General features: G+C 41.7%; 5 protein-coding genes across 8 annotated transcripts; 4 read left to right on the top strand and 1 right to left on the bottom strand.

The window, feature by feature from the left end:
* Positions 1 to 34,184: 34,184 nt before the first annotated feature.
* Positions 34,185 to 36,170, bottom strand: fam43a (family with sequence similarity 43 member A). The gene is made up of 2 exons (XM_062396301.1): positions 36,078 to 36,170; positions 34,185 to 35,963 (listed from the first exon to the last, which is right to left on the bottom strand). Exon 2 carries the CDS (start codon positions 35,932 to 35,934, stop codon positions 34,894 to 34,896), a length of 1,041 nt encoding a protein of 346 aa, XP_062252285.1. The 5' UTR covers positions 35,935 to 35,963; positions 36,078 to 36,170; the 3' UTR covers positions 34,185 to 34,893.
* A 1,007-nt stretch (positions 36,171 to 37,177) lies between these two features.
* Positions 37,178 to 43,256, top strand: lsg1 (large 60S subunit nuclear export GTPase 1). Its single transcript, XM_062395740.1, has 14 exons — positions 37,178 to 37,382; positions 37,887 to 38,013; positions 38,274 to 38,394; positions 38,480 to 38,566; positions 38,753 to 38,839; positions 39,349 to 39,409; positions 39,588 to 39,764; positions 39,903 to 40,280; positions 40,761 to 40,862; positions 40,960 to 41,107; positions 41,243 to 41,362; positions 41,829 to 41,908; positions 42,331 to 42,504; positions 42,640 to 43,256. The coding sequence occupies exons 1-14, from the start codon at positions 37,290 to 37,292 to the stop codon at positions 42,817 to 42,819; spliced, it is 1,935 nt and encodes a 644-aa protein (XP_062251724.1). The 5' UTR covers positions 37,178 to 37,289; the 3' UTR covers positions 42,820 to 43,256.
* Positions 43,257 to 46,010: 2,754 nt separating this feature from the next.
* tmem44 (transmembrane protein 44) lies at positions 46,011 to 53,276 on the top strand. The gene is made up of 10 exons (XM_062395851.1): positions 46,011 to 46,266; positions 46,348 to 46,477; positions 46,869 to 46,959; positions 47,143 to 47,294; positions 47,448 to 47,534; positions 47,653 to 47,823; positions 48,317 to 48,478; positions 48,591 to 48,653; positions 48,805 to 48,918; positions 53,070 to 53,276. Exons 1-10 carry the CDS (start codon positions 46,103 to 46,105, stop codon positions 53,253 to 53,255), a joined length of 1,320 nt encoding a protein of 439 aa, XP_062251835.1. The 5' UTR covers positions 46,011 to 46,102; the 3' UTR covers positions 53,256 to 53,276.
* Positions 53,277 to 57,180: 3,904 nt separating this feature from the next.
* On the top strand, positions 57,181 to 87,394 carry atp13a3 (ATPase 13A3). Its single transcript, XM_062395142.1, has 34 exons — positions 57,181 to 57,477; positions 63,702 to 63,782; positions 67,520 to 67,606; positions 67,696 to 67,869; positions 68,938 to 69,171; positions 69,272 to 69,342; positions 69,611 to 69,694; positions 70,431 to 70,500; positions 71,001 to 71,135; positions 71,678 to 71,750; positions 72,553 to 72,684; positions 72,841 to 73,023; positions 73,354 to 73,511; positions 73,884 to 74,072; positions 74,317 to 74,378; positions 74,483 to 74,633; positions 74,885 to 75,004; positions 75,327 to 75,344; positions 75,673 to 75,826; positions 76,025 to 76,145; positions 76,522 to 76,646; positions 77,339 to 77,499; positions 77,581 to 77,709; positions 77,812 to 77,891; positions 78,077 to 78,119; positions 78,231 to 78,340; positions 78,629 to 78,725; positions 78,833 to 78,905; positions 79,024 to 79,201; positions 79,319 to 79,497; positions 79,591 to 79,679; positions 79,870 to 79,950; positions 80,722 to 80,814; positions 82,091 to 87,394. Exons 3-34 carry the CDS (start codon positions 67,556 to 67,558, stop codon positions 82,283 to 82,285), a joined length of 3,813 nt encoding a protein of 1,270 aa, XP_062251126.1. The 5' UTR covers positions 57,181 to 57,477; positions 63,702 to 63,782; positions 67,520 to 67,555; the 3' UTR covers positions 82,286 to 87,394.
* A 1,775-nt stretch (positions 87,395 to 89,169) lies between these two features.
* Positions 89,170 to 119,921, top strand: opa1 (OPA1 mitochondrial dynamin like GTPase). 4 transcript variants are annotated; one of them, XM_062395202.1, is made up of 31 exons: positions 89,170 to 89,345; positions 90,189 to 90,513; positions 90,764 to 90,860; positions 91,127 to 91,234; positions 92,140 to 92,190; positions 93,810 to 93,892; positions 95,441 to 95,596; positions 97,122 to 97,175; positions 97,446 to 97,550; positions 97,816 to 97,902; positions 98,164 to 98,277; positions 98,435 to 98,515; positions 98,614 to 98,688; positions 98,781 to 98,852; positions 99,021 to 99,120; positions 99,303 to 99,433; positions 99,646 to 99,718; positions 99,944 to 100,016; positions 100,102 to 100,217; positions 101,272 to 101,336; positions 101,470 to 101,546; positions 102,587 to 102,752; positions 103,012 to 103,164; positions 103,424 to 103,532; positions 103,735 to 103,814; positions 104,027 to 104,167; positions 104,261 to 104,377; positions 104,485 to 104,578; positions 105,212 to 105,322; positions 118,892 to 118,965; positions 119,112 to 119,921. In XM_062395202.1, the coding sequence occupies exons 1-30, from the start codon at positions 89,317 to 89,319 to the stop codon at positions 118,954 to 118,956; spliced, it is 3,108 nt and encodes a 1,035-aa protein (XP_062251186.1). In that variant the 5' UTR covers positions 89,170 to 89,316; the 3' UTR covers positions 118,957 to 118,965; positions 119,112 to 119,921. The 4 variants fall into 4 exon arrangements, with proteins under 4 accessions (XP_062251186.1, XP_062251188.1, XP_062251189.1 ...); XM_062395204.1 differs by lacking the exon at positions 92,140 to 92,190; XM_062395205.1 differs by lacking the exon at positions 95,441 to 95,596.
* Positions 119,922 to 144,179: the final 24,258 nt, after the last annotated feature.

Below are 144,179 nucleotides of genomic sequence, written 5' to 3'. Positions count from 1 at the left end.
TATTGTTGTTGCCAATTTTTCCATCATTACATCTGATGATGACAACCAAGAAGGAGCAAGTGTGTGACCACAGAGAAACAGATTTCAAACATTAATTACTAGCAGACACTCCTTTCTCAGAAACCATTGCTGATTTAAAAGTGACCTGAAACCTCAAAACAACATCTGTACTTTGATTGAAGTTACGTAAAACAGAAATGTGTCATAAATGGTTAAAGCTTCCAAGACTTTGATATCTATACCCAAATTAATCATGAGCATGTGTACAACCAGCCAGGAGTCTTCATGTGACACTGAAATATGGGTTTACATCATTAAAGGAACTGAAAACATTAAGAATTAATTCAACACAGAAAAAAAAAGTTTTTCCCACATATTTCAAGCTCACAGCTGTGACCTCTTGGGACGTTCTGTTATTGACAGTGAATAATATCACTGATTTATGACCAACTGTCCTGAGAATGTCTGCAGGTCTTAGAGCATTTCTGAAAAATAAGATTCTGAAAATCTATCCTGTGTCTAGTAGAACCTATAGTAGAACCTTAAACCTGATCAATAACTCCCACAAATGCGCAAATACACCAAATAAATTGGTAAATAAAAAGCCAGTTTGATCATTTAAGCATTGTTGCACTCAGGTCTTTATGCAACTCGAAAATGATCTTAACACTAACAAGCTCCCTTTCACCGTTTCTTTTCAGACGTGAACGCCAGACCATGTCCAGAAAATTGGGTAAATCTCTTGAATCTTGTCTTCCAAGTTTTTGTCCACATCCTCTTCGTGTATGGCACATATTTTTCATCCTGAGACATTTAGGCTATAACCAAACTTTACCTCAGCCTTAATAATTATCAATCAATCAATCAAATAGTTTTTTAATGGCCAATATTCACAGATCAGAATTTGCTCGCAGGGCTTAATAAGATGCAACATCCTCTGTCCTTAACCCATCCATGGACACAGAGTGAGGAAAAACTACCAAAAGAAACCATTTTAACAGGGGAAAGACAAGTAGAAACCTCTGAGAGAGCCACAAGTGAGGATCCCTCTCCCAGGACGGACAGAAGTGCAGTAGATGCTGCATGTAACTGAACACATCAACAATTGGCAATATTTACAACACTGATTAGAAGAAACAGATTTTAACATAATGGAAAGCTGGGTCAATGTTTAAAGTAGTAAAAGTCTGATAGATGCAATTATGAATCAGCTGCTTGAGGTAAAACAAGGGTGTTGTAGGCTACACAGTCTTCATTGTGTGCAATGTTCATAATATTTAAAATACCCATTAATGCAAAAATCCACCTCATCCTCACCTCACCTGTACATCTAGCATAACATGATTCCTATTCAGTGGACTACACTCTGTCTGTGTAGTGTGGCAATCTTATTTACAGTTTTTTAGGCGAGGCTGAGGCTTAATACCTGCTGTGAGGTAGTCTGGACAAATTGCTGTGTGTTTCAGAGGGATTAACATGATTTACTTTTATTAACACTGGAATGTTTGGAGCAAAAACTACTTCTACTTCACACTTTGTGAAGCTGTGAATCAATCAGTGAGCAAAGTTTTCGTTTTTTAGACAAAAGGAGGCTGCAGACGTGATGTTGTCTCAATGCTCTCATCTCTCAGCAAAAACCAACGAAGCTCTTTAACAAATAATTATCTCACTGCTGCTGAATGTGATCCTCACTTAGTCTGATGATGTACTGTAGCTCTCTTAATCATGTGTACTTAGCCATAAGTTCTGCTGAGTAAAAGCACCGTCAAAGTATTTAAAAAAATGTAAAATTATTTAATTGGCTAACAGATCAGCCATGGCAAGTGGCTCCACTACAAGCAAGAAGTTGCAGCGTTTAGAGATTCTAAGTTTTTTATTGAGTCAAATTGGGCAAGAAACTTTTTTCTTGCTTTATATAGAATTTGTTTTGTCCAAATAAAGTTTTGTCTGTGCAACAACAGAATCACAAGACACATTGCTGCACTGTGCTCAGTGTTCACACATGGTAACATCCCCAGAAGGATGTGTTTCCAGTGAGCTGCCATGCTGATAGGTGGAAGTTTAGTTCTGTAATGGTATGTTGACTGTAGAGCGTGTGTGGCTCCATGATGAGGTCACCTTTTCCTCTTATCAGTTAGGTCAGACCAGAATAATATGCATCTTATTTTCCACGCCAGCTGTCTTCTTTCCCACAGAGGCTTTGTAAACACTTGTCAGTGACTGCAGCAAAATATTCGGTCAGACTTAAGTTCACAGTCTGAAGTGACCCAGCAGCTGTGGCATGCTGACAGGATACATTTGTACAGTGCAAGGATACCAGGCCTGTAATGTGTGTGCAGTGGGCCGTCGTTTAAAAATAAACGTGGCTGAGACCCTGTACTTATTTAATTTCTGTTGAGTTTGCACCTCTAAGTGAAGACACCTCCACTCAACTCTCCCACTTAAGAGGATATCGGCACCCTGTGGTAATCGTATCTTTATCATTCAGGAGCTAAATTTCCTCATGGCTGAAATGCAAATGAACTACTGGTGTGTGAAATCCTCCTCTTTCAAAATGACCATGCAAGCCACTCGGTGGGTCAAATTGAAACGGGCTGTATCAGGACTCCTCTGGCAATCCACTTGAATTATTTCCACCTTTATAAGGTCCATCCTTTGGCTGTAGCCCTCTGAGGAGGGCGGACAGGCAGCCTGCCTCTGACTGATAGAACTTCTTATCCTTGCAGGGCGACTTAACTTTCATGTTACTATCTCTGTCAAGAAGTCAGGAGATTTCAGAAGTCATCAGGATTTCAAGAAGTCATGAGGTGATGGGTGCTCTTAATGAGTAGATGTAAGATCAAGCTGTGGTGTGGGTGCATTAGGGCTGAAATGATTCTCTAACCAAAACTAAAACTGAAAAATGTTCCGGACATCCAAGGTTTCAGTTAACGATACTTGAAGACGGAACCGCGACACATCAAATATCAAAAAGTCGATTATTTATTTTCTATAGATATGTTTTTTTATAATCCTTAACCTAATTGATCACACAATTCTAAAAAGTTGCTGAAGATTATTTCTGACCATTTCTGACCCTGGCTTTGTGTTTACAGAGCAGAGTGCAAAGCAAATTACAGAGAGGCCGCTGTATCTCTAATCTGCTTCCAGCCTTTTTCCTGCAGAGCTGTCTTATTTACTCACACCATATCACGGCTGCCATTAGGAGACTACCTGCCATGTGAAAATGCCATCAGCTGCGTCAAACATAACCGCTCTGCCTCAACATGCAGCCTTTAAAGGTCTGCTAACATCGTTTCCTGCAGCGATGGAATACCATGTCACTGTGTAACGTACGAGGGATATGTCAGGGTAAAGGAGAGAGTGTGCTAATGTCGTCAATGAAGAATATCACATGTCACAACTGATATTCTTTAACTGTGAGAGAAACGATTAGCTGGCAACAAAGAGCAATTAGAGGAGGCAGAGATGCGTTTGTCTGGTCTGATTCCGCCTTGTGTTCACTATTGAGTACGTATATAGCAACAGTATAAGATGATGAATTTATCTTACAAAGGCTTGCGTTCTTTCAGCTGCATTCATCATAACAATGTATGCACATAATGGCTGATCTGCTGCATGCTCAGCTGTGACAGTTTGTCCTATTTGAAAACAATTGATAAACCCGAAGGTCCTTGAACAGGAGTCAGGTCTGAATCTGCTATTGGCGATCCTCTGATTGGATGGATGTTGCAGAGTTAGGAGACTGACCCCGTCTCTTTAGTGAGGGCTGTTTTTCTACTTCATGTTCAAGGTGACCTTGTTCGCTCCAGAAATCCTGCCAGGATCAGTAATGGAACCATCCAGTCAATGTGAGCCTATTGAGAGCTGTTGTACTAAAAGCCTTATTCATTACAGCTTTCTCCCTCTTTGTATCAAATCTGAGCAAAGGCTGATGCAGCCCTCTGTGATTGTCTTAAAATGGACCATCTGGCTCATTGAATAAATGAAGCTGCTTGGTTTAATGGCCAGAGAGACTGTAGAAGTAGAAGCTCGGATAAGATGCAGTTGTTATAATAAAGAAATACTTAAGCAAACTGTCACATAAACCTTTTGATTTGACATATTTCTTTAATGTAGATGTGTCTGGAGAAATATATTTTTGCTTCATGTGTTGAATCAAACAATAACCTAATGTAGTTTCCTTCTTTTATCAATTCCCAATTGCACTTAAAGGATCCATCAATCAAAGCCTGCTTGAATTAATAAATACATCTGTTTATTATTCAGTCGGTTATCAATCTTTGTCGTTTGTAGTCAATATGAAAAATACTTAGGAGTGTTTCTCTGGGATCTATCTTATCACTGTTTTATGTGAATAATGTACTATGAGGTGAGGCAGTTGTAGTTTAATGTTTACTTTTGGTGTGTAGGACTGCGTCTAATCAGTATTTTCCTCATGATTAATCTGTACATAATTGTATTGATTAATCAATGTTTTTCGAAAAAGATTTAATTAATACAGCCAATTATCATTTTGAGAGCTGCAACAGTTATTGACTAATTGATCAGCCCATTAATTGGTTGCTAATGAAAAATCTGTTTAGTAAGTTTTTCATGGCCAGATACCGAATATTAGATGGGTCCAGGTATTTAAAAGTGGACATTTTATGCTTTGTTGTGCTGTGTGTCTCATGCACAGATACTGTAAAGATATAAAGATGGGTGACATGATGGCTTCCCAAAAGTGAAACCCATCCTGGTGACGGGTTATAGTAGGGGTCATAATCCCTGCCTCCTCCATGTTAGCGTTAATGACATGAACCAATCGAAACCTTTTAAGTACATGTTTCAAAGATGGTTGTGTCATTTTAGGGTTGATATCACACTGATGTTTGTTAAATTTTTTAATTGTTCGTTATTCCAGTGAGTTTGGTTAAATTAGTTGATGCTTTTATCACAGGTTGAAACATGATTGACAGCTGAGACTGACTTGCAACTGATCTGGCATGTGTCTCAATGGAAACTCAAGGCTCCATCCTGTGATCGATTCTACACAAACCAGGATTCATAGCCAAGAGAGTCTCATGTATTAACATATAGGCCGACAGCATTGAGCTATGTATCAGTAATTAACTACCAAAGGTATTTAAATCAGTTACTGCTGTTCTTAAGTTATTAGTTCCTAAAGACTCTTTCACCCATCTGTTTGAATAATGAAAATCAGCACCATCAGCACCATCACTGCCCTTTTTGTTTATTTTCGATTGCCTGCATTAGTTGGGGTAGAGCCTACTCTCAAGTCTCTACTACATTCTCCAACCCTAACCCTAACCCTAATTCCAGACACTGATTTAACGATGTCGTACAAACGCGTAGATGGTACCAATCGATCATGCCTGGTGTATGTTAAAGTCATATGATGCTCCCTCTCTGAAAATGGAAGACAGCGTATGTCGGCCACAGGAGGGAGGAGCAGAGGTTGAGAACATGGTGAATAGGTGGGACATGGACATAGAAGAGCTCCTCCCCAGACAGACGCACACTTCTTTCAGCCTCCATTGTTACTGTGGTTAGAAGCAGAAGTAGATTATCAGATCAGAGAGAGTAATGACTTCTATGTTGATTTGATGTTTTGGCTGCGACAAGTTTTTTGATCTTGAGCCCTGGGTTTAATTTAGCTATCATTAAAGGGTTCTTGAAGCCGTGCCAACCTTTGGCAAGATTAAGATCCAGAATGTAAGATAAACAAGTCGCAGTTTTCCTCGAGATGCCACCACTGATTTACGCTGCATGTATTGTCTTCTTTTGGTCCAGTCTACTTCCTTGCAAGGTTTATCACAGTTGCACAAATGGTGTCCATTTTGTAGTTAGTTAAGAAATGTAGCGCTGAGCTTAATATTATGTTAGGAGTCTTTATTTACAAAGACTGGTCCAGTGCCCATTCCAAACATGTCTGTTTCTGTTTTCTTGACCTGCTGTAATGCCCCAGACCTACTTAAGAATTATTTACTGTCGGCTGAGATGTTATTTGCTGCAGGCTACCAGCTACAGACTGCTGCTATGGTTGTTTTTCTATTCAAATTATACATTTTGAACGCATCACATGTCCAAATCTGACTAAATTCAGCACTGCACTTCCTTGGACAATAAGGAATACACATACTAAGTGTAAAGCCGGTAAAAATAAAAGTTTGGGAGATATGCATTCGAGAGACAGACAGAAAGACAAAACTGGTTAAATGTGTGCTTCAAAGCACCATGATTCCTGGTTAAACTGGAGTTTGTGTGTTTTACCAGTGCCTTTGTGTGTTTTCTCTTCAAACTCCAGGTTCCTCCCACAGTCCAACGACATTGGGGTTAGGTTAATTGGAAACTCAAAATGTACTGTTTTGAGTGGGAATGGTTGTTTGTCTCTGTACGTTGGCCCACGGTTCACCACACCTCTCACCCAATGGGATTGGCTAAAGTTCCCCTGCAACCCTCAAGAGAAGATGTTGGAGGGATGGACACAATTGGTCAAAGTCTCACCATCGATCAGTTCTGGATGGAGCAAGGTGTTAACAACAGCATGACTCCATTGTCCATGCTGACCTACATTTGCTGTGCTTCTTGTGACATGTATTAACCTGATGCAAAGATTACAGCTGAAATGTCCAGTGTGTGATCATTAGTGATGACTCAGTAACCCAGTAACATGCTAACCCTCGGTCCTGCAATATAAAACATGGGATTATTCGTACATTAAGGTTTTTGTACGCCGAAAAGATAACTGGTGGAGAGAGTAGTCATTTCAAGGTTATTTTGATTGTATTGTTAAATGTGGCTGTGTAACTGTTTCTTGGCAGTTTTTATTAATCCAGATCATTGTATTGAGGCCGAGATGCTCGCCCGAGGTAAACCCTCTGTGTCTTGTTTCCCCCATTTGTGTGCTGCAAATTCAATCAAGTTCAACCTCAGGGGCGACGTTTATCTGCCTCAGCACTCACACAAAGGGAAAGTGTATAGTCAGAGGTGAACAGTGTGGTGCTAACTGGGGCAGCTCCACTTTAATTCAACGGATGTAGCAGCTGACCAAAGGATGACCTGTCTTTTGACATCTGACTTCTGGCTCAGAAATAGTGGGCACTTTAACGGTGACACATTCACAAAGAGAACAAGGCACTTATATAGAAATAAATAATATATAGTGGTAGACATCTTGAATTATACCAGACAATCTTAGATATTTATTGTCTTATATGATCAAATTAAGCTATAATTAGATCAAAGATTTATTTTAACAGATGGCAGCATTTGAATTCAGCTAGTTAATATATGTGATTTTTATTTACATTGAGTAGACACATGGGCGCATGACCCTTGACACAAGGCTGCATATTAAATGAAGATTAGAAAAATTCATCATCCGACTCATTTCACTATATGATAACATTTATGATACACGTATTTTTAAAGGTTTGACTAGTAGCAGGAAATAACTTAAGATATAGCAGACGTTATAAAAACATCAGATGTACCTTGACAATAAATAGAAAATAGTTCACTCACACATTTCTCTTTTTCCAATATTTTCTTGACTGTCTTTTTTTATTTTTTGAATTAAGACTTCTTAAGTTACCAAGAAGTAATTGAAGAAACAAATAACCATTTTGCATTTCTTGCCTTATATAATTTTTTATGTAACATTTATTTCATTAGATGTTCTGTCTTTAAGATGAGAAAAAAAACAAAAAACATTTGTGAGTCATCCTCCATGGACGGAAATTCCACCATGTGACACTGACCCTGTGTGCAGATGTTTCCTCTCTCTGTTGTTGTTGTTGTTCTCCCTCAGCACCCTGGGGGTCTCTTCCACTCAGCCTGAGTCCAGGTCACCAAGGTTGTATTGACGTTCTTTATTAACGGTGGGCGATTAAAAGGAGCATGTGTGAAGCAGACAGATTTTGGCTTGTTACGTACAGTACATGTCATGACCAGATGAAGCTAGCAGGGGTTTCTTAGGATTTTTGAAACATAATAGCATTAAATCTTTCCAATTTGCATGTAACTGCTGAAGCGCAATTTCTAAACTCCATTTGTAAGAGATAAAAAGCCTTTTTACTGCTGATATTTTTCAATAATGTAGTCCAATAAAAACTTTATAATGAGAAGGGGGCTTTCATGAATGAGAAAATCAGTAATGTGTAGAAGACAAATGTACCTGACACTAGCTTCCTTCCTTTATCTCCCTGTTGTCTACTTCTTCCCTGATCCACATATTACATGATGTGTTTGCCTGCTGCATGTGCATGACCCAAGTGTGTGTGTGCCTGTGTCCATAGAGAGGACATGTTGCCTATTTCCTGCCTCATCTTTCTCTCATTCTTGAACATCACATGCATGGTGCACACAGAGGGACGGTGTTCTTGTGAGAAACAAGGCTATAAGGATCTGAATTTAAACCAGCGACCCACACGCGTCTCTGTGTCGGGGTACATACACATCATGTGCAGGTATTTATAGGAGTCATGAATGATTTTCTCCAGCAGCTTTCAGAGCACAGGAGCAAACGTCTAAAGATAGGGTACCCCGACTGTGTCTGACTAATGAGATGCTCTGATTTCCTCTCAGAACAGAAAGGGAGGGCACCGCTGGAAGTGAAAAGATCAATAAAAGGCTGATCACAAGATGTCGGGTTTCCCTGAAATGTGAAACCACCACACATTTGAAAAATTCCACGAAAACCCCTCTTGATGACATGACAGAATGAATCAGACCTTGTTCATGCTACTGCAATATATTTGAGGGGGAAATGATGCTGTGCTGAATGTTGTGGTCAACAATCGATGAGTCATCCTGACAAATTCACAGGAAATCATCAGGAACCAACACATTACTCAGATCATTCACAGTAAGTTCTGTGAGTTGGGCCTCCGTGGATCAGAGACGCTTGATTGGACTGAGATCGAGGGAATTGGGAGACCAAGTCAACACCTTTGAACTTTCTGCCATGTCCCTCCAACATTTCTTGAATGAATTTCGCAGTGCAGTAGAGCACCTTGTCCTGCTGAAAGAGGCCAACACCAGCGAGGACCATACCTCTGACAGGAAGGAGTGTACTTGGTTTGCCACAATGTTTAGGTTGGTGGTCAAAGTAGCAGAACACTGTTTGGAACAACTTGCTACTTTCTCTTGTGAGAAAATAGGATTCATCAGACCAGGTCCTCCATTGCTCCATGGTGCATCGTAGGCCCAGTGGTTGCAGCGAGGGCGCTCTGACCACAGAGCTGTGATGCACAGAGTGTTCTGACATCTTGTCCAATCCCACCTCATCTGTTGGATTGGACCACTTTTGGTAGTTTCTAACCACAGCGCACTGTGAACACCCAACACGTCATCGAGCCATCACAATCTGACCCATGTCAAAGTCACTCAGGCATTTACACAAGCCCATTTTTTTTCTGCTTACAGCATATCAACTTTTCACTTCACGTCACTTCACTGTCAGTACTTTTACCTATGTGGCTGGTTTGTGAGTGTCTCAGATTTGTTTTTGGACAAACACTGGATATGGCTGAAGCTTCTCTCTCTCTGTGTGTGTGTGAGTGTGCGTGTGCGTGTGCGTGTGCGTGCGTGTGTGTGTGTGTGTGTGTGTGTGTGCGCGTGTTATGTAACACTGACGCTGGTATTAAACAGAGTGTGGCCTCAGGCTACATTGTTGCAACCCAGGACTCACTGAGTCTAACCAGCACATTGTGCTTCTCTCTCCAGCTGACAGTTTGCATTAGACAGTGACTTGTTAATGCTGTGGCACTTCCTCCAACCTCGACCTATCATGCAGCCTTGAGGGCAGAAGTAGCAGGTTTACGGAAATGATTGTTTACATTTGAAGTTGCTCAACCAACTGTGAAAACCTGGAAAGTGAACAATTCACACTATAAAACAATAGTTGTAGACAGAGAACATTAAATAAAAGAATAACTAGTTATATAAATAAATGAATTATTACCAAAACAATTCATTTTAAATAAAGCTGTTGTACAACTTACAGCAAATATATAATCATAAAATATGAACAGAGCTTACAATGCAAATAAATAAATGAATGTCTTAGATTAACTTCACATGACATGTCACAGTAAGAAAAGAAAACGGGCCAACAGAAAAAAATTATCATGGCTTAATTCCATATCTCCACTTCTTCCCACCATCCAGAATTGAAGCCAAAATATCCGACATACAAGCTCTTTTGCAATTTGAGCTAGTCTAGTGATCAAGGGATGGAGCCAGTGTATTGAGCCTCCTCCGATACACACCTATACTGACCTTTACTGCAGCAGACCAGTATGTGGCCATCAAGAATCTTTGGCTTTACTTTGGTGGGGCTGTACTGACTATCTTTATATACACTATATAGGTTACATGCACAAAAGCAGAAACTTCCCTAAGCAGTTACTGCCACAGTGATCCAGAACCTACAGTTGTGCTAAAATAATCCTCTCCACTTTGTCCATCATTTCTGCTCCAGCCCATGAGCCGTGGGCAAATGGGCATTTCATTCAAAACTGATTAAGTGGAATTATGCTGTAGTTTTATTTTTAGATGAATGAAGCTCGATAATAACATCAAGAAACAGACAAAAAGCGAAATAATTAAATTGAACATCCTGGATGGAGTCTTCATCTCCAGGTGTCTTAGGGAGTGTGTTTTGACACTGATGCTGAGATATTATATTGCTGGGTTTTGCCAGAGAGCGTTCCCTTCTGGTAGTAATGAGATCATTGTGTTGAGGTCATACGTAATGTGGTCGTTGAAGAACCAAAGATCGATAAAATCCTGGAAAGGCACTTCCAGCTGTCTGAGACATCTGCCATTTAACTGTGATGTCTCTGGTTCTCATGCAGGTTGGCTCACTGACAACTGACTGGTTTGAGATACAATACAACAAAGAGACTATTCTTCATCTTTGTGTTTTGCTGAGTTGTGCACTGTTAGATTTCTGGCACGCTCTAAGACTTCCTGCTAAATCTTTTTCTCTCTGTATGTTTCCATTGTTTATCTCTTGGTTCTTTTTCCTACAGCTGTGGGTTTGATTTAAAGCCACCAAGCGGCTGAACTCGCAGCAGAGAAGACAAGTGGCCACACTCATACTAGCTGGACGAATAAAACACCACCAGGGGACTTCAAGTGCTCAGCAAATGTTTTGACATGAGAACTTGATCCGAGGCCAGTTTGTAACCAAGTATCCCCACATGGACACAGGCCATGACCTTTCCTACTGAAAGTTAAAAAGAGCCTTCGTTTAATTTTAAGTTTAATTGTTTTTGTGCATTTTTATTTATTTGTATAGTACGATTCGGACACAAGGAAATTCAAAGAGCTTAAAAAATGCAGAAAAATATATTTATACTAAAACATAAAATTTGATTTAAATGAGAATAAAGACAGGGATATATAAAGTGTTTAAAACTATAAAAAGATCATACAATAACATGCCTTAGCAGAAGGCCTGGAAGTAGATGTTCAGCTAAGCCAATCAATCAACTCTCTGTATGGTTTACCACAACTCCTTTATAAACACACTCCCTCTGAATATTTCATTAGTGCTGAGATGCAGACAATCTTCAGAATGCTGAAACTTGTATGGCTCTTAACAAAGTAGAAACACTCAGTTCCTTATCGGATCCTGTACCCACCTCCTCCAAATGCACCTGTTCCTTCATTTTGTCCTAAGACCTGTGAGGGCTCCTCATAAATTGCGAAGAGCGTTGAGATTTCAGCAGTTTGCATCAGACACAGCTAGTGTGTGGGGGTGGATTTGTAGGCAGTGTGGGTTGTGTGGATGGCATGTACTGTCTCTGAGGGCCTTGTAGGTCTGCAGCAGAGACTAGAGCTTATCAGGATGAAACGGTTTAACCAAGTAGATGAGGATATTTGAGATTAGATTTGAAGAATGCGAGTGTACTCAAGTAAACCCCATGCTTCTATCTAATGATATGCGTATCACAGTACAGTGAGTGTGTGTGTGTGTGTGTGTGTGTGTGTGTGTGCGTGTGTGTGTGTGCGTGTGTGTGTGTGTGTGTGTGTGTGTGTGCGTGCGTGTGTGGGCATGTGTGTGTGCGCATTTACTTGTTGCAGTATTCACTTGTTTTATGATGATGCTGATTCGTTTGCATTGTATCATGTGCTGACATGTACTAAAAGGTGCTGCTCTAGGCCCATTACTTTTCTGTATTTGCATTCTGATATGATCAAATATAAACTTTGTTTATTTTTTGTTTCCTTGATCATTCTTAGTATTGAATGTTTTATGTTAAACATCCTTTTCATACACATTAGCTTAGGGTCAGATTTGTTGTTCCAGATGTTATTGTATCTCTATTTCCATCCACTTGTATCCTCGAATTTGCTCATTCAAAAAACCTGGGGAAATGCAGAAATGCCCCCCAAAAAATCTAAGTATGGAAAATAATATAAATTCTAATGGCTGACATGGAAAGGTTGGTGTATTGTGAAAAACTAATTATGTCAAAAAATGTGCTTAGTGCAGTGTTTACAACATACTTAAAATATGTAACCTAAATGTTGGTTAAAGATCCAGCTCAAATGAAGAGATGCATGACATAAAAATTTGATCTGCAATGAGGCGACTATTGCTTTCCTCATGGTAATGAAACAGTCCTAAATACCACATTTACATAATGTTTACTGGATTGTTATCCAATGCTGATGCTCTTTTAATTGTGTAATTGTGTTGTTTAAAATGAACACCACCATCATCAATAAATATAACAACAGACCAAGCAACTCTTTTCTGTCGTGTAAATTTGTTGACAAACCTCTATTTCCAGTGTTATGTTGACTCTGTCTATTGCCTGACTATGTTTTTTTACGATTAGTTATTTATTTATTTTCAATTTGGGGTCATTTTGATTTGGAACTTTATGATTTTAAGGCCGTTTTAATTGTTTATGTATTTGTTTTTCACCTCTTTTGCACCATAGCGTTTGCAAATTACAACATTTCGCATAATTCTCCCCTTGCAGTTATTAGTCGTTAACGTCATGTCTTATGACAGTATTATTTCCTAATTGGAGAGACTGCTCTTTCATCTCTAGTGCGTGAGCCACTTTCGTCATGTACTTATAATACAATTGCATAATAGTTATGAAGTGACTGATCACCACACCCTCAAATTACCATTACACTCCACTTAAGCGTTTTGCACAAAGCAATAAAAACAATTGGATACACAGTTATTACCTGCGCACACATGACCAGCCACATTCTACTGGTTGTTGTAAGGGTAAACTACAGCCAACTAAACAGTTTTGGAGTTTTGGGTGGAAGGATATTGCTGCTATTACTGAGGCTCAATGCAGAGAGCATGGTTTTATAAGTATAGTGTGACATGTCATGGTATTCGTATAGTATTTTAGCTTCAGCTGAAATACTTACTCATTCCTCGTCCATTCTGTATCACAAGCACCGACATCTCTGTGTATTTTTTTGCTATAGATGCACACATTATTACACTATTACCTACTGCTTTTAAAGTATATCTGCTTGTGCCTGTTGTCTGTTCCTTGTGTTCAAGGTTGAACACTGCTGCTCCCTTCCCTTGTCCAACGTAACCAAGAAATGTGTGCCGTCCATTCCATGAATCAGTGAAATAGGTTTAGCGTTGACTGCAGATGGCCCTCTGTTTGTCAGAGTCATAAAAATACGGGTGATAAAACTTCCCTGGACAGACATCAGCAAAGCTGATGCTGTTGGGGCCACATCGGCGCTATGCTCCCCTGGAATATGGGCTGTCCGCTGAGCGCCTCAGTGGAGAGAGCGGCAGAGTAGTCATTAGAGTAAGTATACCCTCTTTAATGTGACCTAGTATTTCCTGCATAGAAAGCTCAGGGTCACAGTACCTCCCAAACAAAATCAAACTTAGTGTGTTTTCAAAGGGATTCCGACTCTTTGAATACAGTGTGCAGCTCCTTCCTTTGGGCATGAAACACTCACCCCCCTGTCGAGCTGAAGTGTAGCTTGCTTCTTCCCAGAGGACGGCAGCTGTAGTCGGCTTGGTTTCAATTTTGAGTGGATTCCCACAGTTACACTTTGCTGGAGAGAAAAAGAAACCTTTAACATTCAAAGGAACTTCTTAAACACAGAGGCCATAAGGCCATAGATCGAAATTAGCAAAGCTTCATTAAATTCGCATTTAAGCAATTAGTCCAAGAGGCCTTTATTAAAAGCTCCCTGACAGAGCCAGTCGGTTGTTTTCATGTTATATAATGATAGTAAACATACGTAGCACTGAATAGACACAGGCAGAGGCCAGTTAATGTCTTGCTTGTATTCATTCTAGACAAAGAGGTGTTACTAGGATAAACGTTCAATGGTAGGTGTGTATATTTACAGTAAACTTAGAATTTAAACTGCAAAGTTTAAAAACTTCCTGCTCATTCTTGTTTGTGCCCCTTTGATCATTTGGTCTACATGTGACAGAACTATCAAGTCCTCCGACCTCACCACCGCTAACGGCAGCACTTCAACAAGTTGATGCTCTGTTTTTTGGTTACAAAGCTTTATCCCTTTTCAACGTTACTCATATCTTTACACCTGTCTATTTCTTCTACGTCAAACATGTTGGGCTCTACTTTAAAAAACGAAGTCCATGATGTAATGCACATGGCACGAGTTTATTTTAGGGTATGTCCAAGTGAACAAAATGTCACAGCGCAGAATACATGATTCAAAAGGGTTGTACCCAATGTCGTTGTTAATCATGGGTGTGGTCTGAACATAACGTGCTGTAAACCAATCAGAGTTTGGTTTGTGCCTGAACACACCTTATTTCATTACCAACACACCCATGGGTGATTCGATGGGCACAATTGCATATGGTAATTAAACAACATGGGCGCTGGATGACATATGACCACGGCATCAGTGTGGAATGAGCAAAGAATTTGTGTCATGCTTGGTGACACTGAGAGCTATTATAAGGTCCATTACCTACAAGGACTGACTCACTCTGTGTCTAATATCTCTCAGACGTGAGAAGATTCACATTATTCACTTTATGTGTGAGTGGTGCCTAAAAAGTTAATATATTTGTAAATTATAGGTGCAGCGAAAAAACAAAGGTATTATGTTGTAATTCTGTATTTGTCACTTTTTGTCAGGTCACACTGGTTACTTAGAAATGATACATCAGTTTCACTTAAAACTCATAAAAGAATCTGCAGAGCGACACCTTCTCATTATCACAAGACAGTGACTCATTATTGTGTGTGTATGTGTGTGTGTGTCTGTGTGCGTGCGTGTGCGTGCATGTGAGGAATGCTGGATTAGTCAAACAGCGTCCACTGCCATTGTGCTGCCATGAGAGTACATTGCTGTGTAGCAAACATGCAGTACATTTTCCTGCAGTCAGCAGAACGTCATGGTAGCTGACAGAACCCAACGATAAAAACTCATCAGTAAAAGCTGATTTTGTTTAAGGATAGTCTCGTTTTATTTCCTTTGCTTTAGCTGGCACAACATATATTATTCACTGTGCGTATACCTATTTCTCTGCGCAAGAGCAATAAAGCGCAGGGATTTGGTGCTACAGATATCATAATAGTTATATTATATACATTTCTTTTCATGAACAAATCCCACACAAACGTGTGTTACTCTGCTTGAGGTGTACCTAAAGTACATAGCTTTAAAGCTGTGCACATAAATTGACATTTTACAAAAATGTATTATTCTGTTGTGTGTCATGTAGATCATAGCCTTTAACTTACTGACATGTTTATCAACACCTTGTTCCTCCCTCACTGACATGATAAGCATCAGTGTCAGTCTAAAGTATGTTTGTAAATAACTGAGGTGGAATAGTGTGTATGTTTCCCAGGCGTCAAAGTCAGTCTCCCATGTGTCATGTTTCAAAACATCTGAAAATATCTAGACACCTCTTTTCCAAAAATGTGAGAAAACATCATCCATCCTGAGTGCACTCTAAAAATGTCAGGTTAAAATCAGGTCAGTGTCTTCAGGGCAGCATATCTACATATAACTTCCTCAGACGCTGATTTATTCCTGGAGTTGAGAAGCCAGATCTCCTGTGCTTAACTTTACTTTGAATCTTGGTCCTCTACTTTGACAGGGCTGCCTCTAAGAATACCACATGTAACGGTGCACACACCACTAGCATCACACCCTACAGCAGCACCACATGCATTGGATTCTTGTGAGGGCGTTGATTACTGTGAACCCAAACCACTAATGATAGGTGCAGCGCAAGGTTTGACTAGACACATACGTGATGTCAATGGCCTGTGGCGACGGTGGATCAGGGTGCTGGGAGAGTCGCCGGTTCAGTGCTTGAGAAAAGAAAATGTGGGTGAGGGACGATGAAAAACAAATTGTCTTTTTCCAAAACAACACCTCTTGAGGTTTCCTTTATGACTCGGTGTGACTGTTAAACAGAGCATCATCCACCCATCAACTTTACCGCTTCATCCTTTTGAGGTCTGCGGGGGGGCGGGAGCCAATCCCAGCTGACATTTGGCTAGAGGATGGGTTCACCCTGGACAGGTCACCAGCGTATCACAGGGCCCACACGCAGAGACAAACAACCATTCACACCTTAAACATAGGAGAGAATGCAGTTAACAGGAGATTTAAGAAGCTCAATCTCAGGTTAGTTAAACGTGTAAGAAGGCACGGCTTCCTGCAACATCAGTGGCCCTTTGTGTTTGCTTCTGATCAAACGGAGTCATCCATTACTGTCCTGTTTAAAACAGACCTCTAGGGTTCACGAACAGGTTGTGTCTTCAGAGGCCATGAGGATTCAAACGCCTTTAGAGCCCATTTTCCGGAGCGACTGAGGACACGAGCCAGAGACAGGGGTGGATAGGATCCTCTGCTTTCTTTCTTCTTGCTCTGGGCTGCATCCTGAGGCCACGCAGGCGGCGGCTGGAAATAGCTCAGACATACAGGCCAAGTTGGAGCAGCGAGCTGTTGGTGTTGTGTCCTGTAAGACTTCCTCAGCCATGCTGCTAATCAGCACAGACATAGGAGGATGCAGAACGGGAGCCAGACAGAGATCAGGCTCCACTGGGTGAGGGAGGCGACAGGAGCGTGCACGTGTGGAAGTATGTGGGTGTATTACAGAGTGCGCATGCAGGTAAGCATGTACAACTCTGAACATGTGCGGATGTGCATACAGGAGACAGGGGAGTGGCGTAATCTGACTTGGATTCTTTCATCAGACACCTTAATTTGGAGGTGGTAAGTACATTTAGTCAGGTACTGTACTTAAGTACAAAGTTGGGTACTATTTACTCTCCTCTACATCTATGTCACAGCTATGAGTTACTTTTATCATTTATTATCATCACCTTCGAAACACATTTCTAGCTTCTGCAGTCGACTTGTAAATGTAAACAACCATAATGCACCGAATGAAGACTAGATTTTCAAAATGTCCCTGAGGTCAGATCATTTCATTACAGTCAAGCCAGATAATTGATACCTACTTGCAAGTCAATATATGGGTCAATATGGCCCATTTATGACACCTTGAAAATGAGATAAATGAGATAAAGCAATGTAATAAGCCACAGGAGATAATGAGCTCTCTGGAAAGCAAGTGGCACCTATCTCTTAACCCAGCAATCTTTTCCAAAACTGCTTAGGCATCAAGAAAACTCTTTAAGGAATATAAGTGTAAGTTAAAGGTCTAAATTAAAGGCAGAGGATTTCCTTACAGACTAAAGAATAACAATAGTTTTGATATTGTAAAGACTGACTTTTGAGAAATGAAAAAGGCCACAATTAGAGAGTTCCACTGAAAAGGAAGGAAGACCTCAACAGGGAAGGATCTGGATTTCAGGGACTTTCTTGCTGCTTCTACTCATATGATAACAGCTGATTAACTTACACTTTAAAGTCTAATGAACCTAAACTTAAATTCTTTACTGTGTATGAATCAGATGTTAATATCTTTTGAATCATAAACATATTTATGAGGTTGATAACATTTGTATTCTGTCCTTTTTTACTTTTGACTGCGGCTCATTCTCAGTCTTCTTCCCTTTATTTCCGTCCTTATCGGAGAAAACACATACGTTTGAGTGACTGTGGCATTTCAGCATTTTATTTTTAGAATGATACTAATTGGCCCAGTCTTTAAGGTGGCACTGCATCGTCTGTTCATTTGGCTGAATGAATGTCAGATATGATAACAGAGCTGGAGTGTATTCCCCCGGCAGCACTCTTTCTGAGATAAGAGTGTCAGTTTAGTGATTAAATGTAAACACAGGACTAGTGTTTGGAAAACCCTCACCCTTCCCTACTGGCAGCTCTCCAGAAGTCCCTGCTCTGTTTTTGCATTAGTGAAAATATTTGCGGAGGTGTTGCTCATAGTAACCGTGAAAATCAGTTAATTATGTCCCTGCAGCCATTGTCTTGTCTTGTTGACTGTTCCCCTGCAGTGTGTGAGTGGAAGTTCACTTTATAATACCCGAAGGTTACGGCGCCACCTTCAGCCGACCGTGTTGTCCTGAGTGTGCAAGGGTTCATCTGTTCTTGGCCGAGGGAGTTCAAGACACACGCACATGCACACGCACACAGACACACACACACACACAGTCTGAGGTCTTTATCTACACTACAGCGAGTGTGTGAGTTGATGAATGGGCTGAGACAAAGAAAGAGAGATGTGGCGGCTGAGAGGACAGAGGAAGTTAAAGAATCACACTTCCCCAAAACACACTGAGTCAAAACCTCTGTCCGGTTTCCTGTTTACAGCGCTGTGATGGCTATTTGTGTCCACTAGCTGTTCGAAGCGAGGCCTTCGGATTTTAACAATAGACCATGGCTAAGAGAGCGACCATCTAGACTTAAAGCTACAACACTCACTCCTTATGCATTTCCTGTTTGTTAGCTCAAGTATGTTATGTTAAGCTTGATTTAATTTGTGCTTAAATTAAATCAAGCATCGTTTTACTACCAGGATAGCTGTTCTCGCTACGTTCCAGTTTCTACTGTAAGCTAAGCTAACTAGCTTCTGGCCATATCATCTTACATATAATGTAATATAATAAAAAAAAAATGTATTGTGTAGATCTGATGCAATTACTCTGCAGCAACTCCTGACTAATTACAAGTAACAGAGGCTTCACACAGACATTGGTTGAGGGTTTACTATTTCTTTCTGGTAGACGGAAGGAAGATGTCCTCTCTCTATATTTGGAGGTGGGTCAAAGGTGATGTCGGAGGTTGAAGAGCGCAGGTCGAGGAAAATATCTCAGTGCAGCAGTCTGCTCTGGCCCCACAGCCATCTGCCATGACGCCTGTTTATAAATCACGTTTCCTGTGTGTTTGTGTTGGACCATTTCAGCTATGAAACACTTTGCTCTGTCTTAATGTCCCTGTCCTGTTTTTACTTCTATCTTAGTGAAGACACTCATTGAAATAATACACTCCGTAGACCCTTACCCTAACCTCAACCATCCAAACTAAATACCAAACCCTAACCCTAACCCTAAATCTAAACCTAAACCTAAACCTTACTAAATATAAATGTAAAAATCTTAACTTTGTGAACAAACCTTAGCTGCTTTCCATAATAGAGAGCTGCCAGCATTTTGTAACCAGCTGAATGAAACAAAGCGTTTTGACTTTCCACAGTGTTCAACTTCAGATTTTGCACATGAAAAGCTCATTAATAATTTATGATTTGACCTAGTCTGGTTTTCACTAAGGGAAACCTTAGCATTGTGTTGCTCCTGTGTTGTTCAGTTGGCTCAGTTTAGTTAAACCACATTCCATGTAACTGCAACCGTTCCAGTCTGGCTCGGTCCCATAGTCACGTGTAGGATCCTTGTCGAGTCTGTCTATTGTCTGTAAATGTGGTCAGATGGAGAGAAATAATCCCATATAGCAAGTCACCCTGTCTGCCACCAGAGTTTGAATGAAAGTGGAGAAAGAGAGACACAGACCCAGAAAACAGAGGGGATCTCCCTTGCACCCGTGCAGTCTTTATTAAGCTCCGGCAACCACAGCTTCCACCCCCATCTCATTTTCCCACACAGCAGCCAGAAAGGCAGAAGCTGCAGCGACAGCCGGCTGCAGATACCCTGTGTTGGGGGTCTATTTTTAACCCCGTGCTTGTCTGTTGGGCAGAGTTAGCTTTGTAGGTTTCTTTGTGCTGAGCTCTGGCTCCTGCAACACAAACGCTGTAAACCCGTGTTTCCCATCCAGCCGCAGAGATAAGAGAGTTTCTGCTTTTCTAGCAGACAGGGGGCCTCTGCACAACAACAACGAGCCCCGCACATGACACACGGAGCACGGATACATGCAAAACAAACATGCACATTCTAACACACATTCTTTCGCTGGCTCTGTGAGCATGTATGTGTGTTCATGTACTTCTTTTTTGCTCTCACTACACACAAAAATAAACAAGCGAACATAGTCGGCAACATGCTTGCACGGCCTTGGTTATTATTTTTAGATGGCAGCTGTTGATATGGAATATTTTTAAAACGTGAATCCTTACCGAAATTTCAACAGAATGTTCAACAAATACATTTTCACTTTCACAAGAGGACATTAAAGGTTGATGAAACCATTATGTAAGTATATACCGAGTGCATACTGTCACTCTAGCATGAATAATAGATTACAGGGAGCCCTATTCATACACATTTTGCAGACACACACATGCGCCTAATGTACACATACGTTTTCAGCGAGTGACATGACAAATCTGGATAATCGGCTATGGAGTTTACCCGCTGTTTGCCTTTCACACATGTAGAAAGCAGGAGAGAGGTTTTCTGCACAGACACAACAGCAACAAATCCTCCCCATTATTCAGGCGAGAGGCGGAGCAGCCGGCTGCAGCAGGCCGAGGCAGAAAGTAACATATTACCTCTGCTGCAGAGATCACTTGATTTTCTTGACAACGCACAGTCACCGGCGTCATCTCTTATCACCACAAACTCTCCTGATGACTTTGTTGGTGTCTCCTGAATGTGGGTCACTGCTTTTTCACATTTGTTTTGTTTTTGTCCTTTTTGCATCTGTCATGTGTGATAAGCGTTTTCAACCCAGCCATGCTATCTCCAGCTGTGATCACACATCGAATTCTTCAAAATCTCCACAGACTCTATACTAGGAGGTCAGGTGGATAAAGTCTTCAGAAACTGTGGAGCCTCTCACTCGGACATTCACAAGTGCACCTCCTCTAGAGAAATACGGTACATGTCTGAAAGCAGCTGTAGGGAATGGAAACAAGCATATGCTGTGCACCTCTCCACCATCCGAAGTGTTTATTAAGGTGTGATAAGTGACACCAAACCAGGCACAGCCGTAAAAACATCTTGTCTGGGGGGCACGCTGTCCTACCTGAGCTCAATCTCTTGCAGGCTGTTGTTAGCAGGGCACAAAGCAGCTGCCGCCGTTTTTTAATAGTGTTAATGCAAATGCATCAACATGACCTATATTCACCCTCTGCATTTCCTCGTTTCATTCATCTTTGACTCTCATTGATGTGTCTCACTCTTTCAGGTTAGGATGGAGGGAGTCAGGGGAGGGAACAGAATGTGAGGAATTTGGCTCAAAGAGAATAAAGATAATGATGAAGTACGTTCCTTGTAAATCTAATCAAAGTGGTGCCATGTCTGTGCTGTTAGGTTGCTTTTCAGCAGGTCGGTGTACGAGGGAGTCACCCTGATAGCTTGTCCTGTATTGTGTCAAAGAACTGCAGATGTTTTCCTTGAGCTTTTACAGAGTTTGCACATAGGCTAATATCTCAAATACGATCTGTTTCCCTGTTTGAGTCATCACAGCCCTTTTCAGAGAAAGGCCACTGTGGCTAAAGTAATTTGTCGTGTTCAGCTTCTGGTTTTGTCTTTAAACATCACTTTATAAACTCATCATACCAGTTATACAATGTGAAATTATTATAATCTGACACATCCCTGGAACCGGAAGAAAATGACAATAGTGATTTCAGATGGAGTCCTCGAATCTCTGCAATTTGAAGATTATATAGGCAGAGGATTATACAAACCCATTTCATTAATTAGTTTGATTTAAAGCCCCTTGTCTGTCCGGTTCAATCTGTGGGTCTGTAACAAAGGCTGCAACTTGAAAGTAGCACGGCAGGCAGACTCACATGTTCCACATGTTTTCAGTCACATGTTAACTCGAGGAATATATTCACAGAGCTTCACAGAGAGTTCAGAAGTTTTACTGAAGCTTTGGTGCTGACACAGTCTGGTCGAACAGGAATTTGGAGATCGGAGATTAATCTAACTGAATAGAATGGCATGTGTTTAGACGGCTACAATCAAATACAATAATGCTGCAGATTGAAATCAGAAAAGAAAACATAGTGTTTTGCTAGAGTCTGAATAAGAGCAGGCCAAAAGTATAAGGACCACGACACGAGCAACATTGTCTCTGTTGGCAGTTTACACTTAGCATTTACAACGTGTTTTAGCCTAAATGTCCTCTGATAGCCTCTGCAGAGCCAAGTTCGAGTACGCACTTTTTAATAACATATGTGGTGGTGGTGATGACAACAGAGCACGAAGACTGAATGTCTGGTGAAGGGCTTCTGATTGGACGGGTGAATGGAGAGGATGGGGTAGTAGGGTTGGGCGATAAGACTTCAAATCAATATCACTTTACCTCGATTACAATTAATGAATGATTCTTTAATAACCCCCCCCCCAATGAAGGGGGGGGGAGGGGCTGCAACACTGTGCTGTGTCATTGTCTGCTGGACGAAAAGAAAGAATAAGCTGATGGAGCCGAGCGATGACTGCAGGTGACTTTAACAGATGTTTGAATGAATAGTGATTCAGTGTATTGATAACATACATGCAAGCAGTGATATACACTCAATACCTACTTAATATCTGATTTGTTTATACGGTCTGATGATGACCTTTGGGTAATCACTGTCGGTGTCTCTTCAGTCTGTACCTCGTTCCCTCCTGTCCTCTTCTTTGAACTCACATTTTTCTGCTTTCATCTCTCCGTCTCTTAGCCCATTGGAGGACTGCCAAAGTCTTCTGGGGCCAGGCCAGTTATGAGCGGCTTTGCATTCCAGTCTGATCTGCAGCGTTGGGCTGGACAGATTAGACAGGCGGGCGGAGGCACGGGACTCCTCTTGTGACAGAGGGGAACAAGACCCAGAGGAATCAACCTCTGCCCCCACATCTTCCAATCCTCAGCTCGGCTTTATCTCAATCGAGGATTTTACTCTCTCTTATTTTCGTATGGCCCCATTGAAAACACACTCAAGGTTTAGCAATGTTCTGTTTTCTTACAGTCATTGATGATGTTGATAGTCTTTTTATTTATTACTTGAAGGCTTCACAGCCACTGTAGTTTTTTGTACAATCAAATATTGTTATCAATGAGCATTTGTTGAAGTAAATGTTATCGTTTTTTGCCGTGGTATTGAATTGGGTGTTGAGAATCATGGAAATTTCAGGATATCGGGATCGACTGCAGTTTCCTGCTGCAAATTTATAAATTTAGAACCAACTAACGAAAAAAAAGAATGTTTCAAATTTGTTTAAATGGTTGTTTTGGTTGTATTTGTGCGGGGGGGGGGGAGTGACATCACAGGGTTGGACTGTTTGTAAACTTGTGGTTTGATACTTTTGGCAAAGCAAGCACATAAACAAGCTCACACAAAACTATGTCCCGTTCACCAATAGGTTGTGAAGTATGGCGCGCACACAGTCACACACACACTCTCTGTGTAGACACAGAGTGCAAGCCCATTTAATCACAAGAATCCTGACTGGGAGCATTCCTGTCGCAGGGAGTTAGCACAATTTGCTTATTAGAGCAAACAATGGTATCTGTCAATTTCATTTTCATAAGCTGAGAGATTACAGAGTGTTGTGCTTATCCTCTGTACCCAGCTCAGCGCACTGCAGTTCCTCTGTGTTCCCACGTCCGATAGGCTCCTCGATGTATGGACTTCAGCAGACCTGATGTACTGCATGACCAACTCACGGATGTTTTATTGGCTGCTACATAACACTTTCTCTACACATGTTGAATACATATTATAAAACCACGGGATGGGTGTATGTGTGCTTCTTGTTGTTGTCTGAAGCCCACCTTGCTGAGGGCATCTCTCAGCTGGCCATGTGTCACCAGGGTGCCATTATCCATAGTAAAGAACTCCCTCTCAGGTATTACTGCTGCGGTGATACAGAGAGGCCTCTGTTCAGACCTGCTGACTCCCAGTTCAACAACCCGCTGCACCTGAAAATCTGCTGTGTCACTCACAACCTCCACTAATGACACAAATCCACACGGGAATAGTTGTAAGCATATAAGCATATGCAAATACACACACAGACTTATATAATTTGTATAATATGTTTGGCCTGTGAAAAAGTATTCTGTTTCTGCTTCCCAATCCTATGTACTGTGTTTCCATGTGTAATATTGAATATGAATGAATGTGAGTTATATTCATGAGTGGACATCTGCTGCAGAGCAGGATCCCTGTTAATTTGTTTTGGGAAGAAACCTTGCAGATGCACCTGCGTTGTGTTTCCGTGCTTTTGTGCGTTTTTAAGAGAATGTGCATGAAAAGGATTTTGTGAGATTGTTTATGCGGTGTGTCAAACTGTGTGTGTGTGTGTGTGTGTGTTTCCAGGTGGAGGAAAGAGGGGGCAGTTTGCAGCAGGGGACCGGAGAATGAAATGAAGGAAACGGGAAGGAAATGACGAAGGCTTATTCTCTGAGACTGCAGAACTGCCACTCTCTCTCTTTTTCGTCCTGTATGGAAAGCCTGACACACGCACACACACACACACACACACACACACACACACACACACACACACACACACACAACCTGTTGTTGATGGGACTGTGTTGAAAACAGGATCTGACACACGGGATGGTAAACACAGATTTTGGTGAATAAAGTCAGAGAAAGAGGACAGAGACAGAGAGAGGGAACAGAAAGTCTTGTACATTGTTGATAAATAAAGAAAAAAAAATACTTAGTAATACAGATTTGTACAGCTAAAATAAAAACTAAAGAGTTGACTGTAGTGGACAGGAACATTTTGTAAATATCAATGGTTTGAAAAAGGTTTTGATAACTTCCATAATCTGTCCTTTTATTCAGGATCCAATTTGTCAAACTGTGGTCACCTCATAATAAAATACATTAGATCATTATATGTTTCTAAATAAAGAACTTTCTTCACATTATAACTTTAGGCCGAGGGAGCGTATGGGAAGTCAGTCCTTCCACAGTGTTAACCCTCAGGTCAGCGAGCTGCAATGGCGACACAAACACCTATGTGCCCCGACACAACACCAACAGATCAGGAGCGGGACGTGTTTCCTATTTGTTTCTGCTGTGGCCGAATAAGCAGTAAGCGGTGGTGTAATGGAGATTTTTCCTGCCACTCAGGAACAAACATGATTCTTCTGCAGGAGCCGAGAAAAAAACAAAACGTGAAAGGAATGTCACAGGAAGGTCAAATGTCACAGGAGGAATGTCACTGGCTTGTTTGCTCTCACGTGTAATCATTCCTGCACCTTACACCAGGCTGATCATAAACATGTTCAATAAAGGTTATGTTTGAATAATTGTTCTGTGAGTCAATTTCTATGTTTGCAGAGTCTTCCTTTCTTCAATAACGGGTTTAGTTTGCATGTTTCTCAACAGTTTTTCCCAGAGTGAGCCTGATCTGTTTCGCTGGAACCAAACTAAATCCCATGACAGGTCAAATAAAAGCAGCTCAAAGCATTTTAAATGAGATCTCAACTGCGAGAGACAGAGTCCCAATGGAAGCTGCATGGATTTATGAACTGTGGTGCTTTTACAAAGAGAAATTTGCTCTGCGAGTAGTTCATAGAACCCAGTCCAGCCTCTTCATGAAAACTTGCTGTGGATGGTGGCTCCATCACAGGAAAAATCCCCTGGTGAACAGGAACTGATGTGTTTCATGTTCTTGGCAGCAGCAGCAACAGGAGGCTGGTATGAAGAAAAACTTTGAATTTGGCAGGATGTGCATTAACAAGCCGGACTTATCTCAAACGCCAGTGGAGGGACAAACAAACCGCAGCACATGAACACACATTAAAATGACTGTTCAGCACCGACAAGCACAAAATCAAAGATGACACCCGTGTGTTGACTCTCTCAGGCCGGCCTCCAGGTAAGCCAGGCGACTGAGGCATAGCAACAGCCAAGGTCAGTGTGTGTTTCCTCCATGGTGAGTGGCTGATGAGGGCTGATGACATGCTAATTCCATGGAGACTGAGTTGTGGGTGGGGCCCAGATTACAGTCTGGTAGTGGAAATGCAGCGAGGTTGCTCTGTTGTTTCCTGGAGCTCACGGCCTGTGTCTTAAGAGGCTTTCAGGGGCTTGGGGGAGATGAGCTGCCATCTGGCTAAATCCCAAGCAGACAGGGTTGGGGACATGTTGACGTCGCTGACGTGGTGCGGCGCAGGACGGCTGCTGCTGTGGACCACTCAAATCCTACCTGGGAAGACATGACGCACAATTTGAAGTCATGTCTTGTATCCAAATCAGCCACACTTTGCATATCTCCTATTTTGTTTGATTTGTTCCTGCACATTGCAAACTGTGTTTTTGACCTGAAATATCACATGTTCACGTATTTTAATGGGGGACACAGTGTAAAGAAATATCAGCCCAGTCTTACCACCTCTTAACTTGAGCTGCTGAATTTGCAGTGAGTTTGGCTTCGTTCAATAATACATTAAGTAACATAAGCTTAAACCCTCAGATAATTTGCTAATTTAAAGTTCTGTAAAGAGAACACACAGTGTATAGGAGACTTAATAATATCCTGGTTAGTTTATTGTCATCAGCATCAAACGTAAAAGTTAGTTAAAGTTAGCATGGTTTGTGTTAAAGTGAAATCTATTGTGGTCTTAGTTCAAAACTGTGACCACAGGCCTTCGTCTTAACCTGAATGCTTTTTTGCCTCAACCTAACCAGACGTGAAAGACTATATCTGTTGTAAAAGTCGTTTTTCCTAACACGTCTGAGTCATACAAAAACATTGGTATCCTTAACATGGAAAAATCTGTGAAAATGAATTTGTCTCTCACCACAAACTATATTTCTTCAGACAGGATGGCCCATCCCCAGAACAACTTTAGTTTTTTGTCAATTATATAAACCTAGACTATGAAATAAGTGCTGAATATGACTGAGTCGTGCAGAGAGGTTTTGGGTGTTCACCACATCTGTGTTTGGTAAAGTACAAACCTGCAGGAAGTGCAGCTGCTGGCACACAGCCTTCACCATACCAGTCTGCCGAGCTCTGACAAAGCTCTTCACACTTAGGTGACTCTATCCTCCTCTGCTGTGGTTCTAGCCTTGTTTCTGCTTCTAATATAACAACTGTTTGAGATCTTTAGAAGTCACGACAGCGTCAGTCATTCTCCCGTCTGTCAGTTATGAGTCACTCGAGGGGATACTTGCAGTAATATAGATATTTATAGATATTAACTGACTTATATATAACTTTCTCATTGGATGCACAAGACGATATTTAAAGCTACGAACCGCAATGTGACAGTCTTTTAAATCAACAGCCCTGCAGTAAAGTCTCATCATTATCAACCATCATCTACTGCAAGTTACTGCACTTAAGTTATTTTCATCTTAGTACAGGAAGTGTGTCTTCGATAGTGGCAACAGATCGATATCACTGACATTTCTATGTGACCTAGTTTTGTTAGATTCCACTAACAGGAAGCCTCATGGTTCGGACTCTGCCTGGGGCTGAACGACTTCTGATGCTCCGTCCTCAGACCTCCTGATCCAGTGGAACATGTGGCGGAGGTCAGAGTGGACACCAGTGACCTCAACCTTACGAGCCTGTTACGTCATACTGTCAGGGAGAAAAATGGACATGAGCAAGTGGGTCATGAAGACAACAGCATGGATGCTCTGTGGCCAATAAAAGAAGAGTGTTGGTCGGATTCTAAAATGCCCTGACAGAGTGACAATACAAATTCTAACACTGTTTCTTTGATTTCAGGGCTGCATAAGGAAATATGCTGAAGTTCATCTGACAACATGTTTTCCAGCATCGTGCTTAATATGAGCTGTATAGTTGATTGTATCCTCCAGCCCCCCCCACATAGTACAGTGCGTCCAGTGGCAAATATATTTGGATAATCATTAACACATCTGATCTACCCGAAAAATGAATTGTCCTAAAATCGTAAACCCACTAGAGATTGATGACCTGCAGAAACACAGACAGCTGAAGTCCTGACTGTACCGATGCTGGTTGTTAGTCTCTTACCGATCCCAGAACTCACTGGTTCTTTCCCACTAGTCTCTTTCTTTAATCGGCTTATGATGAAGTTCATTGAACTGCTGGAAGCAAATGTTTACCATCTCTCGCACCTTTTCATTGACTTTGAATTCAATCGGGCTGCCTCTTAAATTTCTCACACACATTTTTTTGTTTTGTCGAGTAGAAACTCTCAAATCTGATATGGTGACGTTCATGTGACCATTTCGGGCAAACGATGTTACGATCCACGTAATTTTATGACTTGAAACTATTATAGAGCCCGGCCATATAACAAAATAAATTCTGTCAATATGACCCCTTTCCCCTGATGTCGGCTGACGATATGCAGAACAAAATGCTCTGAAGCCGTGGCTCGGTCAAAGCAGGGGTCCTGATCGCTTCTCACAGCAACAGTTTGTCGATACCAGGCGACAGTGCAGCCTGGACACAATGACCTGCAGGGAATTGATCTCCATGCAGCACAGCGGTGACGATGTATCGGTCAGTGATGAGGTCCGTCTGTTGCAGGTCATGTAATGGAAACTTCCGATTTGATCAGTGCAATCGAGGCCTCTGAGCTGCTGGAGTCTGTCAGTAAACATGTCGCTGTGGTTGAAACCCGAGAAGCTTCCAGGTGTGGGGACATTTTACACAAATAGCAAACAAGTCCAGCCTGTGGAGCTCTGGTAGTTAACGGCGTGTGTGTAGATAACAGCCACTTGTAAAACCCTGCTAGGTGCAAAGTAGATAAACATAACTGAGGAATCTTTATGGTCGGGAACCTTTACACTTGAGTTCGGATTTTTTAGGGAAGCCTTTCTGTCTGTTATTTAAAAGCACCTCTCAACTCACTCATTCATGAACACAAAGCAACATGGACATGAGGGGCTAGACACTGCATCTGTTTCCTGTCCGTATTTGAAACGGGGCAATGATACATGTGGATTTCACCACTGTTTTCTTTCTTTCGTTTTGTGCTTATGTAAATAAAGTAGGCCACAGCATCAGGTGAATAGAAGACGCCTAAACCCCGAACGATGAAAGCAAAGACAAGCGAGTGTTTGGGAGGCAGAGATTGGCTTTCAGGTGTCCCCCCCTACACAAGACCTGCTGATGTGATGAGCGTCTCATTAAAAACACTAAAAAGCCTCACAAATCCAATTCCACATAATGAATCAGGCCGCCTGTCTGTCGCAGGGTCAGCCCCTGATTTTCTCTCTCTCCTCTGTTATTATTCCATTTCCTCCCTGTTAACGGAAAGACCGAAATAACCCAGCTGAATCTATGGCTCTCCAGGGGCAAAGCTTTTGTGTCGGAGCAAGTGGAAAACAAGAGCAGTGTTGGCTGAATGGGACACTGCGAGATATAAGGTTTCCCGGGCTCATGGGGCTCGGCCCACCGTCACGGCTCGTTACATGAGCAGACTGTATTCAGACCCAGCGAGAGGTGTCGTGTGGGATGCTCCGCGTGTGTGACGGGGATAGTGTGGCCCAGACTCTTGTCTGAGGCTGAATGATGGCTCAGTGCACAGTGATGAAATAATCTGTAGGTACCTGCAACAGTGTATTTAGTGAACTGAGCCTGGAGAGGTTATGATCCCAGCTCAGGGAAACTAAAGTTCAATCCCACGAAAACTCTTCTCCTTCTGATTCTCTGATTTCTTTATCCATGATGTCAGAGGAAGGTTCATCATTATTTTTGTCCAGACTCAAATTTCTCAACAACTTATAACCCATTATATTTTGCCATTCATGATCCCCAGAGAATTAACCTCAATACGTTACCATAAGGTCAAAGTTTTCCGTTATCCAATGAATTATATAAACATCTCCATGTTGGGTTGGTATGTTTTTGATATTCATGGTTCTCAGATGATGTATCGTTATGATTCCGGTGATCCTCTAACTTTTCCCCAGGCGCCACCATGAGGTTGGCATTCTGGGTTTTGGTGTCAGATCTCTAGCATGAGTACAAGTTAAACTATGTTGGTGAACGCGGTACTCACTACTTACAATACTCACAGCTACATGGAAGTCCGTCTGACATAATTGATTGTATTGAATCCACGTTCTCAATAATGAATTAAAGTCTTAAAGTAATTAAAGTCTTTGTCCACTGATGTATCTGTTCAGCCGGGGCGGCACCTCAGAGGACACAGCCAAAAAAGTGTCTCCTCAAACAGGTGACCATGAAAACAACCTGTGCCTACACACAGAGTGCACTTACACGCATAGATACTAACACAACTCCCAGCAGACGGCTGTCAGACTCAAACTAATGAGAGCCGAGGCTTACACCATAATGCAGTTCTCTCTCTCTCTCTCCCTCTCTCGCTGTCTGTCTGTGTCTTCCTCGCCCTCAGCCATCACCCTGATGTCTGCGCTGGACTCTGACACTGACACAGACTGACACTGGCTGTCTGTGAACCATGGGGTCCATACACATCATTGTCTCCTAAAAAACTCCAGCAAAGTTCCCCTCAACTTAGAGGCTCTGCATAACTGTAATCCCATGTTGGGTGTATAAATGACCCTCGGCGTGGTTTGTGTAATTGTAGGTTGTGTTGATTACACACCTCCACCCTACAAATTGTAGCGTTCCATGTCTTCCTCACCTGCCCGCAGCTCTGAGCTACAATTTGCATACAGCATCTGATTATGATCTGAGGGCTTGACGGGACATGCTGCTATCTTCTTAGACATTGATTCATGCGTTTTTCCTCAGAAGGCCACTGTGCCTCCGTGCTCTGACTCAACCTCTCTGACATCTCTTGTGCAACCGGTGAAAAAATCAAGTCCAGGCACCGTCTCTGTTGTTTTCGTCATTCAGAATGAAACTGCGTGGAAGCCTGGAAGTGGAGCTAATGAGGAAACTCTGCTCTTCTGCCTCTGTGTCAGGTCGGGTCTTGACCTCCAGGTTCAAGGGGGCTTCAGTCTGAAAGTAGCTCTCTCTCTATGTACTATGAATGTGATCAGTTTGGATGAAGGGTTGTCATGTGTCTGCGAGTCATCGCAGTGGAGAAACCTTGTGTTCACTGAACCCTGATACATATTTGTATATAGTGGCCTGTATATACATTGTTAGAGAGCACATTGACTCAAGCACTGTGGGCTATACTTCAGATTCCATGCCTCATTTTTTCTTCTACTTCACTCGGGAAAACATATTAAACTTGATGGAAGATATCTTTGTTTTTTGGAATAAAGAGTCCAATGGCTCACCTGATTGAGTCCTCCTCCCCCGGCTTCAGGTCCTGTTTTGACCCTGCTCTTTGCTCCCCCCTAAACTCTGTCAATTATTGGATCAACAGAAAACTCTATGGAAATTATTTAGATTATTCATTTTAGTCTTTATTGATCAGTAGTTCAAGCCTCTCAGTTTTGAAGGATTGCTGCTTTTCTTTGACTAACGTGACAGTTAACTGAAAACCCTGGGGGGGAGGTTGAACTGCCGAATCGTAAAAAAATAAACATGATAATAATCACCAGATTACTAAATAAGAAAATGATAATTTATTGGAGCCTTTCAGAGCAGAGTTGTTGCTTTCAGTTGTTTTTTATATACAACTAGGTCGCGCACTCATCCTGTTTTAACTCCCTTTTACCGCTTGAAACCTGTCATTTCCAAGAAAGGGAAAAATGAAATGCAAAAGCAAAAACAGGCTTCTTTGATTGACAGTTGAATGTGTAGCCTCCTTCCCTGTGACTCACACACCTCTGACAGTCGGTCGATAAACACCTGAGTGTTCGAGACAAAAGTGAACGTGACGTGGAAAACCCACAGCCCCCCCCCCCCCCTCCCTTTTTTTGCACTTCTCTCTTATCAGTCAGGATCTCTGCTCACTCCCTTGGCAGCGTGAGAAGCGTTCTAGAAACACTTGTCATCAGCAAACACTTTCAGACACTTTAATTCTCAGAATGAGCTATCCGCACATGTGGCTGATTTCCAGGCATCGCCGGGAGACTGCGAGACCTCCGTTGCTTGTGCAGAGGTGGGGCACCCCAGAGAGCCTGAATGAAAATGTAGGTCAGGGAGAAACGCAGAGCTGTAAATGCGTCAAGCAGCTGCACAAAGCGGGAGCAGCAGTTAAATGGCCTGTTGCTACGTCTTTGTGTTCATGAGTCCTGGTCGTCCACTAATTACATTAAGGAGGGCCTATGCTGATGATGTCATGCTGTCTTTGTGTAATAAGCTTGACCGCCCTGGAGCTGCAGCTGGTGTAGGCAGGGCACCAGACCACATGAGGAACTGAAGCTCACTGAGTGGGTTTCTGTGCTCAGCTGATGTTTCAGTCTCTGTGTGTGTGTGTGTGTGTGTGTGGGTGTATGTGTGTGTGTGTGAGTGTACTCGTGTTGTGGGGACCTAAATCTGTTTACATTGTCACATTGTGGGAACGTGTCTTCCTTGTGGGGGCAAGTTAAAGTTAGGTTTGATTAAGGCTGAGATTAAGGCTATGGTTATGTTAAGTTAGATTTAGTTGGTTTAGGTTAGGTTAGGGTTTGGCAAGTAGTAATATGATTAAGACTTAGGAATAAGTCTTAATGAAATCAATGGAGACATGTGTTTGGTGAAAGCTATGAGTTTGTGTGTCTGTGTGCGAGTGTGTGTCTCCCCCAAAGGCACATCAGCTCATAATGCGCCACTGTGAAGTTTTTGATGGGATCCACCCACCGCTGGCTGAAACACACTGACCCCCCCCCTCACTGTGGATTTTCATTCTAAATCCACGCCGGGAATGTTTTTTGTTTTTAGTGAATACCTCAGCGTGGCGAACGGTTTTGTGCCAGCTGGTGAAACACAGTTTGTCCACATAACGATCCCCATATTCAACTCCTCTGGGCAACGGAGAGCCGGTTTCCTCCCTCCTCTGGCTTCACTCAGCCCTGTTGGTGGGCAGCACCAGTGGACTTAGTGAGGCAGAGCATCTCTGCATGGTTCAAACTGGACTCTGGAGGTGCAGCCCTGACACAATCATCCAAATTCGCGTGTCGGAGATAATACTGTTATATTCAACTCAGCCAAATGAGTTGTGAGCACAGCCTGGTTTGTGTGGAGGCCTGCGGCTGTGTGCGAAAGTGAAAGTGACAGGTCTTCCACTTTTAGATCAGCAGCAGCAGAGGTTGTAACAGTGCTGATAGGTCACATCCCTCACTGACTACAGGGTCTGTTTCTTTTGCTGCAAAGACCACATGTGATGTCACGACTTTCAACATGAACCAATTTAATCGGTTATTAGCTGCTCTGCCACTTAAAAGCTGACATCTTGATGAAACTGAGCTGACATCCATCACCACTTGTGCATCATTTCCTGGTTTCACTAAAAGGGGCACACGTGGAGGAATTTTCACCTGCTGGATCTATCGTATATTCTCTGAAATGTCCAACCAGAGGAGGACGGATAGCAGATGAATAACTGACTGTTGTTTCAGGGCATCTGATGTGCCTGCTGCCTTGTCATTAAAGGATCCATTTAATGTTCTAAAAGCTTGTGCTCGTGCTGACGTCCTCCTGTGGCCTGGCTTCCCCCGAGGCCAGTCTCAATGAATGGGCCTTCAGTACCTTAACTGAATAACTTTTACAGCCTGTTCCCTGAAAGCACATCGGTAAAAAAGAAAGTGAATAAATCCAGCCGAGAATATTGAATCAAAAACATAATTACAGAAAAACAGACGTCCTAGATATAAAATTAATAGAAATCTGAGAAGCGTCCTTGTGAAACCAGCTTCGGTGACTTGTGTTCACCAGCAAAAATCTGACCTCGATCTCAGACTCTCTAAATCCCCTCTCATATTAAAGAGCAATGGAGGGAAACATGGCCCCCTTGTTTTCCAACTCACATCGAAATAAAACTTCAACGTTTTTGAAATCATTTTCTTTTTTTTTATTTATAATTCTATGAGGTTCACATAACAAACCACATTTTATTCTTTTGAAAAATAACATATTTATACTTAAAACATCTTACTTTACATAATAATACATACACGGTGTTTTTTTCTTTTGCACAGCAAAGATATGACACTTATGTTTCAGACAACAACATATTATTTACATGTAGTCAACATAATACTTGAATTAATTCCACAACAGTGCAAAGTAAAATAATGAGCAGGCTGTTACAGGGGAATTAAGGATGCCTGGACAGAACCACTGAGGGAAAACGTGCTTTAAACCGGAATGTTGCTTGGATCATTATGAGCATTGCTCAACAGAAGAATGCCTTTTTCACGAGAGAGAAAAAACGGTAGGTAAACAAGTTTGAAGCTACAACAAATCCTCTTAAATAAAGAGACGGGTTTAGTGCCTGCGCCCTGAGGCGCGCTGGGATTTCGCCGGTCCCACCAGTTGTTTCTCAGACGGCCATGCACTTGTTTTTGCACTTTGTCCTGTGGTCACACGCTCTCAAACTTGTGTGTCCGTGTGAATTGTCCCGGAACCTGAGAGGATCTTCTGTGGATCCTCTCAGTGAGTCGCGGAGGCACAGATCAGACGAACTCTCCCCAAACACAGCGATAGAGGAGATGTCTCTTTACAAAGGAGACATCGTGGCTCATCAAAACAATCACAGGCGCACAGAAATACCAAAGAACATTCAGGCAATTTCCTGCACCTTCACCTCCCCGAACCCGTTGGAGAGCGGAGCGGGGTCCTGGTTGCTCTCTATGGAGGACTCGCTCCCCGTGCTCTCTCCGGAGAGGAGTCTGGTGACCCTCAGGTCAGCTTTCAGGGTCTGCACGTCGTTTCCTATGCTCATCTCCCCCAGGTCATTAATAATCTGAGTCAACTCCTGTTTACCGTTGGTAACAGAATCCTCGTCCGTCTCCAGAACGTCCTCGCACTCAAAGTGCATCGCCTTCTCCTCCTCCTCCTCCCCGACCAGGTCCTCCGTGATGGAGCCCAGCTTGGGCGCGCTCCGGCTGCGCTCCACTGGGGGTTTGTAGTAACACTGTCCGTTCAGCAGCTTCCTGAGGGGGACCAGCGGGATGGTCTGCTCCCCGATGAGCTGCTGCTGCTGGTGCCGGGCGTCGTCTCTCCGCTTTAGCCTCTTGAACTCGGCCAGAGCCGTGGCCGAGGTCTGGTACAGGAGCAGCGCCATGGCCTTCGCCTTCTCCGGCTTGGACACCAGCACCGCGTGGCAGCGCAGCATCACCGCCTTGTGCTTCATCTCGTGCCTGTAAATCCAAGCGAACACCTTGGGAAGCCTCGGGTCCGCGACGCAGTAGGTGATCCGGTGCAGCAGGTACAGGTGTCCCGGCCTCTTGGCTTTGTCGTCCACATGCACCATTCGGATGCCCTGCGAGCTGATGGTCAGGCGCATCTTGGTGCCGTTCTTGCCCATCTCGCTCTTGCCCCAGATCTTGCTCACCGCCACGTCCGTGCAGCCGTCCCCCTTGGACTGGATGGTGGTGGCGTTGCCCAGGTAGAGCACCGTGTACGTGGGGTCCTCGCTGGTGATCTTCACCTTTTTCCTCTTGGTCTTGAACATGCTGCCCACCCGGTTGAGCGCGCTCTCGGGGCAGGACTTGGCGAAGGAGGTGAGCGCGGAGTAGTTGAGACTCACCGCATAGCCCTTCTGCTTGGACTGCTTGTCTTCCTCTATCAGGTCGAACTTGTTCTTCTTCCACGGCAGCATTTTAGCGCTGGTTCCAGTCAACAGCAGCACTGGGAGAGAAAGAGAGTAAACTTTTGATTATTCTACGTCTCGATCCTACAGGTGTTTGCTGCCTGTCACGTCATAGGAGATATTCTGCAAGAGCTGAGCGCGGAGCACCGTACGTCATGTGTCCAGTGCGTAAAGTGCTCCTTTCCATAGCGTGGCTCCAGGTCCTATCTCATCGTAGAGCAGTGAAGTGAAGGATGCAGACGGAGGGGCTGAACGAGTTATATACAGGGACAAACCATCTCTGCGCCGCTGCAGGGGTGGAGGGAACCAAGTGTCAACAGATGCGTGTTGGTTTGTGTTGTAAATGGTCATTGATGGAAACGCTGTTTTCAAAAGGCTGCAGGAACTGTTCAGTTTGGGCAATTTTTTTATTGAAAATATATAAACGCAGCAATGAGTATATAGGAGTAACGATGACCCACAAGAATCACATTGTTGTTATAATTTCAATGTTGTTACAAATAAAATGTTATCATAAAAAAGTATAGTTTTACATTTTGTGTGTCAAATAACACATGACATTCATAATTACATCATAAGATATCAAGTGAACACAAGTAAAATAAGTTCATGAAAGGTGTATATTAATTCATATTCTGTCCTTTTTCATTTTACTTTATTTGTTCTGTTGACTTATTTTAAATTTTCATTATTTCTGTCTATCTATCTATCTATCTATCTATCTATCTATCTATAGATCTTTCCAGAAAGTAGCTGACAGGAGTCACTCTTGTTAATACCGTTGTTTTGCACTGCCATCTACTGGTTCACATGAGAAGTGCGTGTTTTAAGCCTGTGTGTGTGTGTGTGTGTGTTTGTGATCACTGTTTTTATTATTTTGTTTGCAGCTTTTCGAAACTTTAAAGTTCTATTTACTACTATTAAATTCTCTTCTATTTTATTACTTCAATATATTACATTCATGTTGCTGCTAACCAGGTGTTGCCAGGAAGGGGGAACAAAAGAGTGACACTGTCCTATTTTCTTCAGGACACATTTAAGAACTGGACAAATAAGCGGGTTGTACCACAATTACGTTGCTATGGGTGGTTTAAAAAAAGCCCAATTTTGTGACGTTGTATGCTGTTATAACTGTGGTATTTAATTTGAAGCACTATTCATTGAATACTTATATTGAATTCGCGTTTATTGAAACAGACCCGTTCGGATATCTGTCTTCCAAATGGTTTGGTCCACTTCCGGTTCCTTACGACAACAACGTTGGGCACATGAGGAGCAGTGGTTAGCGACGGATCCTGAAGTTGTACTTTATCGGACCAGTTTAATTTGAGCGCGTGTGTGAAGTGTGCACATCAGGAGTTGTTATGGGCAAGAATAAGCCAGGAGGAGGAGTGGGCAAGTCCCTGATCAAAGAGAGGCTCCAGGCAGGCAAAGGAAAGAGGAGAGGCGAAAATTGGGTGAGCTACAACCGCTAGCTTCTGTTCAACATGTCGGACACTAACATGTCTGACACTAACATGTCTCAAACTAATAATGACAACAAGTCCGTACTGAAAATAACAAAGTAAACATGTCTAAAACTTATAATGTCACCATGTCTGAACAGAAACTAATATTGTATAATACTGTGTGGTCGTGATGTCGCTAATAGATCATCATATCATTAATGCTGCAGTTATGGTCCTGGACACTTTGCTCCTTACCTGTACGTAGGCGTCGGTTTAGTTCTGACCAAATTCCCATAAGAAAATGTCAGTTTTCAGAAGAAGGTGAAGCTAATAAACTGATATCTCCTCCTAACAATTAGGTTCCCAGGCTATGGAGACAAATTAGAGTTGTGTTTTGATTACATGATTTTGATGCAGGGCAGCCATGGGAATTCAGCATGCCAGAGCTTGCAGTTGCAGTGTCAATTGAATGTGATTTTATCTCACTCCCTTTTTCACCTTTATGTTTTTCAGCGCCACACCAGTGAGCTGAACGATGGCTATGACTGGGGGCGGCTGAACCTGCAGTCGGTGACAGAGCAGAGCTCCATGGATGACTTCCTTGCGACCGCTGAAATGGCCGGAACTGAGTTTGTTGCAGGTTTGTGGTACCTAGCTTAACTAGTCTAGCTCTTGGGTTTTAGGTCATACACATGGTTATACATGCTCTGTCCAATGATTGGGAACAAGTTTAACTCACAAGCATTTAGAGGTGTACTACTACATGTACTCATGTATGTTTAAATCATATCAAAGTGAATGCAGACGTTCTATAAATCGATGTCTCTCAAACCAAATAAAGATTCTCACTGCACCTTCATCCTTTCATTCGACTTCCTTATTCTTGCTTTGTTTTCTTAGAGAAACTCAACATCCACTTTGTGCCAGCGGCGGCCAGAGCCGGTCTGTTAACAGCTGAGGAGAAAACCAAGCTCAAGAAGCTGCATGAAGACAACAAGCATTTCCTCAGAATTCCCCGACGGTAGACACAAGAAATCTTGGTATTGTCATACCATTTAAGTGTATTCTGTGTTTTAATAGTTGAAATGTCTTTTGATTGTTTTAAGCCCCCACTGGGACGAAAACACCAGCGCAGTTGAACTTCAAAAGGCAGAGAAAGAAAGCTTCTTGGAGTGGAGACGAGAGCTTGCAGCGTGCGTATATTTCTGTCATCTTTGCTTTTATCAATTATTAATGTTATCCAGTTTGTATTTTTTAGTAAAAAAAGTCCCAAAAAATTGCACTGTAAAACATTTCTATATTTTTATATATATTATATATTTGTGTTGGGTTATTAGTGTCAATAATGTAAGAAAATATATTTTTTGTTTCTTTAAAAGGCTGGAAGAAGAGCAGATGCTATTTCTCACACCGTTTGAGAGGAATCTGGAGTTCTGGAGACAGCTGTGGAGAGTGATCGAGAGGAGGTACAAACCAAATCTCTGTACAGCTGCTGGTTTAACCCTGTTCTCAATGAAGCGCTGCAGGAATGAGTCCTATAGCATCAGTTAATTACCCATTCATGCTTGTTTAGTATTTACATGTTATTAAAATGCCGGTTAAAAACAAGTGGCTAAAGAGACTGCAGAGTTTTTGGGGAAATGATACGTACCAAATATGAATATCAATCCAAACATTAGCCCTCATACAGCCTCTTTTTTTCTATACTCATGTCATTTCAAAATATAACTAACTTTTCAAAAAGCCAAATCAAATTAGAGGTTTTAAAGTTGAAGTCATAAAACTGTGATCTCTAGATCATTTATAGTCTAGAATTAGCTTGGCTTTACATATGGAATTGTATTTAAGCAGAAAAAAATTTAAATATCCCAGTAGCTGTTTTTTGCCCTACAGAAATACATCATCCCTTCAGCACCAATGTGGAATATCTTCATTTGACACTCAAAGCAAAAACTTTTGTTTTGGTTTCCTTTAGTGATGTTGTGGTTCAAATTGTTGACGCCAGAAATCCCCTGCTGTTCAGATGTCCTGACCTGGTAAGAACATATCTTTTAGGATGGTTTATTTATGAAAGGAGATTACTTCATTAACCTTTGTGTGTCACACTTTTGAATAGCCGTTGTTTGATTTACATAACTTAATCCAAGAAAATTAGTGAACTCAACACATCACTATTCTCTCGATTGATTGTCTTCTTTCTTGTTGTGCTTTTAGGAGTTATATGTGAAGGAAGTGTCCAGGGATAAGGTGAACATGCTGCTTGTGAACAAGGCAGATCTGCTGACCAGGGAGCAGAGGCGAGCGTGGGCCAAACACTTTGAGAAAGACGGGATGAGGGCGGTTTTCTGGTCGGCCCTGGCTGAGAGCAACAGGCTGGATGCAGAGGAGAAGGTGAGGGGAGGGAGATTCGATGAGCTGCTCTCTGAGTGTGTTAATACATTTACAGTGAACGTATGAAATTTCAAATGGTTGAGACATTTATAGCCGACGTAAACCCCAAATGAACGTGATCAATTTCTCTTTTCACAGGGTTTGGAAGTGGAGAGCATGGAAGTGGAGGATCCGGAGTGTGAAGAGAGTGACGAGGAAGAGGACAGTAAGCCGGACAATGAAGTCTTGAGCAAAAAAGGAGCAGATGGAAAGGAGAAAGTGAAGACGGAGGAGGATGAGGAGGGAGAGGAAAGTAGTTCAGAGGATGAGGAGCAGGAAAAGATAACCGTGGCTGATGAGGAGTGGTTCACCTGCTCAGAAGACGGGTATGATGAAGACGAGAAGGCTGGCGGTTCATCCAGTGAGTCCTCATTCCACAATTCCAGCCGCCTCCTGCATAAAGATGAGCTGCTGGAGATATTTAAGGCTGTTCACAACGGGCCCAGGTTGAAAGAAGGAGAACTGACCGTGGGACTGGTGGGTAAAAGTTCTTGCTCTGGTACATTTGTAGTCATCTAAAGGAATGTTAATGTGTTTTTTTCACTGGAAAATGAATGACAAATGCCCCTTAAGTGAAATAATCTCTAAATAATTTATACTGGAAGATAATTTGTTATAATTGAGTGATCATATATATATCATATGTTTCTATCCTCAATTTTGACTGGTGATGTTTTAATAGTGTTCGCCTCAGTCACCTATTTTCATTGATTAACGTTTTGGAACTTCGTCATGGATAACGGTTTATGATTCAGGACTTTGTGAGACACACTGGGGGGGTTCTTTCTTTAAAGGTGGTTGATTAGATTTACCTGTGGAACTTTGCCGAACAGAGTTTACAGAAAACTTTGTTTGAGAAATAACTGACGAACGACGGCCACACTACTGACATGACTCCCTGTTTGGGTACCAGCTCCTGATCTGCCAATCTGCTAACTGGTTACATATTTTTGACAGGTTGGATATCCTAATGTGGGCAAGAGTTCCACCATCAACACTATTCTAAGGAACAAGAAGGTGTCGGTTTCTGCTACTCCTGGACACACAAAGCACTTTCAGGTGAAGAACTACTCCACACACCATATGAATTCAGATCATGTGTAACATCAACATCTGACATCTGAAAGCATTCCTTTTTTTTTAACATATATTTCAGACCCTGTTTGTGGAACCTGGCCTGTGCCTCTGTGACTGCCCAGGTCTGGTCATGCCCTCCTTTGTCTCCACCAAAGCTGAGATGATCTGCTCTGGGATCCTCTCCATCGATCAGATGAGGGACCACGTACCTGCCGTCTCTCTTATATCCTTTCAATGCTTTCAGCACAGCGCCAGCAGAATTTGACTACAGCTTTTTTTTTTCCTGTAAGAAAAGAGGTGTTGATTTAACTTTAAATTCACTGTCGGGATAAATAAAAGTCCTTAACAGATTCGATACATATGTCAGTCAGTCCCTCGGCATGTGCTGGAAGGCACCTATGGCTTCAACATAATCCGACCACGAGAAGATGAAGACCCGGACAGGAACTCGTCCTCTGAAGAGCTGCTGATGGCTTATGGATGTGAGTTAGACGTGAATTACTAGACACAAACATTTACATGTCAGCAAATGACAGAGAAGGCTGATATCAATTAAAATGATAACAATAATTATTTCAAGCAGCAGTAAAAAAAAGCCCAGTATATGCTGGTATAGTTTCCATGAATTGCAAAGGCACAGTTAGAGCTTTGACCCATAGAATTGTTTTAAATTGTATAAATTATCTAGCTCAGAGTTTTAAGCTTGTATTTGCCATTTTCTGGCCATTAAGATTTTTTAAACCACCGGTAACAGTCAGGTGTCTTCAACTTCCATTCAGGAACAAAAACAATTTTTTAAACCTGAAAAACAGAGACATTTATCGTGATGATTATCGATACTGACTGAAATAACATTTTAATGACTGAACATTTTTCTGTATTTGGAAACATGATGTTTTTAGATAAGAGCTAGATAAAGTTTGTTATTCTTTGTTTATCTGTTTCCAGACATGAGAGGTTTCATGACGGCCCATGGCCAGCCTGATCAGCCCAGATCATCCCGCTACATCCTGAAGGATTTTGTCAACGTAAGTACCAGACCAGCATCCAGATTTAAGTCTGTTAATGGTGGGTTAAGAAAATAAGGGACCTTTTTAAAGTCAATATAGAGCCTCTCTCGCTTGTAAAAACAAAAATGAACATTTATCGAATTGAATGAATGTATTTTAATCTACTAGATGCAAAACGTCTCTATACCTGCTGCTTTAAATGCAAAAAGTGACTTTCCTGTCCTTCTGCTGTATTTTTTTTAACTCAGTGGGGAACAATGGCTCTCTAGCTGCATGTTGAAGAAGCTGTTAAACACATTTATGTTGTTTCAAGTAATTGTCCACAGAGAATGAGAAATGTAGATGGCCACATATGGCTTTACCATCCAAACAGTCATTTTGAATATGTACATCTGTGTGGAGCATTGACTTTGTAACATGCTCTCCCTCACACTCTGCAGGGAAAGCTTCTGTACTGCCATCCTCCTCCACATATAAATCCTAAAGACTTCCAGCCACAGCACGACAAGTTCCAGAATACAGCTTTAGAAGAGTGTGACTTTTCCACGTCAACACACAAACATCACAAGATCAAGAGAATAGAAAATTCGGTTGACAAGAACTTCTTCAACCAGGTACAGTAAATCTGCTGCCCTCTTACTAGTATGAACAATTCACGAGTGGTAGTTATTTATTATTAATAATTCAAAAAGAGAGGCTTTTCATTGTTGAATTCAGAGTTTGAGAATTGAAGTGTCTTCTGTCTTTAGGACAACGTGCGGGCTCTCACCAAGGGCGTTCAGTCCGTCATGGGCTACAAACCAGGCAGTGGACCTGTCAGCCAAAGTAAAACCGAATCCGAGGTGCCGGTTGGCAAACCCTGGAAAAAACACGGCAACAAGAACAAGAAGGAGAAAGTACGCCGGCTCACAGGCCATCTGGACGCCTGACAGTGACGTAGAAAATGAGCATTCTCACTTGCAGATTGTTTTTAAGCAAGAATGGGGGGGAAATAATCCAATGTACAATTCACATGTGATTCCAAGGGAATTGAGCAGTATTTGTTTAGATTTACACGTTGGCCACTTAATCCTGTGAGAATGGAAAGGTCAGGTTGTTGTGATATTAACTCAAGAGGAGCATAATCTGTCAAGGACTGTTGTGTTTGTTAAGATTGTATTGGTGCAGTGCATTCCATCATCTGGATCACCAGTTGAACAACACATCTCACCACAGTGTTTGGAAATCATGTGAAATTAGTGAAAAATAAAGACATTTTCAAGTCTTTATGAATTTACTGTATGTTGGATACATCTTTTAACCACATGTTGTGATTGACAAATGTAAAGAAGCTGGATCATAGATTAAAATCAATGTTTTCATGCTATTGTGTTGCTGCTTCCATTTCTATGCGGTTGTTGATTGGTGCTTCACAAAGTGGAAAGAAAAGTTACTTTGCATTTACAAATATAAATTATGGAATTAGGCACAGGGATTGATGTCATTCAATATAAAAGATAAGACACTGACACATGCATACACATCTGCCGATCATTTATCTGGTCGCTGGTCAGTCTCTCACCTTTTGTTGAATAAAACAACTCACGTGTGTAGAATAGTTGTAGATCGACATCTGCTGTAGTTTGTTGTTTTTCACTGAAGTTGAAGGAAAAGTCGGGGAAAAGAGACGGAGTTGAACTGAACGCAACTGTTACTTTATTAAAGTCCAGCGAACACATCACACTTCTTTTCGTAACTCCGACACTCCTATCATCCACCACTGTATTCTTCACTCCCCTTCCTCATAATCAATAAAAATATATAATAAAATATATCAAAAGAGTCCTGTACTGATAGCATATCATGTCATGTCGACACCAATAAACATTAATGATGTCCACAATCGGGGTGATTCTTACCTCTATATTGTTCTTTCTTCTCCTCCTCTACTTTGCGGTGCTTTCTGAATTGTGCACCTGTTAATTTAATCTTTTTTTGATTCATCTTTGACTCTAACCGCAGTCTATAATGTTCCTACTATACTGCAAAAGTGAGTAGGTTTTTATACATCTCTTTGTATGCATCATGCTTCTACGAGGAACTGTTGTTAAGTGAAATGAAACTCCCTTCTTTTTTTTCTGTTCATGCTGAAATAAAGTGGATTCACTTGTTCTGACGTTTTCGATAAAACACCTCATTAGCTTCACACTACAAACCCTATGGGGCTGGGGAAATGTTTTTTGAGAGAAGATTCCAGATTCATTCACTAGACTGGCACTCAGTAGAGCTCAACAGAGCCGTATAGGTTCATCTCTGATCCATGCAGCTTCCTTCTAACAAGTTGTGTGGTTATTGGTCCAGCAGTTTATTACATAAACCTGTTGACTGACAAATCAGAGATGAAAACATAACCACCTTAGCAGAGGTAATAAAACCTCCACCCATTTATCAAGGAAATGTCACCAACATTAATAATTATTAGAATCACAACAGGAAATTAAAAGTAGAACAAAATGTTTCGAGAATATTTAAATAGTTGACGGGTAATTTTCTGTTGGTCGACTTATCAATTCATTTATTAAAAGCTAATTTTCCCCTGCTACTAAGTCTATTGGGTTTTTATATTGTGTTTTATTTACATTGTTTATATTTGTCGTGCACTGATCGGTGGTTGCACATCAAATTGCCCTTGAAGGATATTAAAGATTTTCTTTTATGGACAACTTTAGTTAATCACCAGCTGCACAAACCAAGCTGGAGCAGCAGAGGAACCCAGCAGCCAGCAGGGGGCAGCCTCAGGACATCACAGCAGACAGTGATTATTTAAGGCGATCATGACAAGGTTGGAAAACGTACTGGGTTATTCAATCATCCAGTATCTAAGGCAAACATCTAAAAGTAACTTTTAAGTAAGGCTCTGAAGTATTTATCAAAAGCAGCATAACATGACACGGACACACACACATGACCAGGCCATCTTCTTATTGTGTTTAGTTCTTCACGGAAATCATCAGGCGGTATGGCCTAGTTGGTGGAGCGTCCATTTTTCAACAAAAAAAAATGAAAATGACGAATCTGCCACCGGCTCTGAAAACAGCCTAAACATCTGGAATGTCGCCAGAAGCCATGTTCGCCAGTTAAACTGGAACACCGGTAACCAGCCGTCCGGACCGCTCCGTGAAGAAGGAGGAGGACATGTTTCTTTACTTGGAATGCGGCCACACTCTATTTCTCGGATATGCAGCAGGGGCAGCAGGGGCAACACTGGCATCACCTCCAGTTGGTCCGTCACTTCTCGTTATACACACCATACACAGACTTTAAGCGTCTTTACCCACAATACCTTGGTGCACTACGTCACACACTACAAACTTTCCTTAAAGGGGCAGGCCCTACCTGCAACACAACAGCTCTCGGTCTCATATACAGATGGCAAGAGAAAGCAGAAAGGGATTTTTACACACTGTCTGATAAAGATTTCCGACAGTAAAGGCAAGGGGTAATGATAAATAAGGTTTTCTTTAACAAGTTAAGTCTTTCATTCTCACCTTCCACCTTAAAACTATGACATGAATTGAACTATGAACTAGTTCAGAATTTAAATGGTGAACTATGAACGTGAACTATTCATGTTTACTTGTATGAACTGAAATTTGAACTAGTTCATGAGAGGTGTAAACTTGCACAACAGTGCCTCTCACCTACATTTGTTAACATGCTGATGTTGGACAGTCAAGCCGAAACAGGTTTAAAGTTTTCTCTTCTTTTTGGCCATCAGAGACAAAGATGATTTCATTTTTGTCAATGAATCTGCAAATTAATTTGTACATTTCTAGGGGACCGTTTGGAAAGTGTCAGACCATCTAGGTCTCTTCAGGATAATTCTAATAGCGTCATCATAAGCATTTTGAAGTTTCTTTGAGCTTGCATTTTTGTAGTATGACCACAAGTGGGCGGTATAGAGAAGTGAATAGATGTTCTAAACTGAAATCAAATATAATGACAAATAAATATGTGTTTACTGTTAAAAAATAAATGAAAAGTCTCATTAATTACATTTCTTTAATTGATTTTAGAAAAACGTTTAATTGTTTGTCTTGCAGGTGCTCCCCCTCGCCTGTAGGAGGTGCGGCAGCCCCTCAGCTCTCTCACTCAGCAGGTGTGTGTGAGTTGTCTTCCTCTTGTGACACAGTGGATGTCTGCGTGTCAAACACGACTTGACCCGTGCTGATCATGGATGTTCACACTGGACCAGGATGCAACTCTTTCTTCTCTCATCTGTCTGCTTTTTGCATGGATTCTTTCTCCACCTGTTTCTCACGTGACTCAGACAACCCCTGCGTCCTCCTCGCTCTCAGCTCTTTGTCCTCACTCGCTTTACTTCTGTCCTCTCTGCTGTAAGTCCTCATCGATGCAGACTGTTGCTGTGGTCACTCCCTGAAACTGTTCTGCATCACACCCGTGTTCAATTGTTTAAGGTTAATGTACCAGAGGTGCAGATGTCGTGGGGAAGATCTTTCAGAAGCAACCATCATTTCCCTCTACTGCCTCTTGGGTGACCTGTGCAGCACCGTGGGAGCCATTCTGTCCACACAGCTTTATGTTCAGGTGACTTCTTCAAATCCAGTTCACTTGTATTTGTAAACATAAGTTTGAGACCTTAAAGATCAGAGAGAAACCCAATAGTTACACGTCAGGCTGAGGAGAGAGGAGAGGAGGGGGGAGGAAGAGGGGACAGAAGAGAGAGGGAGGTGGAGAGAGAAGAATGATGTTTATGGATGTAATGGTGTTAATACAGTTTATACAATAATAATAATTCACATTAGTTAGATTATTTTTTATTATAGTATTAATAATGGTGATAAACATAACAGTTATTGATGTTGATGTTGAGTATCGTCAACATCAACATCAACTGAGAAACCTGCAGAATGAAATTAATCGTACTTTATTCAACTTTGCAGGCACTATTAATTAATGTGTGCTGCGCCCCCTGTAGGTTCTAATGGGCACCTTTGCAGCTGCTGTGGATGCTGTCAATGTGATGTGTTCCTGCTTCCCAGTGTTGCTGTGCTGGAACTCAAAGACAGGTAAGCTTAGGGTCGTATGGTAGCAATTTGTTTAATACAAAGTGCAGGTCGGCCGCTCTTGGGTTTTAATACTAGCACCCAGCTGGCCAACTCCTTTAGGCAAATGAACAGCTTATCAGAGAATGCTGCAGATAAGCAAACAAAACCAACCGTTTCTCTTCTCCTCTCTGTGGCGTCCATCAGAGAGGAGGCTGAGGGTCATGAGGAGGCGGAGGCGACAGCACCTCCTCGCGATGTGCGTACTGATGGTGGTCGCAGGAGGTTTTATGAGGTCTCCGTTCAAACCAGCAGACGGGCTCCTCAGCGGGAGGAGACTGCTGCACGTCACCCTCCAAGTAACCACTCACCAACTCAGTGGACGGTCACAGTGTGGTCGAACAGACACACGTCTACACATATTTATCTCTTTCAGTTTAGTCGAGTATCCTTACTAATATACGTTTTCATATATAATGTTTTATCACATTTTTAAATGGTTATTCTCGAAGGACAACACTGAAATCCTGGGTTACACACTTGGCTTGATCTCTTTTGTCATCGTCTGTACCTCCAGGTTCCCTCCAGCCCGCAGAGTCGTAAGTGAAAATCAGCCCATGGGTGTTTTAATATCCAAGCTATTCCTCTCTATAGTCTGGATTGCTTTCCTCATATATGCCCACTGTTAATGGAATGACGTTACTTTCCCCCCTGTAGTACAGAGGACGGATGTTGACCCAGGCCCAGGTGTTCTCAGGCCTGCTGTGCTCCCTGGCTGGTGGCCTCTACGCTGCTGTCCTCCTCCTCTACGACACTCAGATGGGATTCCTCCTGAGAGTCATGCCGTGGCTGCTATCAGCCATATGCGGAGTCACTCTGGATCTTCTCGTATCCCTGTTTAACAAAGTGTCTCTTACGGAGTCTTCCATCTGCAGGGTTTCAACTCCCAGAACCCAATGCTCTAGCCAGAGATGTACTTTGCTATTGGTGACATTTATAGCACAGTATTCAGAAAAAATAAGGTTTTACATTTTTATAAAGCCATCTGGTTTACAATCTGAATTACAAGAGCTGGAGCGATAGGTGTAATGAAATGAAAATACATCCTAAGCAGTTTTCAGACATGAACTCCAGAGGATTGTGTGATTATTGGGTCTGTACTTTTACCGGAAATTGATTGGTTGAAATTGGATTGATTGATTGACACATGAACAATACAGGAGCTTTCCTTCTCAGACACGTTCACAACAACACAGAGATCTCTGGAACGTTCAGGTGACGGGTGGTGCAGCAGGACCCAGCAAATTAACACTAGCATCTTGAAATGTGTGTGATTTTTCCAATGGGAGGGATGTGTTGACCTTTTACCCAACATCGTCAGATTCTAATCCTCCACTGGTACAAGAGAGGAACCAGTCGGCAGCTCATAAGCTTGTCTCCGGACACAGAGCGTCTTTTAGGCGGCTCGGGCATCTCCACTGAGGAGAATGTTGCCATGAAGAACCACGGAAAACAAAAAATGAATTCATCACCACGAACAGAAGTAAGTTTGCTTCATAAATAATGCAGGCTATTGGCTTTGTTTAATGGAATCCTGAATCATGAAAGTGCTAATGATATTTAACAGGAATCCTTTTGTCATCTTTTTGTACTAGTCAATGATTTCTTCAAAGACAAAAAATGTCCAGAAGATGTCTGAAATGGGCCGTTACATGGACGTGAGTGTTCACCCTGCAGGGGAAAGTCATCAAAGCATCTTTTGTTCACACTAGCGATGTGGTTTCTGCATGTGAAAATATCAGCATATTTTCTAATCTTGTCAGTGGTTGCTGTGTGTGATATGTTAAGTGGAAACTCTTCTGTTTGCAGGTTTGCCTGCAGGAGGCGGAGGGCGAGCGTCTCGACGGGGCAGGGCGAGGGGTCAGAGTTGAACGCCTGTCGGATTCGTCCTTCGACTCCTCAACAGTCAGCTCAGATCTGGAGGTGCGCAGGAAGAATCAAACATCTGAATTTGATATTTCCATTTTTAATTTGTTGCCTGTTTTTATATGTTTTTTTGAATATTGATACTTCCACAACCACACCACTGCAGATTCCTTGTATGTGTAAACCAATTAGGCAATACAACCTGATTCTGTTTCTGGGTGTTTAGGTAGGTAATGTTTAACTGGTGCAGGAGCCGTGTTACATTTTCCCATAGAGTGGCGATGCGTGGCAGATCTAGGATTTTCTAAATCAGGGGCGATAAAGGGTCACAATTTACACAGAGCTATAGGGGCCAATCAGATTTCCGCAACCCCTCTGACCCCAGCCCTTGATCCACCCCTGGAGTCAGTCACGACATATGACTGAAATGTTTCATGTCACAAACGGTACTAAGAGTATAGTATTATATAGTGTATACAACTGTCAGAAGGATTATTACTGTTATTCATAGGGTATTTTAACATTTAGATATATAGTAAGTTACAGCAGGAATAGTTTGGCTGTGCAACAATGATGGTTCAGCTGTCAGCTTCAGAGTCCTTTTATTGTCATGACTTACTGGAACACTTTAATAGAAAAGAGGCTGTGATTTAATGTTTTTATTCTTTTTTATAAACAATGAGGTCTTAAAGTAATATTTTACGTTGTATAGCCGACCACAAGTTTTCACCTGCGTGTCCGCTTAAACAGAAATTGAAAACTGGTTTTAACAGTAATCTCGGATACAGAAGTCATGAAGTGCTCTTTTGAAAGTGTACCACTAGGTGGTGACAGCCAGCTGTGGTAACTTGTGTTCTGTCACCTTGTGTGAACTGCTGAAGACCTGTGTCATTTCAGTTTACTGCCTCTTAATCTCGCCTCATATAACTGGTGTTATAGTTTTATACATTCATGAAGAGGATGAAGTTGTCTGCTCTGCTGTCCAATAAATGTTTGAGAAGCTGAAGGACAGGAATGGAATTAAAATGCTGCCAGCCCATTTTGGGACATTCAAATTCAAAAATACAAATGGAAGGCTGTGGCCGTCAAAATTTACCACAGCAAAACTTTGATATCTGAGTGCATGTGAATGCAGCAAGAGTGGACGCTCCCTGTAGACTTTGCGGTTGTACCCATCACACAACAGGAGCTGTTTTCAACTTTGTGTGCATTCAGTCAGCAAACCGTGGGGTGAAGGAATGAAAACAGCTTTTATTCTCACAAGCTCGTGAGGATGGAAAGGAGATGTGGTATTGACCAAGGTTCAGAAACATATTTTATCCATCATTATAGACACAGGGTTGGTAACAGAGTTATTTTACTCTCTCCAGAAACCTCTAGTTTCTCCTGGAGCCAGCAGCTTTCTGTGCAGCGTCTCCTGGTCCTGGCTGTGGATTTTTTTGATGTTCTGCTAATTATATGTGTAGGGTTTCCAACTTCCACCAGTAAAACACCATATGGCTGCAGATGGAGAGTGGCAGGGTGGTGGCACTGGTAGTGTGCGTCCCTCACAGGAATGAGTGAGTCACACATTAAACATGACTTTCAAACATTTCAAAATAAACATCAGGGAAAAGGACTTTTACGGTTTAATCAGCTGAACATCCTGACCAAAAGTGTGGCTTAACCAAATGTGAGTATCCCAGTTAAATATCACCTCTTTTTTTAAGACAAACTTAAAGAGTTTGAGGCTTTACAAGCAAATATCGATATATGTGAGTGATTGTGGTTGTATTTCTGCTACCTCCCAAAGCACCCCCCCCAAACCATGAATATTTCTCTAGATCCACTCATGCTGAACCGATGTGCTGCTGTGCTACATGAATGTGTTTCAATGGGTTTAAAGTAAACTCTAGTAAACTCTGAGGCCCAGCAGTGTCACAGAGCGAGATGTGGCTCTGTCCCTTCATGAGGAGAACACACACGTGGAGACAGCTAGTTAACGGTGAAGCCGACGCTGGTGCAGACTTTAGTTTCAGTGCTTTGGCAATTTCTTATCTGAATCAATGTTTGCTCTGTCCAAGTTCTTAAGAGTTGAACTCAGAATAACTACCATTGAGAACAGTGTGTGTTTGCCGCTGGAAACCAAGCTTTGTTTTTCACGTGATGCTCACGGGAAGTAAGTCAGACAGTTTCTTGTGAGGACAACAGTCAGCAATGTTTTTTTAAAGCATTGATGAGTCAAACTATAGAGTGATAAGCTCATCTGGACAGAGGCTTATGGCTAAATGTATGCATGTCATTTACGAGGAGCACGGGAAGCAGGGCTTGTATTTGAACCTCTCCTCAGTGGACAGTTTCCTAAGAGCAAAATTGGCCTTGACGCTTCACATTTATATAACTTCCACTGCTCTGAAAGGCCGAGTTTGAGTTTGCCAGCGGAGTGAAATTACAAGCTTTTACTTTCTCATGCCGGCCCTGATGCTAACAGCCACAAGAGCAAATCCCTCATTATGCTGCTGCTGAGAGCCAAGCTGTGGAGGATGTCATTTAACCAGAAACAAAGGCAAATGGTGTGAGCCCAAACAATTGGAGCTTGATACTGTTCACCTAACAGGAAAAAGCAAATGAAGGGAATGCCTTTAGCACAGTTAGAGTAAGAGGACTCTGAGAAAAGCATTCAAAATGTCTGGGTTACATGTCTGCAGACTTGACTCTTTTGTGGTGGATGTCTGTCATCCTCCAACAGGACTGCAGCTGTTTTTGGAGCAGCTCAGATCAGAGTGAAACATGATAAGCTTGAATATGTGCACTTCTCACAAGAACAGGTACTCTTTGCTGAGGAGTACTGAACAGATCTCCAATCTGTAATGTTTAACAACTGGAGAAGTCATGTATTACTCGCTTCCTCCTGAACTATCTCTCCACTTGTCAGTTAGAATTAACAGAAGCCGTTTACTTGGTGATTTAACAGGAGGATTGTTTCCCTAGAAGTTGACTCCATGTCTAATGTATAATCCATGATACACAGAACTCTAGATGTCTGTGGAAATGTATATGTCTTCAACTGTAAAATGCAAGTAGTGTCAGCAAGGAAGAATTGTTACATAGAACATGAATTAAATTTTTTCCTCTTGCTTTTCATAATAACTCCATAATCGCTGATCGTGATAAAACCGCTCTACGCTTTGGAGAGTGCTGCCTGTCTAAACCGAGCAGTGGGAGCTCACTTGGCTCACCGCAGCTTGAATTGTCTATTGTGCAATTTGTTCCGTGAGCGTTTCTGCTGAGTGCCGGTTCTTATTTGTTTGGGTGAGGCTGAGGCAGGGGCTGGTGGACGGAGGTGGGGGGGTTGGGTTGACCGAGGGGGTACAGTGAGGGGTGGAATTGTTTGAGTTCTGCCTTATGGCCCAATTGTTCTGCTGTAAAGGATCTTTGATTAAAGACCGAAAACCGGGCTGGGCCTGTCTGCCTAGGAAGTCGTGCGAGATGTTTGCCCCGTCTATAGGGGGGCAGTGCTACCCTCTGCTATTCTGGGAGATGTTTATAGTTTCTGGTGTGATGGCTCCTGGCCTGGAATTTAACTGTGTGTGAACACTGCTGAACCTTTCATGTTCTGGGTTCAGTTGATGTGGTCATACTACAATGGTCATTAAAGTACACTTATCTGAAACATAGACAACCAGTGTTGGAAAAGGACAAGGGACAGGGCCTCAGAACAAGTAGTAAATCGACTTGTGTTTCCAAAATAAAATGAATGATCTGTTTGTCTGGTTGTTTGTAAGCAAGATTATGCTAAACTTGGTGGGCGGATGTTGTGTGGGTCAGGGAAACGTTCATTACATTTTGGTGTAGATCCAGACCAGAGGGTGGATCCAGGAACTATTTCATCACTCTCTTTAACATTTTGAGATTTCTGTCCTTTTCACAGATTTTACCCAGGGGATAATTCATGCATCTTGATTAAAAAAATCTTGGCGGAGGTATACGTACTCCTGAGTGTCATTCTAAATAAGTATGAGGCAGAAGAGTAAGATGGTGTCGATTCACCAAAAACTTTTATGCCTTTTTAAATACTTTTTTTTTTTTTTTTTTATTGATTCCATGCTGGATTAAGTATGCTGATATTAGCTACTAAGATGACTCATTATACAAACATGGTTTGACATTTCTTTATCCTTCTGCTGCAATTATCCAAATAATATTTTGACATGTCCATATTTTTCCAGTGGGATTTTGAAGAGGCAAATGTTCAGTGGAGAGGACCAACCGCAAAACGACCGGAGGATGATGAGTTCCCCCTCCAGCAGTGTCCAGCAAACCCCAAACCCTTCACCATCTGCACCTGTTCCATGTCTGGACTCCTACAGAAAACTCTTTCTGGTAAACACGAGGGTGTGAGATCCACAAAGTGATGATGAAGAAGAGAATAAAATCTGCTGAAAAGAACCTGTCGTCTGTCTTGTTTTGGTACACAGCTTTATCATTTAGCAAGTATGCAAAATGTGTTGTTTTTTGTTCAAGGATGAGATTATAACCATGAGTCTTTTGGCTGGTAACAGTGGATATTTAATTTTAGATGCATTGTGCAGCTTTGTCTAGAAGTTGGGGCCATTTCTCAGAGCAGAGGAGCAAATGCATTTACTGTCGAAACTCTGTCCTGACAGCATTCATCAAACCCTCTGACAACTGGGATCTGTTAAGGAGGTTTACGGAAAAGACCTCCCCTAATAAAACAATATTGCTCCCCCGCTGGCTTGCAAGGTTATTGGGTCATATCCTGTATTTTTCCAGTCGACCTGGGTTATCAGGGCTGGACTGGGAAAAGGGCCGACAGAGCAGATAAGAGCCAGACTAGACGGCCCGAGCTCGTCCGTCCTCTCCATCATCCATCGGACTTCTGTCCATCTGGCTGCTCTGGGGCTTTAAAGGATGATGAAGGAACAACTAACCAGGCCATTTTAACTGAGGGGGACTTCCTAAAAGCCTGAAAACCAAACAATACACAGATAAGAGCTAAGTTATGAGGCATGTTTTCCTCCTCCCTGTTACATTTCCTCAAGTGACATGTCTTTCTGAGACAAATGAGTGGGAAACCACTAATGAAGTGTAACAAAGCGATGGCCGATTTCAGCAGTCGCACTCATGTTACTCAACACCTTGTTTTTCCTGTAAACACGACTCAATAGATTGGCCTGGGAGATCATACAATTATATTGTTTACAGAATTTCACCAATGCCATGCTGAGATGATAAGATCTTAACTTGTTATTGTTCTACCAATTTAAGTGGCCGATGAATTAATAATGTTGAGACAACTGTAATTAGGAACTAGCAAATTTGGCAACTGAAGTAATTGGATGGATGAGAGGAAGAAATGACTTCAACACGACTACTAAAACTACCGAGCGGATTTTCATGAAACTTGGTAAATGGAGAAGAACCCTTTGTTAAAAATGTTAGTTTGGCTATTTTCTGACATTTCCACTGATTACCGAAGGAATACATGGATCTTAGTGAAAATAATCTATCATATGTAGGGGACTGATAAGTGGTCAATTTGGTTCAACTTGATTGAATTGAGGGGACTTTTGGGACTTGCAGAAGTATATGCTACTGTTCAAGTATAACATACTGGTATATTACTGTTTTGAGAAAATCAATCGTTTAACATTGATATAATTGTTTTAACCATATTGTCCAGAGCTGCTGATAGTGTCTTATATGCTTTATAATCGATCTACTATTAGTTTAGTCTGTAATACCTTCTGGTTTTTGATGAATTAACCCACAACGAAGAGCCTCACCGTCTTGCTGCTCATAGGCCAATCTAATGTTGCTGATGAACAGCGATAACTTCATCTGGTGCATACAGGTGCTTTTAAAAAATAAACTTACTCTGGAATTTAAACCAGAGAATCTTCTTGAAAATAGACCTAACATGAGTTATGGCTTTTAATCTTTTTTCCCAATATATCCAACAAGAAAGAAAATTGCATTTGCACTCCATTAATGTCGTCTGTAGTTATGATAAATGCTGAGCTAGCATTGCTCCATCTCTGGGCCTCATCTCTGTCTCTTCCGAGATCAGCTGAAAGGAAAACCAACAGCGTGTCCAACATAAAAAGGTGGAATTCTGTTTGCAGAAGTGATCAAGAGCCAGGATTAGCACATCTGAAGCAGCAGTGGGGAATGGGCCTTTCTGTTTTTCTTGGCCGTGCGTCAGTGATCACTCCAGAGAACAGGGAAGATAGTGGATGATTTGAGGCCGCAGGACATTTTGTTCACCTTGCATGTTTGTAAGAGGGGGAGGGGGGCAATGTTCAGGAGAATTACAAAATCCTGAGTAAGCCAGGAATGAATGATTACCCAGTAGTTACTGAAGAAAGAATTGTAGAATAGTTCATTGGGAATTTCTTAAGAATAGTGATTTGACTCATAGCTCAGTTTACTTGCCACAAATGGTAACACTCAGCCTGTGAAAACATTTACACGTACCTGATTGCATCATGAGAAATGAGTGGATCTGTTTTGAAAAATTACTCACCTGAAAAGAAAAAAATTATATCTAAGCTTCTGGTGCTTTGATTTTTCTATTCTTTAGTTAAATGTTTCTATCGCAACACCCTCAACTTTGTGTTTGTAGTTTAAATTCACCAGAGAGCTTGGAGCACCAGTAACGTTTGTTTCACAGTGTTTGTAGGTTTGCTGAAATTAGCATGATTGGAAATATCCTGTTTGTGGGCCCGGGGACAAGGAGGTTATGCTTTCACAAGTGTCTGTCTGTGTGTTTGTTCCTCTTTCTGATTGTAGCATTATGCTTAAAAAACTACAAAACCCGTTTCTGCCGAACCTAGGAGAGCATTGGAACCTGGTTCTGGGAAGAAACCATTAAACCTTTGTGAGGCAATGGATTAAGAGGTGGATCCAGGATTTGTGTCTCTTTCTTAAACAATGACTTATTACAAAACAAGTAATTTATCTGACCACTTCCTCTTATCTTTTAAACAGTATTTCTACTATGAGAACTATACACTCATGTGTAGTATTGCTGGGTCTTGGAGGAGGTATGCGCTCTAATGAGTGCCATTCTAGTTACTTGCTTGTGATTGTATCTTAACTACTTTTCAGTACTTAGTAAGTACATCTGTCTGATAAATGTAAGAGATTATTTTGTAATGGAAATACTAAACTGGTCTACTGGCAAATGGATCAGGTGGCCCCAGGTCATCACCTGATCATTTCCCCAAAAAGAAACTCTAAACCCCCGACTGCAGAAACATTACTAAGAGGCACAAATCAAATACTCAATGACAACCACAAACCAAAAAACCTGAGAGACTCAAAGCCCCCCAACATGATGCTATAAGCCACACAAAGACGAAGAATGACACCATGGCTTGGGTTAAGAAATGTACTGTGTCCACACATAACACACACAGTAACTTCAGCTCTACCCACAGTCCGCCTCTTTGACTCTGATGAGTCAGGCGCTGGCAAAATGGTAACAGCTGACGGATATACACACTCAAGCAATTGTGAATCAGTCTCATCTGTCCACCATGACATTTCACCTACTTAAAACCAGTCTTACAGGGAAAATAAACATACATTGGGGTGACGAGAATAATCTAAAAGGACAGAAACCATGTTTGAGAAAAATTAACTGTGACTAACTCTGGCTCTTTGGTTTGGTCAGCTGCTGTCTGCTGACATTATGACTTTCACCTCAGCAAGCCAATAATTTGGACCATGTTCCATTTGCTAACATGGAGTAGGCGGGGTAAATGGAATTTTACTTATATAAATGACATAAGTAAACACAACATTATTATTAGCTGTTAGACTTTTTAATTTGGTATATACACTACCATGGTGGAGACAGGGTGTATGAACTGTACCTCAGCCAGCAAACAGGTGGCGATCAAGACAATTTGGCTTCACTTTTGCAGAGGGAATACATAAAGTAGCATAAAAAGTTAATACTCAAGTTAAGTACCTTGAAATTGTACTTAAAAACATTAGTTGAGTAAACGCACATTGTCATCATTAGCTGTTTTAGAGCGGTTTTTGACCTATACCTCAGTCAACCATAGAGACCATTTGGCTTCACTTTAGCAGAGGTCCTGAGAAGCAAAACAGATTAGCATAAAAATGAAATCCATGAAATCCTCAAGAATTTTATTATAATACTTGCTGCAACACACATGTTATTACTATCCGTCAGTAGCCTACCATCAAGGCTGTCAGTACCATCACGACTGTCAGTACCATCATGGCGGTCAGTATCACCATCATGTCCCACTAGCGGCAGGTGAGAGACCTCCCTCCCTCCTATGAAGCACATTCTCTGGGTGAGTCGTGGGCGGTGTTCTCGCTCCCGTGATTTCAGCACATGTCACTTCCTGCCGTCACGCAGCCAGTTCGGGCCAGTTCACCGCCGCTGTCCCGCTGAGCTGTCAACACACAGCGGCGTCGCGCTCCGCTCCCTCTCTGCCCGTCCGAACGACCGTGTGCCGGTTTCCCCACGAAACCCCGGTCCTCCGTCCTCCTTCAGCGACGTCTCCCCGCAGATAACAGCCGCTCTCGTCTCGCCATGACTCGGAGGTGATCTTCAGCGTGACCAGGTGGCTCTGGGTGAGTGTCTGCGCCTTCATCGCTGTCATCCTCACCCATGTGTCAGTCGCTACCCAGCCGAGCTAAAGCGGCGACGTTAGCAAAAGCGTGTGTGTGTAAGTGTGTGTGTACGCGAGTGTGTGTGCGGACGTCCACCGTCCTCCTTGCCGCGGTAGGTGCTTGGAAACCGGGTCAGGACTGCGGTTCGAAGCCCGTTTACCCCCTCACACTGTCTGGAGGTAGAAGCACGAGCCAACGCTGGGGGACACATGGAATTTGTTATGAAGCTAGTGACCGAGTAGCAGGCTAACAATGAAGCCAGGCTAGCGTTAGCCTGCTAGCCAACATCCAGCGAAGGTCTTCCCGGCGAAGCGCTGACCTGCTGCCCGGGGCTCGTTCCCACGATTAGCAAGATTTGACTTCTGCGTGGAATTTTAACATGTAAGCTAACGAAAAGACAACACTGTGTAACTGTAATTGATCTTACAACGAGGCTACACCACCACACAGCTGTGAACGCGTGCTGGTGTCTGTTTGTTTTCTAAATGGCAGATAATTGAGAGGTTTATTTTGCGTGGCTGGGATTGTTGGAGCTACATGTCATACAATATCCATAGATCGAGTCATCACAATGAAATCCTGCTATAATAGGGGTTGTAAATCGTCAACACGCCACCTCTCTGACAGCTTCAGTGCCTGTGAACACCTGCCCCAGTGGTCTGTTCTCTAGTTAAGACAACTTAAAGGATAACCCAGACTTTTCTTCCTCTAACCTGCTTTTAAATGTAAATGATTGCTAGGGGGGGGGGGGGGGGGGGGTTGAAATCTTGAAATCCACCCTTGGGCCGTATCAGTATGTTTGGCTGCCATGATTCAGTACTGCAGTGTAATCCAACACCAGCAGTTCTTGTTATTTGTGTCTCTTTCTTTGATACTTTCCAGATGATTATCAGAATCTGCCCGATCGAACCCTGAGACCTGTGCTCAATAGGCTAAGTCGCTGTTTTTGTCAATGGAGTCTGGTGTTTTGAATATTGCAACCTAAAGGCGTGTCTTTTTTGGGGGTTAAAGAGAAGCATGGTACTCTTTTACATGAAGAATTAACTGTAAGGGTCTGAGTTAGTCTGTCTTGCAGTCGCTGGGTATATGTCGCTTTTGCGAATCAGGAATTTACACCCACAACATGAGAAAACAAGTTCCAGGTTAAAAAAAGCACAGTTATCCTTTAATGAACTCATTGAAAACCAATGCCATGTTGTTTTTTTAGGTTTATTTTTAATCTTGTTTTTATGCCTGCTAGAACATCAGTTTAAACGCCTGCAGTTCTTGCACACAGACAAAGACTTTGGCATTCAAAAACATTTCTAATCTTTGGTCACAGTGGGTTGCCATTATTTTCTCCTTAACGAAAACTGCTACAATTTTTTTTTTTTTAACGTTTAACTTTTTAAAGGAACAGTATAGAAGCAAATGTTTTAAGAAAGGTAAGTTCAAGTTATTCCAGTCCAAACTCAAAATCTAAAGGTAGGATACTAACATGGCCAATACAGATTTCCGACGTTTAGGCAGTCCATTATGTGCTGCGTGACAGCAACTTAAATGCATAATAAAAGCAATCTATCTTGCAAAGAGTAAATAGGAGGTGATTAAAACTATTTACATTGTAGCATCTTCATTCAGATGTCTCTCCAGTTATTGGTGTCTTATGTAGTGAAAATAACTCAAAACTTATAATTAAAGCAGTTATTGTAATTAAGTAATGTCTACTTTTTAAATGAATAGAGTAATTAAACAAATAATACTTGAATGTCTGCCTGAGCCACAATTTGTTTATGCCTACAGAGCATTCAATTGCTGAAAGACGGCCTTTTCAATGATCTGAAAGACAGCAGGTACCAGGCTTAATCTGATTAAGTCTCCTGTCATGGCTGCATAGTCTTGGCGATGAATATGTGCCAACGTAACCAGAGCTCTTATCTAGAAGCACAGGTGACATAACCATTCTGAGATTGCGTTACAGACTATGTCTATCTGACTTCTGGGATTTTCTTAGACCCTTATTTCCGGGTTTCCCACAATCCCCTTTAGATTAACACCTGTGGAACTTCATCACTTTTTTACTTCTGTCTTCATGATATAGGTTTTATCCAGATTAAGTATATTTTATATTCTTGAATAAATGAAAGAGCCAATATTGTCATTGTAAACGATAATACAAAAGAAGGCAGAGGAGTGAACAGTGGAATGCTGCCTGTGGTGATTTCCCTGGTTCTGCTTGGGCACATGGAGATGTAGACGTCTTCCAGGGAGGGCAGAAAGCAACAGAGGTTTTTTTATATACTAAGCATTGCTTTCCATAAGTGCCAGCTGTCAGCTAAATAACGGACTGCTCATTACTGTATTTCCTCAAATAGGTCAAGGGCCACCTCAACTGCAGAAGGTCATAGGCCTTAAATTGAGAAATGACTTTCTTCCTGATTCCGTGTGTTAGTTTGGCCACATTTTAATATAAAGTTTGGATCAGCTCACTTTTGGCCGGTTTCTCCATATCCTTGTGGAAAGCCCTGATATGATGTTGTTTAAATTTATACCATTATATTTGACATGATTGAAGCTTGTCACAAAAGAGGAATTACTACTTTAGAAATGCATGTATATTACATTTTAGTTGGTTTAGATACATTTGTGGAGATTCATTTTCACCTAGATGGTAAAAAGCCTTCAGGGCTGAACAGTGTGTGTAATTCTGAATGGTTGGGTTATGAATTTATTGCAGTACAACCTGTGATATATATTTATTGCCTGTGGGAGACAGAAGCCATAATTGTATAATCAAGTTAAATCCATGTGTGTGATTTGGGATACTGCCGTACATAACACACCTGGTTGTTGTCTGAGAATAACCAACGGTATGTAACACTCGCCCAAGTAGAGCCCTATGTGTGAAAAACACTGAGATATTGTAAAGACTGTTGGCTGCTTATGATTAAGTCGTGCCATGGTTTCTGTGGTCTATACCCGACAAGAAAAGCTTTCAGTGAACAAATGGTGAGAAAGGGATAGGAGACGTAATCAAGCCAACACCGATGAGTTAAAAATATCCGGAATAAATATTAAATATTAATTATACACAGCAGCGATCAGGAAAAAGCATTCATTGTCTTCTCTCTTTTCTGTTTATATGTTAAAAGAGTCAGTGGGTTGGCGGCCCATGTGTCTTCTGTAGTGTCAAGGTGAGACTGAGGAGATAACTGGTTTGCATAGAGGGATGATATATGCACTGACTTTTGCAGATTCTTAGCACGGTTAGGGTGTTATTAACTTTCCTAATTCATGTTACGTATCCGTGTTAATACAGATTCCTGGACTCAAGAACTTGAACTAACTGTTTCACCTTTTGAAGGTCTCCGTTATTGTGAGAGGTCTTGAAGTCAAAATGGAGATTTGGAGGTAGTTGAGTCTCAGTTTAAGAAGTCAGGTGCCAATATTCCATTGGTCTTTGAGCCTGGACCTCAAGACTTCTCACAGGTGAGCTTTAAAACATCAGGATCTGATGGAAGGCCCGGCAGTGTGGATTCAGAGTGGAGAGGAGAAATATCTCGACATGGAAAAAAGTCCTCTCCACGGCCCAGAACTGTTTAGTGTGGGTGCCCAAGTGCAGTGTGATAGAGAAACAGACCTTTCTAGTGCTGGCATCGCAGTTTAGCTCCAACAGGATCAGGACAAGCCAGCGACCCACATCAGTGGAATCAAGAACACATTCAATGTAAATACGAACAACTGTGAAATGTAACGCAGTGATGCAAACCTGAGAACGCAGTTGAGCAAGGTGAATACAGTGAGTGTTGCAGATGGACTTAGCTAATTGACTGTAATTCCCCTCTCTGATTTTAAGTCATGGTCAGATCAGATACATTTTTAATTTCAAATAAAGAAAATAGTAAAGAAAACATGTTTTGACAGTTATGTAAAGGTTTGATATAAAACATCCATACATATTTATTTAAAGATGTTTAATTTGAATAGTTTACAGTGTATATAGAAAATATGACTTATTTTCTCATGAAACATAGAAACTGAATAATTTGATAGCGTGTTCCATCTATGTCACCCAGGGTTATTATGCACCAATTATCTGTTTTATGAAGTAAAACTCCATGTTTTAATCTCTTGCAAAGTGGTATCAGCAGTTCCCAGACTGTCAAGAATTGCCGCTGTTAATCCAAAGCATGTGCTGTGACTTAAAACCCAGTAAACTTTTGAACTGTAAGGTTCTTTTTTTCCAGGCCTTTTACTCTTATTTTGTTGTCATACCATTCCCTTTTTCCTCTAAGGTACAGACTTCTTCTAATGTTGAAATATTCAGGAGGACATAAATAATTTTTGGGACTCAATGAAAACATATCAAATATAAACACAATATAAAATTAGTTTTCCATAACATTAGGACCCATTTCATTTAATTATGTTATTCTGTGTGACCTTGTTTCAATCATTTATTTCAGCTGCATCATTGCCACAGAGACACAAAGTAACCTCATATTGGTGTATTTGACCAGTTTTTCCAGGGGTCAAAAAGTAAACAACTTTGTGTGTGATGGCGAAGGAAGTGTTGTAGTTGTTCAGACAGCAGCGGGAGGGGAATTGGTCAGAGATTTGTTTAGTAAGTGATAAACAGTGATTTAAAGACTTGATTGGTCCATGATCTGGAACAAAGCTTGGCTATAATACCCCATGAGTAGGAGGGGAAGTGATAAAGAAAGGACATTGAGTGCAGAGCATGATGGCAACAAAACACTTTTTCCTCTTAATGCTTCCATGAATAATAGACTTCTGTCATTAGGTCATGGCTCATTGTTCTCTTTTTCCCTTTTGTCTGTGTTGAAGACCACGACAGAAAGGGAAAGGAGAACATGTCCAGTCTTGGCATCCTTTAAGTTAATTGTTTGTATACTTTGGCTTTACTCAACCCTGTACAAATGTCTTGGCTGATTTAAGTGGCTCGACCTCTTGTAGAAACTTTACTTCTGCAAATCACACATAATTGATAAGGGTCCATTTGCTTATTGTATTACCTGTAATAGTCGGAAAGCAGCTGATGCATTGGAGGGTCAGAATGCTCATTGCACAAATAATCAATAGCTACCTCACTTTTTTTTTTCCTGTTTGTCATTTTTTTCCCCAGGCCGGCATTGTTTATTGCTACAATAGAAAACAAATGTGAGACAACAATGTGGCTTTAGGCTGGGTTTGAGGAATCTATATATATCTCTGAAGTCAAACTGACCCCTAGACTCTGGGACCTACAGGCACCAAATATGGTCCAGTATGAACATTGGTTTCTCCTTTTAATCCCCCTATTCACATAACTTACATTAAAATATATTTACCCTTCCTTTTCAATGTAGACTACATCAGAGATAAACCTGCAGCAGATTATTTAGTTTTAAGGTTAGAAAATCTGGGCTACATTTTTTTTCCGTCAGGTAAACCTGACCAGTTTTCAGTTTAATATCTCCCCACAAAAGTTATTTCTGACATATTTAATACAAAACTTTGTCTTAGATACAGGTAGACCGGGAGAATAAAAAAACTAAACTGTGATTTTACTTGCCAACTTTTTGTTCTGTGTAATAGTGACCTTTGAAACCTCCACTATTGGTTGACCTCTAGCTGATTTATTATATTATTTCATCATTATATCATTTGTACAGGATAGGAAACCAAACCTCAAATAGGAGTCAGGAGGAATCACCCTCCAACTTGCGCCGTTTCTGTATAAAGTCACAATTATTTGCTCGAGTCATAGTTTGCCATGACGTATCCAGCTCCCGGTACCTTTATTCACGGGAGGAAATAATTACTGGCAATGAACCGTAAAAGAGACAGGATTAGCGGCAACAGGAGTCTACAGAAGCTGGTGGGAACAGGAATCTATGAATCTGAACTTGGATGGTGGGATTTCACTTGCCCTCTAGTAATTCTGTCCTTAAAGGAGGATATTCATAAGGAAAGGGTCTTAGGATTTTCTTTAAAAAGAGTTACATTTATTTGCTTCAGACATTAAACTAATTTGTTTAAATTTGTCTACTTTAAAAACAATCCTCAATAATCTGGATGATGTTACTGTCTCTCCCAGGTCATCTACAGTTTAAACACTGTCAAATTAGTTCATAGACTTGACAGGCTATTCTGGAAAGATAATTTATGCACAGTGTTTACAATAAACTTTCTCCCCCACCCAGGGTTCCAGGTTGGTGTGGTGAAAGAGCAAGCTAACTACGGGGTGGCGGTCCGCCTGGGGCATCCTGTCCCTGGTTCTCAAGGTAACTAGAAAGTTCTTCTTGTGTAATGCTTTTGGATGCAGAGAAAATGCAGCCTAGAAGAGTGAATTCTTATAACTGACTGATTTGCAGAGAGTATTGAAATGTGAAAGCGAAACCCTGTGAGAAACACATGAAACTACCATGAAGCTTATCCAACTCTTGTCTTAACTCTCTGCTTTGGGCTCTGATTGAGCATTAGCCAATTATGCTTTGTTCACATAGACACTGCTATGATTCAGTGGTTTTCATGCCCTGTTCGGCCAGATCACCATCCTCAGTTTTCTCATCCAAAGAAGTCCCTCAAATGGCTTCACACCCAGTCAGGTGGGCTGACGACTGAGCTGACAGCGCTGCAAATATAGCAATGAGCTATGTGAATTCATTTGGTAAAATGTAGAACCAACCATCTATTTATATTTATCGGACAACGGGTTACTCTAGATTATTTTGATTGTTTAATGATGCAGATATAACTTAGCATTGCTCATTTTCTAGATTGACGTTTTGCAATCCTGTGTTATTGTACTGTATGGATTATGAAGCAAGTAATATTCGGATGGCTGCTCCTGGACCAAACATGATCTTGATGGATCTAAAGGCTTGCTCCCTGACATTGAGAATGGTAAAACCTCATCCAGCATATTGCTTTAATTCTGACCAATGTATTCCTCAGCTTGACTCTGCGGTATAACTACTAACCACAATAATGGGCAGCAATCCGCTTTCTTTGTACGAGACAGAAACCGGTCTTGCTATAATGATAGCAAGACCGGTCTATTGCTACTGATTCTAGGGCTGGTTCAATTTTAATTTAGCTTGAAACTGTCAACTTTGGTCTGTTGTCTGTTTGGCAGCTTGGAGCCTGTAATTTTAGAAGCCCTTTATGTTTTCTGAGGTTATCCTGCTGTTATCCGAACAGATAACTCAAACATAACATACTGCGTTACCTTTTCATTCTCTGGTTTCAAAAAACATCTAACTTTGATACTTATCAGTTCCCCTTGGGTGCAGTTTAAATGGATGTGTTGTTTCTAAGTCGCCATACCACCAGCAGCAAATTTGTGACTGAGTGTGTCCATAATGCCCTGGTGTCGGCATTTCCAGTCATTGCAGAGACTGGGGAGGGAATGTTCTTGTGCACTGCACCCACTGCGCTTGCTATTGTAATATACAAGGAAGGGCTTGGTCCTAAGCAAAATATCCCGCTGTATGCCAGAGAAAAAGTGAAGCCGGGTGCAGCTGGCTGATAAGATCGAAGTGCGGGGGGCCGGCGATACACGATCAGTGAGTCTTGTAGGTTGGTGGCAGCAGTAGCAGGGTAACCCTGTGTAACAGCTCCTTGTCGCACTATGCGGTGCTCTGATTCTCCATGACTCAATTTCATATTTTTGGTAATTAATTGAGGACTGTGTGGTTGAATGACTACTGCACCTGACAGCAAATTATTTAAATCTTTGGCAAACCTATTTTGTCTGTTTACACACATTATCCAATGTAATTGGCATAGACATTACCTTGTACAGGCTATTTTTTTTTGTGTGGCTACTCTTTGCCCTTTGCCACCTTGTACTTTTTCACCCAACCCCAGCTCCCTCAGTTATGATGTGTAAGTGTTTTGCACAAAGACGAGAGATACTGATTTGTTTTTCAGTACTTTTTAAGTACATTCTGTGGAAGTGCAGGATTTTACCTGAACTCAACGAGACTCATGATATGATGTACAACAGTGGCATAGTGTGTGTGCTAATGTACCAAGCTGTACTGTTACAAAACACAGAGACACAGACGCAAGTTTTGTCCTGCCCTCGGCTGGATGTGGTTTCAAGCAAATCCATCATGTAAACAAAGACGCCAGACATTAATGTCCATCTCTAATTTGTTACATCCTCAAGTTTTTTTGTGGCATGATTGGATTTACCATGACAAAGCTTGTCCACCAATTGTTTGACTTGTGCCTTTATCCCTCAAAAACCTGATGACATGATGCAGGGCCTGATAGGTTGTTGCCAGTTCCCCCAAAATCCCCAGTGAAAGTGTACCTGATTGACTAATTGATTCCCAAATGGAACTGAAGCCATTAGCCAAATTAAGCTTCTTTTTTATTTCACTCATAGCTCTACTCTGAACAGTCTGCTTCATTGTTTGTCTCAGTATTTTTGCTTTAAGCCTCATAGACAGATTTAAGCATTTTTAACGGCCTGTTTGTTTTTGACCCAGATGCCCCTCTCTGTCAATATCAGAATTCAGAGACACTCACACACAGTGACAGTGTAACTTCCTTGGCAGCTCGCTACTCCTCTGGGACAACTGAGGGGAGGAAAGCAAGACAAGCTTGATATTGGGTAACGCAAATCTGCTGACTCAGTCGTTTTGTGTGCGGGTGTTAAGAGATAGTCTCAGGTGTTCTGAGGTCAACCAGCTGTCTAAGAAGGGCTCTACATTTTCATAGTTGGTGTTTATCTGGGTGTTTCAGTGAATTACTGATCCTGCGTTAACTTCACTGTACTTTGTATCCAAAGCTTTATCTGTCATCTGTTATCGTATGCATTTTCCCCATAAACAGTTGAAAAGTTCTCTATGGCCAAAGGATGTCCTAAGAAAATCATAATATGTCCTCTCACACAGTTCCTCATTGAAACCCATGAACATTTCACAGTGCATGCATGTTAAACATTTTCTATGTATGTCAGCCTATTATACACATAGCGACTCATAATCGGCATTAGCTAATGTCTGCATTCGCAAGACCAATAAACAAAAAAGTTGACCGAGCCACCTGAAGCCACTGTCTCCAACTGATACTGCCGTGGACCACCAACTTCACGAATGTCCACTTCATGGGTTACTAGAGCCGAAAATACCCCCCCCCCCCCCCCCCTAAAGACTACTCTAGCATAGATGCCTTGTAATTATGTGTCACACTCATTCACAAATCCCCCATTTATCGATTATTGCCTTTAGCTAACCCTTTTAAAGTTTCTTCCTTGATTTGCACTATTGTCCAGCAATTTCAACTGAGCGACTTTTCTATTACTTTAATACTATAACTTTTAACCACTTTCAGCCAACTATTTAAATTTTTTTATCTATTATCACTTTTTGACAACTTTTTCAACTGTTACCGATTCCCTAGTAGTAGCAGTAATTAACGCATTATCAACGAACGTGATGTAATAATGGATGATCTTTACTTTTTTTTCTTTTAAATAATGTAGTATTTATATTCTGGTATTTTTTGTGTTAAACAAAGAATGATGTGTTGGAGTGGGACCAAGGTTGGTTAATCAGATTTGAGGTGCCTCCCAAGTTGCCCTTTTGAGTTTGCACCGCCACCGTACCACTAGATTTTGATACCAGATTAAATGGTAACTGGCTGTACAGTACCATTTCCAAATCCTTCTCAGTTTATAAACCCCATCTGTGAAGCGATACGGAGTGAATGCAGGATTTTGCAACCACAGAAAACAGTAAATGAAAACAGTAAATGACCTGTGTTTTTCCCCCTTTCAGGCAATTTCAGATCATTATGTAAGAGACAAAATGTGATTAGTGCATTGATGACAAATACACAGTATTTTCCACATGTTACTCTTCTGCACAATTTCCCTAGAAAAACCTTGTGACCCCCGCCTTGGGTGTGTGACCCTCTGGTGTTGAGCCACTGTTTTGATAGGCTGTGGCAGAGCTGAAATATTTCTCCAAAGTTCACACTGACATTTTGTCTGTTGTATGTACAGTGATTAAGGAAGGGGCTTGGCACACTATTCTGCAGCATGGAGAAGGAAGACCTGAAGGTCCTCAACAAGGGCGAGGAGGAGGAGATGGTACTGTCATTTTACATCAATGCCAATGTAGGTGGTGTTGCCCTCACACTCCTCAAACTGCAGCCATGTTTTCTTGTTACACATTTTAGGAGCTGCAGGGCTACCGTCTCTGTCGCTGGCGGCTGGTCCTGGTGGGCCTCGGGGTGCTGTGTACAGGGGGCTTCCTCCTCCTGCTGCTCTACTGGATGCCAGAGTGGTGCGTCAAATCCACCTGCACACGTACCACAGCCCGTGATGCTGAAGTGGTGTTGCTGCGCTCTGTGGTAGGTAACATGTACAGCTGCTGCAATTAGCTAAATTATTCTGTAGCCACCTGCTTACCAATTTACCCTTTTAGTAATTTTCCATTAAAACAATATGAGCTATGATGCTGATAAAATGTCAAGATGACTGCATTTTATATTAATATGTAATTTAATAAATGACAGTAAATTGAAGATCATTAGATTTTGTATTTTTGGTTGAACAACTAATGCAAACTAAAAACATTACTGTAAACTTCAAGTATTTTCATAATTTTTAACTTCAACAATTCATAGACTCAACAATTACTAAAGATAATAACTGTAAAATAATGAAATTATTTTAATATTAGTCGCAGCTCTTGTAGCAAACTAAGGTTACAAACTTTATATTTACATTTTAATATTTTGAATAGTTTTTTCATCTCATGCTACTCTGAAAGCCTAGAAAAATAACTGGATGGGAAAGTAAAAACAGTTGAAGAATTAAGATTTATCATCCACTGAGGGTTGGACATTATAGGTTACATTGTATTATATAACTTCATTTATAAGTTTGTCTGTTATCCTAGAATTTTTCAAGCAGATCTACTTATTATACAGTAATTGCCTTTTTATGTTACATTTTTCTGAGATTGTAGTTTTTAAAAATAAAAGTCAGATATGCAGCTAACTGCATGGATTTCATGTCCAAATGCTGTCAGTCGTTACTTAGTAGAAAGATATATGCAGAAGATAAATCCGTCAAGCTCATATGCTCTTAAAGCTGTCAGTGAATACAAGTGATGTATTGTTGCAGCACAGTAAATACATTGAGACGATCTGATTCCTGCAGACGGTCACACCAGCTGGAATGCACAGATAGCTTGCCAACAGTGTGTTCAGAACATTCACTCTGTGTGAGTGGGTGTGTGTTTGTGTACATTACTCTCTTTTGGTGTCATGCTAGGGTGTATGTGTGTGTATTCATCCTTTTATCATGTCTATATGAATCTGTGTATCTCATTCATCTTTATTTATAGGATGTGAGATGAATGAAGGGACCTAAAGTTCAGCAGTTTCACTATCTTCATGTATTTATTTCACCAGGATGAGTTTCGTCGCTGGTTCCTGGCCAGGGTGCGAGTGATGCTGGCCCCGGGGAGTGACCCCTTCCACAGCCTGGAGACCCAGACCACCTCCCCCTGCTCCCCTTCTTCTCCCTCCTGCCCTTTCTCCTCCCCAGCCTCCCCCTCTCTAGCCAACGGACACACCACTCACCCCTCCGATGGCAGCCCCGCTCAGGAGCTCATCAGAAGATATGCAGACTACCAGCCCACACAAGTAGGTGCCTGTCTCAGTAATGTACTGTATTTACAGTACATTAAAATGCTGACAAATTAAAATCTTTTTCTTCTGCCCCTCTTTCCTCTGTACCCCTCAGATTCGCTATTTTACCTTCCATAGCACAAAGTATTACTGGAATGACGAGGTGCAGAACTTTCAAGATTTAAGGTAAGCACTTGTATTGCCTTTGTTTTATCCATTTTTCAAGATTTAGCTGGATGTATATTTCTTGCAGAAAGCTAAATTGGCAAAGGGTTTTATTTGGCAGCATGTTTACAGTAAAACTCTGCCATAATGATAACAGCAGATGGAACAATATAAAGATGAAACAAACAAAACAGCTGTATAAATAGTTTGACTTGCATTGATAGCACTGTTGTGTGTAATTAAAAATGACCACTTTGTCTTGTACTTTGACCAACATTCCTTGCCACAGTGGCCTGGAGGACTTACAGATCAGCTGCTCCACTCTCCACGCGGAGCACAGTGAAGGCCTGACCAGGAACCAGCAGGAGTACAGGTGACTGTCTGAGGGATTGCTTAGGCCAGATATCAATGCAGGATCTCCCCAGATAAGACAATTTAAATGGTAGACAGCCCAGTGGCTCATGCTAATTCAGAGGTGGGCAACGTCTGGCTAAGCAGTTTGACACACATGTAGAAGTTATTTACTGTCGCTGACCAGCATCATACTGACTGTAAAGAAGGAAGTTATTTTTTCATGCAGACAAGTTTTGTGGTTTTCGTCGTTCCAAAACTCCCGCAGGAATTTGATGAGACATTTTAGAATATGAAAAGTCAACAAAATAACTTATTATATTTGTTAAGCCATTTACTGTAGAGTAGAGCTATTGTGACTGATCCAACAACGCAAAATCATTGAGCTGCAAAGCATTTCCATCTCTCAGTTTGGGACAACCTACTATGAGCAGTTCTTTTAAAACCAACTGTGAGTAGCATCGTCATCACAATCATCTGACATCCGCCCACTTGCCAAAGAGAAGCAGCTCCAGCCATGGGCCCTCAAAGGATGATATGAAATTGTACAGGCCCTTGAAAAGTAAAAGGTTCCCAACCCTGCCCTTACTCCGAAGCTCTCCATCAAAATCATCTGGTGAACTTATCTACTTAGAAAGATGACCTACATATTTGAATGGTACTATTTTGTGTATTTCCGTTCCATCCTGCACGTGTTTCTTTATATGAGCTGATTCAGAACACTTGACCTAACGAATGTCTCTTTCAACACTTGTCAGGAAACTGTTCTTCGGAGTGAATGAAATTTCAGTGAAAGTGCCTTCTGTTTTCAAGCTGCTTATCAAAGAGGTGAGGCCCAGTTTGCATTGCCTTTAACTCCAAATTTTCATTTTGCTCTTTTGTAAACACCTTTAAAACTTGTGGCCTCAACTATTAATAAGTACAATTCATGACATTTAAAGCTAAACATTAATGATGAGGCTGTGTTGCACGTAGAATATATGAACAATGTAGAACAGAAATGTGTATCTGATTGTGTGCTGCCAATTGATACTAGCTTTGAAAAAACTGTATGAATGATACAATATGATAGTATGTGTCCTTTGTTGAATCATTTGTGAGTGATGTCGTCTTAACTTACGATTATAAACTGAAAAAAAAGTCCAATGACTCAGCTCTATCATTTTTATTATATACATGAAATTTATATTAGCATTTTTCTTTCCTCATTTATAGTAGTACCTCGGTTATTTCCTCAATTGGTCTGTTTTTTTTATCTGTGATTGCAATCTTTGAACTTTGACCTCTTAATTTGCTTCACTAATCTTTCCCTCTGTCTCCTCCTGCAGGTCCTAAACCCTTTCTACATCTTCCAGCTCTTCAGTGTGATCCTGTGGAGTGCCGATGAGTATTACTACTACGCTGTGGCGATTGTATTCATGTCGGTTATATCCACAGCTACCTCTGTGTACACCATCAAAAAGGTGAGCTTCTCAAATTGATCAGACCCTTAATAATCCAGATATGTTTATTAAACTGCAGATTCAAGAGAGAACCAGGTGAAAGGGGATTTGAAGAGAAATTCAATCAATTTGCTTATCCACACTTCTTTAGGCTATGAAAATTAGCCCCTCATAGTTCACAATTTGGAAGTATTTGCTATTTGGATTTTCTAAAATGCATTTCTGATTATTTTATTCACATGGTAGGGCATATTTATTACAGCAAAAACTATTGAGATAGAAGGCCTGATTTCTAGAGGGAACTCTAGACCATACATTTCATTTAGCTGACGCTTTTATCCAAATCAACTCTACAATAAGTGCATTCAACCATCAGGGTACATTGACTCACTGCCCAACTCGTGTCTGATCCAGGGTTTTGAAGGTAGCATAAAGGCTCATATTCACACGGTCTGCTGCCCCTGGCTTTGCAAGCCCAGACAGAAACACCCTTGCTGTAACAGAGGTGCTCATGGGAATGGAGCTGTTTTTCATCACTCTTTTCTTTGTCCTTTCTTCTCCAGCAATACGTCATGCTTCACGATATGGTGGCAGCTCACAGTGTTGTCCGTGTGTCTGTATGCCGAGCCAACAATGGTTTGTAAATACATTTTTTTGTGTGTCCGTTTTTCATGAAAGCCCCTGAACATAAATTTAAGAAGTAGCTCATATTGTGTGCTATTCTATTCGGCTCCCAGCCTTTTTGAAGAGTGCTTTTACAAACCAGACAGTTGGCATTTTCTGCTACTGTGCTGGACCAGACTAAGTCGCACACTCTCGGTCGTCACTCTCCTTTGGCTGTCCTCCAGATGGCTACTTGCTGGGGAGACCGCAGATTTAGTGTGTGTATGTGAGACAGTGGGTTTAGCACAATGAAAGCACTCTTTAATGGTTTTGCATTTGCCTTTATATTGCTTCATGCATTTTACAACGGGTCATAGCATCTGCAGAGGGGATGAATACGTGCTGACAGTTTCATCAGGTGTCTTATCAGCTAATTAAGATTACATCCATGAGTTGGACAAAGAAGAATATTTAACTCATAGTCTGAATCTGTCAGAGAAATTGCTGTGAAGGTTTATACACCACCAACATTTTTCTTTATGCATCCATATATTGCCCTGGCCCTTGCTTGTGTTGCCTTTTCCTACTGGTGCCTAAGGTGCGTGAATAATGAGACATGTGCTGAATGAGACTCTTGGACTCTGTCACAAAATATCTCCTTCCTCACTCCTCCATTCCCAAAATCCACCATATGCTGCTGTTGGATAATTTATACACTTTAGCCACACTCATAATGGTCTCTCCTATATTGTATTACCCACTTTGCTCTTAACCTGTGTGTCAAATGCACACATTTACCCTCTCTACTCCTCCATTGTACCCTCCCACCTGGCAGATATTGAAGAGATTCTGTCTACTGATCTGGTGCCTGGTGATGTGATGGTCATTCCCAGCAATGGGACCATCATGCCATGTGATGCCGTGTTGATCAGCGGCACCTGCATCGTCAATGAAAGCATGCTCACAGGTTAGAGGACATATCTGGAAACCTAAAGTCTGATAACTTTGGAAAGAGATTTGTTGGAATATTTTTTTTCTAGATACAGGAGACTCCAAAACATCAAACACTTGTGTAAGTACATCTCCTAGAAGCCAGTCTTGATATAGTTGTACTCTCTGTCAGGTGAGAGCGTTCCTGTGACAAAGACCAACCTCCCAAACCCAGGGCCAGAAGAGATGACAGGGGAGGCTGACAGTGCCTACAACACAGAGGACTATAAGAGACATACACTCTTCTGTGGCACCCATGTTATCCAGACCCGCTTCTACACTGGTGAAATGGTCAAGGCTGTGGTGGTCTGCACAGGTAGGTGTCTTATTAAATGTGTTTTGAGGTTAATTGGATGTAAATGTCTTTAACGCTTTGTATAAAAACTGGTACATTGTGAGTGAGATTTAAGGACACAAACTCCCAGAAGAGCATCTGTGATGTAATCATTAAATTGACAACACACCCACATTAACATGAAAGTGACAGTTTATTGCTTAGAGTTGCTGCAAATTTTCCCAAAATTACGACTCCCTGTTGGGAAATATTAGGCAAAGTTAGGAGCTTTCTGAGAGTGTTCTCGCAGTATTTGTCAAACTCCCATATAGAATGCAGGTTACAGAAGACTTGTCCTCTTCTTCTTCTCAGGTTTCAGCACAGCCAAAGGTCAGCTGGTGCGCTCCATCTTGTATCCCAAACCCACCGACTTCAAGCTGTACCGTGATGCCTACCTCTTCCTGTTGTGTCTGGTGGCTGTAGCTGGAATCGGCTTTATCTACTCTATTGTCCTCAGCATCATAAACAAGGTAATGCACAGGGTGACAAAGACAGATTAAACAAATGCAGTGTAAATGGGGTGAGAATTAGTTATACTATGGAATAAAATGAACAGATTACACTCCAGGCCTTTGGTTGAATTAGCACATTATAGATTATACATAGATGAGACGTATATAAGAGAACGTTTGTTTCACACTGTTCAGTCATCAAGTGATTTTTATGCCACTCATGTTCCGAAATGTCACACACTTGACTCCCAAACCAGGATTTTAGCCAATTAATGAGAGTGATATGTGAATTTCTAGCTGATTTCTACCTTGAGAGATAATAATCAAAAACATGGTGACAATCAGACATGAAGAAGTTTAAAGAACTTTTCTCTTTTTTGCCTGCTCTAGGTGCCAGCTAAGACCATCATCATTGAGTCCCTAGACATCATCACCATCACTGTGCCACCGGCGCTGCCAGCTGCCATGACAGCCGGAATTGTGTACGCCCAGCGGCGCCTCAAACGCATTGGCATTTTCTGCATCAGCCCACAGAGGATCAACATCTGTGGCCAAATCAATCTGGTCTGCTTTGACAAGGTGAGCACGAGAAGTTGACTGCTGTGTTTTCGCAGTCAGATTTAATTAATGACTTAATATTACATACATATACAGAAATACACAACACATAGATAAACTATGGATTTGAAGGGATATTGTTGATGTTTGTAGGTGGTAAATATCGATAAATTAACTAAAACTGTTGTTGCCCAGATGAATTCCACCTGCCAGTGGTTGTGTGGCACTGCAGAGCGCATCAATTCTACTGTATTTCTTCTTATAGACTGGAACTCTGACAGAAGATGGATTAGACCTGTGGGGTGTCCAGAGAGTTGAGAATGGCAGGTAAGGTGACTTATACTCTTAATTAAGCAAACAGGAAACTATCACTGTTTCATGACAATTCAGGCTGCATTGCTGAATTGCACCTACCACTCCTGCCTGTCCAGTTTCCACCTGTCAGAAGAAAATGCCTACAAGGAGAATCTTGTCAAGTCCCAGTTTGTGGCTTGCATGGCCACCTGCCACTCCCTCACCAAAATAGAGGGCCAGCTGTCCGGGGACCCACTGGACCTCAAGATGTTTGAGGCTACAGGTTGGGTGAGTTGTTTTGTGTCTGTCCATGAACTTAAAGTTGGTGAGGGCATGAATTTGGGAATGTGATAAGACAGACCACCCTAAATAAAATATATGGGGGCAGCAGCCACATGGAATCAATTTTATGTGTCGGCTACTTGTGTGCGATAGACAGAAGAAGATATTTATTTTGATAATGTTTTTGACCCGAAGTTTTTTTGTTCCTCAAACACATTTTTCTGATTCCTGTTTATTCGAAACCTTTGCCCACACAGATCCTGGAGGAGGCCACAGAGGAGGAGACATCTCTCCACAACCGTATCATGCCCACTGTGGTTCGACCCCCGAAACAGCTGTTGCCTCAAGAGCCTGCAGTGTCACAGGAACAAGACATGGTATGTGGGTTAGGGTTAGTTAGAAGTCTGAGAAATATGATAAAATCATATATATATGTTCATTTTCATCATTATAAATTAACGTGAAATCTATTAAAATCTAATAATCTAATTTCATAGTTATGTGAGAGATTTGATTATACACATATTTTATGCCTTGTTTTATTTAATAGCCTAATTCAAGTTGATTAAAGCTTTAATTCACAGTATATGGGCTATGATGCAACATATCGACCATACCATTGCAGTATACAGTAGCAACATCAATTATGTTATATTAGGCTTTAACCAACATACCTCTCTGTTCCTTTTCTCTTTCTAGGAACTCTATGAGCTCTCGGTAAGAATTATGCTTCCTCTTTGAAAATGTAGTTTTGAATTCCACTTGGCTTTCTTGAACAACACAGATCTCTCTGAAAGAACTATAATATGTATTGAGAATTAACAGTTTGTATTGTTATGATAGTAATGTTGCACTGTTAAATTTGCATTATATATGACATGCATAAATGCTATTTTCAGTTTCCCATTTCCGCCATTAAAGACATTCTGTCACAATCTCTTTACTCCCTGCCTTGTTCCGTTTGCACTGTCAGCCTGATGCAGAACTGAGTCAGCAATCACGTGTGTGTGTCTGTGTGTGTGATTTTGTGTGTGTGTGTGTGAAGTCTGTGTATGAGATAGGTATTGTGCGGCAGTTTCCTTTTTCATCAGCTCTCCAGAGAATGACTGTGGTAGCTCGTCTGCTGGGGGAAAAACGTATGGACGCCTACACAAAGGGGGCACCAGAGGTGGTGGCCGGTCTCTGCAAGAGAGACACAGGTGAGGTTTGCACGGTCACTGTGGTGACAACCAGCACTAGGAAATGCTTGACATTTTTATTTTATGTTTTAAGGTTTTAGCAAATACAATACACTACTTGTACATTGATGGAAAATGAATACAAAATCAACTTTATTTTTGCCCTTTGTGCTTCTCTGTCTTAATGTCTCTCTCCACTGTCTATTTCTCTCTTTGCAGTGCCAGATAATTTTGCAGAGATTTTGGAGGGCTACACAATGCAGGGTTTCAGGGTCATTGCTCTGGCACACCGGCGATTAGAATCCAAACTTACCTGGCACAAAGTTCAGAACGTCAACAGGTAACCTTGACTGTTTTGTTGTTGTTTGTCAATTATGGTACATGGTTTGAATGTAACAACCTATTGTGTGTACTGTTTCTGACCATGTTCATCCCTTCATGGCCACAATTTAGCATGACCATGCAATCATATCAACATGGACCAACATTTTCAAAGAAATGTGCACATCTAGATGGAATCCATGCCACGAAGAAATGAGTGTTGATTGGTTAAGGGAGTTTTAGAAGCGTGTTTGTAGTAAAGTGCTCAGTGAGTTAACTAAACGAACAGGTCCCTGTGTCAAGCAAAGTCTTTTAGTGACTTAACTATTAATAGAGAGCAGTACTAGTTTTTGGGATACTAAGTACTAATGTGTTTGTGTCTTCATTTGAAACAGGGATCACATAGAGATGAACATGGATTTCCTGGGTCTGATCATCATGCAGAACAAGCTGAAGGCAGAAACTCCAGGTGTCCTGCAGGACCTCCGCCAAGCCCACATCCGCACAGTCATGGTTACTGGTGAGCGCATACACACAGTGCACATTCACTCCCACGTAACCTAAGCCTTTCACATAAATATGTGAGTCATAGAAGTTTTGAATAGGAAAATAATCTTGCAAAATCCACAGACTGTAAAAATAGATGGATTAGGCAGGGTCAAGGTCAATCCTCTTGAGTTTCTCTCACACGTGCAGAACAGAATTCGATAATCTCCTGTGTTTTTGACATTCGGTTTAGTCACTCTGGTATTTGCTCAGCTGTACCCATAATCTCAACTCACAAAACTTCTAGGCTGCCCAGTGCAACACACAACCTCAATGTCCACCAGACAATCATCTGTTTCCCTTTGCTTTCCTTTTATTGTCCATTGTATTCTCAAGGTTGCTTCAGACAAAAGGACATGAAATGTAATTAATAATTTATGCTTGAATGATTATCTACACACAGTAGATGCTATTTCAGTCTCAGGCTTTCTTGCAAACTCACCCAATGTCATCAGCCCTTAAACTCATTTGATTTTTCGTTCAGCGTCCTACCATCAGTCACAGGAAGGTAAACTCTCCACTTGTGGGATAGGCAGAGAAGATAGTGAGGAGCAGAAAGGCATGACGTGCATTAATAAAACTTAAATAAACAGTCTATAAATCCATAAATAAGTAAACCCTTGTCAGTATTCTTTATTTGATCTTTATGATTTGACCATATTCCAGGTGACAATATGCTGACAGCAATTTCAGTGGCTCGTGATTGTGGAATGATCCCACCCCGGGACACAGTCATCATTGCTGATGCCCATCATCCCCATGACGGACAGACCGCCAAGATCACCTGGAGATACGCTGACAAGCCAAGCAAGACGTCTCGCCTGGAGGTGAAGCGATGGGGCCGACACTAGACACAAGTACTTGCACAATACATACATGGACAAACAGTAATTCTAATTTCTTTATAGGAAGTGAACATGAGATTAGAGGACGTGTGTAATGAAGAAGAACCCAAAGCACAAGAGCTGTACCACTTTGCAATGAATGGAAAATCATTTGCTGTAATCTCTGAGCATTTCCCTGACATGCTTCAAAAGGTATGAGGTATCTTCAATGAGCGTGGACATAATTTATAACGGGTGCAGCTCCAACTGTTGAATTTGGACGGTGAGGTTGTGACCATGTGTTCTGCCTCATAGCTGGTGCTTCACGGGACGGTGTTTGCCAGAATGGCCCCAGACCAGAAAACCCAGCTTATTGAGGCGTTGCAGGGTGTAGAGTAAGTATTTCAGTCAAACACGTGAGCGTTTTTTTATATATATATGCACCTTTCAGTTGTGAGACTGTTAGCTGTTACCATTAATGGAAGAAATAACCTTCAATAAAAGCTGCAGAAGACATTTTTAAAGATTAAAGTGTTCAAATGAGCATTAAGTTATGTTGTTCTTTATCTCTTACATGCAGCTACTTTGTTGGGATGTGTGGAGATGGAGCTAATGATTGTGGGGTACGTAAACCACGATGCAAATATATGTTTGGTCTGGCAATAACTTATTGAAATGGACATCCTTTTATATTAGGACTCTAAGTCTGTACTTAAACTGTTTTCCTCACACAGGCTCTGAAGAGGGCTCATGGTGGCATCTCTCTCTCAGAGCTTGAGGCCTCTGTAGCTTCTCCCTTCACCTCCAGGACCCCCAACATCTCCTGTGTCCCCAGCCTCATCAGGTATTTCTTTCCTTCTTATTAGATTCATTCCACACATTATACTAAATAAAAAAACAAAATGAAAGATGAAATGGAGAAATAGTACTTGAAGGGAAGAGCTCCTCAGGATCCACATGGACAGATGATGTGTTATCTTTCATAGGCTGTTGTAATAGTGACTGGTTAATTGTGATGTTTTATCATTGACTTTCCCTCATTTAATGCAGTAGTTTTAGTATTTAGCTCTGAAGTGGATTAAACTTTGTGTGTTGGATTTAGAGATGACATGGTGGCTCATTTCTTTTACAGGGAGGGCCGCGCCGCTCTCATCACCTCCTTCTGTGTGTTCAAGTTCATGGCCCTCTACAGCATCATCCAATATATCAGTGTCACCCTCCTCTATTCTGTATGTACCGCTGTCTCCACAATCTATATTAGCATTTGAATTAATAAGACGTCCAGTGAATGCTCAGGAGTGTCTGCTCTGAACTGTCTGTTTTCTTTGTTTTTTAGATCCTCAGTAACCTGGGAGACTTCCAGTTCCTCTTCATCGATATCGCCATTATCCTTCTTATTGTCTTTACCAGTAAGTAGATGAGGAGTAACAATATAAATAAAAGTAATATGAATTACATCATGGTTATGTGTCACATATTTATTTTTCTTAACCTGTGTCTTTACTTACTGTCCTTTCTCCTTTTCAGTGAGTCTGAATCCAGCATGGAAAGAGCTTGTGCCGCAACGGCCGCCATCGGGTCTGATCTCAGGGTCTCTGTTGTTCTCTGTGCTGACACAGATCCTCATCTGCTTGGGCTTCCAGACCGTAACTTTCCTGTGGGTCCAGAAGCAGCCGTGGTACACAATCTGGACACCACTCACAGAGTGAGTAACTGCTGTCTTGACCGATGCAAAAATTACAATATTTTATCATATGTGTCTGTCACATCATTTTTGTTGCTCAACATGTTTTTTTTTAAATCAAACTCTGTCCTCACCCAGTGTCTGCAACATGTCATCACACATCAACATGTCTGACCTCAACAACACAGAAGTGGACGACCACAACATCCAAAACTTTGAGAACACCAGCCTCTTCTATGTGTCCTCCTTCCAGTATCTCATTGTTGCCGTCGTTTTCTCCAAGGGCAAACCGTTCAGGCAGCCCAGCTACAAGAATTGTGAGAAACTTGAATAAATCTGTCCTTATATAGTTACAAATACTTTAACTTTTCTATATTGTAAGTTTGTTTGTGTTTCTTTGCTGTCCTCAGGGCCTTTTGTGGTGTCCACCCTGATTTTGTATATTTTCCTACTGTTAATGATGTTCAACCCTGTGAAAACTATTGACGAGTTTCTAGAGGTAAGAAAACGTAAATCACAAAAAAATACACACCTTTACCGTGAAAACTGTATCTGGTTTTATCATCTACTTTATATGTCCCTAATTTAAGATGTAGACCCATAAAGCATTTGTATTAGCCACTTAGTGAGTTTTTAATGTCACCAGATAGATGATCAACATTGGACCTTCTCGCTCTCTCTTTGTGCAGATTGTTTGTGTCCCGTTTGACTGGAGAGTAAAACTTTCCCTCATTATCGTAGTCAATGCTGCTGTGTCTGTGGTGGTGGAGGTAAGACACGCGCACATACTCACATGGTAACATTTGATGTTTTTCTCATGTTCAGTTTCTTGTTTTTTTCATGCAGTGTGCTCATCTTTGTCTCACTTTTATCTTGTGTTCTGAGAAGAGTATTATTAATATTATTGTCTTTAACAAGAGGATCTTTGGTATTTGCAATTGCTAAAACTCAAAGTATGTGGCTTATGTTAACATTTTTGGGATGAAATGTATGCAGGTATTTGAAATCCCTCAAAGCAGAGAACGTTTTTCTAATCTGTGGACAGACGGCTGCTCCTTAAGAAAATAACTTATTATTGTACAACTACATGGCAATAGATAGTTTATGCTGGCCTGTCCCGCACAGTGGAGCAGTATCACTATGCCTCGGATTTCCTCCAGACATCAGCCCAGTTAGACTAGCTGCATTCACCTAATATCCCAGAGCAAACTGCTTTCAAATCTACAATCAAATAAAAAAATATACCTAAGAGATTGCACATAATCAAAACTTAAGAGTTTTATATATATATTAAGACCTCAGGATTAATGTGATGTGATGTCTTACTAATTCTATTAATTGTGATTTTAACTTTGCATGTAATTATTAACACAACTTAATGGAAGAATAATTTCAACAAATGATCACTTAAACTTTTGATACATTGTGAAAAAGCCAGTTGAAGACCTCTGTGTAAAACACAATAGCAGGAACTATGTGAAATCAAATTTCAAAATCAAATCTCTGTAATTCTTTCCCCTGCCCACTGCACTATTCCATAGACCTTCATCCTTGACATCATCTTATGGAAGCTTGTGTTCAGCCGAGACAAACATGGCAGCTTTGGCGTCACTCCTGCTGCCCCTACACCACAGGTTGGGAAAATCGGACACCTTCTTCTCTAGCCCTTTCATTTTCCTCTTGTGTGGTTTTCCCTCTCACTGTCCCCACTTGTATCTCTAATATTTCAGAGCGCACCTTTTTATTCTAACCCCTAACCAAGACTTCAGTCTCTTTCTGATCTTTCTTCTCCACCTGAGTTGTCCTGATGGACACTGGGTTCAATGCTTGATAATGTACCAGTTGAACTACACTCAGTTGTGAGATTAGCTTCATAACATTTAGTTTACTTTATTACATTCTAACTGAAGCTGTATAACCTCATTACACCGAGATAAACGAGTCAATCACCAGGAAGCCACTGGCTTGATGTTCAAGGAGTAATGCTCACTTGTCCATGAAGAAAGTACCATACACGTCCTTTTAACAAGGTGGTTAACACCTTCATGCTCGGCTGTCAGAATGTTACATATCCAACCAGTCCAGTCATGATATGATTGTTATCTGATAATTGTCTAAGGTCTTTACATACATGAGTACATATTCATTTTCTAAATGTTCTGTGCCATGAAACATTTTGGGCACCCCTGGTCTAATTTTCTATTACAGTGACTGAAAGATTGGGCAATTCCCCGCAAAGAATACTGTTAATTTAATATCTAAAGCAATTAACCATTTATTAATTGCAATGCTTTACACTTTCAAAATAAGGAAAATGTCCCAAAACAGTCAATTTTGTTCACCCTGCATGGCATGGATTAGTAACCCCTCCAGCTTGTAAATACTTTTTATGCATACACGTCAGTGACAGCTGGGGACAGAGATGCCCTGTTAGCTAAGTCTGTCAGTCAACACTGTCAGTGGTTCCTAATAGATGTAGTATGTTCAAGATTTAAAGCAGGCTATTTTCAAATGTTAGTGAGATATGTTCATCTGTTGAGACCTCCTGTGGAATCCTTTGTTCTATCTGTGACTCCATGAGCTTGTTTTTAAGGAGAAGCCTCGCTCTTTGACTGTCCACTGGCAACTCCTTTTAACTGTCATGCTGAATTATGTTTTGAGCGACCTACATGCATGTGCACGTGCTGCAGTTTACCAGTGTAAAGAAATGCGCCTGTGTATCGTGCAAATGTCTTCTCTCCAGTTTGGTTTTGCATGCAACAGCTATAGATGCATCTCACAGTCTGATGAAAGTGTTTAAGAAAATCTGAACAAAGTAGAAAACCAGTTGATGGAACCTTTCATCCGTTCCTTCTTTCCGCTCCGCTATCATTTATTAATTTTCTTGTTATACCGATGTGGTATTTTCAGAGGGGCATTGACCTGCAGGCGTTCAAGTGTCTGTCCTGGCTGAGCTGCTCACGCAAGATGCCCAAGGCCCGCTACATGCATCTGGCCCAGGAGCTGAGTGTGGACCCTGACTGGCCTCCAAAGCCAACCACCACCACAGAAGCCAAACCCTGCCCCGAAAACGGCTCCACCTATCAAATCATGATCAACTCCTAGCACCCCCCCACAACGCCTCCAGCTATCCTATCTCACCTTTCATACTGTAGACATTTTTAAAGGTGTGCTTAGTGAAAGCACATTCAATAGGATGATTGCTCGTCATCACCGTTCAGAGACTTGCCTCCAACACTGTAGTTCCAGAGACATTACTGCAGAGACCACAGGATAACACAGACAGTGGGGTCCATACGTGTCGAACGCGGCCTCAGACTCTCAGGTCTCTCTTGCTTTAAATGTCCATAAAACATCTGCACGTCAAAGTTGATTCCCTTCTTTTATTGCGATGTCTGTTCACCAAAGCTGAGCAGCAACTCCAGTTCAAAATCGCAAGTCAACCGAAATAAATGTCTCTCGTCTTTGTGATACAGCTTCTGACAAACTTGAACTAGTAAATCATTTCTACCCTACCACTGTTTATAATAACTAGGCGTTCAGATTTAATTTACAACCACTGTATTACAAAACCCATTTAGACTTCAGATTAAAAAGTTGATATCATGTCCGGGCTTTTCAGACGGATTATTATGTTTTTTAAATAGAAACTTGAGAAGTATAGGCCAAGTTGAGGGGTTGTACTCTAGTCCTCAAGTTCAACCCCCTCTGACTGAATTTGCAACTAAGAGAATTGGCTTATATAAGAGAAGACTGGCAGAGTTTGAGGAAGAGGACAGAGGACAGAAGTTCCAGTTTGAGATGGAGAGATTCTGTTGTTGGAAGCCTGGAGTTGAATGTGGACAGAGTAATGGATTACTCTTCACTGACTGAAATGTCCAATGTTTTTGTTTTTCTGACTCTGATTGCTACCATGTAGTGTTCTTATACATTTAATGTACATATAGACTAATTTGAATGAGTTGGCATAAACACCCGACAATAACTAATTTTGTGATAACCAAACTATTTTCAATCTCTCCCTGTGCTGAATGAACCACAAGTCCAAGCATGAGGAGTTGAAGAAACTTGAGAAGGATGAACGGCTGTGGTCTCGTAACTTTGCACACCCCAACCAGAAGTTCATGCTCGCATTTAATAATAAACACAGATAAACAACTATCAAAGTGGCTGATTGTATAGTTCTGGAAGAGTAAGAGGATGAAGTTAGGGAAAGTCTAGATTTAGTGTAATTTAGAAACTGCACAATATGTCTGAAAATATTAGAATGTACTCATAGACCAGCTGTCGTCAGTCACATTGTAATATGACCTATATAAATCATGCTGTTTACCTGTGATCACCTTTTTAAATTTGTGAAAAAATGCAGAAAAGCGCTTGTAGGATTATAGAAAGTGGACTTTAAATTGGTCACACATTATACACCACAGGTTGCAGACTGAAAGTACAAAACCATGAAAGTGAAGGACATTCTGGCTTCTCCAAAGTGACCTAAGAAGAACAGTGAGGCAGAAAGACACACAAACAGATGTGCTCATCCACTCTCAACCACAGGCTGGGACCTGTGACAGGCTCTCCATCATTTTTGTCAGAGATTACCTTAAAGATTTTAACTAAGGTATTATAATGTCTAAAATTTCAAAAAAAATAATTTAAAAAATGACTGAATGAATCTTTGCTTTTTAGCCGTGCTAGCATCGTGAATCAACTGATCGGTTGGTCCAGACGTAAATATCTCATCAACTGTCATGAACTCCAACACGGATGTTCTTCTCTGTAGCTCCTCATTCATCATGTCATGTCACCAAAATGACACAAGAACAGAACAGGTTGCCTCTTAAGCTAATGATTAAATTATTAATCAACATTAGCTGAACTCTGATATTCCAACACAGCGTGCTAACGTACCCAGTGTTTTACATCCATTAAATCGGTTATCAAGTGTGTCATGAACTTAGCACCCTTACAGGCTGCTAGTGTGGCTATAAACCGTTAAGCCAATGTGTTTGCGTCGGTGAGCCATGTCCTGTCAGCAACTAAAAACGTCAGACATGGAACGTAAAGGACATCAACACTTGCATGAAGCCACCTTCCTACCTGTCATGTTCTGAGGACTTGAAAGACTAAACGGTTGCAATACTAGAACTATTACTACAAATATACAGCATTACTGTAGAAGACACATTAACATGACTGTACTTTAAAAAGAAAATCCACACGAGAGGCAGCAGAAATATGTCTGGCTATCGTGGACAGCTCATAACATCCATGAGACCATATGAATCAAAGATTAGATCGGCTAAAAGTAAGCCAGTAGTTTATTTTTCAACACAATTTCTTCCTATGGAAGACTGATTAAAAGTGTGATGGAGAATTAAGGTAAAGAATCATGCATATTATCCTCTCGCCGCTCTTGATGCATTCAAACGATCCGCGCAACAGCACACCCTGCATAGGACAGATGCAGGTTAACATGCACAGCTGTATTCATGTATTACACATGCTACCTGCATAGAGAGTTAAGGGCTATATTTATGTTTACTGCTATTTCTTGCTGCTCACCAATATCTTTTCTAAAAGTATTATGTACGCACACAGTCTGGAGACTTTGAAGGTGGCTGGAGCAGTTTGCAGTTTCATCCTGTGGAACATCTAAGATGTTCCACAACAACAGGAAGCAGTTTACACTTTATGGTTGGAATTGAGTTTTTTGTTGTTGAAGTTTAGTACTTAAAAAAAAATGCAAATTAATATTTTTTTTCAGGCATATAACATCATATGAGAAATTGCTCATTAATCACGATGAACAGTCACCTAAGGTTAAAACTACAGACTTCTTAAAGTCACCAGAGATGATGTTTAAAAGTCAAAATGCTTATTTATGGTGGAGGATCACATGAAAATAGCTGGTTCCTATTGTCAGTATAACTAATTGCAGCCTGTCTCTCATGAATTATGTTTTATATTGTTTTCAGAGTGCGACTCAGTGGCTTTAAGACACCTCATCTAAGACACCTAACAAATGTCAAGGGGGTACAATATGACTCCTTCTCAGTGACATGAAGCAAATTACATCTCAAAAGTTTGTTGAATGTGCTGTGTTGTATGATATTTATATGGCACAAAAACATCATCTTTAGCTTATTGATCATCACTGAGTTTATTCAATAGTTGCAAAAGGTTTCTCCATATTTAGTGATAACAAGAGTCTGAAGTTGCTCATTCGCTGAAAGCCATCGTCTATTGAGATGCATGTAATAATATTCCAAATGTATGTGAAATATTTGATCCATTACATTTTTGTGACAAGCTCAAATGTGACATGTGACCATAGTTTCCATGGATATATAGTTTATTTAATGAGGAAAGTATTTTGTTATACTATTTTGCGGACAAATTGTCAATGTGAGAGGGGTGTATAGTTGATAAAACTGGTTAGATGAATAGTTTGGCTGAAATGGACATTGTGGTGCCAATTAACAAAAGTCTGATATTTTGTTTAAAAAAGATCTTTGTTTAAATCTGTTTATTTTGTTAAATTGAGACAAACTTGCTGATGTGCTTAAACAATGAGCACATCCTATCCTATTGGCTCCTATGCTTCTGAATATTCAGTGGTGTTTGTCTTTTTATCGTTGATTTCAGGGTTTGATATATTTTCTCCATAGATCTTACTGAGGCTAAAATTGAATGTTTTTTAAAGAACAAAATTGAATGCAATGCAATACTACAGTTGTTGATTCTATTCCCAAAGATTTCATCACATCTGTATCGGTTATTTAAAAAAGAAAAGAAAACAGAGTTTTATTTAGCTTGTTCAGTTCTGTCAAATCTGATTCTACTGGGCACAAATGGACTTTAAACAGTGATAATAATATTCGAAGTTGGATTCAGTCTGTATATATGAGATACATTTCTAGTGTGTGCATAAAATTCAAAGAAGATATATATATAAAAGTGTATGTTTTTGGATTATCAAAGGGCTGGTGTTTCTTTTTCTGCTATTTTGGTACTATGTGTTACAATCACTTGTTTTTCAACTTGCGATTTGTACTGTCTGTTGGATTTGTTCAAACTTTCACTTTTGTCGTGGACTAGCATTCGGCTGGATCTTCCTTATTTGGGCATAATCCTGGGCATTTATTTCACAATTTGAACCAGTTATTGAGAAGTATGATCGGCGTTTGTTCTGTCCTGGTTAAATCATACTGCAGCCAATGTTGACTTAATAAGCTTGAATTAAGATGAATGGGAACTTTTTGATTAGGAAACTGTCTTTTCAAGTTCTTGTAGTAGATCTACTTCTCAGCTTATCTTTTTTTTTTTTCTTTTATACAACAATTTTTTATAAAACCAAGGATCTGACACAAGAAGGGAATAATTCATTTGATGTTGTATATAATCACCTCATTTCAGCAAATTTAAACATCTGACAATCTTGTTACTTCTCTGTCCAATCATCCAATGTGTTTGACTTTTTTTGTGATCTGGAACTTTAAAAAACAATAGTTTGCATCTGTACAAATTTAATATGAAATTGGCAAAAAAGAATGTGCATTGCTGCTTAATATCAGCAGTCTATTGTAGAAGTGGTTATATTGCTGCTAGGGGGCAAAGTTATTCGGTATTAGGTGCTTCATGACTGTGCACCTTGAAACATAATTCATCAATTTAATTACGGCAAAGTGTAAATACTATTGCTTTTCCTCTACGCTACAGTTCTGCCTTTTATTCTGACACAACTTTGCCTCTATGAGCTTATGCAGGTACAACATATACCGACAGTCAGCATTGGCCACTCACATGATGTTTTTTTTGTTTTTTAAACCATCGAATGACTTTAAGATTGAGTCAGCGACTGAGTACATGAAGCCTCATTTCGATGTTGTTTCCTCAAGTGAATGTCTATTTGTAATAAATAGAGAAAATAAGAGTTCATACCCAAACTGAATGAAAATATACTTGTGGTAAAAACTTCTTACAGTCCAAGTGTATATCAATACTTTTTTTTATTTGCATCTCCCGCTCCTCATCAAGAGACCAGGAGTATATGTATTATTGTTAATGGCAGAGATGTACATTTTTTTTTTATTAATTCATTTTTTTACCTCATAATTTATTTTTTATTTATTTTCATTTATTTTCTTTTTTTCTGAGGATTGTATTTCAGATTTGTCATGATTTCTTTCTTTTCAATAAATGTTTTGAAAACTATTTGCTACAAGTCTGTGTCATTTGTCTCCGTTGTCATTCATGAGACTTAACAGTTTGATAGGCCTTGTTGTCACATTTCTATGCACTCTCACTATAAATGTGGACGATGGACGATCCCGACCATGAATTGGATAAAATGTGGTTTGAGATTACAGCAGTTCATTCCCTCACTGGTTTCATCACTCACCTTTAAATGCACTAATGTTGTTTAAATACGATGCTGTACGCTGATCACTTGGCAGAGCCTGTGTATCAGTCTGTTCATTCACACCTTGTCAATTGCACCTTGCCCATGATTTTGAATTAAACTTTATTCAAATTGCATTGAGTTATCGGTATTTCTCATTTACATTAAATAACCGATAGTCAGCTCTCGGGATGGTGCGACGACCTCACAAGCACTATCCAAATGTCTCTAAGGTTGCAGAGTTAGCGTAGGAAAATGACTCAGTTGGTGGTTTTCTTGTGTGACAGTTGAACCGGGGATGAAAAGGAACATTTCATTTTAAACATTAACAGTATGCTGTAGCAATCATTTAATGTAGTGAACATCAGATTAAGGGGGGCATCTTAATGCTTGTTGTATTATCATCGGGTTGCATTATAAATTGCCTAGATGGCCCGGTTAATTCCAAAAAGGCATATGGCCAGGCACCCTAAAACCCTTTTTTTCCACATAATATTTTTAATCCCATGTCTGTAAATAACAAAATTAGATATTATTCCATCATAGAAATACTGTAAGGCTGCAACATTTGCATTCATAGTTAATGAATCTGATTGTTTCGGGTTAAACATATAAACCATATTCTACAGTACAACAAACTCTTTGAAAACATTTTCAATCAAAATTATAATAATGAGGATAAATTTAATTAAAGCCCTAAAAAAGCCATTTCATTTGGGTTACAATAATAAATAGAATCAGAATCAGAAAGTATTTATTGCCAAGTAGGTTTACACCTACAAGGAATTTGCTCTGGTTATTAGTGCATACAATGAACATAAAAACATAAAAACACAATAAATACAACACACATAAGAAAAGCAATAAAAAGAAACAATAAATATTTACTCACTATTTACTTCTTATTTACTCCCTTTTTCTAATATTTATACAAAGTAACATTTATTTAGACATACACATATCTAAATAAAATACATATAATCGATAAAAGATATAAAAAGTGAAATGCAAGATGCAAGACAGTGAACAGTAGGGCTGCAAAGACACTGAACAGGCCGGAGAACATGCATTTTAAAGCCTGTTGCGGTTAGTGGAGAGAGCGATCATGACCACGGTCACGCCGTGTGACAAAAAATTGATCTTCGCATTTGTTTGTATCTCAATCGTGTTGCGATGACACTCATCTCAGTTTGAAGTTGATCTGAGGTAAGTACCTGGAATATGGCCAAAATGCCCACTAAATGTAAAATAGCGGGCTTCCTGTTGTGTTTTTCATAATACCCCTTGAGACTTTTTTGTTTGTCTGGTCATGATATACCTGGGCTACGATTTTTGTGAAGATTGGTCAATGTGAAGTCGTTCCAGGGGGCGCTGTTGGGCCATTTTGCCACGCCCATTTAAAAATACTCCAGAATAAGTACATTTTTCACCACTTTATAATTTTCTGCAAAGTTTGGTAAGAATATGAGCATGTTAAAAGCCTCAAAAAGCCAATTCATATGCCTGAAATACAAGATTACACCAATACATAGGAACTATTTTACTGGTGCGTTCTCTATCGGGGCCGATTTGGCGGTTGCACCGTCCACCGGACGTGGACTGTCATTCTGCCTGTGTCCTTGCTAGCTAACGAGACAGTAGCTGTAATGTGCACCATCTGGGAAGATGAATTGAACTGTGCCTGAAGAGTGGATTTAAAGGAGATTTGTTTTCAGCCGCTGTTAAGAACCGCAACATGTTGCGTGTCGGGGGAAAAACCGCCTGGTGAGTCCGTATTTAGTTGGGGTGCAGCGGGTAAGGTGGATGTGTTAGCTGCGTAAGGAAAGCTCTGATGGAGCTGTCTCTTCTGACAGCTGAGGGCAGACAAGCCAGCTGGGAGTCAGATACCTCTTAAAAAAATAATACACCTAGCAAGATGCACCTGTCTTCACACTGTCACTGATATATTATTATTATTATTTACTACACTGCGCTATCTGGACATTCAATCGTCCAGCTAACTGGCTAGCTAGGAAGCTAACTCGGGTGGCTGTGACTTATCTCGAACCGATTTGTTTGACAGGCTGTTGTGAGCTGACTCTATTACTACACACTATATCAAATACTACGTTAGTAATAGAACATGGAGTTTAGATTAATTAATTAATTAATAAATTAATTAATAAAGGGATTGTGACGTATTTTGCTCATAAGTAAGTAAGTCTTCTACTTGTTTGAATCTCTATGTATTGCTACGTTTAGAGTAAGAAGATCACTGACCTAACTGCTAACATGTCAAAGTAAGACTGACACACACACACACATACCGTCCTCCATTATTACACTTCTCTGTATTTTGGTGTTTAATTCGATCCACCAGTCACCGTCATAGGCTGGGAATGAAACAATAGCATAAACAACGAGTACAAAAAGCTGATTACGTAGTTTCTAATCATCACGTTTTTATCTGCATGCACGATTCTCTTGTGACTGATATCAGGGTTTACATATCTTTACCTTCATCATTAGCTAATGAATAGATGGATGTCTAGAAGCTCCCTCTGATATTGTGCACATGAGGATTGTGAGCTTGTGTAATTTTTTCTTCTGATTTCTCCATCCTTCCAGCATGGCCTGCAGGAGCATGGTCTCCACCAACATGGGGGTGAGATTTCCAGTACCTCTGCAGAAGCTGCACCCTCTGTCCCGGTCCATCCACCACCGCTTCTCGGGAAACGCCAACCCCCAGCGACCTCCCCATCGTATGGCAGCACGCTACTTCACCTCCATGTCACGGTTGCCAATGCGACCACCCAAGCCGCCCCGTGGGTCAGGGGGCCGCGGCTACCAGCAGCAGCGCAACTTCTGGATGGTCCGCTTGGCCACTCGGCTGCTGAAGCTTCGATACATTCTGTTGGGCGGGGCAGTGGGAGGAGGGTACACAGCTAAAAAGGTTAGAATTATGTAACTGAATGTTTGTAATTTGTTTTTAAACACAATTTGTATTCATAAAGTGGTTCTTCATTCTGTTATCCTTAGCTTTAATATCGTATCTTGTCATTTGTTAGTTTCCAAGCTCTCATCATGCATTTCTGTTAATTACCAATTTCTCAATGAACCTTGAATGTCGTTGGGCTTGTATCAGTGTGATATCTTGCACTGTATGTGTGTAAAATAACAAGAGTTTGTCATTTCTCTTCCAGACATATGAGGAATGGAAGGACATGCTGCCGGATTTTGGTGAATACAACTGGGTCATTCCTGATTTTATCTGGGAACTGAGTGAACAAATCGACCTTGGTAAGCCTCTTTATTTTAGCTTCCTGATTCATTAAGGAAAATAGGTACAATTAAAATCTGGATTTTGGCTGAATCTATTAATTTGCGGCAATTCATTTACTGGAAATTATCCCTGTGTCACTTAGTTGAACAGGGACAATTGTTCTTAGATAATACTTGAAATGTGGCTGCTCAGTTACTATGGGATAGGACTATCCCATAGTAACTATTATAGGACTAACCCTTGTGGTCATCTCCATTTTCCTTGCTATCTCTTGTATCCACAGATAAATTGGCCAAAGCACTTCCAGAGATGGAAGAAATTGCCAAACTACTACCTGATCTAGACAAGATAGGAGAAAACTTTGCTTTCCTCAAAAGCCTCCTGACTTCTGGTGAGTGAACAAAACCTTACATGTGCTCCTCAAAGTTACTGCATCATGGCAAAAATCATTACTTGCAGACATCAGATTGTCCAGAATTTCAAATGAATACAACAGGAATTTTTGTGAAAAAAAACTAATCTTCCACATCTATCTATCAATCTCTACTCTTATATTATTATATAATTCAGTGGGCAGCGCTCACACTTAAGTATTGTATTTGTAGTTACACCTACCTCAAAGGGACCTATGCACAATGAGATAACATAGACTCATAGTTATTCCATAATATAAGGAAATAACCTGCTTTATGTGGTAGATTTCTGCTCCTCTGTGCTTGCTTAAGGATTCTTCAAAGAGCCCTTGTTTATGTTAGATTACTTGTGACTAATGTGTTTTGAATCAGCAAATTTTAGCAAAGCCAGAAACACTTGATTTATAAAACCTTGATCCAGGTACGTCCACATATGCACAACTGCTGCAAACCTGGATAGACATTAGTCAAATTAAATATTTCTGTGTTCACTTACATCTATATAAACAACATTAACTACAAACAATTTGTTTCGGTTTCAAAAAGGAATTTTGCCATAGTATTTCTCTAGTATACCAAGTAGTGTTAGGTATTTGAGTCCAAATTGACCTTGTGTTTGATGACAAAATATGATATTTTGGGCTCTTTGAGAATCACACCAAGTTCAGGGTGTGCTTATCTCTTTTAACAGTTTCTCATTAAGTGGCTACTTCACTTGGATTTCTGGCACATTGGCTGCTTTGGTATAATGCACACCATTAAGCTCTGTCCCTGCTTTGACCATCATCCCTCAGCTTCTGTCTTTTATGATTTTTTTTATCTTGTGTTGTTCTGCCTTTCTCCTCCTCCCCTCCCCTCCTGTCCCCCTCCACATTCTTCACAGGTGTGATTTTGGGTAGTGAAGTCAAAGGAGCTGGTCTGCATCTGTTGTTAGGTGTGTAAACCCTGCACTCAGTAGCGCTGCCCACCCCCCCTCCTTACTTTCTGCCGCTGTTTTCACCACCATCTTGCCACAATATTGGTTTGGTTGTGGGTTCCTGCTCGGATCCAGAGGAGTGCTTGCCAGTGGTTTGTTTCGAAAGGCCGGATTGAATTCCAGGTTGCAGACTAGTGCTGCTGTCAACAACAGCAGAGCTCATGGTTAACTCGGGCTCTTTATTTAGTGAAATGTGTGACCTCTGGCCAGGATGGTGAAAAGGTCCTTTAGTATGTACAGGACTTTGATCGTTTGTGCAGACAACTATTTTACCCAATTTCTGTTTACTTGAATCAGTGAATATTTACTATTCTGTAGTTCAGATCAAATTACCAATGGAGCTATAACCTGCCTATGTTTACATTTTTTCTTCATAGTCTAGAAAGCTTAGAAATGCACGTCCACTGTTCGACTTTGGTCTCCTCTTCCCTTTTGACTTTCTTTAGCCTGCCTGTCTCTGGCTGTACTTTGTCCAATCTGTGTTATTTTTTGCCTCCTTTGACTTCCACCCTCTCTCCCCTGGCCTGTACCTGCTGCCTTCTTTAATTAGACTCCCATCACTAACCTTCAGGGTGATTTCTTTCTGTTTTAATTTACTGATACTCAGATGTTTGGAAAAATGCACACTTAAGGAAAGATTACTTATGACATAAATTTAAGTCTTAAAATATTCAATAAATATATATTTCTTAATAAATAGGTTTAAAGTTGTAAAGATAAATAACAGTGATGTGACCCTAAATGTATTTAGGTTGTGTACAAAAGTTTATACGGACACATAATTAATCTAAAGTTATTGGTAAAAGGCTTGTCAGGGCGGACTGGACCACACCTCTGCTGTGAGTCAGAAAAATGACAACGTCTGTAGTTCTTTCCATTATCGCTCTGTCTTTAACTTCCACATATTTTCGTAAATACCTTTCTCATTAATGTGGTTAAGCAGGCTTTTCATTTTGCACGGTTAGATTATGCAGCCCTTAGTTGGTCTGTTCAGACAAGGTCCCCATGTAATTTAATACTTCAATACTATACCTTAGTGTTAAGAGAAAGTCAAATCAAATCAGACTATATTGTCTGTCTCTCTAATTCTAATTAGCGAACTTGATTTGATAATTAATCAATCTTAATTTTTGCTGTGGAATGTACTACGTAAACATTATTGCTATTTATTACAGTGTTTAAATTAAGTTACATGAATAATTCAGTAGTCACAAATAACTCAAGGACTTGAACGGATGTTCCTATTCCTAAAATTAAGTTGCCAGTTTTTCAGTTTTGGTCATGGGAAGTTACTGAAAAATAAGTGCCTTAAATTTGCCTTATATAATGTATATTGTTTACTCTATCCGTACACATATGCACATATTATACATGTATTCTGTACAGTTCAGTGCAGTATTTTCCAAACATTTGAACTCACACTGGTCTTTTTTTTTCTAATCAAGCATTAAAGTATTATATGTCTTATTTTGTCATTGGCTGTTGTCTCCCTAAACCTGTTGATACCTATAGCACTTATTAGTCAATGATGCATTGTATTTGTAACATTATTTCGTGGTGTATGTCTCCTCTGGTAGAAACCTCAGGTGATCCTCCTCTCAAAGCCACAGACTCTTCTTCTGCAGCCGCACAAGACCCCAGTGACAAGCAATACAAAAAGGCAAGTTAATAAATCCTATTGACACTCCTCAGCTTTCTGCTCTCTACTCCACCACAGCTCGGCCTCACTCCGCTGTCTGCATCGTGGCTGTGTTTCACTTCAGCGGCAAGAACTGTACCGGATTGAATTCAAATGTACCCAAAGAAACGATTTCTATACGAGTCATATTTAACATGGATTTATGGATCATTTCACATTACAGAAGTTGTTATAATTTACAATTAGAACAAGATCCTGATGATAAATATAATAATTCTGGGTGCCTTTTGCTGTCTGAATGTGAAATGATTCACACTGGCTGTCAGTCAGTTTTCAAGATAAGCTTTTGAGCCATCAAGCCAATTTTATGGATGAAAAACCTAAGTGTGTTTCTCACTTCATGGCAGCTTACATTAAGTGTGGTATTACCTGAAAAAGCATTTACCACTGACACAGGTTACCATGTGCTTACTGTGTGGCATTCATTCTGATATTTAACAGTGCTTCAAGTGCCTTTACTGCCCGTCATTCTCCTCAATGTTTTTCCCTAGAGTTCTTTCATGGAGACCATCACACCTTCTGCAGAATATCATGCAGCAATCGCTTTGTATGCATGTGTGTTATTTATGTCGTCCTCTCTCCTTGTTCACTTTAGTTTTGTCCATTTCCACAAAGTGACCAGTTTACGTGTCTCTTTGTAACAAAAAATTGGTATGTTACTGTAAGTTTGTTTTCTATCACTACACAGAGTTAAGCTTTAAAAAAATGAAATTACACAAAGGTTTGACTTTGAATATTCAAAGAGAAGCTGCATTGAAAAAAAAAATCCTTTCTTTCCTGTTCCTTGCTTTTTGTCTGCAATCATGGTCTCCAACATGAACACATTACACAGCAAATATCTTACAGGTTAATATTTCAGTTAAAAATACATTTAACATGTATCTTATATCATTTTGGGGACCTCGAAACAAAGCAAATGTCACCTGCTGTACTTTCTGCTTAGTGCTTCACTCCTGATAGAGCAATATCCCAATCATCATATCATCATCGTCATCTTCAACATAATCAGATTAGATACAGTCAGAACCACTCAACATTGTGTTGCAACACAACGCTGTGGACTGAGCTTTGTTACTGCTTCATTGTTACAGCTACTCTATGTTTTATGTACTAGTGCTAAGTATAAGTATGTAAATAAGTTGTCCTAATCATGGATCCAATGGTTTGAGGGTTAGAGTCACTTTTGTTGCCACTTGTCGAGAGGTGCTGGTTGTGGTATTAGTTGCCTCTTCTGCCGTCAGTCTTGCAAAGTTTGGCGTCTCCCTTTAGTGGTTGAGAGAGACTCACTTTGTTAGGTCACGCTGATGATGGTGGCTAGATTAACAAAGCCCAAGATCTTGATTCTGTTTAATTCGAGCCTTGACTGATACGTGATTCTCCAGCAGTAACAGAACCCAGGTTTCCTGTGCTGGGAAGCAGCATTGGCCTGTGAGGCCGACCAGCCCAGTGGCCGGTTGTTGTGTTTTTTTGCTGCTCCTACCTCTCTCTCACTATGACGTACCCCAGCAGGGTCTGCTCGGCGAGCTCATTCTAATTCAGCAGCAGATCCAGCGGCACGAGGAGGAGGTCCGGCGGGCCGCTGCAGCCGATAGTGCGCGCCCCCCACCGCCAGAGCCCGCTCCCAGTCCGCCTCCGAACCCCAGCCCCCCTCAACAGAAGCGCAAGGTGAAGGTCCCACCCCACTTAGATCCGTCCTTTCCCACAAACGTTTCCTAAAAGATCACAGCTACAGAGTAGGATAGAATAATTATTCTGAAAAAACTATCTTTACCACACATTAGAGTAACTCAATACCAGGCTGAAAGCAGGTTTTTACTGGTCTTTATATTCTGCTGCATCTCTGACCAGACTCTGCACCCCTGTTCAGGAATAACAGATAATTTATAGAGCTGCGATCAGTAAAAACAAGATTTTCAGTTGGTGTTGAGTCTTTATTAAAACTTAACTTGCAATTTTAACTTTTCTTTTAAGGACGATTTGTCTTGTTAGCAGGGCTTTCTGTAAATTCCTAGTCTGAAGGGGACAGAGGACACAACATAAACAGCTGCAAAATAATACACTAATCCTTTATAACGCTGTTCCAGCATTGGATTTCATTATATTTTGCTGGTGTTTGCGTGTAGTCCTCTACTTTCAGTAGAACCTTCATTAAATATTTTTAGTAAGCCTTAAGACTGATTTTATTTATATTGTAAACTACCCTTTAGTCTGCCCTTTGATATTCTCAACAGTAGTCTCCATGTATCACCCCATAGTCTGTAAGGCTGTGTTAAAATTTGCATTATCAGTGGGCAGTGGAGAAGGCATGCATGGACCTTCGTCTCCAGAGGTGGCGCAGTAGCTTAGCCTCACTCTTGTGCAAGTGGATGGATAATCATCAGGAGCCGTCCATTATTGTACAATGTAGGGAGGCATGGCGTGGAGTGGAGTGGCCACTTGCTGCATGGTGTGAGCTGCACTTGTTGAAACTACCACAAATGGACAACTTTGATTAAACATTCAATAACGGTTATCAACTGCACGGGAGAAGCCTTTAGCTACAAGAAATTTTGTAATGACCACACATCTTTTAATAAAACACATTCAACCCTTTTTAACACACTTTTGGTACATATTGCTAGAGGGTGATTTACTGCTCACTTTCTGTACCGGTTATGTTGTAATTGCTTTTGCTTCAAGTAGTTTGTGTGTTTTTTTAAATCCTCCTCCTTCTGCTGCTAGTCCCATCTGTCCATGTACGCTTTCTGTCCTGTCTCTCATCCTGCATAAACCTGTTGCAAGGGCAAAAATATCCATAATCAAATGAGGTTTTCCTAGTTAGGAAAAAATCAAGGGAAACTAATAATAACTAAATAATTATGGGATCAAATTTATTTGTATATTTCACATATTATACTGTGATTTGAGCTTGTTCTGTGAATCAGAGCTGGTTGATCCAAACTGAGTAATCCCAGAATGAATAGTGTCTGCCTGAAATCTGATTTTGTTCTGTTAATGCATTAACATGACTGTCAACTCTGGTTCTCTCTGTAATACAGTGTGCACGTAATGAACATGGTGGTGCTGGGATTTCATGTTTGTAAAGTAGCACGATGAGGGTTGCGGAAACTCCGTATTTTCAAAGCTGAAATGACTCCTTAATGGTTTGTTGCTGTTTCTTTTTTTCCTATTGTTCTACTTCAACCTCTAGCCATCAGACAAAGAAAAGTTTGACCAACTTCAAGAAGAACTGCTTCGTACGCAGGTACACTACATTTTGTGATACTTAAACTGACATCATCTACAATGTGATACAATAGAAAGTTTACGTTAAATGAAAATATAAGAACTTCCTGAAAATGCCCAGTAAATACTCTATTATACAGATATATACAAGACAAATTCTATACATCTACAAACTATTTTATAGCAAAAACAACAAATGACTTTAGTGGAGTGAAGATAAATAGATCTGGACCTTTGTAAAGGGTGTTTGATGCTGATTATTGATGTTACACTTCTGTTTATTTCATAGCTAAAATACCAGCGTATGCTGGAGAGACTGGAGAAAGAGAATAAAGAGTTGAGGAAAGTGGTGCTGCAAAAAGACGATAAGGGGATTCACCAAAGGAAGGTCAAGGTGGGTTTCTGAACTCAAACAGATACAATTAACACATTCACTTTTATGACTTGGGTTACTCTTGAGTTTCATCATTATATATGATCATTATGTTGTCACAATAATGTTTTCAAAGAATATATGTGCTGTCTCTTTACTGCTGCTATGAGCAGCTGATTTATTGGTTTATTTATTCCCTTTTCCTGTCTAGCAGTGTGAGCGAGATGCCTTCAAATATAGATGCATGCTGCGTCTTAAGGTTTCATTTCTGTGTCTCCTCATGTAGAAATCCCTTATTGACCTATATTCTGAAGTTCTGGACATCTTGTCTGACTACGATGCCAACTACAACACGCAGGACCACCTACCCAGAGTAAGTAGCACTCCCATTTACTTCCTCATTCACTTCAAATGGTTTGTTTTCTAAGTAGGGCTATTTTTTCCAAAGAAAAATAATCCTACCGTTAATCCAAAAATACACTTGTTTCAATGTATTGTAGACTTGTTTGAATTTTTTTAGGGATGAAGCATCACACCAGATTACTTGGATCTTGATCACTGATCCTTCCCACTTAGTATGTCTTATCTTTTCACTCTGTCTACAATCACCCACTTTCTCTCTGTTGGGTTGCAGGTGGTTGTGGTTGGGGATCAGAGTGCTGGGAAGACCAGTGTGCTGGAGATGATTGCTCAGGCCAGGATCTTTCCCCGGGGCTCAGGAGAGATGATGACACGCTCACCTGTCAAGGTTAGTGGTCTCACACCAGCAGATATTGTGTATTAATGTCCTTTTAGGATGTGAAATAAAAAGATTTACCCACATCTTGTTTATGTGAAATCCTGCAATTACTACATGTCAGAATTTTTGTTAAGTTTTAGTGAGAATGGTCATCTTCTCTTCGTAGGTAACACTAAGCGAAGGCCCCCATCATGTGGCCATGTTCAAGGACAGTGGCCGAGAGTTTGACCTCACTAAGGAGGATGATGTAAGTCACCAAAGCAGTCACTATGTCCACTTAATATGAATTACACCTTTAACTTTGTTGCCAGTTTACACAATTTGATCACACAACCCTTCTTGCAGCTCGCAGCTCTGAGGCGTGAGATTGAACTGAGGATGAGGAAGAGCGTGAAGGAGGGTCAGACAGTCAGCAACGAGGTTGGAAATAGTACTTTTACTCCGACCGAAAACATAATGATTTACTTCAGCAACGTTTCATAGACTAATCCTGTTTATTTTTTGCATGTCAGACAATATCGCTAAGTGTCAAGGGCCCTGGCATCCAGAGGATGGTGCTTGTTGACTTACCAGGTGTCATCAATGTGAGTAGACATTCTGATAAGCGTGGAAACCTTTACAACCTTACTGGAATCATTCAGCAATGCAGTAAATATTTGTTTTCTTTCTGTTATTCCTCTATCCTATCATATAAATCTTAAAAGGAAATTAAAAAAATGTAATCTAATACGCTAAATGTTTGTCTTTCTCAGACGGTGACAGCCGGCATGGCATCAGACACTAAAGAAACCATCTTCAGCATTAGCAAAGCCTACATGCAGAACCCCAATGCAATCATCCTCTGTATTCAGGGTGAGCCATGAATCTGTCATTTCCGATTATAATAAGTAAGCAGGGATCTGAAGTGTCAGAGAACGAACTTTCAAGCCCTCACATAAATCCCAGCTTTCATTTGTTTTAAACTTTACCAAACAAAAACTCTATCTGTAAACTATTGTCTCATCTATTGCGACATGTGATCTCTTACTGTTCAGATGGCAGTGTGGATGCAGAGCGCAGCATCGTAACCGACTTGGTTAGCCAAATGGACCCCCAAGGAAAGAGGACCATCTTTGTCCTGACAAAAGTGGACTTGGCCGAGAAGAACCTGGCCAGTCCAAACAGAGTAAGACGTTTAAACTGGTCACCTGCCTCCCCATTGGGCTGTAGTGCCAATACAACCAGGCAGCCCAGAACTATTATACAGCTGCACCACCAGAGGGCGTCCAGTGCATAGATTTCAACCAGCTGGTTCCTTCAATGAGCCAATGATTAGGGATCTTGTGCAGACTGGATGAGCCTGAGATTTTATTTCCTTTCTTTCACTTCACATTTCAGATCCAGCAAATAGTGGAGGGAAAACTGTTCCCCATGAAGGCTTTGGGCTACTTTGCAGTGGTGACAGGCAAAGGTAACATGTACTTTTTAGTAAATTTTTGTTGTGCATTTGATGTCATTATTTAATGTGTGACTTGTGTTTTCGGCTGCGTATTGTTTGTGAGGAAGTTTTTCACCTTATACGAGCTGAATTATGTGGCACTCATAATTAAATGGTTTAAAATATTACTCTATGAAGTCCAACATTACCTGAACTGTCATTGACTCACCCCTCGTGCTGCTGTTAAACTCTGTGCAGGGAGCACCGGTGAAAGCATAGACTCCATTAAAGACTATGAGGAGGACTTCTTCCAGAATTCCAGGTTACTGAGGCAAGTAACAGCTGATTCACCACATTTTAATGCTAAATCACATTTATTGATTGTAAATTGACAATTGATCTGTTCATGTGATCAGAGATGGCATGTTGAAGGCCCACCAGGTGACCACAAAGAACCTGAGTCTGGCTGTGTCTGACTGCTTCTGGAAGATGGTCAGAGAGTCTGTAGAGCAGCAGGCGGACGTCTTCAAAGGTGAGACTGCACTTTCAGAATACATTAACCTTTGTCGCAGAGTGGGTTATCTGATTCCTCAACATTGCTATTTCGCAGCAATTAGTGGATGTTTATGTCCAAATCTCAGAATGGTGCCAGGCACGTCTTGAAAGTGTGAAATCACCTTTTGAGATGTTATTCATTACCTTTGATGCACTTGCCTCCATCCATTACACTGCACAGGGAACAGGTGCTACTACTCCTGATTCTTCCACCTCCTGGTGATGCTCTAACTCATCCCATCCTGCCACACTCCTGTGCTCCTCCAGTCCTGCGTTCCAACTCCAACTCAAATTAGTCTAGACAATTACAATCCTATTGCTAACTGTGCTGGAGATTTATGACCATGAGACTGCAGGTCCCATAGGCACATTGTGTGGTGTATTGATCCATAGCCCCATCAAATTACACACAGCCGGCCTCAATCGTCCGTGCTTGGCGCCACTGTGGCCCCACAAACCAGCAATTAGCCTAATCTCCACTGCGGATAGGGAGCTGTGGAAAGGGACAGCAGGCTCGTTGTGTGTCTGTGTGTGCCTTTGTGAGAACTAAAACTCTGACTTTTGATAAGGGGTGTGTGATTGGCCCCATCCCCTCTCCTCCGGAGGGACCAGTTAAGAGAGTGAGTGTGCAAAGTCCTCAGCCACTGTTAATAAAGGATTGGCACCATTAATCGTCTAAAAGCTCCATATATCATAGCAAGTAAAAACAAAGCCGACTCTGTCCCTGTGCGGTCACTGCCTGTTGATTATAGAGTATTATTGTTTAATGAAGCGTAACAGCTTAAGTTAAAAGTGATAGAAACGGCGAAGAGACTAATTCAGGCATGATGGAAAAACACCTGGCAAATGACAAAGTGGGAAGATTTATTTTGAAATTTCCAGAGATTGATTAAGTTTCTACATTTGTCTTTATGGTGGAACCACTTGTGCGAATTATAATGTCACAAATTTTGAATCTGAAGTTGAAGATTATAAATGTTGAAAGTCTGTTTGGATAAAATCTTAATTGTCATAGTCCCTCCTTTGCACAGCGTCCCGTTTCAACCTGGAGACAGAATGGAAGAACAACTACCCTCGTCTGAGAGAGCTGGACAGGGTGAGAGACTCGTTCCGATGACACGTGCATACTTTTTTCTAAATACTTAAACGGACGTCTTAAAACAGCAGATACCACAGATGTACACCACAGAAGGCAAATAATATTAATTGTGCCTCTTTTTTTTTTACAGAATGAACTGTTTGAAAAGGCCAAAAATGAAATCCTGGATGAAGTCATTAGTCTGAGTCAAGTGACCCCACAACACTGGTAAGTGATAGAGTAAGTTATATATCTATCAAAATTAGAGTCTGACTGATAGGGATTTTTGGGGACCAATGGACACCACTTCCTTCTTGAGTTAAAGGTTAGTTGTCACAATGTAAATATACATTATAATTTTTTAGAATGCCATGAAATTTATTCACCGATGTAAATAATTGGTCTTAACAAGATGTCAACACTATGGGACTGAACTTCATAAGAATTGAACATGTATATGAAGCTGATGCAGAAACTCAAACCTGACAGAAGTAAAAGCATTTTTTAGCTCAAATGGCTGTTCTTTCTCTGACTAAATTAACCTGTGTGTAAATGTATATTTACACCTCACCCCCGAAATGAGGAAAACCTTGATAAAAGAGATGTATGCATGGTGTGGCTGTCCCCAGTGAGTGTGCCATCGGTTCTCACAGATCAATACTCTGATGAATCGCCCTTAGACGGGAACAGGGGTGGCCCTGTTAGCCAGCAACCAGCCAGCACTATCGGAGAAAGTGGCCGGTGACAGTGAGGAGTGCTATCCTGAACAAAAGCGCAGCCTAATGAAATATGAGCGTGTTTATGATAAATGAGAGGAGAGGGGTGCAACACTGCTCTGGTCTCAGGGGAACTTGGGGAGGGTTTTGTTCCATTGTCATGCTGCTGTGGGGAGTTAGAGTGTGGATGCTTTTAGCTGCTAACAGGGTCACACTGAAGCTGTACCAGGACCTACAGTCATATGCAATCACAGGAGCATTGAGTATCCAAGTGAAAGCAGCTGAGCTGAGGATGATCCCTCTTAACTCATTGTTTTCACGTCCCACCGGGTCACTTGAGTGAACTGAGCTGGACACATAACTTTGTTCAGAGCACTCTGGCTTGTTAGATCCGTCTAAGATGCGAAACGAAGAATCACCAAAATCAAAAAAAATAAAACAATGTTACCATATCTATGTTAAGGCCCTCTCACCTTTTGTATTTTACTAGAACAAGCAACTCCAGAGTGACTTACAAATCCTGTTTCTTTGCAATTTCTTTTAACCCTGAAGGGAGGCCATCCTGCAGAAGAAGCTGTGGGAACGTGTTTCCACCCATGTAATTGAGAACATCTATTTGCCTGCTGCCCAAACAATGGACTCTGGTACCTTTAATACAACAGTAGACATCAAGCTCAAGCAGTGGACTGATAAACAGCTTCCACACAAAGCTCTAGAGGTAAAGCAAATTGTCTGTCTTAATATCATATTATGATTCTGATCGCTAAAATTAAAGAATTGTAAAATGTAAGCATTTTATATGAATAAGTGCCTGAGATCATTATTTTTGAATTTCTTTCTTTTAGCTACTATAAAAACTGAGCTATTACTGTTTAATAATAGTATTTTAATGATATTAAAATTTCATTATTTCATATTCAATCACTCAATGGCCTTATGATTATCTTATTTCCCCCAATCACTTCTCCCCCCATCAGGTTGCCTGGGAGACGCTGCAGGAGGAGTTCGCCCGCTTCATGGCTGAATACAAAGGCAAAGACCAGGACGACATTTTTGACAAGCTGAAGGAGGCTGTGAAGGACGAGAGCATCAAAAGGCACAAGTGGAATGAGAGAGCCATGGACGGCCTGGTAAACACACAGAAAATCCACTTCACCTCGGCACAAGGATACAGAGGGATTATGTACAAGTTTATACAACCAACTCTTTTTATCAATTTAGGCACCATGTTCCCTGGAATATAAAGAAAGTGGTCTTGCTGACATTGGTGCACTAATGCTAACAACTTTCTTATCTACTACTGGATTTATTATGCCTGTCCTTTACATTTAATTACATTGCACGTCTCTATAATTATGTTATTTTATTCTTGTGCTTGACATCTGCCAGAGGGTTATCCAGCACAATGCCCTAGAAGATCGTTCCATCACAGACAAGCCTCAGTGGGATGCAGCAATCCAGTTCATGGAAGAAACTCTGCAGTCACGCCTCAAAGACAGTACGTACGCCACGAACATTCAAAAACAAACAAATAACAAAGGTACACGTTAAGAGGAGGACAACTGTTGTAGGCTCTAGATCATAGAAATTCAAGATGCAACCGTGAGGTTATGATAAATACTTAAAGCTTCAGCTTCAGCAATGGATGGTGGACTGAATGTATTTCATTCTCTTTTTACTTTTGTCCTCTCTCCTTGTAGCTGACTCAGTAATCAGAGACATGGTGGGTCCAGACTGGAAGCAGAGGTGGCTGAACTGGCAGAATCGCTCACCAGATCAGGTCCGAGTTTTAAAGAGTCTCCCCACCTTCCTTGAAATAACAGTGCTGTTGTTTATGGAAGAATTATAAGACACCTGTAGTATAGTTCTGGTTATAGTGCAGACCCCCATTTTTAAACTGTCAAGGTCCCAGAGCTTTATAGTCCCACACATTACATTAAATAATTCTCTCTCTAAACAACAGCGCTCACTTCCTCTTCTTTTACCTTTTAGCACATTCGTAATGAAACGAAAAATGAGCTGGAACGTTTGTTGAAGCTGCACGAAGACCACACAGCGTACTTGGCCAATGACGAGGTCACCACCGTGAGGAAGAACCTCGAAGGACGATCGGTTGAAGTGGACCCTGTGCTGGTGAGAACATAATACCTATATCTGAACTTTTAATTCAAAGGTGAATGGAAGGAAAAAAAAAATGTCACTAATATGATGAATTGTTCTGGACAGATCAAGGACACGTGGCATCAGCTGTATCGCCGACACTTCTTGCAGAAGGCGTTATCTCACTGTAGCCTCTGCAAGAGAGGTTTCTACTACTACCAGAGACACTTTGTTGACTCTGAGGTAAGGAGGGAGAAAAAGCTCTCCTGAGTGGTATTTCTTATCAACTTTCTTCTCACCAGATTCAAATACCATTGTGTGGAAAATGTAACTATTTACCTTTGTTCTAGCTGGAGTGCAATGATGTTGTTCTGTTCTGGCGGATCCAGAGGATGCTCGTCATCACAGCCAACACTCTCCGACAGCAGCTCACCAACACTGAGGGTAAGGATAAGGGACACTCATGATGTAAGATTGTTCTAAAGGAGGTTTCACTTACCAAATTACTGTCTGGTTAAATATGAAACCCTCTGCTCTCTTTTATTTGTCAGCCATACTTTGCCTCATATGTTCTCATGAAATATTATGATTATAATAATAGTCGCTTATTTTGGTTTGGTTGTTTGTTACTGGTCATTTTTTGTAATTTTATTATGTTATCAGATTATCCCTCCAATTAATACTTTATATTTTCAGATGTAGCTTTGTCTGGTGGAGTAAATAGTGGCATTAGTGGCTTCTTCAGTGATTTAGGCAGAAGATTCAACACCGAGGTGATTGGATTAAGCTTAGTTCGGATTGGTCCATATCTATAACTGAGGCAGCGGGACAACCTTTACTTATGGACTGAGCTTTGTGATGTAATTTAACCAAAGTCCATAACCAGTTATCCAGGTCACGGATACATATTCAATAATGAAATCGGACCCACAACCCGAATGCTCAGAATCAACCATTGTGAGAATAGACGATGGAGGAAAGTGTTGATCAAATAATTGATCAACACTTTCAGAACACTGATCCAATGCATTGTTGTTGGATGGGATATTGATTGTTATTCTTCATGTGTCCTCTCAGTGCGTCGGTTGGAGAAAAATGTGAAGGAGGTACTGGATGACTTCGGGGAAGACATGGAGAAGAAGACCCATCTCATTACTGGCCGACGAGTCCAGCTGGCCGAGGATCTCAGTAAGACGCACAAACACTTTCAAAAACAGACACTTACATTTACAGCCAAAATTAAAATGGGTAGAGAGACAAATTGTCACTGTTTCAGTTTGTTCTTGGATCTGTAGTGATCATATGGGATTTTAAGACTAAACCTAGTGCCTTGTATAACTCAAACAGTAGGTGGCAGTGGTGTTTAAGGAATCTCTATTGACCAGTCTGATGCAGCAAGATTAATTTGGTTCATTTCTTGAAGTGATTGATACACAGTGGTGCAGATGATGTATTTTTACAATATTTTTGGACGCTCTGTCATATAAGAAATTAAGGAAAGTAGGACAAGTTGTCTTGTTTCCTGTTTTGTTCTCTGTTAACACAAACTTGCCTAGTGCCCATACACAAACACACACACACACAAACTCTAGTTGACGAGTGTTAGTCATGTCAGTGGTGATTGCAGTCCAAGAAATGACCAGACCTGTGTATTAGTGTGTACATTTTCTTGGATATTACAATTGTAATTCATTGTAAATCGCACAGGCTACATCAACATCCTTAGACAACAGTTATTTGGACTTTTAAACACAATATTATCCCTGAATCAGTCTGTTGAGTGACCTGTAAACGTGGAATCTCCTCCTTTACCCCGGTAGGATGTGTTGGAAATTCTTGCATGGCCTGGTAATCTTATCTACATATATGAATGTCTATTTACAAAAAACCTCCAGAATCTAATGGAGTTTGTCTGATTTTCTTTAGTTAAAAATCCATTTAGGTATTAACTGAGTGAAGCATTTGAACCGTAAACATTGTGTTTCTGCAGTTGCCTAGATTGTGTAGCCAACTTTTAACTTAGTTGAAAGCTACCATAGATTGTCATGCGTGTTTGGAAAGGTATGGGTTAGCGGAGGGTTATTAAGTTGACTGCAGTCAGCAACCAAAACACTAGATGCCACTAAATCTCACACTCCGGTCCTGTAACTATCCTGTGGCTACAAAAAGCATTAACAAGTCAGCTATGTAGTGACAGGCCTGGATTGCCTGTGCTTTGCCTTCTGGTCCTGAGAAAACTCATCCTTGTCTCTACCCCCTGCTTCCAGATACTCTTGGCTTTTATATCCAGAAGGGTCAGGTGTTGCTTGGGCCCCACACACACACAAACATTAACCCTGTAAGAGCCATTTATTTAAACTCTTACTCATGTATACAATCGATTTTGTTTGGCTTCCTGACTGCTGATAGAGGACTCCTGTTGTAAATGGCTGGGTGTGTGTGTGTGTGTGTGTGAGTGTGTGTACCTGCGTTTAGTTTAATTAGGACTCAGTTATCAGCTCAAGAAAGCACACACACACCCCTTCATTGACTTTTTTTCCCCAGTTTCAACACACATGTTCACACATGTATCCATATAAGATTAGGATACACAATGTATTTAGGTTTTTAAGAAGAAAACATTTATGTGCATAGTAGACATGCACCATCATACACCAAGACATACACATAGTCATATTAATGCATTCAGGTACTGTCATAAACAGGGGGTCTCTTCTCTTCCACCCTTGAGACTAGTTTTCTTTGACACGAGCCTGAGGGAAGAAGAGAGCTCATTCATACATAAACACACACACACACACACACACACACCTCTCCATTCCACACACTGCCGGGAATGCCCAGACCTGTCTGGCCTTGTAAATCCTATAAGGCAAGTCGATCCCAAACTTTCTTAAACAGGCGTGACGTTCCCAATTCCCACCGCCGGAGACCCCCCTCAGTGGTTGATGTGTGAATGTGGTGGAAATCTGTCATGGGATCATATAGGACAGAAACACACCTGTTCACACACACGCTCATGCACGCACGCCATACACACACACATGGACAGGTTCCTGGGGGTTCATGGGAACCTTGTAAATTCACTGGCTGTTACATCTCAGGTTTTCATATTTTTTTTTAATAAGTCAAAGGGACTTGTAGAGCTGCATGTTTAATTTTCGGACACAGCACAGATTATGAGGGATCACCTGTGTGTGAGAGGCAGTCTCACATTCTGCCCAACCTCTACCGTGAAACCATATTAGAGATTTGTGTCTGGCTTTGTTGTACAGTATTCTCCATATCTCTGTAGCCTTATTACCCGTCTCTCTCTACCATCCATTTAGTTCTTTCTCATAATTGCAACATTTCATCTCAGCATATCAGTTTCTTCTCTTCTACCTTACAAGTAACTATGTTCAAACTGTGAGGTTCAGTTAGAGAGTGAGTTGTGGATCCGGGTCATTAGATGTCTGACACTTTCCACAGGGATTTATGTGTAATGCAGTGAAGACCCATGTCTGTGGGCGTGGGTATGTGGGTCCATCAGTCTAGACTGAGCTGCATGGCTGATAGGCCGACTTGGTGACACGCCTCAAAGCACATCGTGAGCCAGCTTCCTTGCAGCAAAAGTTAACGTAGTTAATTGATGTTTTTAATGTTAACTTTTGCTGCTTTATTTCGGATGGTGATCTGAAAATAAAACTGATACTGGCATTTATTTGACAGTTTTATTTGAGGACCTTTCAAATAAGAAACTTTAATCAAAAACTTTATCTGTGCTAATTGATTCACTTATAAATAGACAAAATTAACTCAAAATTATGATGAAATGTTAATATGACACAATCCGGAGAATTACAGTTAAAGTGCACTGCAGCCCCCTTGTGGTCGGACACAGTATAGCTACAATTGGCGGCTTCCTTAAATCCCATACAGTGTGATTGTTGGTCAGCTGGTTATACTGAATACCACAGGGACATTTGTGGAGGGTTTAGAAGTTAAGTGTGTACGGCCAGACATTATTCTAGAGTTTGCAGCTATGAAAATACACACATTTTTTGAATAAATGCATTATCTACTCATTGCGTTTTACTGGAAGTCATTTCAGCTCACAGGCATGAATCTATGCCAGGAACCTTTAACGTGTAATTTCAAACCAGGGGCTAAAACACTTGCACACACATTTTCTTTGCCATACAATGGTTCACAGGATATTTGGTTTGGTCCACGTCTATCTTTAAACCAACTTTTATTACTGCATTATGAAGAGTTGTTGTCCCCCCTCATTCTCCAGCCCTTTAGAAGACACCAGGTCAGATCGCCTCAGGCCCAAACTGTAGCCTGACCCCACAGGTCAACCAGCTAATACCACAGCCTATTTTATCCAGGTAGCTTTCTTTTCCCTCGCTCCATTTTTTTGGTTCTCAGTCACTGTTTCACTGCCTCTGTCCCCATCTTCCCTTTCTCTCCCCTGACAGAGGAGGAGAGAAAAAAAAATGGGAAACATACAGGAGACAACTTCTCATATAAGAAGAGGAGGGAGAGGTGGGAGAAGGGATAACATATTTAACAAAGGCAGAAATATGCTCCCAGGGGCAGTCTGCTGTTCAGCTCTATCTGCCCCTACTCGCAGGCAGGCGCAGCATTGCTCAGGTTACAAATACAGGTCAGGTGTGTGCGTGAGTGTGTGAGAACGTGAAAGCCCCAGTAATGAGTGGTACAATGTGCACTGCAAAGAGCTGTGTTTGTCAGCTTGTGCCAGACCAGCTGTATGGCACAGTGCCGTCTCTGGAGCAAAGCCCAGCCCTAATGTGCAAGCACAGGCCTCTTTGGAGACCACTGGGATGTCGCTTGGCTGCTTCATTGCCCCTCATAGAAATGTTGTTTTGTGTGTGTTGTGTGTGTATGTTGTGCGTGTACTGGAAAAAATACCTCGATGCCTGATTGGAGAAAGTGCAGTAGTTTGAGAGTGTTTCCAGACTCAATAACTACTCGTTTATGAAGTGTAGGTTGTCATATTCAATACTGTGAGATACAACACTCCTGAACATATGACAACACCATAAGGTTTGCGTCAGCAAATATATGTCAAGTGGGTTATTTTACATTTATAATGTATAAAGGAGCTTTAGGAGCGATATCACAGCTATGTTAACTTCAATCCTAATTTCAGTTTTAACCCTTGTTGTACCCAGATAGTATTTGTTTGGTTTTCCGACCCTAGTATCTTGTTCCATATACATATTTCTTATCTGTCTGTTTAGTAGTGACCCACAGACTTTCTTTTCTTGAAGTTTTGGTAATTTTCTGTGTAAATAGAGGCAGCAGTAGAGACAGTTGTTTCTTCCTCTGCTCCTCTTATTACACCTGGGGAATAAGTGCTGCCTGCCCTCGGTGGCAGTTTGTCACCCTTGTCAGATTGATGAAGAGTGTACTTGCACATGTACGCACGCGTGCACGCACACACACACAAACGCACACAAAATCTCTTATTAACATATTATTACATCAGCTTTTCCTCGTTGTTAAGTTTAGGTCAGTTGTGAGTTTAGATCCTGAGGATAAGAGGTTATGTGAGTAACCATGGTATTACTTTACACCTGTTACTTTGCACAATGTTTTGGTTGTTCTTGTAATGATGTGCATGTCCTCTTGGTAATTATATTGTTGTACATAGTAGAACATGATTTTTAGACCATGAGGAATTTTTGTCAAAGTGTTGCCAATTATGCAGTTTCAGTTCTTGCTTTGAGGATCAAACAAGAATTGGCAGATCGTTTTGAGTCTTTACTATTAGATCGTATAATAGCAGTAAGATAAAATCAGTCACACATTCAATTTATTATTTATAGACCATGGCTGTTAATGTTCTTCAACGTTTGCGATCATAAATGTAGTCACAGTGGAGATTACTTTTATCACTGTATTACTGTACTACTGACAGCTATAATATTTGAATATCTCATAAAGGTTAACAAGTGTGTCTTGGACTGCAGCAAATACTTTTTTTCTCGACTGTTTAATTTGAACAAAATCAGCTTCACAAATATATAATTTATGGGTTGACACTGTGCATTACCCCCATAAGGCTTTAGGTAAAGTAGTTTCCTGACTCCAAACTGAAGTCCATTAGTATCATACTTTGGTTTCTCTCAGTTTTTTGTAAGGGCTGATTTCATGATCGATCTCCTAGTCAACGTACAGCGGTAAACTCACATCTTCACTTCAGGCTTAATGCTGCTGATGAGTTCCAAACTGTGCAGAAACCTATGGATTCCAGCTCTTCCATTGAGGCTATTTGAGGGTAAAGGAATTAAAGGTGTCAACCGAATGTGCTCTCAAGAACCGCGCTAATGTGTGAAGTGTTTGCGTGTTTGCACATGCCGTCACTTTCTCTTTTTTCTTTATCTTGTGTAGAAGCAGAATACAATAAAGCTCTGGTTGTCTGGGCTTGCTCACCGGAATGCCCTCTCAGCCTCACGCTCACTTTGTTTCTTTCATCTCCTCCTCCTTTGAGCAGCTTCCTCCAGAGTGATTAGCGAGGGCTCAATGAGAAGTGCTTCTCTGTTCTCGTCTGCTGTAAGGCATGACGTAGCATCTTAAGGTTTAGTGTACGCCAGTGCCTGTGCTCAGGAGGGAGGGCAGCGCATGCTGCTCCTTTACAAACCTTACAGCCGGTCCATGCTTTCTATATAGCTCTAAGGACGAGGTCTGTTCTTAGGTTTTAATGCTTCTGTTGCCTCGATGGCCATGCTTCTGAAAACTTGATTATATTGATGCTAATTACAATATAACCTGTCTAAACATCCCCAGGAGAAAAGGGACAAAAGGATTACCAGTTATCAAGTTGTTTTAGTTTCATCGTTGTCTACTGTGCATTCAGAAAGTATTTAGTGTCCCTCACCTTTTCACATTTGATTATTCTGCTATTTTCAATAAAAGGGAAAAGGACCCTTTACTCACTGTGAAGATGAAGCACTTTATGGCAGAGATTATACGTTCAAGCTTTTTGTGATCAGATGCAACAAGCTCTGTACACCTGAATTGGGGGATTGTCTACAAATCTTCTCTGCAGATCCTTTCAAGCGATGTTGGGTAATTTAGGGACTTTGTGCACAGCTGTTTTCAGGTCTCGCTAGAGATGTTTGATTGGGCTTGAGACCGGTCTCTGGCTGGACCACTCAAGGAAATGTATTGGGTTGTCCCTGGGGGGGACCCCTGCATTCTCTTGGCTTTGTGTCCTGGGTGATTGTCCACTTGGAGGTTGAACCTTTGGACTAGTACAAAGTCCTGAGTCCTTTCCCTTAATTCTGACAATTCACAGTTCCAGCCTCTGAATAACACAAGGCTTCCACCACCACGCCTAACTGATGGGAAGGTTTTGGGAAGATGGAGATGAGTGATGCCTAATTTTCTCCTGTCAAGACATGGTTGGATGTTGAACAGTTCCATCTCGTCTCTCTAGATCACTCTCTGGCACACTGCACTGCTTCTATCGCTCCCATTCCTTGGCTACTGTCCTTTTTTTTTATCTCCCTTGCTTATTCCAGCTTTCTTACTTTGTAAAACTCGCCTCCATCTTCCTGAGCAGTCTTCATTGTCTCTGATTTTATAGACACTAGGCTTTGTAAACTGAGAGGCTTAGTAGAGTTACAATATAAGTTTGTTTTTTCCCACGGATGAGGAAACCACAAGCTTCAGTGTCACTGCCAAATAACATTTTCTCCCCAGGTGTGTCAGGTACACAAACACAGGATCTACTGTTGTCATAACACTGGTGTAAATGAGGTGGCCCCTCCTACTTTGTATCCAGTCGTGGAGAACAGACCTTTCAATTGCAAAGCACCTTTAAAATCTATAATTGCCCTGATAATTATTAGTAGCATCGTTTTGATGCTCCCAGTATATTGTTTCAGATGTGTTATCGTCTAAGTCTCGTTTTCTTTAAAATAGCTTTGAAGAGGATCTTTATCTGAATCTATACCAATTAAGTATTTAGTTTTAAAGGTTCAAATTTGACCTGGATTCCCTGCATTACTCCAGTTGACTGCGTGTTTCTCTTTTACACAGTAAAGTTTTCTCTTCTCCCCACTGTCTAACTGTTTCACTATTGACTGACTGATCTCTCGCTTGTATCCTATCTAGTCAGAAGGCAGATCCTAAGGAGCCTGATTTGAAGTATTTTTCTGAATTTACTTCCTACATATATCTCCAATTATTAGTAAATGTTTTATTTGTTTTCTCTCTATCATACTTGGCTGTCAGGACACAGGAGTCTCTTTTCCATCTCTGCTACTTTTCTTCTCCCCCCCCTCCTCGTCATCACAGCTCCAACAAGCCATCTGCCCCCCATTTACCAAACCTATGACCTGCCCTTCTTTCCACTTCTCCATCACCTATCTCTTTATCATATTCTCTCCCTGAGGCTCTTTTTCACTTCCTCCTTTCCATTCGGTTCATCCATCCATCCTCCCAGGTCAAAACCCAGGAATGAAATAAGAAAAAAAAGACCTGTGTTTTAAACAACCAATCAAGAGGCGATGATGGAAGTGGTGATAAAGAAACTGAACTGTGAAAGAGAATGTAAAGCCATCTTTCGTTCTCCTCAGGGGCAGTGAGAGTGCAAGTGTGGGAAAATAGGGAAAAGAAGGAGGTGCGTGATGGGAGGGGAACTTCTGCGCGGCTTCTGTTCACTTTTTTCCAGCACTGTGGCCACTAGGGAGCCATTCCCACTGATCCACTTGTCAGTCACACACACACACACACACATGTATATATATATATATATATACACACACACACACACACACACACACACACACACACACAAAGATCAGACATCAGGTGCTGGTTAAGATGAGGTAATAGGAAAACCATACACTCCCACTCTATAACAGTTTAAAAACATGCGAACTTCAGGTTTGAATTTTCTCATGTTATCACCCAACTGCCCCTGGAGCCTTGTCTGACCATCCTCTTTGATTTATTGTTGTCTAGTTTATCAGACATTTCAAATTTAAGTGCCGGAAAATACTATAAACTGTGTTTCCTTAGTGTAGTAATGTTACCTTAATCGGGTACTCAGCCACATTTTGAGGCACCAAAAGTACTTTTTCCCCTTTGTGCTAGTAATGCACCTGTGGTCCAGTGAATCCAGGCTACAGACATGAACAGGCCTTTTCTAGAAGCTCAAAGGAATTCCAACCCATTTGCTCCTCAGTGTTGTATGGATGGGAAGATGTTTGAGAACCAGAGCAGCTGGAAACGTGTGTTAACCCAAGGGCAGCAGGGGGAAGAGGACCGCTGGACTATATTATCTAGCTCCGTCATCTTGTTTGATTGGGTGGTCTGGGGTCAGTGCTGTGTCAAGAAGGAAGTAAGAAAGGTGATTTTTTTTTTTTTTTTTTTTTTTGTCATTTACGGCCAATTATCAGCAGGGCTGGATACATGCAAGTGTGTTTGTTTTGTGTGTGTGTGCTCATTCTGCAATTGTGATAAGTCGGTCCACACACCTGTGGCGGATTCAGCAGAGGAGAGCTTCTCTGAGGGATTGTGACAGAATCTCAGTTTAAACCAGACTTGTCAGCCTCGCATCCTCAGGCCCATGTGGCCTCTCAAGATTGATCGCCACTTAGCCTCAGCACAGGCCTCCGTTTGAGTGCAAAAGGTGAGTCTTGGAAAACTTCAGACCCCAGACCTGGTGATTTACACCATGAGTCACCAGTGGACTCACTGACTCAGACCTGCTCAGTTTTAAAAATGGTTTGGGAAATACTGGAGACTGTTTACTGATATAAGTTTAAATGATCTTGGTGTATCTCTCTCCTCCCTCGCCCTGGAGCTAAATCTACCATCTTCCATCCTCATCTTTACAACCCCCTGCTTTAAAATCTTTGAAGCTTGGCCCTTCAAAGGTCCAAGCAATGCTTGTCAATAAAACCTGCACCTCACCTGGCTCATTCATAAGAGGTTCCCTGCTTTTTGTTGTGTTTTGTTAAGTCTACCCTCTGGCTGACCCCAAGCTTTGACCTGCTCAGGCCTACGTATGTCTTTCCCCAGGTTGTGTTGCTCTTTCACAGGCATCTGTTTTCTAGATAAGACCCGCGAGTGTGAGGACTGATTCATTGCTCTGTCACTGACATGGCGTTTGGGCCGTCAGCGTTACCGTTCTCCTTGTGTCTATATCCCCCATGGCCCAGTCTTTATAGCGAGACAATCCAGATTTAGGGACAGATCAGGCAGCATGCTGAAGAAAAAGCGCCTTTTCTGTTTGTTACATTAAGAGATCATCTTTCAAAGAAGGAAGCACCAGGCCGTTTAAACATTCACTGTCTCCACCGACACTGTAACCTTGGCCGTCGTGAGATATAAAAAGTTTCTTCATGAATTATGACGGGTCGGGACAGGAACTAAACCCTCCGCCCCACCGTCTCTAGTGACCATACCGTTGAACTACAGCTCTCTTGTCAGTGGACCGTTTCAGAGCAGTACGGCTAAAATAGCCTGAACCTTGGCACCAAACCTCATCCACTGAAATCTTCTGTTGTCACTTCTTCATATCATATTAAAGTTCCCTCCCTCTCACATCCAGTGAAGAGCAGTTGCCCTCTCTCATATATGAAGGGGATTAGTTTTTTCTGTTCCACAATAAGTTGCAGGCCTCCCTGTCATCTGTTCCTGTCCTCTGTTCGCTCTCTCCTCTGTGGTGGCTGCTTGTCCAGCAGGGCCACGCAGCTTCACTGTCTAATTACATGTCAATTAAAGGATTTTTGGCTCGGCCGTCCTTCTGCCGCCGCTTCGGCCGTAGCAGGCTTAGGGGACTCTGCAGAGTGAGAGTGAATGAGATATCATTTCATGTGGAGATCAGCCGAGAGAAGGCCTTGAAAAGAGGGGATTGGGGGAAAGGCTCCCCTCTCTTTCTCTGAATGGACAAGAGTCCCGCCGCCCTCGGCAACCCACACAACGCCCAGCATCTTAAACAAGGGGCCTCTGGGATAGAGGCCAGAGGATTATGGGAATATTCATGACCAGATAAAGGGGTGAGCGGTTGAATGACTGTGTTTTGGGGCTCATCTCTTAGGTAAACAGGAGCCTAAATGGAGTTTTAGATCGCTACTCCCACCACTCGGTGAGGAACAGGTCCCAGTGACTCTGCCCACTTTTTTTTTTTTGTTGCATTTTCACAGGTTTGTGAAAAGGAAGCCTTGTTGTGGCCTTTTTATTCATCTCGCTGCTGTCTATTGGTGGCAAACAGATGGTGTTGGGGGGAAAGAATACCTGTTTCATGCCGTTTTAAACCACAGTATATTGGCTTTTTTCCGTGCACATTCACCCGCGACCCCCTGGGCTCCTGAAAGCTGCTGAGGGACCATTTTAAAGTCATTAAGAATCCTGTTAGTTTGCAATGGTTGATGGACCTTGCTGTACTCATTGATACTGTGCTGTCCAATGCAAGTAAACCCTAAACTAGCGTTTGTATCGGGAAAGATGGCTGATAAATTTGTCCATGTTGGTGGGCTCCAGATACCAGCAGCTTGCTGCAAAGTGAAAGTGTGACATTTTCATTGACAGTCTTCACTCCTTACACTTGAGTTGTCCTGATTATACTGTGTTTTGAATGAATAAAGAAAGTATAATGGATTGGCAGTGGGTTTTTTGAGTTTTACCTTGAGTTGACATCAGCAGCAGCCAGCTAAAGCAGAGGTCTGGTTCTCGGTCACTCCAAAACTGCCTTCTGCAAATTTAGCTTTTGTCTTTGAAGAACAAAGAGGTAATTAGCTCAAGAGTCGAGGAAAGACGAATTGGTAAACAGGTCTAAGCTTTCTCTCAGTCTGAGTTCAACCTCCTGGTTTGATCCCCAGGTCCGCCAGAGTGTGTCAACGCGTCCTTGAGCAAGACGCTGAACTGTGTCATCAGTGTATGAATGTATGTGTGAATGTGACATGCATTGTGAAGTGCTTTGATGAATGACAGACTGGACAAGTACTATATAAATACAGTTCATTTATCTGTTTACTATTTACACCTGCACCTCTGATCTCTAATCCTTCCTTTCCCCTAAGTAAACAGAGTGCTGCATGTTGTACAGATTGTAGAGCCATAAGGCAAATGTGGGTTATGTGATTGAATGTAGAATTAAACTTGACTTGATAAGAGTTGCACAGTACAGACACAATCTTGACCTGTGCTCCATTTGTTGACTGGATGAAATGATGGGTTCAGGTGAACAGGAGAAAGATTTCCATCCACCATCAGCTCCCAGCCAATCTAGCGATTCAAACCAATGGCTTGTTCTCATCACTCCCTCTCCGGTCTTGCCTCTGCACCACTCTGGCTTCCGGTGATCTGGCAGAGCTCGCTGTGTCTGCCCAACGGTTGGCATGCTTGACCCGTGTTAAGCAGTCAGCATCTGAAAGGCCGATGCTCCTTCAAGCACACTATCATCAGCCACATCTAAACCCAGTTAGAGGCTTTGAAGCTTGAGCCAGGGGATTTCCCATGTTTTGATGATCTGAATGTCAGCGCCCTCCTTCTCTGCACACCAACCAAACCTCAGCGCCCTCGCGTCTCCTTTCCTCTAGGTCGGACAGATGTTGGTAATCCCGCTCTGATTGGCTTGGATTGAGTTATGTTGTCCTGTGGTCACGGTGCACAGCCCACACGTTGCCTTTGAGCCATGCCCCCCATGGGCTGTGTGTCGGCACTGCGTAGCACATGGTTATGTTTCATTCAACCCCACACCTGCTGCAGTGCCTTGTCAGCAGGCCCCTCGACAGGCCCCTTTAATGCCTCCATTAGGTGTTGTAATCTCCCCCTAACGCCCTGCCATTTTGCCTGAGTGTGTTAACAGAGTATCAAAGGCTGGGGATTTTTTTAACCATCTGCCGGCAGTGAGTGTGTAGGAAGGTGAAAAGAGGTGGAGGTGGCAAGACTGCAGAGCCCTAGCTGGTTTACAAGTAATTGTGTGTGTGTGCCTGTGTGTGTGTACATGAGGCATTCAGGGCCAAGCTTTTTCTGGCTGTCAGTCATGTCTTCTCAGCTCTGTCCACCTGTGCGTCCGTGCGTGTGCCTCACATGCCATCCAGCACCTCTCGGCTCTGCTAGTGTTTCAGGACGTGTGTGGGGGTGTGCCTGCATCTCTCCCAACAACCATTTGCTTTTCATCCATCAGGAAAAGGATACCTCTGCAGCCGTGCTCCCATCAAAGGGGCTGCTCACAAGCCCCTGAGCACGATATTTTGTTTCAGTCCACAGCACGCACACAGTTATCACCTTTGTGCCGACCTGAAATAGACACTTAGGACATTGTTGCTCTGAGGTCCAAACCACGATGATTTATATCCCTGAAAATGGACAAGTCTTTTTTAAGTCTGTGTTTGCATTGGGCCTGCTCGTAAGGAAACAGTCCACAATAGGCCAGCTATGGATCTTGTGTGTTTGATTGATCAAGATACAGCAGGGCTAGTTTGTTCTTCAGAGCCAGTGTTTGAATTTGTGCTTGGGGGGGATCCAGACAGATTAGCGAGGGTGAAGGGGGAAGCTTGGCGAGCCGACCAGGCCGGGAGCTGCAGCTGGCATTACGAGCCTCGGCTTCCTTTTCTCTGCATTGGCCCGCAGACTTCCCTCAGCCACTGTTTAATCAGCGCTTAAGACTGCTTTAGACGGCTCGCTCATCTCGTGTGACAGTACATGTTTGGTGGAAGGATTGCTGGTCTTATATCGTCCCCACACAATGGGAGTGTAATCGTGAAAAGAAGTGACTGTTTTTCCAGTAAATTCCCTCCTTTCATGTCAAGTGTTGTTGTTATGGTATCTCCTCCTGTCCATTAGCAATGTGCCCGGGAGGTACATACCATGAGAAAGAGGATGGTGAGAGCTTTGATGTGGTCTGTGCTCCCCGGTAAAGGATATACAATTTGTCATCATCAGATGTGTGACAGAGGTCTGCCCTGACGTTTGGCTGTCACCATCAGACAGGACCATCTGGTGTTTTGGTGAAAAGTGTGGAGGACTTTCTACCTGCACAAGTTAACTTTTGCAAAAGGAATTTTTTTAACATTTTCTTTTTAAGGAACTGTTTTATAAACAGCTAGTGATGCTGATGTCATTTTATTTAGTTCTGTGTATGTTTCAGTGACGTGCAGAAGCAGCAACAGTTTTCGGCAGCTAAACGATTATGTTATTATTATCACTTATTTTGTTAATATTTTACTGATGATCGATTCATAATTTTGTCTATTTCTTTGTGTATTTGCACAAACCCAATGTGTTATCCTTAAACGTTTTACATTTACAGACCAACGGCCCCGAAACCAAAGATACTCATTTTACAACGGCTGAAACCTGAGATTATTTCCATTGTTGATTCATTTATTCTGTTCTCCATAAATGTTTTTTTATGTATTAAACATTAAAAAAGTTATAAAATGACCTTTGAGCTGCAAATGTCTTCACATATCTGTCCAACCTATCGTCCAAATGAAAAGATGTTCTGTTCACAACAAACTTAATCTAAAAAGAAGCATATATCTTTTGGCTTAGGAAATCTCAGTGCTTGTTCATATTTTGAAATAATCTAAATTGTAACAAATAACTTTGCATTTTTTTACAGGACGAAAAGCATATTTGTCAAAAATTATACAAACATTTGATTTTTCCTTTTTTCAAAATCGTTGCCAAATATTAAGAATTGTCTCAAGTCTAACAAGTCTTTTTTATTTGTGTCGTTATTTTGTGTATTGAGAATAACCCCCTTTGTTTGCTTCTTTGCAGAGAAAGTTCGTGAGATCCAGGAGAAACTTGAAGCCTTCATCGAAGCTCTTCACAAGGAGAAATAAGAGAACCAGGTATTTGTCTCTGTCACAGTCGATAATTCAGTATAAACGACGCAATGACTTATTATTCAGCTATGACTTGAATAGTTGTTTAAGCGATCAGTACTGTCAGAGGGATGATTGACACCTGAATGTATTATTTTTTTTTCTCCTTGCAGAACTCTTTACAGTAAATGTTTGGATCCGAAAGAGAAATGCACTGAACAAAGACAAGAACATGTGTAAATGTCCGTCAGCCTCACCACTCACCTGATTTTAATGCCCCTGGCTTGGCTCCCTGTTCCCGCCTGGGCACTGATGGAAGGATGGACCTGATCAGATGGATCAGATGGAGGAATAGTTATCAAGCTTTCTCTTTGATTTTCCATTTTTGTATGTTTTTTTTCTCTTCCCCTCTTTGCTTGTGAGCGGTCCCACGTCACGAGGTGAACCTGTGCACCGGCGCCCGAAGCAACACAGTAGATCAGGAGGGAAACCGGAAGCTTCTGTTGAGCTTTCACTGAGAGGATTGTCCACATGTTTTTCATCTGACCCGGGATGTTTGTGTGTACATGATCATACTAGTGCTCGTATTCAATGATCTATGTACCATGAACACATTGGCACTGGTCCTGACAGGTGAAATAACCCTGAGTTTCATACCTTTATCTCACAGGAAACACCAAGATACACAGCTCAGTGGGTTATTTCAGTTTTTCTTTAGTTGCACTTAGGATCCAAAGCTCTTAAATTGTCCTCCAAGCGTCACCTGTATTCTTCATTCACTCTGCATGTCTCCCTCAATGAAGAATTGAAAGTAACCACCTGGTTCAAAATTCAATGTCCTCTCCGATTAACAAGAATCATCTATGAAGGTGTTTGCAAACTTTATTATATAAAGATTTCATTTATTATTTTTGATCTATTGGGGTTATTTTGACAAATTATATGTTTGAATTTCTGCCAAATACACGTGATGCTCTAACTCACGTTTGTCTCTGTTAATCTAAACGTGTTGCTCTGTCATTATAAATGAACACTTCACCTACTGTGGATCCACCTCCCCGTGTTTCAACAGACAAATAATAGTAAAACCACCAAACTGACGCCCTCTTAAAAGAAATAAAATTTGTATTTGTATATAAGACATCACACCGTTATACCGATCATCAAGTTAAAGATTTCATTTCTCAATATCCATGATACATCATCAGTTAAAAATGTTGAATGATAAAAACATCAACAACCAATCCAGTGGCGCATATCAGTAGATTTTGAAAGTCCATTAGTATAATTGGTGTCTGTCAGTTGTTACCACCCACGTCTATTTTTTGTTTTGTATTCATTCGGTCTTGTCTAACTGAGGTTGGAGGGCTCCTGTGTTTTCAAACTGTTTCAGGCCCCATCGTATTTGCTCAGTCCTCTCTGTACCTGCACAGAGCACAGGCATCTTGTAGGTATCTGCTCTCCCTTCTCCCGTGTCCGGCTCTCAGATATCACCCCTCTTGCTGCTTCAGGAATATGATCACTCCGAAAACCAGGAAAAGTGTACAAACTCCTCAAAGTCATGAAAAAGGAAAAATTATAATATTCTGGCTTGTGATTTTATCTGAAAATATACGTAGCTTTTCTCAACTCACCACTTCTCCCACCCGTCCCTGTCCCAGGCCCTGAGGCTTCCCGATCCTGTGCTTCTTCCTCGCTCTTATCATCAACCCTCCTCTTATCGCACATCACCGCGCTCGTTGCTCCGCCTTCATTTGGACCAGTACGACTCTTTCCACCACCTTCTGTAGATTCAACTGTCATTAATTGACTAAAAGGGATTGAGAGATTGTGTTGGTCCCATCCATCCACTCACATTTCAATCTGGGTATATATATATATATATATAAAATGCTGTACTTTGTGTACAGGTAGAGTTGAGGGGAAGTCGTGTACAGCACTTGTCTGCAGATTGAAATCGGTGGGTTGGTTCAAAAGCTGTTGTATGTTGTAGAAAGTCATGTTTGCATGGTGTACCCCATCAGATGTGCTTTATTTATTGAATTTGTGTTGAAGAGAAAAATAAGAATAAAATTGAGATAAATAAAACAAGATTTGTGATGATTTGTCAGCTTGTTCTGGTGCTGTTGAATCAATCTGCGGTCGAGTGCATCATCATCCAGCCTGTAATTAACAGGTTGTGCTATTCTGCCATGTCCGTGGTGAGGGCTGCTAAAATATCTATTGTATCACAACTATGGGATATATTGTCCTGATTTGTCTGAGTCGTGAAGTTTACAGTTTTATTTTGTTACTTGATCTTTTTCACCCATCTGTTTGTTTATTAGTAAGGAGGATTACGCAAAAACAACTTAACAGATTTCCACAAAACTGTGTTATAGTTTTTACTGCTGTAGTCGTTTGAGGTATAGAACAAGTTTTTACAAAATGTTCTATAGTTTAGTCCTTATTTTAGCATTTTATTTTACAGGCTCATCTTCCCTCCATCCATTATCTATACTAATCCTCTAAGGGTCGCAGGGGGTGCTGGAGCCAATCACAGCGGACAATCATTGCAACAGTCAATTTAGAGTTCCCATTTTATCTAACTCCTAATATATAGTTTTTAATGTTATATCTTTATTTGATAAGTAACTATATCCATCAAAATAATGGAGTACAAATTATAGTATTTGCACATGAATTTACGTGAAATAATGTTTTAAAGAGCAGTACTTCTCCTCTCAAGTCTGATTCAAAACGTCCTGAATGAATCAAATCTCAATTAACCGGAACCTTAAAAGTCTTCGACAAATCAATCTAAAAATGCTAAGTCATCAGGAATCACTTTGGATCCTCTCTCATCCTGGGAGAGTTTTAGTAGAAGTACATCTTTTACATTTAGTAGACCCCTGTGATCTCTCAGCACACAGGTCACTGCTCTCTGCTGAGACCTGTGTTCCGACGTGCTGAGGCCTCTGCTCCGGATCCGGGGCAAACCCTCCGAGTATTTAACTCTGCAGGCTGCTATCTCATCCCAGGGCAGGCTGCCGACACGATGCAGCCCGAGGCAGGTCGGACAGGCAGGCAGCCCGGGCCCCTACTGATTAATAAGTCGGAGTCCGGAGGTCCTACACTCCTGGGCATCCTCTCGTCTTTCACAAGAGCCTGGTTGTTACAGCATCGCCACGTTGCTCAGAGGGTGGGGAGGTGTGTGTGTGGGGTCGGGGGGTTCTCATCCTTAGCACCATCACCTGAGGCTTCACACATGAAGCTAACTGCCTCACATCGACGTGCTGCCTTCTGTCTGTCTTCCATGTTCCCCTGTTTTCCTAAAAACAAGAGCGAGGGAATAAAACGACTCTGGAGCAGCCATGAAAAGAGACGGGGGAAGAGTCAACCTCCAGCAGAAGGCCTTTGTGCAATCAGATAGCCACGTTCTGGGAGGAGGGAGGCCGGCCGGGACACACTATACGCCATTAGCATCTGCAAAGGCCGTCACATTGACTAATAGCCAGCGCCACAACGGCACAGTGGTTCAGTTTGTGTTTTCCCTCAATCCCCTTTATGCTGGTGACACAAAAGCAGCCGGCCCAGACCTGTCAAATGTGCCACAGCAGCGGACGTGCACAAAGCTTCATTTCTACTCTTTCTTAGGAAAAAGAAAGGGCCAATCTTGTTGCTTCATTTTATTTTAATCCCCCACCTCATCACACGAGACACATTCTGGGTGTTTGAGCCTGGGGGGGGGGGGGGAGTCAGACGCTTGTCAGTATATGATGAAACCCTTAAATAAGTCTCAGAAAAGGGGCAATAAATTGTGGGGCTGGGTGCTTTTTGGCAGAAGCAGCGATGTTAGCATTTGTTTGACTTCTTGTTGGCCGCGCTGGCTTTGTCTTGGTCTCCGTGTCTCCTCTGGGATCGGGCGGCTGAGGTTTTTGGCGACTGGATTGACACACTTGGTCGTCCTCGACTCCTCAACGGCACCAAACCGCTGCTGCAAAGCATCCTCACGTGGACGTTCACCAACACTAGGGTTCCACTTTAGAGATCGCTCTATACATTATCTCTCATTGGTTTCCTGTGACATATTATCGAGCTTGGAGTCATAAAGAAATAATGACGGGTGTGGATCTGTGCATGTTTGAAACCTGTTTGAAGCCTTTGCTTAATAAGTGTCTGTAAATTTGGACTCCGAAAGAGATTCCCTCCGGAAGCTCCTAAAAACGTTTTGCAGTAGACTTATTTCTGTCATGAACATAATAATAATAATAATTATTATTATTGATATTATTATAATAATACACTCTATTTATACTGCAACTTTCATACATGCTGCTCATAGTGCTTTACAATAAAAAAGACATGAAATAATATAAAGCAATAACAACAAGTTAGCAATGAAATATAGCAGCATTGTCACTAAAAAAAGATCCTGTGGGAAACCATGATTTTGTAAAATGTTGGTGGTGTTGGTCATTCATTTCCTTGATGATATTTTGGTAGACATGACAAATACTTAGAGCACATGAGATACTTGCTAACTCTCTCTGTGCACAAGACACACTGTACGACATTCAACACGTCCGCGAGACAGTTTCATATTTGAAGAGAGGCTCGAACACCTTAAAGACAAAGTCTCGGCCTGTGAGGGTCACTTGTCAGCACTTCATTCTACAAGTGCAGATAAACACAGTGGATGTAAATCTAACACTTTGCACCCCGGGAGACAAACTACCACAGTCACCGCGGATGAATCTTATCAGAAGCTTGTTGAAGCAACAGGCTTCCGTCTCCGTTTCAGGCCACAAAACCCTCTACTGTCCCCGGGGCCCGCTGCTTTCTGCCCTGCAGAGACAAAGCGTCACAATTGGCCTTTGTGTTCATTATGTTTGAGGCATCTTCCCATTGCACTGTGGGGTCCATTCCAATGCTGAATTAGGCCCATGGGGATTTTAGCCAAGTCACAAAGGTCAGTGACCTTCCTTGTCATACCCCCCAACACACACACACACACACAAACACTCACACACATACAGAGAGCCCTCTTCTGTGTGAGCTATAAATTACGGCAGTACTCAGCGTTTAGATTTAAGGACCTACAGGGCTCGACCGTGTGAATCCTGCGGTGGTCCTGTAGCTGCATGTGTGTGTGTGTGTGTGTGTGTGTGTGTGTGTCTGTGTGTTTCCACAGGGCTGGCAGGGCAGAGGATGACTGTCCACCATTCAAATGTGACGTGCACCCAGAAGAATCCATGAAGTGACCTCATCGTCTCTCACGGTGCAGGACATGAATCAGGCCATTGTGGAGTGACACATTCTCCATCATTAAATCCCTGATGGTGTGTGTATCTATATATTTTCCTACTAATCCCTCCAGATGCAGGGTGTCCGCTCACACACAGGGTCACCCTCTGCACAAGGGACAGACAAAACACACACACAGAGGAAGGACTGTCATGTCAGCGCTGCTTAAAATATCACATTAAAGATTCACATCAGAATTATCCTTTGGTTATTAATGTGAAAAAGTCAACTCCTGCATGAGGGAACTATTGGTTTCACAAATTTTGACCACATGAGTACTTAATAGGATCAGATTGGACCTTTCATACTCTCTGCAGATTACAACTACAACTAACAGAACAATTTGATGAGAATCTCCCTGAAGTTCAAACGTTGTCCTAGTTTTGATCTTTAGTCACATTGTGCAGGATCCTCTCTATATAATTTAACTGTCCCTCGAGATTTGCATACCAGGAGTTTTTTTTATTCTCACACACTTATGAATTTTGTTTTGATATATGTACGAGAATGCATCAAATTAACGAGCTGGTTTATTTTGGTTAAATTAGTTGTCTTTTACATTGTATCACTAACAGCAGTTTCAGGCGCAATAGTTGACAATTGTCGGCAGTGAAGACTTCAAGATGCTTCTTTTTCTTCTAGTGTTCAATGGTCTAAATGTCTTAAACAAATGTTTCACAATGCAAACGATCCAAACCGTGGTTCAGTTTGATCTGGACTCAGTGAAAACCTCTTTTAGTCAGACTGAAGTTTGGTCTGTTCCCAGCTGTGGACCGAGGAACCTTTCACAAGTGATTTGGTTCAAACTAAACTGAAAAGTCTGAATATCTGAACCGAACAGGGTTGTTGTGAAAGTAACCCTAACAAGAATTTATTAGTGAGGCCATAACAATAAATAAATGTAATAATAATAACCTAAAACTGCTTAATGAAGCCAATATTAGCATATTAAATAATAACTATATTGAATAATTCTGTGATATGAAATGTGCTCTAAAAAAAATCTTACTCTGTGGTAATGTCTGCTCAAAATCACTTTTAAGTTCTTATCAATGAACAATATCAGCTTAATATTAGTGACACCTCATGAAACATCCTCAGAGATCATTCTGCAGTGTGATCATTACTTTAAGTACAAATTTAAGTCTAACCCATGTACACAAGATGATGGTTAAAGTGTGAGTGACTAGTAAAATACTGAAGCTGTGGGAGAATAAATAAAAGGGGTGTGTGTGTGTGAGAGAGAGAGAGAGTGAGTGTGTGTGAACTTTCCTGTGCAGAATGGAGATACGCAAAGTTGCCATGGAAAAAGTGATCATCGCACAAACTGTTTCTGAATGGAGTGGAGGTCTCGGTGAGAGGGAGGGACGCTGAGCTTTCAGCCCAAGAAGCAGCTCTGGGTTTGCATGGACTTAGTGGGATTATGGGAGCATTCATGGCAGCCAGCGAGGCCAGCAGGTGAGGCCTGCACTCCGCTGCCTGAGCCGTTAGGTAAACAGAAACAAGCGGCGTCAAATCCCGGCTGCGTTGCCAGGCTGAAATTGTATCTGTCCACATCACTAACGTCAGTCAGGCTGATCTGATGGGCCTCCTCCTGCAGAGCCGCGGAGACGGGGGCCCGCACTTGTTGCCGGATGGGGGACACTGAGGAGCAGCTTTCATCGACTAAGTGCCATAGTGAGGCCAGACCAAAAACGGTCTGGTGACATTACTTGACTGGCCGTCAATAGTATCTTAGCAGGCACTAAAACCAAAAGCAAACAGGCAGTGCGGCTGAGTGCAGATGTTTGAGGCGAGGCTTCGTTCGGCGTTAGCAGCACCGTGTGTTTAAGTTTGCGAACTTTTGTCTCTTTTTAAGAAATGCTGATCCAATTTTCTCCAGGCTTATACTTTTAATTAGATTTGCATTTTCAAACAGGTCAGTTTTACATGTGTTCTGCCAGTAAAACGGAAAAAACAAGCTTAAGTTACAGGGACAGCTCAGTGTCATCGCAACAGATGAATAAAAGAAAATTAGCCACATTACACATTCGGAGGTGTCAGGGATTCTTGCGCTTTATTCTCAGACACGCTATATGTTTTTTTTCTCATGACCTTTGTACAAATACGAGTTGAAAATAAGATTAGAGGAGATTTAGGAAGATGTTGAGCTGAATGAAGACCTAAGACCTTAGACAGTGAGGGGACGCATGCTAACCAGAGGACATTCTGTCTGGAGTCAGTGATGTCGAAATGTAACACACAGTGTTTATACTGAAACAAAAATCCCGTAGTCGTCATTGTGCGGCTCCCCAGGGTTACATGGACTTTAATTGTCCATTGGTCCATCTCTCTGTCTCACATTGTCTGCTATTGTGACTCAACTCAACACACGTTTGTCAGCTGAATATTTTAAAAAGTTAACTTGTAACTTCATTGTTCTCCCCAACGTATTGTAAAACCGAACAGAACCTTTAAAGTGAAATCCATCACAGTGGTTTCCTATCGTGTCATGGACGTGCTCCTCCTCCGCCGCTGTCGCTCTGTTTGTTCACCTGCTGGTCAGTCATGTCCGGGCTGAAAGGCCAACGCTCGGCCCTGCTGACCTCCTGACCTCCGGCTGCCTCCACACGCCTCCTCTCCGGACCAGCAAATATTGTCATTTAGTCGGTCGGTCCGTCGATCAGTCAGTCAGTCAGTCGGTCAGTTGGTGAGTCGGTCAGTGTGTCTTTGCTGCCCACTTAGTGTTTGACTGTTGACAGAGAACAGCTCCACCACCATCGGACAAAAGCAATGGCAGGCCTTGTGTAGGTGTATTTGTGTGTGTGAGTGTGTGTATGTGTGTGTGTGTGTGTGTGTGTGTCTGTGTGTTTGTGTGTGTGTGTATCTGGCAGCTGTAGGATGAGCTGCAACAACTAGAAATTTAATTATATTATTTTAATAGATCAAAACTCCTTTCTTTAAATCTCACAGCCCTTAAGATTAACATCAGTTCAACAGTTTTTTAACAATTTATACAAACTGCAGCTATTCATTCGACTATACGACAGAAGTTAAACTATATTCAAAACCAATCTGTTGGTAAGATTCAAATTGAGTTCCAAATATGAATAACCCTTATTTTAGATGAGTTTATTTCGGTGAAGCCAAACAGTCAGGTCTGTTTAAATGCATATGCATAGGATGCAACAATAAATAAACCACTGAAAACTGATAAAATGTTTCCACTGTAGAAAAGCAACAAAATCATTCATACTTAAAAATGTAAATCTGCCACCTAAATCCACTGATCTGCATTTTTGCTCATAGGGGTGTGTTTGTGTGTGTGTTTGTGTGCGTGTGTGTGAATGGTCCTGGGTGCTCAGGAATGTTTGCTCTGCCCACACTCAGCGACTGTAATCGTGCTCGTCTCTGCAGCCGGGATTGAAACAGCCTTTTATCACCCGGACACGGCCTGTCCCTGCAAGAGGAGGAAGGTAAATAGTGGCAGCCACTTTAATAGGTGGATAATGTGGACGAGGGCACAAGCCTGACTGTCCCTGAGCAAACAGGATCATAGCAACCTGCAAACACTCACACACACACACAGACACACACAGACACGCGGGCCACAGCTCTCGTACAAAGAAGACATAAAGAATGTAAAGACGAAATGTCCACGTTGTCTTTTTATCTCATCGACCCACAGCTCGTAGTTCTCTGTGAGGATTTAAGTTACTCAAACATTTTCATTCTTTCAAAGACACACACACACACACTCTCACAACACTTGTTTATTTGTTTATTTAAATAAATCACATTGCATTGTGATGTCATGTTGTCTTTGTTGTCCTTATTTCATGGTCTTCAAATGAATAAGATTTCACAAGGAAATCCGTTTTCTCAAAACAAATACAGATCAGTCAAATGCAAAAAAAACACTTTCACAACAAGTCATCTTTATTTACTTCACAGTTGTTTTCTTTTCCGTTTCTTCTTGTTTAGCCACTTATCTAAACAAACAATGTAAACAATATAACTGATCAACTGTAGTAGAGCTGTGAAAGCTGAATATAGGACCAGTTGATCAGGCACTGAACATAATATAAACCTTTGTTAAATGTTGTCATGTTGTTGCTTGTGTTAATGGTTTATTTTTCCGTGTCTTTTCTATCATCATCGTTTCATCTTCTTCTTCCTCCTTCTCCTCTGATGAACTAAATCTGCTCCATCACATGTGAGGCAGTCTTATTTATAAACCACATTCCACACACAGAGGTTTTTTCAAAGTGCTATATAGGCAAATGATGCAATTAAAGAGATCAGTTAAAATCAAAAAGCACAATTTCAAACAATCAAAGATTAGAGATTCAAAAAGAGCATGAAAGAAAATGTAGTGTGTAGTTTTTGTTGCTCTCCTTGTGAGGATGTTGCATTGACTTCCATTCATTGTGACCAGCCTAACCTCATCCAGTTAACTTAACCAGGAACCAATGTTGCCTCATTAAGACTGTGGTCCCCGTGAGGACCACCGGTCCCGACAAGGTCTGTGGTTAGACTGGAAAACGTCCTAAAGAGGCAACAAAAACTAGAATACACACACAGATACACACATTCGTCATCATTATCATCATATGAAGCATACCAGCTTATCCTGGCTTATCACCACATACACTCACACATTTAAAACACCAGCAGCACACACACTCCCCGAGGTCTCCAGAGGCCAATTAAGAGAGTCTATCTACCTTGAGGCATGCACACCTCCAGTCACCACCACCACCATCAGCTACCTCCTCCTCCCCCTGTAGACCCTTTGACCCCTGACACACGACCTCTGCGCTGAATGAGTACACACAGGGGCGTCAGAGCAAGACCCCCGGCCATTTCTGCCTCGCTATGACACACACACACACACACACACTCACAAACCCTCTGGCTGTGCACAGTGAACTGAGCAGTAAAAGAGGTATGGACCACTGGTCGTACACAAGGCGCCTCACACCGCTGCCTCCTCACCGCACACATGCACCCACACAGCTGGGAGGTGAGGGGTTATTTGGGGGTCGCAGGTTAATACAGTCCAAACGAACCGGACAGCTGCAGGATGTAGGGGGCGCTGTGGAGATGAGGAGAACCTCAGAGAGTGTCGTTTTTTATCACCGAGGGTCATTTTGAGAAAAAGTAAGAAGAAGACAAGCAAGAAGCAGCATAGAAAGGAATGATGGAATGTAATCTGATTACAAGATGTGGTGCATGCATCATACAATGAAAAATCTTATTAAATGATGAAAACCTCCTGTTGCCCCGGACGCGCATAACAAGTTTAGACGTCTTACATTCAGAACGCAGTTTTTTCCATGTGAGTGAAACTAGTCTAAAGTTTTTCTCTTCCATCTCCTCAAGTTGAAAGGGGGATTCATATTGTCACTGCAGCTGTTTCATCTCTCGAGTCTTACACATCACCTTTGCACCGAATCCAACCCAATCCCCCAAATTTTGGGACGAAATGTAAATTGTTGCGACGTGGTGGTCAGTGTATGAGGACATCAAAGGGATCAGCTCAGCGGAGGCAGCGCTGGGAGGATAAAACCAGAGGCAGCCAACAAAACTAAGCCCGACCTGAAAGGCAGGCGGGCCCAGTAATACGGGATCATCCCTGGTGTAATTCCTCCCTCCTGGCCCCAACAAAGAGACCTGGGACAAGGGCTGCACGTCTGGGGGAGGGGGAGGAGGTGTCGGGGAAGGTCCGGTGGTCCGACAGTCACTGACCAGGTCGCCATGCCAACAGCATACATGCATGTATACGCACACACAGAAACAACCTCCTGCAACAGTCCTGAGCCCTCTTGCCCTTTTTCATCCCTTCTATATTCTAATCGGCCGCTCTGGGCCTCACATTGTGTGTGGACGTGTCCAAACATGGCGGGAGATCACAGGTCAGCCTGGACGCTGACCTTGGCCCCCGACAACGCCTTTTGGGGGCCCAGTGAAGGGGGGAGGGCGCGGAGGGTTGTGCTGCTGGATGTGGGTGGTGTCCAGCCACAGCTCCATCCTTTCGTGGCAAGTCCGGTTCCTAATCGGCTCAGAGGCCTGTGGGAGGCCGGAGACCAGTCAGTATTGTCCACATGTGGCTGAAAGGCCCGGCGCTGAAAGGCCGGGGCAGGACGGGGTCAGACTGGCCACAGCGCTCTGTCGCCTTTCAAACGCCATCGATACACTGCCTTCACTCGGGCCAGTCCCGCATGGCGAGCACCCAGCCATGTACAGCGACTGCTTTCAGGTTCACCAGAGGATGACACCGCTCTCTGGGTAAAAGCATCAAAGCATCATAAAATATATGATTTGATCTTTAACCTTGTAAAGAATCTTGTTACCCATCATATCATGTGGATTCAAAGGTACATTCCCATTATGTGATCGTAAATCCTTCTTTCTTTTCATTCCACCTTTCATTTGTGACCCAGACACTGATGAGGGGTTTCCTGGCTTTCCTAATGGTCAAAGTATTTTTTGTCCCGTTAAATATAATCATCAAAATTCAGATACTGTACGAACCCTGTGATTGGCTGTTGAACTGAAAGCACTTCAGTTTTATTGCTGCTTCAGTTCTCTATCTCCCTCTGTTGTATTTCCTCACCTACTTTTCGTGCTTCCTATGATCCCAAGTATTTCCTGGAGGGAGACCCACAATTGCATAGAGAAGACGAGAAGTGTGAAGATCTAATGTTTCAGCATCGTTCGAAAGAACTGCTACAGCAGAGAATTCAATGTCAAAAAAGAACAAAAAGCGAATTTCTATTGCTTAATTTGACAAGTTTGTGTATGTTGCAGGAATCCAAAGGGTTATGCAGGTTAGATGGCGGACACACACACACACACACACACAACAACACACACACAGACACACACTGCCTCCACTTGTTGACTCAGGACTCAATTAGCAGATGTTAAAAAGACGTTCCGGACTCTAGATTCACTTACACTCACACAGCCGCTGCCTTTTTTCTGAGTCTGACCCACACACGTTAATTCTATTACAGCCGTCTGCCAGACTGATTCCATCAAGCGTCTCTCGCTAACTTACACACGCTAATCACATTTTCAGCAGAACTAATGCTGATCAATGAGGTGGGAGAGGAGATGAAGTGGTGTGGCAGCACGCGGGGCCACTGGTGTGACACAAACCTCTGTTTGAGACACATTCCTCCGGACCAGAGAGAGAGAGGGAAGAACAACAAGCCGTGTTTCTGATGAGTGCTAAATTCACTCATGACCACGGGGTATTTACATTTTGTGATGAATGCTTATGGGCTCCATGTGGGACGAAAGAGAACTGAGATGTGCTGTCAGAGATGAGCTTTATGGATATTGCTTTTTAATGAGGTGAAACAAAAGCACATTTGGCAGAATCACCACAAAATGATTTAAAGACAATGAGAACTTAAATAATGAGATGTTCTCATATTTATAAGGAAACTTTAGGTCCCAACAGAACTTGAAAGCAACTGTGAAAAAAATTATTTATCTTGGAAATTATAAATTGACAAAACAATCTACTTACTACTTACTAGGACTCAGACAGAAAACACTATGAGATCATTGAGATCAACTTTATAAAACATGGTTCTTATTTTATAGTTTTCAGTTCTAACAGTTATACCTTTGACCCACAAAGGTAATCGCTAAGCTCCATGTAAACAGTGAAATTACTAAAATGAAATCCCACAAAAAAAATCATCTGTAAACAAACAAATTGTTTAGAAAGTTTGTCCAAACCAATTTATTTTTCGAGAAGAAACAAATAATCTGTTCACTCAAACCGCTGATTAACTCCCACAGGGCTGGAAAACTCGATGCACACACAATAATGGTAAGTGTGGTAGCTGCAAGTTGAGAGAGTTTTGAGACTGTGACGGGTAACGCACAGCTTTGTTAACTTTGCCTAACCTGGGAGTTTTAATTATTTGTTTTTGTCTGATAGCTTTTATTGCTTCTCCCATTCGACTTGATCCATTGCCCCGGATCTCACATATCATCACAAATAGAAACTAACTAAAGAATGAAGTATGAAACTGAGATGTCACCTTAATAAGTCGACTCCCTGTCACCCCTCGATCGGCTGCAACTCATCGCAGATTGTCTGGTCTTTGATAAAAGAAGGTGACACTGCAGCGAGTCCTGGGAAAGTCCAATTGCACCTAAGTGGGTGTTTTTTAATGAAGTGGGCTACAACTCTTCTTCAAACACACATTCACAGCACAAGTGACATCCCAAACTCCTCAGCTCAGGCTCACAACACCTGCCAGTGGAATCGTCTCTTTTTCCTCTCCCAGCCAAGTGAAAGACGAGCAATTAAATCCAATTGGAGCCCACAGCAGTGCTGGAACATGGGCCCCAAAAGGCCCAAGCGGTCCGGACGTTTAATCATCATCTGACCCAGTTGCTCGTTCTGATAAATGGGCTCGGGGAGGGAAAGCGTTGGCCAGTCATTAATCTACAGTCAGATGGGGACAAGCACACACGGTTGCCGCCAAGTTAATTGGCCACTTATTTTAGCACGAGCGGGAGGCTAAGGCGAGATGGAGATGGATGTTCCTCCGTTGATCCATAATACAGCCCTCCGGGGTACTAATACAAGCAAAGCAAACAGAATAGGAGGAGGAGGAGGTGAAGAGAATAAGATGAGAGGGGCTGTGTCTCTGAGGATATCTGAGCGTTTTCCATAACTTCATAGGTCATGAAAATACAGTCTAAGGTGGCTTAAAAGAGAACTGTCTTCTGGGTCAAGCCTGTCAATCATGACGTCTCATTGGTTGTCTTTAATTCTCATCCATGGTGTAATGTAGAATAAGTATTTCATAAGATAGTTAGCTTTCCAAAACCTCGAGAGAAAAAAAGAGCAGAGTTTCAAGAATGTGCTCAGGCTTCTTATCTGTCTTATCTCCTCCACCCTGTGTGTCCTCTCTGCCCGGCCGTCCAATCAGGTTGGAGTGAGGGTCAGCAGTCGTCCAGGTGGCTGCCCTCGTGATGGATGATGGGAACAGGAGGGGCGGACCCAGTCGTGATAAGGACCATATCTTGACAGGGGCTTCCTCTGCTAACCCGAGTTTAGTCGCACAGTGTCGACAGAGACAGATCAATGTGCGGTTGGATGGATGGATTGATGGATGGATGAGGAGGAGACAGACATGGGTGGGGTCTTACAGAACAAGGCACAACCTGTCCTGCTGTGTTATCAGTTCACCTCCTGACCCCTACACTTTCTTACCTTTTCCTCCAGGGTTCACTTGTTCGGTTGAGTTTCCTGGTGTGTTCTCAGTCAGTCCATCAGTTTGGTTCAGATCAAGTATCTTAACATTTATTGGATGGATTGTTGGATTTTGTGAAGCAACTCATGGTCCCTACAGTTTGTTCCCTTATTGCATTGATACAATACAGCTGCAACAAACACTGATACCTGAGGTTTGTACTATTTGTCGACCCTTTATTATTCTATTGTTCATACAACAGTTGCCACTTTGAGGTTGCCTCTACCCCCATCATGGCCAGGTGATAAAGAAGTGGTAGGACTAAGGGACGAATGGAGACAGGGCCCTCTGATGTAGGGGTAGTAGCCATCTACCCCTTCAAACACCCTTTCAACCATAGTGTGATATAATAATAATAATAATAATAATAATAATAATAATAATAATAATAATAATAATAATAGAACTTTATTGGTATCGAACTTATCTAACAAGGTTACAAAATGCTTCACACAAATAATCCATGGCAAAATGAGGAATGCAATTTTAAGATCCAAATCATAACATAAAAAGGTCAACACCTGAAATTTATAGAGAGACCCAACAGTTCCCAGTGTATTAAGGACCCCCTTAAAAATGAATGGGTAGACGTAAATTCCTGAATGCTTTACGAACGACCGAACGAATCAACATAGTGACAGCTGTGGGTATAATGCTCATAAATGTCAGTATGAAATCCGCAAATAATGCTGAAAAAATATTTAAATCAAGCGCATATCTGATTTTATTCCAGTGGCAAATGAAAGTGTCATTGAATCGCTGTGACAAGCGTTTCAGGAAAATCTTTCAATCAAAACTGGCATTTAAACAGTCAGATTGAGAGTAACGAGTAACGTTCGTACTCCTTTGTCCCGCGTGAAGTTTGAAATAAACTTCTCTGCTCATTTTCAATGCAGGGCAGAAGTTTCTATGAACAAGACTAACATTATATTGAATTAATTGATGTAAACCTGAAGACTAACTGACTGTGTATTGATCAATAGATCAATCTGTCCCGTCTGTCCTGCAGTTTTCAGATTTGTCTCTGTTTTAATGTTGGTTGATAACGGTTGTTAATATAACTTTAGTTGATATTGTTTGTCACAATAATAATGTTTGTTTGCTGCTGATGTCAAAGCGAGTGGGGTCCCAATTCCTAGGGGAACATGTTCTAGCCCTCTCCCATGTGGCCTGGTTTGGAGGGGGACACTAACCCTAACCCCCTCATATCTGGGGCCAAGGAAGAAGAATTGGCCCCTATAACTACTATTTTCCCATACTTGTCTTAACCTTAACTTAACCTAACCTCAAAGTGTAGTGAATTGCAGTATGTCTCTTTCTTTCAGTTAACACAGTCATGTAATGGGGACTCATCCCCATAGAGACGAGTCCCCATTACACGACTGTGTTAACTGATCCAGGTTTTCACAAAAACAGAAAACCATGACCACTCACACAACACATAGTGAGCTGAGGTGTGACCTGTGATCTGAGACAACAAACAGGTAAAGAAACCCATTAGTCCCATCGATCACCCTGAAAGATCTCATGAAATCAGAGACTGGACGTCCTCAGGGCAGATCTCAGTGGGTGAAAGTGGGGCTGTTTTCTTGTCCGGCCATGCAGTGTGTGAGTATTTGTGTTTTATTGTCACATATGTAATGTTTGGGACCTTCACCATCTGGAGTTTCCTAGTGTCGATGTTGCATACCTCCTCACCGTCAGGCCTTGGTGAATTCAAGGAATTGGACTGAACACCAGGAGTCTGATCAATATGATAAATTAGGGCGTCACTTCCCTGTGCAACCTAATTCCAGCTAATTGGGACTTTTCACACATATCTCTGGAGCAGAATGCCTCCCCTAATGAGCGCGGCTGCTTTCATTCTGTGATCTGTGGACAGCAGCAGGAGGTTGGCCTGGCTGACCCGCTCGGTCCCCGGTGGTGCGTGCTGAGCCGGACCCATCTCCTGGTGCAGCCCCACTGAATAGCTGCTCATCCCCTGCTCTCTGCAGGAGCCCTCGATCTTGTGAGCGCCAGGCCTGACCCCACGCTAGGGGAGCGAGCCAGGGTCAGCTCCTAGAGTCAACAACCCCGGACTGGCCTCCACACCAGTGCCGTGCCCTCCGACCACAAGCCTCCACTGACCTGACCCTGCTCAAGCCTGGCGGGGCTTCCTGTGGTGAGTCAGGGGGTCAGTCTCCCAGTGGGTCATTGTAGCACTCGCTGACCAATGATGAAAGGGCTTGTGGTCCAGCCAAAAAGGGCTGTAGGAGCCCTGAAAGTGAGGGGAGAGCGGCACCCCTGTGGCTGGAGTCTAATTTAGTGGGATGCTGGTGCGTTAGTGACAGACGCTGGGCCAACAATGGCTCAGTACTGGTAAACAATAATGTTTGTGCAAGGTTTCTTTCTTGGGGCCAATCTAGTGTTCACAAAGCCCATCTGGCATCAATAAGATGTCCTGAGATGCTATTCAGCACATCAGTCTTCATTTTGCCTGGACCTTCAGCAGAGGTCCTCTCTAGATGCTCAATACCCAGTGTGGCCGAACACTTAAAAAGTGACAGATGCTATAGATCTAAAGTTTTGGTATTGAAGTGAGCATATGTGAAATCTTTCTATTAGATTAGAATCAATGCACGCTTAAATCACTTATACAAAGCTGAGACTTCATTAGTGGCTTTTGGAATCCAGCTAAATTTGACCATATTAGATTCTCATCTCAGAATTGACATTTATTGGGGGGTTTTTCAGTTTCTTTTCTATTATGAAGAGATTCACAAAAGCAGGCATTTATAAAACCTTTGCAAACATGAGCAAAATACAACTTCTCGCCTGAGCAGACTTTATACAGTTATTAGTGAAGATTTATCAAAGTTGCTCACAGTAGAATTTCAGCCATTAAGTTCATATTCAGGGGGAAGAAATTCCTCAAAGCAACAGTTTGTGTTTTTTGTTTCTTGCCAAGAGTTAAATGACAACATTGATGCAAACTTCATAACTGATTTACATTTTTCAAAGAAAGGACGTGGTTACCCGCTTTGCATTAAAACTGGAAACAGTTACAATATCTTGTTATCTTGTTTTTGAATCTGTCTGATCTGAACTTATATATTATGTTCTCTACATCATGTTCAGTCAATTTTCATGCAAGGTCAAGTGTTCTTCTGAGCTGCACCAGTCACTGAAATGGAAATATCTTGTCTCTCTTGTGCATCAAGAAAGAATTCTAACTTTGGATCTACATTAGAATTTAAACATCTGTTGGTTTGACAAATGTTTTCTTCATATTTTTGGTTTGTAATTACTGACAGGTCATTGCTTGTTCAGGGGTTGAAGGGAATTGTTGCTACTTGGGCCAAAAGTATAAAACAGTTCAGAGAATTTCCCCCAGAACAGGGAGAGGGTCCAAAATGCAAAAACATAGTCATTCCAGTTCAATTCAGACACAAATGACACATGGTCTTTATGCAGAGGAGTGTGGGAGGAAGTTTGGAACAAGATGGCCAGTGAGTATTTTGTTCCCTGTGATGAGGCTGGGCTGGGGGTGAATAGTCAGGAGGCTAATGAATCAGAGCGATACACTTTCATAGAGCGTGAGAGTGGAGGAAGTGAGCACAGCAAGTGGCAGATAGAAGCCAGGACTCTCTCTCTCTCTCTCTCCCACTCTGGGTCTAACTCTCTATGTCTCCCGCCCGATCTGGGACAGGAAGTGGGATTGTTTGTGACCAGCACGTGTGATCCACAACCCAGCATGCTCTGCTCTCCTGAGGGAGGTCAGGCAGGAAGTGGCCAGGCGTGGGCTGTGACCTCTGAGTAATGAGCGCGGACCCTCAGGGGGAATCGCTGCCTGCTGCCACGTTCTCTCTGCGTGTGCACACACACGCGCGCACACACGCATGCACGCACACACGTGCACACACGCATGCACGCACACACGTGCACACACACACACACACACACACACACACACACATATACACACATAAACACATACAAGCACACGCAAACAAACACACACATTGGAACACTGTGCAGGCAGTAGACTCAGATTAGTTAAAATCACCAGTTTAACACGTGCAGGTGTTAATGGTGATGCTGCTGGTGCTCGCTCTGTACAGTGTGTGGTACACAGTATCAGACAGCAGGACCTCAAGCACAGAAAGGATGCGTCAGTGGTTTTGAGCCCCTTTTAAACCATTTTGAACTTTATAAACAGATCATACTTACAGCATCTGTGTTGGAAAAGCTTATATATATATTGAGAGTATATTACATCTACATAACTGTCTGAGGAGCTCAGATCAGCAGAGTCAGTTATGTCTTAGGACTTTTATCTGAAAGCCTTCCCTGCATTGATTTGATTTTTAATTCCACATATATTACTTGTTTAATACAATTGCTCGTATCTGCTCCGTTTTGAAACAGTTGATATAATGACCTATCATTTTTAATTTGCTGCCATTGTAGAGAACTTTGTGATGTGGATTCTGAAAAGTGCTCTATAAATACAGTTCATATGTATAATTACAGAAAGTAAAAATAAGATCAGCTGGATTGATCAAACAACCTTGTTCCTATTTTGTTTTGATAATGCATGTGTAAGTATTAGAGTGGGCCACCATATTTATATCTCTATTTCTCAGATCATGCAGACAGAAGCTAAATACAAAGCAGGTCTCACATGTTGATACTGAGGTCGACAGTAACGTTTGTTCTACTTTTGGAAACTGAGCCGTACCTGCCAGAAGTCAGATGCAACTGAATGAACTTGTTTTCTGTAACATGGTGGCAGCGGTATGCATGTGTGTGTGTGTGGGTGTGTGCGTGTGTGTGCGTGTGTGTGTGTGTGTATGTGTGTGTGTGTGTGTGTGTGTGCGTGTGTGTGTGTGTGTGTATATTTTCTATTTGTGCTGTAGAAAATTCACTTTGGCAAATTGCTCTTTTCCCATGCCTCTTGCCCTTTCTCTGGCATTCAGCTTGTTAAGCTCTGCCATTGTCACTGCTGTGTGTATGTGTGTGTGTGTGTGTGTGTTTGTGTGTGTGTATATTTGCATGACAGGATCCATGTGCGTTAATGTGTCTGCTTTATACGTCAATGTCTTCATGTAAAGCGTGTTCATGTCAGTGAGTGGACGGACTGGGTGTCAGACAGTGGGCTAATAAGGGATAATTCCTAGGGTTCGTCCTGAGGGGATGGGTGTGTGTGTGTGTGTGAGTGTGGGTGTGTGGTGTGGGGGGGGGGAGTTGTCAGCAGGGCACCCAGCCAGGTTCCCAGGACACCCTCAGCAGACCACTCGAGACGAAGAGAAAGAGTAGAGAGAGGCAGCCAGGGAGGAGGAGAGAGGGAAGACGGGAGAGACGTTCCCCGAAACAAAACACAAAAAAACCTGAGGCCACAAGTCAGTCGGGGAGGCATTCAGATCCCACGCAGGTAGCCGGGCCAGAGCCAAGCCAAATTGCCCTTTGTGACACAAGAGCCTTTCAGTGGGAACAGGATGCTGTCTGCGGGATGTCCCAGACCCCTCGGCGCTGCATTGTGGGGTGTGTGTTTTAGTGCGTGTGCGTGCATGTCTGGCCCAGTGTTGACTTTCGGGAAAGATTGACGAGGGACGACTTGGCTCTCTTCACTGTCAAACGTCCGACAGTGAATGAACGCTTCATAGACAAACTCAATTAGTTGGCGTGAAGATTTGAAGGAGGTGTCTGGCTCGACAATAGGTCTCCTGTTTTGACATATGGCCGTGGTGAATGTATGGCAAACATATCTCTCTGTGGGTGTTGAGTCCGTGGCAGACAGGTTAAAGACGCTCTGACACCAAGAGACAGAGGGCAGGGTGGATGGAGTGAAAAGCCCCAACAGTGGGAAAGTAAGTGATAATAACAGTGACGGCCCAAGACACAGATTGTTAATGTACACAACAGATTGAACTCAGAGTCGTGAATCAGGACCAGGTTCTCCCTGCATGATGTCATCAGACCTTAAAGGCTCAGCTCATCCGATTCACGATATGACATATTGTCCACATATCCTCCAGGGTAATCAAGATTTGGGAAATTCGGCCACTGAGACCTTTAAATAAAACTGAATTCTCAGCAGAAACACATTTTTCAAGAACAGAGTCATTTTGTGAAGTGGTATTTATTTCAGTTCTACTCATACTCAAGTAGTACTGGTGAAAAATCTCCCCGCTTCCTCTAACACACTGTGACACTGAAATATATACATTTAAGTTTATTTTAGTTGCTTAGCACTTTCATCTCAAACTGGCTTAAGACCATAAAGCTGTTTTGATCTCTTTATTAACATAATCTTTACCCCATTTCCAAGGTGTGTAACAACCTACTGCTTAATACATGTATTGAAGTGTCTGTCTATTTTCCCATGTTCATGGCACATGTGCATGTGGGTGTTCACCGAATGTACCACCATGCTCCCATGTTCCAATGCACACTTCATAGCTAATACAGAGTTTGTGTGTGTGTGTGTGTTACAGCTGGTGATTTCTCGAGGTCATGTTTACTCCTGTGCTGTAGTCAGTTCTGTTTCTCATGAGTTCCCTGAAAGCCCTGATGAATGGCTCTGTAAGTTTGCGGTGGCACGAGCTGAGTTAAACTTGAGGCCCCCCCCCCTCCTCTGCGGACCGAACTTTCATAAAACATATTTAACCCTGAACCACCCTGATGTTTCCTGCGTCATATTTTAAAGTTCAGGTGCTGAAAGCAGCTCCGTGGTGGGAGAAGAACCAGCATGTCCTGCACAAAAGACTGAGTTTATGTCGTCTAAAATCAGTACAAGAGGAGGCTGATGAAGGGGAAGGCGGTTGTATGTGTGTGTGTGTGTGTGTGTGTGTGTGTGTGTGTGTGTGTGTGTGTTCATTCCCATGACAACAAGGATGAAAACACGTACTTCCTTGCACAGTGAGCCCATATAAGGGGGCTGCTGGGCCGAGGCCTGCTCAACAATACCTTTAATGTCATAGCTGGCTGACTGCTCTTTGTGTGCAGGGCGGTGCGCTGCGACCCACACAAAAACTCAAAGGCAAAATGGATTAGAAAACGAGAGAAAAGATGACTGAATCAAACCCAGTGGATTGGAGGAGATTAGCTGAAGAGATTATGGGAAAAAATGACACACTAATTACTTTCTGTTGGTGTAGGGGATGAGTTTTAAAGTTTTTTTTAATTTGATGGAAGTGTGTACCCCGTCAGTGGAGATTCTTCACCTCCTTGTCTCTATAAGAAGACATTTGGATTGAAACAAATAGCTGATCAAATGATGAACAAATTTTAAATAATTGATCAATCATTTCAGCTACTTTCAAATTTGCCAATAACCCTTTTAATCAAGCTTTCATTTGTGATGATTTGTCTCCTCTGCCTCATTGTTAAATAATCTTTACTTTATCTAAAATTTGACAACTTTTGACAACATTTCCCAGATTCCATTGTGTGTTTGAAACCATAACACTAACCATGCAATCTGGAACAAAGAAAAATAAATGAAAATGTTAATATCTGTGAGTTGATCTAGAAAAGAAAATATTATTTTAAAATGAAATAAAAGTTAATGATAAGTAACAAAGAAGTGAATCTTTCTGATGAATAGCACTTATTTTGTTGCTTACAAAAATAGCATTTGGTTAATGTCACTCTTATTGTCAATCCCCAAGTGATCGTTCTGCATTGTATTCAAGAATGAAAACTTTGTTAAACCTTTTAAAATCCAGAACGTTGCTATTTGTCAACCTCTTCAAACCAAGTCAAACATCACAGAGCTTTGAATGTGAAGCTGCCTCTAAGTCCTGCTCTGTACCTACAGTGAAGTGCTCCGCTCCTTCCTGTTGTGTTTGTGAGGAATCCAAACTGAATTCAAACACTTTAAGAGAAACAACAGCGGCCACTCAGAACTGCAATCTGACTTTGTGACTTCCACTCCTGCTCAAGGGAAAGCTTCTCTCTCACTGTTAATTATTTGACCAAACTGGAGTCGAGGAGCTCAGACAAAGTCCAGTGTGGAGTTTGCTCTGCTCTCCAGGTCTCCAATTAGCCTAAAAAGACCCCAGGAAGGGGAGCAGAGACAATGGAGGAGAAAGAGAGCGGGGGGCCAGAAGAAAACAAAACACAACAATCAACAAGACCTCCTGGCGTCCTTGTCTGGTGGGTGAGGGGACGCTCACACACACACACACTCGGACCTCCTCACATCTCTCACAAATGCTGTGGTGTTTTCGGAGCCCCGGCCGTCACTGTGGAAACCTGGAGCTTCTTTCGTTCGTTGCATTCGTTCACTTCCCTTCCTCCCTCCTGACGGTTTTCTCTCATTGCACACACACATTGACATCCCACCACCCCAGTCCCCTCCTCCTCCCTGCCCTCCCTTCTTCCCGGACTAAAACAAAGCATCAGGCTGAAAGGGCTCTGAGGTAGGTAAATGTATTCAGTGACACCGGCCGGATGATTCCATTCTGCGCCAACCCTGTAACATTTGTTTCAGGCCTTGTCTGAGGGCAGGGACAGCGTGTTGGGCCTTTTGTCCCACGTGCCCTCTGCACAGCCCTGCAGTTAATGGTGGCCTTGTCCCAGACTGCTGGACCAGAAACCTGCAGCCCCACGGGACGGACAGACATGGTGACACGGGAAGTGGGAGAAACAGGGGAGGCTGAGGAGGATGAGGGGGTTGCTGGGGTATGCAAGCTGCTCAGCTGGTGAGCCGACCTCAGAGGTTCTCTACAAGATAGTGTCTGTGCTGCAAAAGTAAAGGGATTTACGGCTGAGGGAAAGAAACACAAACACATATGCATGCACAGGCACCTCCATCCTCTTAAAGTTGCATCTCCTCTCCTCTCCTCTCCTCTCCTCTCCTCTCCTCTCCTCTCCTCTCCTCTCCTCTCCTCTCCTCTCCTCTCCTCTCCTCTCCTCTCCTCTCCTCTCCTGCTCTCTCCTCCCCTCTGCTCTCCCTTGTTTTTCCTGACCCTCTCTGAGTGACAGACGGTTCCGGCCGAGGGGCCAGGTGCTCGTGAGGAGGGTAAACTTGTTCTCTGGGGGGTCAGAGGCAAAGTCCTGCTGCTATCATGTCTGAAGAGGCCCCCCCCCCCAGCCTTCAGCAGTAAGGGTCCTCGCTCTTTCACTACAGACTGCTTGAGAGAGCTTCTTCACTCTTGCTCGGAGACGAGTGGGGCATTGGGGCTGAGATCTATCCCACACTTGACTCTGGTAATCTGCTGAACAGCAGAGGAGCCGCAGCCTCTGGTGATTTCAGAGAAGAGTAGAACCGTGGAGCTGTATCACTGAAACATTGATACAAAAATAAGTGGTTTACAAAACTCATCTTTAAAGGTCACATCAAAACATCTAATGCAAACCCAAAATGGTTCTTTCATTTTCATTTCTATAAATCTGATTACGTTTCAGATGAACAGTGCATGAGAAGTATTTAGAACTTTTAATAAAGTGAAACTATTCCACCCTATAAAAATCTTAATATCTAAAATGTATTTGAATTACAAATCCATAATGTGTTTGCAGAATCTTGAGGTATAAAACTAAAATTAAGTACCTTCAAATGAAATTATGTTACTTATTATTTCCATTTAGAAAAACTTTAATTAATTTAATTAACTTTGTCTACGTCTGTCGCTGAAAAAGCATTATACTTGCAAATATCTGTGTGCACTATCACTTTCTGTTACTTTTTGGGAAGTGGGATAATGGTTTGATTAAAAAAATACCTGATGAATATGTTGCACATCAGAGCATACTGCTAGAGGGCCACAGTTGGTCATCGAACTGAACTTAGATGAAACAAGTCACTTGTTTGAAACCGCTCCTGTTTCCACACTGAGATTTCATCTCCATGATTTCGCTCCTGCATTGAAATGTCCATCTGCTTCTATGTCAGGGATTCCCAGGATTCCCGCCGAAGTATTTCTGTCTTTGTGTGTGTGTGTGTGTATAAGTGGGTGTGTGTGTATTCATAAGACCCAAAACTCAAATCCACCCACTCTCTGTCTATGTTCAGCAACAAAATCAGCTCTTGTATTGGGGGCCGCCACTACAAACTGTGTATGAGGGGATTAGGGGCTCCTTGACCGCTCCTTCAAACACACACCCAGCATGGCTGCCTCGATTATGACCATTAGATGCCCTGTAAATGAGACCGAGATGAAAGGAGGGAACAGAGAGGGCTTTTCCCAGCGACGAGTTTGACCACACGTTCAGTAAAAATGAATCTATAATCCAAAAGCCCACAAAGGCCAGAGTGGAAGCTGTCCTAGAGGGTTGTGCTACCTTGCTGGGAGAGGCTTTATGTTTCTATTGCCTTTATTGAGCCTGGTAGTGCTATAATAATGATTAGAGACTTAAAAGGCTAGATTAGAGTGAGGACAAGGGCAAGCTTAGTGTGTGAAGTAATTTTAGGGCAGTTGAGCAGGTTCCTTAATGAGAAAATTCCTCTGAACAACAGTGAAAAGGACACAGGCCTCGGTCCAACTGACGACAGGGCTGCCCTCAGATCAGGCTTTGAATGGAAAAACAAAAGTGCTCCCTATTCTCCACCACACACACACAAACACACGCACACTCACACGCCCACGCTGCTGTCACAGGGCAGCGCATCTCAGGTGTGTGTGTGCTCGGTGGAGCTGCGGGCGGTGCAAGGTGATCCCGTATTATTCAGGGGTGCTTTTTACTCGTCAGGAGAAAGTG

Source organism: Platichthys flesus, chromosome 9 (genome assembly GCF_949316205.1).
Source record: "Platichthys flesus chromosome 9, fPlaFle2.1, whole genome shotgun sequence".
Taxonomy (NCBI): domain Eukaryota; kingdom Metazoa; phylum Chordata; class Actinopteri; order Pleuronectiformes; family Pleuronectidae; genus Platichthys; species Platichthys flesus.
The sequence above is the reverse complement of the archived record's forward strand: the minus strand, read 5'-3'. Positions and strand labels throughout refer to the sequence as shown.

Excerpts from the sequence above, each read along its gene's own strand:
- atp13a3 (XM_062395142.1), top strand. The coding sequence starts at position 67,556 with ATGGAGAAGGAAGACCTGAAGGTCCTCAACAAGGGCGAGGAGGAGGAG. Across the intron at positions 67,607-67,695 it reads AGGGCGAGGAGGAGGAGATG|GAGCTGCAGGGCTACCGTCT; the intron begins GTACTGTCATTT and ends TACACATTTTAG. Across the intron at positions 75,827-76,024 it reads TCTCTGCAAGAGAGACACAG|TGCCAGATAATTTTGCAGAG; the intron begins GTGAGGTTTGCA and ends CTCTCTTTGCAG.
- fam43a (XM_062396301.1), bottom strand. The coding sequence starts at position 35,934 with ATGCTGCCGTGGAAGAAGAACAAGTTCGACCTGATAGAGGAAGACAAG.
- lsg1 (XM_062395740.1), top strand. The coding sequence starts at position 37,290 with ATGGGCAAGAATAAGCCAGGAGGAGGAGTGGGCAAGTCCCTGATCAAA. Across the intron at positions 38,840-39,348 it reads TGGAGAGTGATCGAGAGGAG|TGATGTTGTGGTTCAAATTG; the intron begins GTACAAACCAAA and ends GGTTTCCTTTAG. Across the intron at positions 41,108-41,242 it reads ACCTGCCGTCTCTCTTATAT|GTCAGTCAGTCCCTCGGCAT; the intron begins CCTTTCAATGCT and ends TTCGATACATAT.
- opa1 (XM_062395202.1), top strand. The coding sequence starts at position 89,317 with ATGTTGCGTGTCGGGGGAAAAACCGCCTG. Across the intron at positions 89,346-90,188 it reads GTCGGGGGAAAAACCGCCTG|CATGGCCTGCAGGAGCATGG; the intron begins GTGAGTCCGTAT and ends CCATCCTTCCAG. Across the intron at positions 99,121-99,302 it reads AATCATCCTCTGTATTCAGG|ATGGCAGTGTGGATGCAGAG; the intron begins GTGAGCCATGAA and ends CTTACTGTTCAG.
- tmem44 (XM_062395851.1), top strand. The coding sequence starts at position 46,103 with ATGGATGTTCACACTGGACCAGGATGCAACTCTTTCTTCTCTCATCTG. Across the intron at positions 48,479-48,590 it reads ATTCATCACCACGAACAGAA|TCAATGATTTCTTCAAAGAC; the intron begins GTAAGTTTGCTT and ends TTTTTGTACTAG. Across the intron at positions 48,919-53,069 it reads CAGTCAGCTCAGATCTGGAG|TGGGATTTTGAAGAGGCAAA; the intron begins GTGCGCAGGAAG and ends ATATTTTTCCAG.